This window comes from Hydra viridissima, unplaced genomic scaffold (assembly GCF_058129835.1).
Source record: "Hydra viridissima isolate aposymbiotic clone 2 unplaced genomic scaffold, HvirCarnegie_v1 scaffold_18, whole genome shotgun sequence".
NCBI classification, from domain to species: domain Eukaryota; kingdom Metazoa; phylum Cnidaria; class Hydrozoa; order Anthoathecata; family Hydridae; genus Hydra; species Hydra viridissima.
The window spans coordinates 2593423-2737601 of NW_028324317.1; the positions used below are offsets into that span (position 1 = coordinate 2593423).

Consider the following 144179-nt stretch of genomic DNA (forward strand, 5'->3'; position numbering starts at 1 on the left):
TTACGCAGAAAACAAGGTAAAAAAAGTGTTGCAACTTTTAGGTCGAATATTTGCGAACCATTAATGCGGATCGTGTTAGAAATTTTTACAAGATGTTGAGAATTCAATACTAATTACAATAATAAAAAAAATTAAAATTATCAGAGGTGAACGGCTAAGAAAGATATACTTGTTTTCTTGATACTAGGTTTTTAACTTAAGTTACATCACTTACGTTACCTTGCGATTATTTTCGTGGAGCTTTTATATCTACTATTTCTAGGTACGTGTGTAAAAATTTCAAATCATTTATTTATTCAAGTTTTATATATGGTTCGAAAGAGCTCTGAATTTGTAATAAAATGGTGAAAACTTTATGAAAAAAGAATCATTACAAAAAAAGTTATGCTTATTTAAGTAACATTATTTTTATGAAGCATTGCTTAAGAAAAATGCAACTTTCGTATAAAACTCGCGTTCGGCTAACGGCAGCTTTGTAATAGAATCATTGTTAATTTGCGCATGATTTTGCATAGTGAAATGTGCAAAACGATTAAAAAACGTAACTATATATATATATATATATATATATATATATATATATATATATATATATATATATATATATATATATATATATATATATATATATATATATATATATATATATTGTTTGCATTAATAAATTTTTTTAACTGCAAATTTGTTTATAATTTAAATATCATTAAAATCTCAACTCCAAATGCTATCTTATAAATGCATCTGTTATATTTTAGATGTTAAAAATTATATATTTAAAATGAATTGTTAAATATGGTTAAACAAATTTAATATTTGATAACATTATTACTTATTTCATATTTAACATTTCAGAACACAGATGAAAAAATTTTTAATAAGAAATATTTAATAAACTTAAACTTTAGGATACGTTAAATGTTACTGTTAAAAATATTTTACGTTTTTAAAACACAAACTTAAAATACTGAAAAACTGGCCATCTAATTTTTCGCCTATTTATGCAACATATCCGGCCGTGTAAAAAGTAGGCCATGAGTAAACTATATCTTTTTACTGATACTGATACTACCTTATTTTCTAAATAACTTAGAGTGTGTAGCTACGTTCTATATTAATTTTAACATTATTAGATTTATTATTGTCTCTCATTAACATAATACTTATTAAACGGAAGCGTATAAATTAGGCTTTGAAGAAGAGGTCTTAAAGATATAATATAATGACCTATTAAAGAGGTCTTTAAAAATACCTTTTACCGACAAAGTCTTACGGAAACGTTTTAAAGACAAAAATAATACCCTCTAATACACGTCTTCTAGCCGGCTTTGTGTCGGCTGAGTAGTCTCTGAGTTTTCACAATCAATCATGTTGCTAGTGTAATTTCGTATAACGATGCATATGATGCAAATTAAAATTCATTTTGACTGTTTCTTATAATGATTGTTATGAATTTAAATAATTTTGTAAATGCTCAAATTGATTGCTTTACATTGATTGAGTATTTGCGACAAATTGATCAGCTTTTATATTTTCCCATTTCTCATTTGACAAAACCAAAAGAACAGGTTCTCGATTAAAATCCAGCTCAACCACGTTATTGCGACTCGTGTAACCATAAACCAATCTTGTTTTGTTGCTATAGCCAATTATATTGTAAAACTGGATTGGAAGAACTAAAAGTGAAAATTTAGAATAGAGAATTTGTTTTTTGATTTAAAATCTTAAAACAAATAAAACAGTAGCTGGATATATATATATATATATATATATATATATATATATATATATATATATATATATATATATATATATATATATATATATATATATATATATATATATTAATAAAAAACATCAAATTATACGAATTCTCTAAATACAAATATTAATTTATTATGAGAAGTTTTCGCTGGATTATGGTTACCAGCATCATCAGCTCGTAAAATTATATATATATATATATAACCATTTCACATTTATAATGATAACACAAACATATATTTATGTATATCTAATAACAATAAAGATATTACCAATATTATTTGAAATTTTAAAAAAATTAAAGTTATTAAAGATATTAAAACTCAAGAAAACCAACAAATTTCAATATCATTTTTGAATAAATCATTTGAAAATTATTAGAAACAAGCGTATTTTTTTTTTTTTGAAACTTAAGAGTATTGAAAATTTGTAGGACAGCGGCGATTGTTGTTGAATTTCAAAAAAAGAAAAGATAATAAAATAGTTTGCTTACATTTTATACGTCCTGAACTTTTTTCGCGTTGGTAACAAGGGCTTTGTTGTCTGAAAAAAAAATATTTAAATTTTTTTCGTAAGTTGAGGTGGCTAATGATTTGAGATGTGAAAAACAAAAACTTGCGCCACGTATTTCGTAGAAGCAGTAAACAGGGGGTGTTGCTTTATACATCTATGTATGGGATATTTTTGCGTTCTTTTGCTTAATGGGCAAAATTGAGTACATTTTATAACTAATGGACATTGAGACACGTTGTGTATTGTTAATTGGACGTGTGGTCACACAAATATTCGCGTACGCTACGGAAACACAAACAACTGCACAAATGCAACTCAAGTTGAACACAGTTTTAATTTTTTTCGTTTACTGCAACCTTGAACGTTTTTTTTTTCTTATTGTGACACTTAAAACGATGTGTTACATGTTAGCTTTTTACAAGTAGGTAATTTTATTTTAACAATTACAGTTAACTCTCGATATATCATTGTGAATCGGAGGAAATGTTTGAGATTTTAAGAAATGGGTTGAAAATAAGAAAAATTTCTTTTGCTTTATTTTTTTTCTGACGAAAACCAATTACAACCACGCTACAATGTTCGGAAAAAACTTAAACATGGAGTTGCTTCAAACAAATCTTTTCCATCTTCATTATGTCTTTAAGTTTCAGTGTTAAGGGTTGTGTTTCATTTCCGTATGTTGGACTGTATAGTAAAGTATTTCGCTGCATTTCATAATCATTAAATGGGTGAGGCGAAGAATTAACCTGTTCCTTCGTTAACTTTATTCTTAATTTCTTTATCAGCACTTTCAATATTAGAGCCCAAAAATTAGAAAAAACTTTTTTCCCAATTACGAAACCAAAAGTCAAATTCTTTAAGCTCCAGCTCTCCCCATGCTTTTGTACAATTCTTTTTGCTTTTTTGCTTTGGTAAACTTTTGTACTTTTAAACTTTCCTTTTTTAGGGATCCAATCAATTGGGATATTTTTATTTCTTTTAGCAATGAATGTTTTTTTTTTCCCTGTTTTTTTTTTTTTCTTTTTAGTTCGGTTTTGATGAAGAATTGTGAAAAGTTATAATAAAAAAAGTATACATAATAAAGATATAACTTCTGACATTTATTTGAGCTTAATAATGTGGAAAAAAAAATCAAAAATGTCAATGGCAACTTTGATTCTATTTTATAAATTTAAATTCAATAAACTTTAAAACAACTCACGTTTCTAAATTTCCCATTTTCACAGATAATTGAGATATATTAAGATAATCGAACGTTAACAGAAAACGAACCAAATAAACGAAAAAAACAAAAAACGAAAATAGCTTTTCTGGTCTGGCATTTGAATAACCATTAATAAAAAATCTTTATTTCTATCAGACTTTCAATCTGCAAGTTCTCTCCACTAAAAAAAGGCTGCTTTTTTATAGCAAATGAGTGGCCGCCGTCATGTCAGTTCAACTGAATTTTTTGCACAAAGAAACTGAGTTGAGATTGCGCTAAAGTAGCGCTGGTATTGCGCTTGCGTATTATGGAAGATGCTTTTGCACGCGTTACGCAACTTTCCAAGTATTGAATTAGCATACTACTGTACGAATACTCAGTTTAAAGAGCATCACTCGTTGTTGTAAGATAATTAGAAATAGATTTATGCAGATAATTTCCTTAGGGGTGATTGTAATTTAGCTTATACGCCATCATACTAAGAAAATGAAATGAACTGGGCGTGTCTTCATTACATAAATTCATTGAATACTTTAAATTATTTAGCAATTCTTTTGCATTTTTCTAAAACTGTGTCGCTAAAACAGAAAAACGAAATTTCAAAGAAAATCTTTTACCTTTTTAAAACAGCTTTGCAGACGTACTGGTGAAGGACAGTGTCAAGCACAGTTCCATTTTCATTGCTGTAACTCCAGCCGGGATAAATTCTCGTAATGTCTAACATAAAGCAATTTTTATTTTTGGAATAAAACAAAAAGCGCATTTATTTCCACGGCCTCTTTTACCTACATAAAATAAATCTAAATATCTATTGAGCACCTTTACTCTCTAATTTCCTAAGTGACTTTTGGAAAACAATTTTTTTAAGTGCCAACTTGGGTTCATTGTTTATAAACTCGATATTGAGAATATCAGCCTTGGCTGTCAAAATTGCATTTCCAACACGTGCATTTGTTGCATTAGTATCAAATAACAGGGTGAACTTCAAAAATGCATCAATATAAAGTTTGGGTAACTGGAATTGAAAATGTAAAGAATTTGTCATTAAATAAATGTTATGTAAAAAATAAATATTAAAAAATAAAGAAAAAAAAAAGAAAAAAATTGCACAAGTTTTGTTAACTAAGTAAACAAATATTTGTGCAAGTTGTTAGAAATAAATTTATTTAAAATTAAATAATAGTTAAATAACAGAAGCATGTGATATTTGTTATGAATATTTTTAAATGTTGGCAATTATTAATATCCATAAATTTATGTTAAAACTTGGTAGTAATTGATTATATGTCTCCGTATTTGTTATTAATTGTTTACTTTTGTTAATATTTATTATATTTGTTAATATTTTCATATTTATATTCGTATTTTTCAATATTTATTCCTATTTATTTATACTGTTTTATACCAACACCAGGATTTTAAGATTTTATTGCTCCAAAAAGTTTTTTTCAGCACAAAATTTGAATGAAAGTGATGAGTGATAAAGTGTCATCAAAAGTTAACATAAATACAATTGAGATTTTTCTTACATAAATCATGACGTATGATTTCTTTTGAGTTACTGTTGGAACCATGCTCAAATCATCCCACAGGACGTTGTTGAAAACTAACTCGCGGTTGTAATATAAGTAAATAGCTACACTTTCAAGGTCAACAACGCACTTGCTATTGGTCTGCAGTTGAAAGTTAAGATAGAATATGTCACTAAAGTTATAAAGAACTAAATTAGATAAACCCTTTTCAAAATGACAAAAGGACAAAATAAATTAACATAATTTTTTTTTGTATTAAAGTATTTTAAAAAAGAAACTTTTTAATTTAAGAAAAATTATCTCGCCAAAGTTTAATAATAATTTTAATGCTACATTTATGATAAATGTAAATAATCTAGTATTAATAATCTAACTCATAAATATACTTATTATATTTACAACTATTCATCATAAATTTTGTATAAAGAAAGAATAAAGAAAGATATATTTATAATTGCTCTTAAATCTGAAAATGTATTTTCTAACTTTTTGACATTGTTTGAAGTTGAGGTAACCAGAGAACAGCTTTTTGCTGGTCGTAAAATTCTAAAAGAAGTTAGTCTAACCAAAATAGACTTGGAGGTGGTTAAAACCAAGGCAACCCATTGGGTGTGATTGTTTTCTACTGAATCATCGCCAACCTAGTGCAATTCCCAAAATACTATTGCAGAATATAAACGTTAATTATGTTCCTATGAGCTAAAAAATAAGTTCTTGAAGATTTTAGTTAACAGATCAATCCTTAAGAAAAAAAAAAAGCAAACACCATAGTATTTTTTTATATTTTGAAAAAAGGTTTTTTAAAGTCGGACTTTTTGAAGCCTAAATGTTGTTTTTCAAATAAAGTTTCGATTTTTTATTAATTTCAGTTGTCATCTTTTGAAATAGTTTGACTAAAACATTCGTCAATTAAAAATAATATTTTTAGAAGTTTTTATAGTTTTGAGTATATTTAGACACAATTTTATATGATTCCATAAAAAACTAGAAATTTTGTATGATTTAATAAAAAATTGTGAGACCTCATAAACCTTGCAAACTTAAGACTTTGTGCAAAATTAACATTTGATTAAAACCATTAAATTTATTTTTACTTGTGTTAAATAACAAATTCATACATAATAAAAATAAACTCTAAATCTTTATTATTCGTTCTCACTAAATCTTTGTTATTCGTTCTCTCTAAATCTTTATTATTCGTTCTCACTAAATCTTTATTATTCGTTCTCTCTAAATCTTTATTATTCGTTCTCACTAAATCTTTATTATTCGTTCTCACTAAATCTTTATTATTCGTTCTCACTAAATCTTTATTATTCGTTCTCACTAAATCTTTATTATTCGTTCTCACTAAATCTTTACTATTCGTTCTCACTAAATCTTTATTATTCGTTCTCTCTAAATCTTTATTATTCGTTCTCACTAAATCTTTATTATTCGTTCTCTCTAAATTTTTACTATTCGTTCTCACTAAATCTTTATTATTCGTTCTCTCTAAATCTTTATTATTCGTTCTCACTAAATCTTTATTATTCGTTCTCTCTAAATTTTTACTATTCGTTCTCACTAAATCTTTATTATTCGTTCTCTCTAAATCTTTATTATTCGTTCTCACTAAATCTTTATTATTCGTTCTCTCTAAATTTTTACTATTCGTTCTCACTAAATCTTTATTATTCGTTCTCTCTAAATCTTTATTATTCGTTCTCACTAAATCTTTATTATTCGTTCTCTCTAAATCTTTACTATTCGTTCTCACTAAATCTTTATTATTCGTTCTCTCTAAATCTTTATTATTCGTTCTCACTAAATCTTTATTATTCGTTCTCTCTAAATCTTTATTATTCGTTCTCTCTAAATCTTTACTATTCGTTCTCACTAAATCTTTATTATTCGTTCAAAACCAAAAAAACCAAACGTTGAACCTTTGTAGTATTTTGATATATTAGCTAATAAGCATGCTACTAATGTAACAATTTTATTATTGTTATTTTGTTTGAGAACCTTTCTATGAAATATCTAAAAACTATTCTCTGTAATATTTTCGACGCCATCTAGTTTCTCAAATTTTCACTTTTAAGAACTTTGTTGACCTCTCTATCTTACTTTTTCACATTCTATCATTTAAAACGTCTGTAATCTACCAATTTAATGTTTTTTGTTGACCTTTTTCAGTCTTTTTCGATGCTTATCAGGTATGATTGACAACTTGGAGTTTTTTTTTCTAATTTTTTAGCGGGTAAAAAAAATGTTTTGGAGAAAGAAGTTATGAAAAAGTTAAACTTTTTTCAAAAGTTAAAACACAAAAAATTATACAAAATTTACAAATATTCAAAAGTCACGAGCTTTTAAAAAAGTTGGACTTGATGAGTTTCAAAAAAGATTAGCATTTTTTTTAAACAACATTTAGAATTTTGGTTGGTTTATTGATTACATAATGTTATTACCTTAGTAATGATTGTGTAAGAATTCTCAAATTCCTTTTCAACTCCATTTCCAACGAATGTTTCAAGGAGTGAATTCACAGTTCGACTATCATTGTTTAATGAAGGAATTCTTCTTGCAGTTACACCGCTGGCGTAATCTTTGATTAAGATCCTCTTTGAGTAAGTTGTAGGGTTGTCAATATTGTCGATAAAAAATATTGAACTTGTGCTGTTTCCTTCCGAGAAAAATTTAATCATTATATTAAATGTGAGTAAGTTACCGATTGTGCAATTTAAAGTCCGTGGTGTGGCCATTCCATCTGAAAGTGAATAATGTGTAAAAATTATAAAAGTAAGTATAAATTTGAAAACTAAATTATTATTATTTATTAAACCATCTTGTTTTGTTATATGGCAGAAAATTAGCATTTAATAGGCACTTACACATAAAGTGAAGGTATTCAAAATCTATGTTTTTATTTGGTGTCACATCCATTGAAGAAATCAAACACCAGCATTTGCTGGAAGATATTTGTCGTAATGTTCCTACAAAATTCCCGCTGGCAACTAATTTTGACCAGCAAATTTGTATGCATTGTTTCCTTGTTTGGAAATTTTGGAAATCGCCAACATCAAAGATTCCCATGGTCCAAACTCCAGGGTAATATCCTTCTGTTTGGTCTAAAATGGTAGGAGTTCATTTTAAAAGAGGCGTTGCATAATTAATCAGAGCTAATAAAACTTAAACTCAAATATTGAAAACTCATACGAAAAATTGTTCGTTTACATATGATGCATTTGATTGCAGCAGCAAAAATTATTCACTGGTATTCTAAAAAGCTTTTTCAAATATGAAGCTTTCAAAACTAAATTTCCTTTTTTTTAAGTAATGTTTTATTGTAAACAGTTATTTAAATAGTTCCTTATAGCGAGGTTTAGATTATGTACTGGTAAAAAGGAAAAACTCTATTATTGGACTCAGTTATCTAAATTTTACTCAAATAACAAAGTAATTCACCAAACTTTGACTGCTTTATCAGGGTGTTAAAAATTTAAATTTGTAAAAATCATAAATTATAATTAAATATAAAACATTTTATCAACTATTCTTTTCTTTCTCGAAGTCTACTATTCCTCCTCCCCCATCCTCCCATACGGCACTGACTGTGCGTGAGACTGAGCCAAAGCCGAGATTTGTTAAAAAGCCACTTTATTTAATAAATTTACTTTTAATTTTTTCACTCACTTTTTTAATTGAGAATCTAAATAAACTTTGTTTAGCATAATTCTTAGCTTTTCACTTCCTTTGTGTTTGTGTGCGTATGTGCGCGTGCGTGTGTCTACGTGTGATTTAAATGAGTTATACGAAGGGAAATATGATAAACATGAAAACATGAAAACAGTTTATTTCGTGTTTTTTATCAAGTGCCAGGATCTTGTCAGAATTATCTTAATTTTTATTATTTTTTTAAATTCAATTATGCATTTCAGTCAGTTTTTCCTATTTAAATCTTTTATTCAAACACTTAAAGTAATAAAATAAAATGGGTAATTTAAATAAATTTATCAGCTAAATTTTCCTGTTCCCTTGTATACATAAATAATTGATTCAAAAATAAACAAAAAAAAAAATGAAACTTTACGGATTGCTATAAAAAAGCTAGTTACTCATAAAGTTTTGCTGTTTATGATGCTGCTGATAAAAATCCTAACTTCTCTTACTGCTGGTAAAAAAAAAACAGCACTTTAAGCGCAATTTGATTTTCTATCAAATATTTGTTAGTAGCTGTAAAGATCTGTTTAATGCTATCGACTGAGTCAATGCCGTTGTTTTAGTTCTTGATTACCTTAAATTTCGAAAAGCTGTTGTTTTCGATAAGTATTTTTTTCGCTTTTAAGATGAAATGGCAATTAGTAAATTCCTTTTTGTCTGCAAAATCTTGCTGATTAATTGCTTGGAGATGCCAAACTATTACTTTACGCGTCAGAAACAAATATCAGAAGTTAATGAATTGTACGGCGAAGCGGTGGAGAAGTTTAGACCCTGGCGCTGTATATACAAATATATACTTTAATAAAAAAAAGTTTGTTTACTTACCACAAAAAATAGCGAACACAATTACTAGACTGAGAAAATAATTTTTTATTTCAAACATTTTTGAAATTGAAAAAAATCTTTACTTCGATTTTTATTACAGAGTGTAAAATACAAATCTTTTTCCTTAATTGAATAATTAAGCCTTTTGAATTGAATAATTAAGCCTTTTGAATTTTAATGAAGTATTAACAACTCCCACATATATTTTTAGCACAATAAAAACGCCCTTATTGAGTATTTTCACGCGGGATGTATAACCTGAAAATTTAAGTTTTTTTCTCTTGTCAGCATCCAACAGCTGAGACATAAATAATGGAAATGACTCTATTTACGTTCTATTTAAAATATGCTATGGAATTTAAGCCAAGATTTAATTTTAATTTAATTTAAATTTAACTTCTATAAATAGATGAGTATTTTTAAGAAGATTTTAAAACATTTTCGAAATTTGCCAATTTTTAAATTGACCAAAATAATGGTCAATTTAAAAATTGACCAATATTTGATTATGCTGATTATTGGTTTATTTATAACTTGTTTATTTGTAACTGTAACTTGTTATATTTGAAAAGGATATTTCAAACTGCATATTTTTATAAGCCGACTTCAACTCTTTATACACTAATACGTGATTAAGTATGATTTGGAACAGATTCCATTATATGCTAGAATGAAACATTGTTCATCAATTGCCTTTATTGACTTTCCTGATACATAACATATTCTAATAATCCATTAAATTTTTCTACCAAACAGCAGGGACATCGATTTGCAGACGACAGGGACATCTGTTTATTGGACGGTTTGATGTTAAGGATATAGAACAGCTTCCTAGATCTATCTTATCTTAGAAAAGGTTGATTGACGGCATTTTTTTATATTTCATTCATCAGTGGAAGAATTGAATAAAGTCTTCAAGTTTTTGAACTAAATACGCCTCACCAAAAAATTTTCTTCTAATCTGTTTTTCAATCAATTTTACAGATATCAAAATATACAAGGAAAAAAACTGGCTAAGTTTATATCACCTTTCACAGGAAAATGACAGATACAATGAGCCTTTTATATTACGATTCAAACGACTCCAATCATCTTAAAGACAGCATAAACTACACCGAAACCTTAAGATATAACAAAATCATATCAGATAAAGAGGACTTGATCATAGAGTTTAAGATGCTGATTAGGACGTTGTGCCTAAAGGTTACCTATGTGCTCTAAGATTACCCGGCCTACTATTTATAGTTGGCCTGGTAACCTTAGAGCACATCGGTTTTTGCGTGGTTTTGTTCTTTAAACTAAATTCTTTCAACAATAGCTGCTATGAAAAAGCACAAACTTGAAAGGGGGAAACTAGGAAAGGGGGAAGTAGTAATTGATGCTGAAAAATTTGGGGAGAGGGTTTACCAAATGAATGCCCTTGATCATAGGGGGAAAGGAGGCTAAAAAGTAATGGAAAATTGATTACATAGTATGTGCACGATTTCTGAGCAAAGTCTAGAAAGTTTCATTTAAATAGTTTTTCTTATCAAACTTTGATGTATTTCACAAAAAAAGCACACATCTGTTCTCGAGTTTTCAAATCCAATATTAAACTCAGTATAATAATCCTTTTAAATTTAAAAAGTGATAAAATATCCATAAATTTTTGAATTTTAAAACGTTTCCTATATCTCCATAATTCTACAAAAAGTTCTCTTAAAAAATGCACGGGAAAAGCTGATTTAATTTTCTTTTGATTAGAATTTGAACCCTTGAATCCATCCTAAAAACTCTTTAGCTTCTCTGATAGTGCAACATTCTCAATTTAAAGTCACGATTTCCAAAAAACGAATTTAATGGTAGTTTAGATTAAAAAGATATGGTTTAGACTTGAATATGCAACAGCTGAATAAAGTTTCTGAAAAAACTTTAATTATGCAAATAAAAATCATAAATTTAAAAATCGATATTCATACAAAGTCTTGCAAACGCTAAAGATGCCTTATGTCGTCATAAAATAATATATAAAAATACTGATTAAACATTTAAATGATTATCTTAGTCCATCAATTCATATCAATATTAAATATTATGATCGTCTTTAACCGAATCCTGATGAGCTACGTGCATTACTTGCTCACTCGTCTAAAAGTCACACCCTGTAGTACCAATAGCGCTTATCTAATATAGTTTGTTCATCTGTAAAATATCATAAAAACGATTGCTATTCCTAATCTCTAAAAGCATTTTTATTTGCTCCTTTTGTTTTTGCAGAAACAGGTTTTAACGCAGCGTAATTTAACAAATCTTAAAACTAAAAATTTTTCTTGACTGATAGTAAATAAATGAGCAATATTGATAAAAATTGTTTACACCACAGTTGAAAATTGTTTAAAAGACAAATTTTCAAAAACCATGTTTTCTTATTACAGATAATTTAGTTGCAATCACTACATCTTTTTCGTTTAGAGAGCTCATTTGCTCGCGCCCATCAGGAAGTAGGTGAAAGACTTCGACCAATTTTTGATTACTTCGACCAACTTTGTGATTACTGTTTACAGGAGGGCATTTTCCCTGTTGATCATGTTTGTATCTGATTTAAGTACAAACTTTCTTATTTTAAATTCTCACAAACGTTTCAAATCTGTTTATTTAGTTTCACTTCGGCATCCTACTATTCTAATCACGTCTCAGATTCTCATTTTCTTCTCAATATCTGAGTCAGATATTTCTACTAAAAGGTTGGTTTCCTCTGTTTAAAAATCATTTGAATTAAACACGTGCTTCAAATATTCTAAAAATGTTAGGGAAAGAAAATTCCAATTAAATGGCATTAAGATTTTTAGATTTAAAATAGTACAATGGCAACTAAAAATAACGTTTCGTATTCTTTGATACGCTGTTTTTAGTACTTTCTACAAATATTTTTTCTTGTTTTATTTCGAAGGATTTATTTTAGGAGACTTATCATTTTTATTACTTTTTATTATTATTTTAAAAAAAAAATACTTTAAGGGGTTCTATGATTTAAGATGGCCAGATCAATCGTAAGTTACATTGCGTAATGTATGATAAATTATATATATACATATATATATATATATATATATATATATATATATATATATATATATATATGAATAGACTTTTTAATTATTTTGATTCTCGATTGTTAGACATCCTACATTGTAGTAATCAATACGCTCATTTTCATAGAGTTAAAAATAAATTTTTATAAGTTTATGAAACGTTAATTTGCTCAATTTGTTCATTTTGGAGAAAAAACCTTTAACTGAAGTTCTTAATAAAAAAAAAATTTAATTTCTACAATGTTTGAAAAAATCAATAACTTTCTCAGTATGTTAATAGTCTTCGCTATTTATTGTGGTTGGTAGTAAAGCTTTAACGTTTATATTTTTAAATTTTATTGTATTATATGTAGGTGTGTCCAGTGCTTTTATCAGAGCTCTCATCTTTCCCCCGATAAGAGAGCCTCACTGAATATAGGCTATTCAAAATTTTTTTATGCCACACCTTTTTTTTTAAATTAGCATACGTAATTTCCGATGTGCGTGCAAAAAGTCATGATTTGCACTTTCAAATTGAAATATGCTGATTATCATTCAGTCTATTTTTAATGTAAAAAAAAAAAAAATTATGATTGGCCAGAAATTCATTTATTCTTAATTCAAGTTTCTCAGAAATAAAATTGACTTTACAATTTAGTCAAGAGCACTTAATACTTGCAGATGTCAGAGCAAGAAGGCATAGTTGACAGCTGAATTTTGATACCCATTTCGAATCTGGTGGTTAAAATTAAATGTTTCAGTTACAGACATGAAACAGTTTTCATTTACTAACATATTTATAATTAATAAACAAAAGGGCTCGTTTGCAAAAGGCTAAAATTTGACAAAATATATATCATTACACTATAACCTAACTTTTTTTGTTAAGATTTGCTTAAAATTTTTTGCCATCGCCATTAATTAAACATTTTATTATTGTAGTAAATCTTGTTAATTTTAGTTACTACTCGCTTTGTGCCCTCTGAATTATCGAACAATTGACTAAACTTTGCGAGAAACTAATTACTCAAGATCATAAAATAGGTTTAAAAATTAGCGGGAAAAACTAACAATCTGTGGGAAAATTGAATTTGGGCACATTCTTATAGGAAGAATTTGAGTGCAGTGTCATGCCAAAAAGAATTAGAAAAAATTTCTTTTTTCCATTAATAAACATATGCACTCTAGTTTACTATCAAGCATTAGATAACAAACTAGATTTCATACTAATTGGATTTTCACTCAATGTTATAACCAGTCAGCTCTTTATTAAAAATTAGCCACATTGTTAATAGTTAATCTTTGTCTTAAATAACCAGTCTTTTTGTAAAACTTGCTTCGCTTATAAACAGGCGAACAGACAGGTTAGCTCAAATTACATGAACTTTTACTTGCCTGATAAAAAGATAATCAACCGGTAAATAACCTAATCAGCGTTTCTTAGTACAACGAAAAACTAGTTTAAAAAAAGCATAAACTTAATGCAAAGTTAGAAAAAATTCAGAAAAATTAATATCATCGATCAAAGAACTGGAGAAAAATAACGCAGAAAAAAAGAGTAAAAAAGGTTGTTTACAACAAACAAAAGGTAGTTTGAAAAAAAGCCCTTGCGATTAAAAGTTTATCAAATTTACGAACTTATAAAATAATGAAGTTTTAAATCTTTAACCTGAAGAGAGAGAGAGAAATTGTGTTTTAAGCCCGCCAGCCAATGCTATAATAAATAGTCCACAATTTGGACTACCCACTCCTCTCCAGGGAAGACCCAGTAGCGCGTCGACTCTGAGTTTGCCTCCCCTTTAAAGAGCGGGTGAGATTTTCTGAATTTCTTTGCTGTTTTTTTGAATACGAATTTACTCTAAATAGCTTATTGCAAGTAACTTTACTACAAACATTGCCTTGGTTTTTAGTTCATAAATTACATAAGTTTCAAACTTATGTAACTTATTTAACGAAATGCACCACGAGAAGGTAAACCATAGGACTTTGCATTTCATATCTTTTGATTAAAGAAAAAAACAAAAACACATACAAGGGTTGAAAAAATCTAATAAAAACGAGTCTCTGATTATGAAAAGAACGTCATTACTTTAAAAACTGTTTTTTATCTTTTATTAACAATAACAATTATGGTTCGATCACCTTTTTTTTTAATGACTCTATAATTCAACATACAAAAAAAAAACTCACAGAATGTCAAAATATATATCTATATAATTATAACTAAATACTGTCCGTAAAATCTAACCGATCTATAAATAAATACTATCCATAAAATCTATACAATCTAGATAATACTATCAACACTTGTATCTAATCCATATAATCTATATAAAACATGCTGCATAAAAAGTACGCTAAAATAGCTATTACCTTGCATAACAGGAACGACAATACCAATTTCCTGCTTTTAAAAGAGAATCTTCCTTCTGGCCTACACATTTTCTGTGTAACCACAAGAGGCATGAATCGCATGCAATTGCACTGCCAGTTTTATTTCCCTCATTTGTGCTTTTCTGGCATACAGAGCAAGGCCAAATGTGTTGATTTTTTTTAGCGTTGATTACTTTACGGACAGTTTTCCATGTATCTGAGGTAAAATAGAACTGAATTGATGAAAGAAATTCTAATGCACATTCATCAAGAATTGAGGATGAAACACAATCTGATCATTTTTCTATAGCACTGCTATCAATTAGAGTGCCAGAAAGAGCTTTCTGTACATCATCAGCTATTAAAACCCAACCAAGCATCACTATAAGAGAACAAACTGATCTTTATTACTAATTCCATAGAAGTAACTACTAAAAGAAAAATTGAAGTTAAATTTTAATAAATTATTAATGCAAATTTAAAAAATGATTTCACAAATAAGCTCTACCTTAATTAACTTTACCCATTTGGTTTTGTTTGCAATAAGATGCTATTAAATATAAAATTATACAAATAAGTATAAAGGTCTTTATAACATGTAATACAATCATTTTTAACATAATAGCATGTCTTTTAACAGGATCAAGTTTCACAAAAGGAACTGGGACATCAGAAGACTGTCGGCAACGCTTTTTAGGCAGACCTATAGTTGTAATTAAGTTGTATGCCTTTTGGGCACCCACATTGGACAACACATTAAAGCAAATGAATCTTCTTTAAACCAGAAACTAAAATAAATGTGTAAGATTCTATAATTCCTTCTTATTTTTACATGACTCATACTTTATGTATTTTATCTTCAATAGCAGATAACAATTTCTAAACTTATATTTAACTGTAACACCTCCTTTATTTTCCACAACTAAACATTCTTCTTGGTGTGGTTTTGTGCTATTTATGTGGTTTAATTGCTATTTTGTGCTATATTTTGTGGATAGCCACAACAGATTGTTTTGACAGCACTTTTCTGATCATTTTATCTTTTTTCTAAGGCTTTTCATTCAGGTCTGCTAAATTCTCCGGTTCACTGTGAAATGATTCTTCAACAGTTGATGATGTTGATGTTCCCTCTTGTACTCCTGCAATTGAAAAATCCGGAGTTAAGAATATATCATGTATCCTAGAGTCTTTCTCAATAAGTTCAATTACAACCAACCAATGCCTGAGGAAGGTTCATTAGCTGTTCAAAAGTATGTCCAGTAGACTCTGATACTAAAGTAGCTAGAAATGAAGTTGCTTGAAGAACAAGCTTGAACTTTTCATGCTGAGAAAGTTTTTTTTTTCTTGGAGCTCCATGAAGCTTTACACAAGACTCTTCATTTCTGGCAGGTGTACTAAAAACTCAATGATGCTGACAATAATACCCCCTGGTCTATCTTTCTGTACATAGCTCAGCATCAAACAGATTCATTCCTTGCAACTGGTGAAGAGCAAACATATGGCAACAAGGCAGACTCATGGACTTGCAAAACATACAAACACATTAAATAGAAGTAACTTTAAGCTGACCTTCACTGCTTTTGGCTATATATTTATTATTTTCACCATATAAAAATTTGACTTAACAACACAAGGTCATTTGTTTTAACACTAGCTGAGATGCATATGATGTAAGAACTTCCTTAAAACTTGCCTCAGCGGAATTACGTTCAAACATATCAACATATGTTTATTGCATTTGATAAATAATTTGGTGGTCTCTTTCATTCTGTATTGAGGTTAATAAAACATATAATTTATCAAGGAAGTTTTCCAAAGTACTATTAAAGTCAATAACTTCTTTTAGTTTTCCATTAAAATTCTCTAAAGGATATTAGTGGTGTTCATAAAATTTGTACAAGAATAATTTAAACCAAAAACCCACTCATTACGAATGTTGTGCCAATTATCATTAAAATATTTCAGAACTGTGGTAGGTGCTGAAGAAATAAATTCCCACAAATATCATTGCATTGGCCCTCTGATGTTGCATAAGCTAATTTCTGAATGAGCTCAAGACATGATGTTCGTTGTCCACTTGTGATCCCAAGCTTGAAAGTAGTAATTTCACAATTGAAAGTTCTTAAAATAACAATTAGATTATTATGTTATTTACAAAATACATAAATTTGTAACACTTGAGTTTTATATAAATCATTACATATAAAACGTTTGCATGAGTTGGACATTTCTCATATTGTCGTTTCTCCATTATACACTTCACTAACAGTTGATGTGGCAGCAACTCCCTTGCGGCCTCTTAACTTAATCAGCGGATATATGTACAGAGATATCTGCCATCCCTACAAAAATGAGTGACGACTGATCTAATTATATTAATTGCACAATTTTACAATACATTTATTAGCTCAAGTTACCTAAGTGTGAAATAAGTAAAGTAGAAGAGATGTATCTGGAAAAGCAGCATGTAAAATAAGTCTCTCTGTGAAGTCTTTGTCTGTCATGATGGCATTAGTCTTTGACCAAGAAACATTGCTTCTCTTAAATGTTTATACAAACCAACTAATAATTAAAAAAAAGAGTTTATTATTGTCAATAATTTAGTTTCAAGTATAAGTTATAAAAATATTTTTGTTTGCTATGACAGTAACTTAGCTAAATAAAAGAGATACTAATTAAATAATTTCTATGCCACTCATATAATGTAAAATAGTAAAATATAAGATGCATCTGTAACTGACATCTTTGAACATCACTGGAGGACCATAGGACTGTCCTGCAGAGCATATTCCCCCAGTTGCAATAAGACAGTAGAATTTCAGGTTCAAAGTAACAGAACTGAAGAATTTTTTTTTTCCAAATTTTAACATCTTTAGGTACTCTAAGTTAACACAGTTTAGTTTAAAAATGTGACACAAAATAAATTTGAAATGTTTTTTGGGGGCTACCTATTCCAGGAAATCAAATATACATACATCATGAGAAAAAAAATCAAGCCTCAATGATGCAGCATCCTCATTTGTAAGTAAACCTACAGCAGCTACTTCACTTTCACCTGTTTAATGATATTAACATTAATTAAAAATATTTCAAATCAAATATACAAATTTATTAAAACAAACAAATAATGAACAATTTTGCAAAATATATTGATAGTATGTACTAAAAGCAAACACAAAATGTATAAAGCAACATAATAACCAGCACTATCTTCACAAAGTATAATATAAACAGGCAGTCGAATTTGTAACAGTTTATAAGCTGCATCTATACATATGAACTCTGAATATGCATTGTATGCACTATGAATAAATGTGTCTTGGAAGAAATTCCCTTTTAAATTACTTTCAGAGTCTGTTAAAACTTCAACATTAGCATCTAACATGAAACAGTGAACGTAAGAGTACAAAACTATTTCAGAGATTACTTACTATATTTTTCTTTTGATGTTGTAACAAAGGTTCCGATATCTTTCCAGGTGTCAATTTTTTAAAATAAAGCAGCAATATTAGATATATCTCTAAGACTTATTATTTTGCCTGTGGAGTTTATCAACTCTTTTTGCAGCACCTTTTTGTTAGGTTTTTTTTAATGAATTAACTCTGTACTTCAGATAGTTCATAGTTATGTGTTGTATCCATATCTTGTAGAACTAAACATTGTACATCTTCTGACACTTGAATGCTGTGTGCAGTTATTTCAGGTTCATCTTTTCCTTCTATCAGCTTACCGCTATCTTTATGGATGCCTAAGATTTACCAGGTAGAAAGGACATTTTTTAAAAAAAAGTTCTATAATAATAGTTATAATTAGAATCCAAAATTCGGTCTATTTTAGATATATAATATTTTTCATTAAAATGAAATCATTCGCAAATAAAGCCACCTTAAATGTGAGATTTTTTAAGTGAAATTTTATTTGTGTTTTTAAATTTTTTTAGAACAAAATTATCTCTAATATTTCAAAAGTTATAAGAGTTTTAGTGACACCCTCTTGAGTGAATATTTTCAAAAAAAACAACAAAAAAAACAATAACGCTCATCTTGAAACAGCCATTCATAGCTTTGTTTGTTTAAAGTTGTATGTAACTAACATAGGGGTTTTATGTTACTAAATTTGAGGTATTAGGAACTAGTTCTGTGTAACTAAACTTGAGGTATTAGATATTTTTGCTAAAGCACTAAGTGATGATTGCTTGCCACATATAATACTGGATTTTATAAGTAATAGAAATCAGTGTATAGTAGTCGGTGAATTCTATTCAGACTGGGTAGACGTATTAAGTAGTGTTCCTCAGGGTCCTGTAATTGCTTCTGTAAATAATATTGCTTTGGTGTTCATAAATGATATCTCTGTATTGGTTTAAAAAAATTGTACTTGATTTTTTTGACATTATCCTGTTAAAAAATAAACAATAAATTACGAACTTTTACGTTTTCTCTCGCCACTATATTTAAATTTTTGACCACCATGAATGACCATCATGTATACAACAATACTTGATGAAATAGTATTTAATCTGAGGTGCTATAACAGCAGCTTTCTTTGGAACAGATTTTCTAGCAGCCTCAATAGTTCTAGCATCTCTAATCCATAACTTAACAAAATTATTATCTTTATATTTTTTAATAGCTTCTTTTAACAATATAAATGATGAAAAAGATTCAGAGAAAGTAAAAGCGATTGCCGTTTTTACTATACCATCTACAGTAGTGATGTAAATTTTCCGGTAAACTTTGATTCAAAATTTACCGGTAAAACTTACCGGTAAGTTTACCGGCAAATTTTAAATAGAATGGGTAAATTTTCCTTTAAATTTTTTTTTTCAAGTAACATTTGTTATTTGTAAAAACCAATAGCGGTGTAGTGGTAGACCGCTCGCTTCGTAAGGGATTAGTTCTGAGTACAATGACCGCCACAACTGCCCTTAACTTGTTTCCCCGCATAACAGCTCTATTCTTTAAGGCTTATGTTAAGGAGTTGAAAAGTTAAGAGAGGGTTGTATGAAAACTTTATTAGGGTTGTATTTTTAATATAAGACTATATCAAAAATTAATAAACAAACATTAGTATTCTCCTTGACTGTAATTGATAATACCTTTACATTAATCATCATATGAAGACATAACTCTACTCGCTATTCCAACAGAATTCTTTTTTACCAAAAATAATTTTTTTTCAAAAAATATATAAGTGAAACACAACGTTTTTGATGTGCAGTTCATTTAAGTTCTTCTTGTATTTTCCACATTGTACAATAAGTAAAATTTTAAAGAGGTTTCTATGCAAGATAAGAAAACAAAGCCCTATGACAGAATTTGACCTTCTACAAAAAAAAAATATTTTTTAATTTTGACCTAAAGTGTATTTTAGGTCAATTTAGACCAGACCAAAACCTTAATGATGCCGTTGCACCGCATCAACCTAGCTAGAGCCCTGCCTTGTTAAAACATACTTCACAATAGACACTATACCAAATGCCTTTATTTCATGTTGCTGGTTTTAAATGTTTATTCTGCCGGCTATACCAGGGCCTGTACTTCCAAAAGGCACGTAAGGCCCGGGCCTAGGTCCCCCTAATTTTCAGCTTTTAATAATTTTTTAGCCCATCAGAATTTTGTGACGAAACAGTAGAATTTAAAAATATTTATTTCAATTTTTAAATAGTTAAATCTTTTGATGGCCGCGATGATTCTTGGGTAGCTGGTCATATGTCAACTCAAACTTTCCTCCCTCAGGGTTCGATAAATGAGGACACAAGGGGGCCCCCAAATTGTTGTTCTAGATCGGGCACTGGATTATATACTACAATCTGGAGTTACTAACACTTTTTCGATTACATGTGTATAAAAAAGACTTCATCTGGAATTGTATAAACAAATAGGCAGCAGATTAAATAAATTTACATTTCACGAAGTATATACTTACATCTGTATGATAAAATATAATACATATGATAAAATAAAGATATTATTAAACTGCCAATTCAAAAATCAACTTCAGCTTGATCATTATTATCTTCGTCAGAATTACTTTCTTCGAAACCCTCTGTGACTAATTCACCATCTGATTCAGAATCAGAGCTATCCAATGAAGATACCACTGAGACCGGTTCAATTCGCTGGATCTTACGAGGTGGTTGTGAATCTAAAGAAACTTGTACTTATGTATAATTTAATTTTAATAAGTTATAATATTTTCATTAAAGGTGAAGGAAGAACATTTTACATTGTATATTGAAATGGTTACATAATGAATAATACTCTTTTACATCAGAACCAAAATATAGAAAAACAATTATTCAAAACAAAGACTTTGCATATGTATGATGATTATGTACTTTCACAGTTACCTTTTAATGTTATTATGGAAGAAAAGTTCATATCTATAGGACCATCGATGAACTGGAGCGCTGTATGAGTCTGCTTCTTTTTCCTTCTCACAGGTTGTTGTACTTTGATGTTATATGCAACTTTTGTTACTGTTGCACTTAGATCATTTGAAAGTCTGTTACGCTTCTTTGTTTTTTGCAGTGCGTACTCTTTATTGCTTCGCTCAACTGCAGCTGATGAGGCAGGTAATGATAGTAGCTTAAATGCAATATTATGTAAAGGTTGCCCTCTACAGAATGCAGACCACCAATGCAATGGGTCAATGGTAATATCAACAGCTTCCCAAATCAATTTGTTGCCATAAACCTCTCCAGATTGGGATTTAAAAGACATAAAATCTTTCATTATCTCCCCACTTAATAATTGAAATTCTAATCCTATTTTGACAATGGTTGAGAGACCCTGGCTTTTTTCTGATTCTATCAAATCATTTCCCATGAATCTAGGATCCAAAAGATTTGCTGCTTTTTGAATATCACGCACACTGAATTTTCTACGTCTTTCAACAGCTTCAGTTATTAACTTTATTTCATCTCGAGGAATTTCACAGTCACTATTTAATAACACTTCTTTAATGTTGTTGGCAACGTAGTTCCATAAACGAGGCATTACAGATGCACGAACAAGATCTCCTTCTGCAGATTTAACTGCATTTCGAAGTGATGCCAGTAATTGCTCGCAAAACACACTCATTGACCAAAATGAAACAGTATCATGTAAAGTATTCTTCACAGAATTTAGTTTTGCTTTATCAGGTGCACTTGTAGCATAAACTCGAGCATCTGAAATTGAAATACGCAAAACATCTTGAAGATCATTATTTCTTTTGATCATAGTAAATGCAGTTGACCATCTTGTCGGCATACTTTGTAGGCAAACAAGTTTAGACTTTTTCAATGTCATTTGATGTTCTAACATCACATGCTTTAAAACTTGCTTCTTTCGAAAGAAACCAGACACTTTCTTGTGTTGAAGGTGGTTAAACTGAATAGAGGGAATCTTAAGTATATCTGTAGCCAGGAGTTCGAGTGCATGTGCCCCACAGCCATAACAAAAAATTTCTGGGTGATCATGTTGTAACAGCTTCCATGCCTTTGTCATATTTGATGCATGGTCAGATATAAAGGCAATAGGTTTAACATGAACTTCCTTAATTACAGAGTTGGTAATATTGTATATATATTCTGCTGAATGACGGTTGCATTTGGGATGAAATGACTTGAGAAATATTGGTTTTGGAGTAGAAAGAAGAAATTGTATATGATTATCATTACAAACATCTGACCATCCATCAGACATCAAAACACACCCAAGAGACTTTTTTATCAGAATTGCATTTTCACTTTCAATCCGTAAATGCCACAATTTTAGCAAAGGCCCTGCAAGTTTATATCGAGATGGCGGATTCCAAGCAGGTCTTAGTTTTTTAAAAAACTCTATCCATAATGGATTATCAGCCATCGAAAATGCAGTTGCAGTTCCATAGATTGCTTTTGCAAAAGTTATTTCTAAATCCTCTTGGTGTTTCCGGTCACAAGTATCCATCCAGCGTTTTATACCAGGTAAATTATGACCTGATAATGAAGAAGATCTTGGAAAAAGTTCTGTAGCAGTTGCATCTACCGATAAAGAATTCAAAACAGATTGACTACTAGCAGAAGGCATTACTAGAGAAAAATCTACTCGATCACGAAAAACTGTATGACTATTATTGCTTACTATATTTTTATTCTCGTTATCAAGATCTTCGTCGTCTTCATCTTCAGTTGAACTAACAGCAATTTCTGCAACTAGTTCAGTTGAGAATAAACTTCCTTTTATATTAAATTTCTGTTTGACATCATTTGTTACATTTTTACAGTTCTTAACTAGGTGCCGCTTCATCCGAGTTGCATTATTTACAAACTGCTTCCCACAGAAGATACACTCACCCAGCATTTTTTTATCTGTGATTTTACATTTGAAATAATTCCACACAAGTGTTTTCTTATTATTCACCATTTTTTTAATTTCAAATAAATATATACAATAGATATATAAAGAGCTGTAGTATAATTGTATGTTGTTATGATTATGAGTATGTTGTTATGATCAGAACTCATTTAACTGACACTGCCATTTATGCGCAGAGTTTACTAGAAAATTTCAAAATTTACCAGGGGGTAAATTTTCAAAATTTTCCGGTAAATTTACCGGTAAATTTTCCGGTAAATTTACCGGTAAATTTTACCTTCGCAACACTAATCTACAGCACTTCGATCTGTTTTGACACGTGAAGTTATTTATTCTTCCGAAATTTATTTAAATTATTTATTTTACCGAAAGCGTGTTTTATTGGTTGATTTGACACGTGAAATTCTTAGCCAATGAAACGGACTTTCAGTAGTATATGAATTTACTTTTGACTGCCGGCTTTCGGTAGGCTGTCCACGGCGGTATATCTATATATATATATATATATATATATATATATATATATATATATATATATATATATATATATATATATATATATATATATATATATATATATATATATATATATATATATATATATATATATATATATATATATATATATATATATATATATACAGTACTGTGAATAAGTTTTAGCCCACTTATTAAAACTCATGTTTATTTAACAGATCACTACTGGAATGTAAAAAATTATCGAGCTTCATGAAGAAAGTTATTCTCAACGACAAATTGTCCAAAAAACAAAATATTCAAGGACAGCCATTAGAGAAATTATGAAAAAATTTAAAAACACGGGATCTCTTGAGGATAAAATTCGACGTGGAAGACCTCTAAAGCTTACAAAACATGACATAAAGTATTTATAAAATGTGTCTCTGTGAAATCGGGAAAAAACCTCGAGTGAACTAGCTCAAGACATTTAGGCTGCGACTGGGACAAATCGTCAGGTTAGAATTATTTTGTTCTACCTCCCATTTTCAACGTTGAAAGAAAGTTTTTGATTTTTTTCTATAAGTAAAAATTATTTAAAATTTTACTATTACTTTTTTAAGAAATAATAACTTATTCTTTAAATAATTTATATTTAAAGAATTCATTTAGAAAAAAATTTTTTTTAAATAAAATGTATTTTAAAAGTAATCATTACTTAGTAAAATTAACAATTCATTTTCTCCCAACGTTTAAAATTGGAGATAGAACAAAATAATTCTAACCTGACGAAATGTTTCCTCATCTTGCATTCGACGACATTTACTAAAAGCTGGGTTAAGAGGATGTGCTGCAGTTCGAAAGCCTTTACTACGTCGTGGCAAAGAAGAAAAAAGACTTAAATATGCAAAACAGCATGATAATTGGACGCTAGGAATGTTAAACCGTGTACTATACACAGATGAATCAAAGTTTGAGTTGTTCGGTTGCAGAAGACGACAGTATGTAAGAAGAAGGGTAGGAGAGGCTTATGGCCCTGATTGTCTACATCCAACAATCAAGCATGGGGAGGTTCTGTTTTAGTCTGGGGTTGTATTTCATCATCTGGAGTAGGTGATTTAATCAGAATTGATGGCAAACTGATCGGAGAACAGTATAAAGAAATTTTAAGATATCATGCAATACCATCTGGAATGAGACTAGGATTTGAAGATTATTGAAGATTATAAAAGTCCAAATTTGAAGATTATTGAACATGTTTGGGATTATTTGGATAAAAAAAAGGCTGAATGTAACCCCAAAAATGTCGAAGAATGTTTTCGAATATTAAAAAGAGAGTGGGACAATATTCCACAAAATTTCATTACAAATTTATATGAATTAATTCCCAGGAGATTCGCTTCTGTGATCAACGCAAAAGGCGGACATACGAAGTATTAATTGTTCTTTCTTTTTGTATCATATTTTATTAAATTATTTCTAGATATTTTTGTTTATAATATATGTGTCTATAAACCTGATTTTTTTTACTTCATAAGTCCTTCATATTTTTACAAAAAAATCAAAAATAATTGTAAACTTATGGTGGGCTAAAACTTATTCACAGTACATATATATATATATATATATATATATATATATATATATATATATATATATATATATATATATATATATATATATATATATATATATATATATATATATATATATATTAGTTTTGAAGAGTCAAAAACAATTAGAATTGCTGTAGTACAGAGGCTGCCCAAATTTTTGACCTAAGTTCTATCAAGATCTCTTGAAAACAACTTGATGATTAAGTGCATTTGCATGGTAGGTCCAGAAATTATGAAGAACTGCATCAGGAACTTCAAACTGCTCGGTCACAAATAAAACAATTTAAACTAACAAACTTGTGGAGTCTATGCGTAGCAGATGAAAAAAGGCAGTTAAAAACAATGGATATACCATCAACATGGCCGCTGAGAGGGGGGGGGGGTTGAACGGGGCCCCGTGTGTCTACAACTGATTTTTTAAAATAATTTTTAAAAAATTTAAATAATTTTGACTTTTAAAAGGTTTGATTAACTTTTATTTTTAATTTTCAATGACCAGAGTACGCTTCTTTTGGTCCTGGGTATATAATTGATCATAATGTGGGCCTCTTAAGAAAACTTCTCCAGGGCCCGAAATTTCTCTCGGCTGCTATGACCATCAATTACTGATCTCATTTTGATGATATACTTTTAAAGCTTCCTTAATTTTTTGAGTTGGAAGTAATAACATTTTGTGTCATTTTTGTTGTATTGTTGTGTCAATATATACCTATCTTGCATAGAATAGATGTTTATGCTATGTTTTATCTAAATCAATATTTTTTTTAGGTAGCCTAATGTATAATATTTTTACAAACTTAATGCCTCTATGGTTAGACCCAAAATCAAAATGAAAGTTTAATAGGATGATATGGCAGCGTATACCCAAAACAAAGTATGCTTTGTTAACACAGTTGGGTTAGGAATTTATGATGATGTTTCAAATTTTAATATTGGAAGAAAAGCCAGTGTTCTTTTATTTGAAAAGATGAATATGATTCCTGGAATATATATATATTCAAGGCTATTCCATCATGAACAAAAAGCATCTAATTTTTTGTAGAAATCAAAATTGGACAACATGAGATTTTGACTGAAAATATTTGTTGTAATTGTAAAATATCTTATTTAATTGCGTTTTGCTCAATATGTAATTTATTGACCTTCAAGCCATCCTATTTCAATAAAAGTGTTTATTGCATCGAGTTTTACAATTGGAACTAAAAGTTTTACACTATTGTAAAAAAAAATTATTTATGTATAATTTATTATTTATGCATAAATTGTTTATAAATAATTATATATATATATATATATATATATATATATATATATATATATATATATATATATATATATATATATATATATATATATATATATATAGCTTGATCTTTCATTTTTAAAATGCACCATTTTAAAAATTTCAATGTAAGTCAAATACTTATTCTTTTAAAATACTTTTTGTTCAGTTTGTAGATCAACATGTTGTTAATCATTCGCCAAAAATTCATATCCTAAATGCTTTCGGTTACTGAGATAGTATGGCAAGGGTGGCATCATATTTTTGAATGTTGACCATTTTAATTGGTAACCATGACAGCTAATAAAGTTGCTTTCATTTTTTTAAATGTTGTTACTTAGTTTTTTCTTTTCTTTTTGTTGAAAGTTTAAAAAAGTTTGTTGGGGTCTTACGCCTTAAATTTGTTGGGTGCGTGTGTATTGGACAAAGCTTTGCAGATAAAGCCGCAAGAAGCTGTTATAAAATAAAACCACAGAAGAAACAGGGTAAAAGTAGATTGGTATTAGAGCAAAAAAGTAAAACTTAATCTCTTTTTATTGAAGCAGTTAAAAAATAGTTAACAACACCTTAAAGTAAAATCTTAATGTCCTTTAAACATTTCGATGCAGGAATACAATCCCCAGCAGCTAAAGCAGCTTGTGCAGAATTTAAATCTTGAAGCCATAAAAATAATGGTTTAATTAAATTAGGTTGATAAATCAAGCAAAGTGCCACCAATATCATTAAAAGACCGAACATTAGTAAAACTTTAACAGTATATGTTGTTATTCCGAAACGTTTAGCCATAAAATCAATGGGAGAGAACAAAATCGAACCAAGGCTACTGAATGCTTTTTTTAAAAAGCAAAAGACATCATCTAAACACTTCATAAATATGCTTTTAACATAATCCTTTAATGAAGATAACAGCACTGCAAATTCTTTCGTTTTAGTCAAGGACTTTGCATCCACTAGAACTTTTTCCCACTTTTCGTCTGATAATTTGGTATTCTCGACGGCGCTTGAAGTAACCAAACCTTGATTTATTGTTTTGACTGCATCCATCTCAGTTCCATCATTAAAGTTTACCAAACAGTTACCCATTATGATTAGAAATTGTAACCGAATTTAAATTAAAAACCATTTATAAACGCTAAGTTTCGCGTTGAAAGATGAACACTTATCACACTTTCATTTAAATATATGCCACTGAACCGTGGTTTTACATGTTTGATATCTTTATCTGTCTTTTTTTAATGAAGACTAAATTAGATCGTTTGGCCATTAATATAGAACAAGCAATGATGTAAAGATATTTCCTAGATATGCAACTTCGCCGTTTTTAGTGAAGCCAATTTAATATTGGGTAATATGTTGGAGGCCATTATCATATCGGGCAAAAGCTTTCAGTGGATCAAAGTCGAATGAAAGGAAATTTGCAATTATAAAGTTTTGATTAAAGTTGGAATTAAAGATGATTAGTTAAGAGATGATAAATGTGATGGGTCTACAGCCAATATAAATTTGTATTGGTCAAAGAGGATTGTATTGGCTTACAAACTAAAACAAGCGGTTATTTTAATAGCCACAAATTAAAAAACATTTAAAAACATATTTGCATTCAGAACTTTAAACAAAAACATCGTAATGTATTTTAATCTTTTATATTTTAAAATTAAATATTTATAAACCCTTAAATAACAATAATTTATTCGTTTGTTGTCTTAATCCAATTGATGACTTCCTCAGCACTTTAGTGGTATAATCTTGGGCATATCTGAACATTCGAATTTTAAAGTAATATTCACTTATCTTTTTAACAAGCTGGCTAAAATGTAGATCTTCATTAACAGTCCAATATTTTATGTTATGGCTATCAAGTCCTTTAAATACTTTTTTTATCATAACTAATTTGTTTACACAATGAATCATTTTCTGCTTTATATTTCGGTCAGAGGTGATTTTAGGTTTTTTAAAATCTTTACCACTAATGAAATTAAATATTTTTTCACATGACTCAACAACAAAAATAGCATCCCTTGATGGCAAAAACAAACCACGATTTTTTACATTATTTAACGAAGAATAAGATTTCACATAGGCATGTTCGTATAAAATATCAGTTAATGATTGGGCACAAATATTGCAAGAAATCTTATTTATCAACTTTTTGACTATAAAACCAGAGATATATCCCAGTATTGCTTCTTTGTAGTTAGTCATTTGAAGTTCATCACAGTACAAAGAAACTTCTTCTAAGTCAATATCGTCCTGATCAATTTTATCAACAGAACACAACCTTTTGCTCCAATTAAGAGAAAAAATAGAACCATTAGAATAGGGTTCAAACATTAGGCAGTTTGCATGATTTGATCCAACTATGGAATTTTGCAGCAGAATTCATTTTAAAGATGACTTTAACTGTACAACATCAGGATTGTTATTGTAACCGTTTTTGCCTTGAATGCAAGCAAATAGTAGTTCAAGATGATCTTGGGAATGCTTGTAAGTAAGAACATACTTAAATGGTTTCTTTGGAAGTGTCAACAGATCGGTGGATAACTTTTCAGTGCTTTAAGCAGCTATAATTAAACCTAAAACAAATGTCTTTCTTCTATTTAAAAGTAAAGGAATGCAACTTTTATCAGTCAATTTGCTTAGATAAGTAATTGTATCATTTAAATAATCTTTCCAATAAAGTTGATCATGAAGATGTAAAGGTTTTTTAAAGTTTTTACTATTTGCATTTCTTGAATTTAGCATGTCAAATAATTTGTCAATAACTCGAATAAAACGGATTGTACCATTTGCTCCCAAGAATGATGGATGTTGAGATACCATTAAAAATTCAATTGCATCAGTAACAGAGCTGCTGAGAGTTCGGCCAGCTATTATCACATTCATTATGTGTCAATCAAAATCTATATGTTTTTTTGAAAGCTTGTTTGCAAATTTCAATCCTTCAAACTCTTGTAATTCAAACAAAGCTTTAATGTAACTCCATTTAATATACTGGCCATCACCATCAATAAAAACACCCAAATCATTAAGAGAATTTCTTACTAATTTAAGCATATGACATGGATCAAGGAAAATGTGTATCAGTTGGTTGTTATATGAAAAAGTACTGACTATATTGTCAATGCGACTATTTGCCAAACTGGCATCCAAAGGAGATAACAGAATTTAAATTGCTACTTGTACCATCAAATGTAATACTTTTGATAAAAAGTTCAGGTGTCAAAGCCAAATTCAAAATGTTTTCGATAAAGGATGTTAAATCACTTGCTTTAACTTTATTCGATAAAACATAACCAATGGGTGTTTTCCATTGTCCTCGCAAGCCAACTAACATGAAAACTAATGCCTCAGTAGCTGGAGTATCAGGTTCGCATACAATAACATCCTTGCCGAAATCACAAAAACCAATATAGTGACCTGAACTTTTGTCATAGGTTATACCGTTTTTGATTGCCATAGCATCAATAATGAGGGCACAACATTTAAAGTTTACATCTGTTTTCTGTTTATCACCAAGATAGGCAAAAACATCATGGAATAAACCTAGGGTTGCCAGACTTCTTTACTAAAAATACCGGACACTTTCATACATCCGAGCCCTCCCCCCCCCCCCCCCCTAATATTCTTCGTGAAAATCCATTTTGTTTCATTTAGAGAACTAAAAAGACAGATATTTATAATATATTTATACTAATACAACAATCCATTTTATGAGGATAAACAAGGAATAATGAGCCGTGGGACCCCCTATTTTTTTCTAAATTTTAATAATAAAATATAAAAAGATATATAAAAACTTTTGTGACTCCCGTCACTTTCGCTCAAATTTGATAAAAGTTATCAAAGTTAAAAGTACTTTTACTATTACTTTTACACTACAATATAATACTAATTTTTAATTAATTTTTTTTTTAGTTTTTAATTCATGCTACGCGCTTCTAATATATATAATTGTGAAAGTGACGCCTGATTAAAATAAATGCAATATCTTTATTTAGGAATTAAATTTCAAACAAAATTGTTTTATATTAATGAGGCGCCTTTTTCTTGCTCGTTGTAGATGCATAAAAACTGAAAATTAAACAGTTTTTTAATAAATTTTTGTTTACATTTATTTTATTATTTACACAAACTTGCAATACTTCAATAAAAATTCTAAAATTTGAACGTTTGAAAATTAAATTCCTTTGCGTTTAGTATAATTAAATGTAACTAAACATTTTCACTAATAATAAACAGAATTTTTTATTTTTAAAAAATAATTTATTATTTTTTAAAAATTTTTTATAAATAAGTTATTATTTTTAAAAAAAAAATTTATTATTTTTTAAAAACTTTTTATAAATAATTTATTACTTTTAAAAAATAATTTATCATTTTTAAAAAATAATAAATTCTGGCTGTTTTTAAAAGTAACGCGTAAATAATCAAATGAAGAAAAACAGATATTCCATAATTTTGAAAAAACCGGACATTTACAAGTCCGGTATTTATTTTTGCTTTTTACAGGACAGACTATTGAAATAATGGACTGTCCAGTTCAAAACCGGACACCTGGCAACCCTAAATAAACCAGGGTCACAATTTACAGATGATGTCCAATACGATATTGACCTGCCAGCTTGAAGACACAACATTGGTTGAAGAAAGTTATATATACAAAAAAAAGTTTAAAAAAAAAAGTCAAAGCTTTACAGCAAAAGTTAAGAAGAAATGAAAAAAAAATTAGTTCTTTAAAAGACATGATTTCTCATTTGCAATCTAAAAATTTTTTGACTACAGATGCTGCAACTGTTTTAAGCGAAAATTTTTCTAGATTCTACTATGAAATCATTAAAAATCAATTTCTCAATCAAAATGTTAACCAAAAGGTCACAGATACAATTATGAAGTAAAAAAATTTGCTTTAACTCTTCATTTTTATTCTCCACGTGCATATGCACATATAGATCTTACAGATAGTGTTGAAGATTGATTAGTTTGGTCAGTACTATAAGTTGTGTTTTCTGGCTGATAATTATGTGTTAAATTATTTTCTTTTTCAGTGTCATTTATAGCAGGATAGACATCGACTTTTTTCTTTTTGACAACGGATCAATTGTTGGTAGTGTTCGTATTTTTGGGAGTTTCCTTTTTGGCTTTTGTGTATTTGCAGAAAATACAAAAACTGATGGTACAGCATTCAATTTTAAAATTGGTTTATAATGATGATCAACACTTGAAATATTTTTATCTGGGATACAATAATTATAGTCTGCTTCTAAAAAATGGTCACTACATATACAAGTATATATAGTTGCGATAAAACTTTCATGTTTCAAAGCAACAATCCATCTTTTACACAATTCTGAATTTTTAATAGTAAATTTATGGAAAGATTTTGAGCCGCCTTTTACATATCTACTAGAACATCCATACGCAGCACAAGAATTAACGATTGTATGATGAAATTACTAAAAGAAACAACTAACTTAAATGAATGCTAAAGAAAATAAACAGAAATTATGTCGGGATATAACTGTTATTATTATATGATGTATTGACTGTTTTGCCCACTGATCTCAAAATGTAACTGGATGGCGTATACGGGAAATTTTTTGAAGCCAGTTTTGGCCTCCCAAGATTGCGGCGGAATTAAGGAATGGTGATATAAAAATTAAGAAACTGATGATAATCAATTTTTATATATTAGCTCAAATATTGATAAATATATAATTTTCTAATAAAAATCTAGTTTTTTTGTTTAACATAAGATTTTTTTCATAAAAATAACGGAATATTACATATTTACATAAATTTCAAAAATATAAATATTTTTTTATTTAAAAAAAACATATTCTTACAATAAGTTATTCTATATTAACTTTCTGTTTTTCGTTTTTTAGAATAAATATAATAAAATAAAAATTCTCAGTAAACCTAAGTACAAACTTTAATTTTAATTTGCTTAAATTTAGTTTGTTTAATAATAGTGAAGAAAAAGCATTTGTTTGCTTGTGCAGAAATCTCAAGTTTCAAATAGTTAGCATTTGTTATATAACTTATGTACCTATTAGTTCTTAACTACCCAATGCTGTGTGCTAACACAACATTGGGTATAACACAACAGCATGGTAGGCAGCTGATTTTATTTTTAAGATAAAATGTTTTTTAGGCATTAGATAGGCACTAAAAAATTATAAATGCTGCATGAACTATTAGCTGAGCGCTGTGATTATACACAACTCAGAGGTTCCTTCTAGAGTTATTATATATATATATATATATATATATATATATATATATATATATATATATATATATATATATATATATATATATACAGTATTGGACAAAACATTTGCAACCAACATCGAACAATGCTAAAAAGTGTTCCTAATTTTTAATGTCTTAAAAACGAAACGAACAATACGACCATAGCAAACAGTTCAGGAGTTTGGAGTAATAGCATGCCATGGCATGAGCAATCAGCTGACAGGTGACAGCACACATACAGAATTTCGTTGACAAGTGCCATTTTGCAGCGGACAAAACAAGTGCAACTTTTTTGGTTTGTTTCATTTTCTTAAGTCTGGTCCGTGTCAACGTCACGGAAGTTTTTTAATAATTAAAGGAAGTATCCAGAAGTTTCCAGAAGTTTCCAGAAGTTTCCAGAAGCATGCAGAAGCTTCCAGAAGTTTCCAGAAGAAGCATCTGGAAGCATCCTGTAGCATCCAGAAATATCCAGAAACATTCAGAAGCATCCAGAAGCATCCAGAAGCTTCCAGAAGCATCGAAAAGAAGCAGCTAGAATCTTCCAGAACAGGTTTACACAGGTTCATTTTACTATATAAGAGACATGTAAATCAACATGTAATTCAGTCAGTATATGGAAGTCAATCAGTCAGTATTATCAAGACAGTTTATCGAAGTGAGTTTTATCAAAGTGTTTTATCAAAGAACATCAATACAAGAAGTGAAATACAGTCCACATCCAACCAAGACGTTGTGTTCCACAGAGCATTATTGTATCATCATAAGGTAAATGTAACACGGTAAGCCTTGAGAAGCGTGATTATTTATTTTTATTATTTTTATGACTTTAAGTGCAAAAATGGCTCCCGACAGTCTTGGATTGGAACTAAGAAAAAAAATTATTGGCGATTACGTAAGTGGAATGTCACAAAAAAGTATTTGTGATAAATATCGCGTGAAAAAATGGACCGTATCAAGACTATGTTCCAAATATCGTTCTACGGAGAAGTTGGCGGCAGATAACAAAGGTGGAAGACCGCGTTCCACCACTTCTAGAGAGGATTCTATGATCGTCAGATCCGTCAAGAAGGATCTCTGGATATCATCAGTCGAGATACAAAAGCAATTAGAGCTGCCTGTATCGGACCGAACAATCAAACGACGTGCTGTTGAAGCCGGATCGTTTTCTCGACGCCCTGCAAAGAAACCGCTGATTTCACTAAAAAACCAGAAGAAAAGACTCCTGTTTGCTACATCTCATATTGACAGGAATTTGCAGAAATGGCGAACTGTCCTGTTCAGTGATGAATTGAAGTTCAACATCATTGGGAGCGATGGCATTTGTCGTGTACGTCGACCGGCCGGAAAACGCCTCGATTTATGCTACTGCCATAAGACCGTGAAGCATGGTGGAGGCAATTTAATGGTCTGGGGGTGTTTTTTACTGCTAACGGTCTAGGTCCAATACATCGAAACGATGGAATAATGGACCGTTTCATGTATAAAAATATCCTGAAAGATGTTATGTTACCTCATGGAATATGCCAATAAAATGGGTTTTTCAGCAAGACAACGATCCGAAACACACTGCAAAAGTAGTCAAGCAGTGATTTCAAGACAATCACCTATCGGTGATGGATTGGCCGCCTCAATCTCCGGATCTCAACCCTATCGAGAACCTGTGGGAGATCGTCAACCGCAGAATTAATCGTGATGGTGTTCGTAATAAGGATCAACTGTTTGAACAAACCCAAAAGGCCTGGGCAGCGATTCCACAAAGTTTCATTGATCACCTAATCGAATCTATGCCTCGAAGATGCAAGGCTGTGATTAACAACAAAGGATTCACCACGAAATATTGAGAGCGAAATACAGCTTGGTCAACATTTTGTCGAGTTGCACTTGTTTTGTCCAGAAGAAATCAACTTTTTTTAATACTTTTGATTAATTTATTAATTTTTGTGTACAAATAATGAACTTTTTGATGAATAAAACTTAAAGAACTTTGTCTCTAAACAGTTACATAGTTGTTTCTCTAAATTGAAAAAATGCAGCACTTTTATATAAAGAAACTAAATTAGCATTATTCGGTTGCAAATGTTTTGTCCAATACTGTATATATTTACATATCATATCATATCATATAAATATTTTTGATTGGTTTTTGAATAGGATAAGTTTTGTTAATTGCTTCCTAAGCTTTTTTCCAGTTATTTTGGCAGTTTGTTTTTTACCCAGGTGATAAAGATATATTTTTGCATAGTTTTCTGAAATAAGTGTAATCAGTGGAAATAAATGGTTTTCAGTTATAGCTGAGTCAAACATATGAGAAGTTTGTTCATTAAATATTTTTGAGTAATCAACTGATCATAAAACAGCACTAGAAATGGCATTTTGAATTCCTATTTCATTTGGAAGGTGGCCATTTATTGAGGCAAGCAACCTTTAGAAACATCTTTCAGCTTCTTCGCATTTGATAGCAACACTATTGGTGTGTTTAATTAAACCCTCTCTTTCTTTGAATTTTAAAAAACTGGTTTGTTCGAAATGATAAGAAAGTTCTAATGCATTCCAACATTTAATGCAGATGGTTTATTGTATATTTACGTATCATAAATTTTTCGATAAGATACATAATGTTGATAATGTTTGATAACATACAAAATATATATGTTATCAAAACATTCCCTTCATGATTTGTTTTGAATAACAAGTTAAAAACAATTGACTCAATTATTGAGAGCTGGAATATTACAAAGAATAATATATAAGTAAAAATTAAAAAATAATATTTAATACCTAATATTTTTATTAAATACTATATCCATTAATTACATATATGTATTAAATAATCCTAGAAGGAACCCCTGAGTTGCGTGTACTCACAGCACTCAGCTAATAGTTCATGCAGCATGTATATATCTGGTATATTGCTACAAAAATTGAAAATATAAAATTTGTTAATATTGTAAGTAGACACCACTGTCGCTTACCATTAGTCATGTTATCAACCTTCTAGCACACTGCATTGGGTAACTAAGAACTAAAAGGTACATAGATTATGCAAAAATATTATTTAATCGTAAATTTCACTTAAAAAGTATATCAAATATTTTGTACCTTAGTATCTAAATAATTACTTTAATTGTCTGATTTTTTTAGAAATCATTTCATTTCTTTAAAGTCAAAAAACGTTATTTCATAGTCTAGTTTTTCTTTCAAAACTCTACTTATTTTCTTTAAAATTTCTGTAAAAAGCCTTATAAAATGTACATCGATCGCCGCAAAGAGCTCCGATCGCCGCCATCTTGGGAGGCCAATTTTGGCTTCAATTTTTTTTGAAAAAGGCAATTGAATACGCTATCCAGTTATATTTTGAGATCAGTGGTTTTGCCCGATATAATAATCGCCGATTGAAACTGTAAACAAAAAAGTCGGCTTCACTTGCAACTTATAAAAAAATCCGGAGTTTCCTATCTAGTTATTTATTAAACGTCATTGAGAACAAATTCACAAGATTGTTTAAAAAACGAGCTCTATCAAATATATCAATCTTTACACTTTATTTAATCCTTTTTTTGCAGAAATTTTTAAACGAATTATCTTTTGTATGCTATAGCTTCACGTGAAGCTCGCTTTCAAAATAAAAAGCCCTGCAATCATGCATTCTCCACTAAAGGCCTATTCATCGCGCAACCGGGGGCTTATCTTTTTTTGGTAGTAGAGAATTGTTTCTCCTAATGTGCTCAGATAGCACATTAGGAGAAATAATTCTGGGGATTTGAACACGGTTAATCGAATAAAAACCTGAACAATTTACGATGTGTTACATAAAAAATATCATATAAAATGGTATAAAATTACTAACATTGTTTTTTCGATTTCCGATTATGTTTCTTACGATGATTCTCATTTTACATGAGAAAATGTAACTAACAAACAATTAAAATGAATCGTATATTGTTCAATTAGATAGATTGTTTAATATATTTTTAATCGTAAATCGTTCAATTTTGACTTATTAATAAGACATAAAAATTTTGCTCATTTAAAAGTTTTGTATCATTCAAATTTTAATGCCACATCCAGTGAACATTTTCTGCTACAATCTTCTACTTAAAATCTACAATCAACAAGGTCGACTTTTTTTATTTCAAATATTTCTTTTCGATGTAAGATGTATAATGTACGATTAAATACTTACATACTTACTTATACATAAATAAATATTTGTATCTATAGCTAGATGGATAGATATAAAGTTAGATTTAATGTATATAAATGTATAGATAGATTTATTGATTGATTGGTATATAGATAGATTGTTAGATGTATGATGAACGATATACGATATAGTTGAATTAAAATTTTTTTCCCTTTACAGATACCAAAAGTTTCCTTAATTTGGGATTACTTTATCAAGATCAATGACCATATAAAATTTTAGATTTGAATCTCGCTGTTTTATATTTCATTTTTTATTCTTTCGATGAATTGTTAAGCGGTGCAGTCTTTCAATGCATTATTTAACGATGAAGGTTTTTCTATGCATTGAACACGATGCATCGGCCATATTTAAAGATGTACGATACGATGTATTGCTCCCTAACTATGACAGCTTTGAGGAAGAGACTACCACATGGTTTGAATTATTTTCAGGTAAATATAAAAAAATATTCAAGCAAATGAAAAATAAATAATTAGCCTGAGCACAAAATTCCTTTAATTAAATTTAATTTCTTGCTGTGTTTTTGATATTGTAAAATGTTTTTATTCAAAATGAGTTACTGCTACTCTACCTGTAAATATTTTTGAAAAACGCTGAGTTAGCTAAAAAATAAGTTTGAATCTTCCGGAGCACGCACCTTTAATAAGGTATGGTTTAGGGTGGTCCATTTTTTTGACATGGAGAGAAAATATTCACCAATTCGTAATTTTGTTTCGTGGGGACTAAAAATATTTCTATCATGTTATATTTCCCATATTTTTGCTGTTTGTTTTTATTTTTCTGTCTTTTTTTTTTTTACTTGACGCTGTAAAAGAAGTAGAAGAAGAGAAACATTTTTTTTCATCCAAATTTCATTTTTAACTATTTATTTCATTTTTAACTATTTATTTCATTTTTAACTATTTATTTTATCACAATTTATCCAAAAACAAAATTTATATATGCCAAAAGGTTAGCATAATCAAATTTTAAATCACACGCTTGGTTTTTATTAGAAAAAAAGTTATTCAAGTAACGCTCATGAGAGCCAGATATTGAATTTGTATATATATATATAAAACCCGCCATTTACCCGTCAAAAATCAACTCAAAAGTATGTTAAGTAAATTAAGAAACACATTAGATATAGTTCAGAACATATACATTATCGTTAAACCATGTTTAAATTCTAGATATACTTGTATGTGCAAACAGAATTTCTGATAAAAACTAATTTAAAGTTCATCATTAAATAAAGAACAATAAATTAAAAAATAGCTGTTAAAAAAAAACGAAACAGCGAGTCAATGACATAAAAACAAAGATAAAAACAAAAAATATACTTAGTAGTCAGTTATTTAATTTAAAGTTCATCATTAAATAAAGAACAATAAATTAAAAAATAGCTGTTAAAAAAAAACGAAACAGCGAGTCAATGAGATAGAAACAAAGATAAAAACAAAGAATATACTTAGTATTCAGTTATTTTAGCAAACATTCCGAGATGAAAATTCATTAAATAAACACTTCACTATAAATATCTTAATACAATAAACGCCATTTAATTTAAACTAAAAGAAAAGAGAACATTTTAATGAGAACTTCAACATCAGCAAAACAAAAGAAATTTTTAAAAAACTAAACAAAAAAAACTGTGTAAAATTAAATAATGTTTGTTAACAACAATCCTTTGTTAACAAAAAGGAAATAGGCTAAACTTAAGATATTTAATAATAATTTGTAAGATGTCTATTTTTTTTATCTAATTCCTATATCAACATTATTTTTTAAATCTTTTTTTTTTTTTTTAATGCAATGTTTTTTTTAATGCTGGTTTCTCAACTTTTTTTTATTTATATATTCAGATCCAGGCTTTTAAAAATGAGCGTGTGCGTTTGCTCACCCATTTTCTAAATATTTAAATATTATCTAAATATTTCTTTTAACCTTTCAAAGATTGAGATTCAACATTTTTCGTAAGAGATGAAACATTTTTGTAATCAATGAGAAAACTTAGAATTTTTTCATTAAAATATCTCTCAGATCTTCACCTTTGTATATGATTATTTGGTTTGAGTTCTATACCGTATTTACTAAAAAAATTCCACTCTTATTCATTTTATCTGTGCAACCTCTGGTATCTTCATCTTTATATCTAGTTTCATCTATTAAATTTTTATTTAAAAACTTATTATCAGAATCAAATTCGCATGGCTTAATTAGGTCAAGCAATTAACTTAAATCAGTATTTTTATGATTAGAATAAATTTTTCGCAATTAAAATCGAATAACTCTAGCTACATAACAAATAGTCTTTTCTTCTTCTGCTGTTAATTTTAAATCAAGCTCTTTGTAATTTGATTTCAACAAGATATGATTTTTCCACTCAATTATATATGAAAGCATGTCTTTAATAAAAATAAATACAGAGGGTCACACCCAGCTTTACAATTAGAAAAATTACAAACTAGTTCGTTCCATGTAGAGTGCAATGTTTCATTTTTGAAAAGGCAGTATAAAAGTGCATACTGCTGCTCTCCTAGCGGACGTGTTTTCCCTCAAATTAAGAGTTAAAAAAATTGTCTTTGGTTTGCCTTTTTTATATTACTACAATTTACCCTATTTTTATTAACTTATTTGAGTTTAGTAGCTTCACCATTATCCATATAATCTAAGTAATTAACATATAGTATATTTAACTATTAAAACTGAAATAAAATAATTTGTCAATTTTAGTATCCAATAGTTAAATTTCATAAATAATTGCATAATCACATTTTAAAAAACATTCAATAGTGTTAATGAAACTTTGATATAAAGAAGTTTATTATCTTTTGTCTTGACATGATTTTTAATTTCTAGGAAAAAGGACCGTTTTTTTTTGTTAAGTCTTTCTAGCTTTTACTTTAGAAGCTTTTGGCCCTACTTATATATGATATATAAGGTAAGTATGGGTATTAAGGCCCACCTTTGTCGAATGCGCGGTAAAGAAATGCTGATTTTTTTTTTGCTGCCAGTGATAAAACCAGATAACTCTAATATTTTAATGTCGAAAAAAAGTTTCACAATTTATTTTTTCCCTAACTTTGGATTAGTGGGCCTTATTACCCGCCGGGCCTTAATACCCATACTTACCTTATATACTAAATACTTTATAATAGCACTTTTTTTTTTGTGCCGAAGAGATAGCCCAAAATGAAGAGATATTTATATTTAATGTTTAAATTTTTTGTAAAAATTTATATTTAGATCAATCAAAAGTACTCTGACTTAATACAACTGAAAATAATTTAACTTTAAATTTTTTCAATACAACTAAATTTTTAACCAGCCATTTTTTAACTGCGTATGTTATCTTACACCGGTAAATGAATACAACTTGCATTCTTCTATATGGAAGTTCAATAGTACATTACAACAATTTATAGTTTTGAATAGTTTCTGATATCAAAATTAAGAATTGTTGCAATATTTTCATAATCTGGGAGTAATCGCAAGTATAAAACAGCACCAGTTTAGGCTTGAAGTTCCACAAAGCAGCAGTTTAGGCTTGAAGTTCCACAACATGTGAGTGTAAATAAACCTTTTGTGACAATGTAACATTTTCTTTTCATGCTTTTTAAAACTTGATTCTCTAAGATATTTATTATGAGATTTTGGACAGGTAAATTTAGTAACTATTCTTCTGTTTGTTTTTTTTTTCAGCTTTTTTGTTTCTTCTGCAATCGATTTCTCTGTAGAAATTCTGATGGTCTAGCTCAGTAAAATCCTCTACAACTATTTCAATTTCAATATGAAGTAAAAAAGAATAATGTTCGTGATTAATATTAAAGTAATATGTCATATTCATTTTATGTATAGCTGGTCAGAAAGGTAATTTAAGATTTTTATTGGATAGTCGAGACCTTTTTTGACGTCAAATCCAATAAAAACATTCCCACGTTTTGCAACTGTCAAAGCTTTGCTATTACCATCCAAACAATTCCGTGACACAAATCTTTTTTTTGAAATATGGCCTTAAACGTCCATCATTTACGACTTCCTTGATTTATCAAAAAGATCATCAAAAGAATTTTTTAATAAGATTAAATGAGTAAAAACTTAAGATCTACAATTCATCTTTAATGATCATTAATCTGATAATTGACTATTTAATCATTTCAGGATAATTGAATGGATTGTTTTAAGATGATTGTGTTTTGAAAGAGAATGAGCTTGAAGAGAAAAAACTAACTAAAAAAGTAATCAATAAGTTCAGATGATGAAATTAAAAAAGACGAAATAACAAAAAATCAGCTATTTTTCTGGATGAAGAAATAAAAGTCTTTCAGGGTTTTATATGATTTCAGCAAGTTTCAGTGTTCTGATAAAGCAGCCATAAATAATGATGAAAGATTTTTCTGTTTATCACGCAACATTTTAATGATATCACGGAAGTACAATATATCCTTTGGGGTGTAAACTGGCCAAAGTTTCAATATATACGTGGCATAATCTAGGCTAGACCCATTTAATCTCAAATATAATCTGAATTTGTGATATACTGCGGCCTGTTTCACCTGGAACAACACAACTTCAAAGAAAAGTTCCCAAGTCCCTTCAGAGAAATGTTCATAGGCATGATCGCTCTTGATAGTAATATATCCAATATAAAAAAAGTCAAAATTTGTAACTCAAAATTGGTAAACAAATCGAAGAATAAAATGAAAAAAAAGGTCAGTTTTTATTTTATCATTTTGAACAAATCTAATTTTAAAGTTAAAAACTTTTCATTTATTTTACATTTCATTTTCTTCTTTCCTACTTAAAAAACAAAAATGAGTCAAAAATGTTACTTCTTTTCCTCGATCTAAAAATTTTCTCTGTTATTGATATCAAAGCTTCTTTTTCAGAATAAAAAATAAATAACTCCGAATAAAGGGGATAAGTTTTCACCTTATACTAGAGTTGGATGCTCTCAACATTGGACTAATGTGACAGGCCACTTAACAAATAGTGCTCGTAGATAATTTTGTACCCGTATCCAAATCTATTAAGGGCTTAACGTTTTTTGAGTTCGAGGGTTTTTGTATCGGAAAGTTTCACTTTTGTTGCAGATTTGACAATGATAAGTACGACTTGGATTTGCGCAGGTAGAACGGTAGGTATTGTGGCACTAATTCAGCAAAATCAAAAACATCCAGCAAGATAGTGTTACCTTTTTTTGCGATTGCTTATATTAAGTAAGTCTGGACAACAGTTTCCACCCATTCAACAAAAGACTTAAAGATGACTTTAAGACGTCTAGACGACTTAAAGATGAGTTAAACACGTCTTAAAGACGTCTTTTGTTGGGTGGGCACATATTTACACGGTAACTCTGCATCTTTGATGTAAAAATTTTGAATAAAGTAAGTTTTTTGATTCGTTTCAGGACGACGTCAGTATTTTTAATTTTGCTTTTTTTATACAAACACCAAACTTTCTAACAGTTGTGATCATGTGTTAATGCCATTTTGTTGTGCATGTTTTCCGCGCTGCCAAAATCAAAGTAAAATGTGCGTGGATAAATGATTAGTATACTTTTTAATTTTGAAGAGAAAAAAATAAAGCTTACATGAAACTTAAAATAGTTCTGTGTTTATTATGATTCAATCATGGAGCATATTTTTAAAAAATTCTTCTTTAAATTGTTTCAGTTGTAAGTATTAAATTATTTCAGTTGTAAGTATTAATGTTTTAATTCAACTAACTTTATTTCGTTCACTCAGCACAACCACATTGCAATTACATTCTGGAATAAATTATTATAAATTATATATATCCTAAATCCTCGCCAGATATGAGAGTTTTAACCAGCAAAAAGTTTTATGTTTTTTTCAACACAATTTGTTTTTATAAAAACACAGATACACAGATATATTTGTTGGCTTCATAGAAATATAAGTTAAGTTACAAATTGTAAAAAATAATTGTAATAAGTAAAACTTAATTTAATTAAATAATAAATTTTAAAACGTTAATTATATATAGTAAATTATTAAACGTGAAGAGTTAAAAATTTTCTGCATTTTAACTCGGTTTTTGAGTAAGTAACTTAATAAAGTTTTGATGAAAATTGAGTTAAACGTCACTAAGTGATTCTATTTTGAGGTTCTATAATATAAGAAACTCGCGACTATAATTAGATAACTATATACAACATAAATTCCCTTTTTCCGAGTTTCATGTAAGACCTTGTTTTCTCCGAAATGCAAAATTGGTATATATCTATAACAATTGTGACCAAAAATAGCTTTGGTCACAATAAACCGATACATATTTTTTCTTGCTATCCAGCTGGAAACTCAAAAAATCATATTGTTTTCCAAAACCTCCAGCCCATAAAAGAGACCTAGATTGGCACCATGAACTACACATAAACACAGTCCACCAAAACTAAGGGATTTTTAAAATAAAACATTTTAACTAAGAAACATTTATTACAAATAAAACTTCTAAAAGAATATATTCCATATGTATATATATATATATATATATATATATATATATATATATATATATATATATGAAGAATATATTCCTCATATATATATATATATATATATATATATATATATATATGAGGAATATATTCTTGTTTTGTTCTCAATTGTTCTGTTTTGTTTTCAAAAACTTCGTATTCCAATATGGTTCTGTAAAAGCATTATTGCAGGAATGATATCCCCAAAAGATAACGCATTTAATGCAACATTTAAATTTTGAATCCAGGGAGAAATGATTTGAAGTAAAAGAGGTAGAGCTTTTAAACAAATTGCCACCAATGTAATTAACAAACCGAACATCACTAAACCTACAAGAATGGTTTTTGATATTTCAAAGATCTCTTTATGCAATTGATCAATGAATGAAGAGACAGTCTCAAATAATTCATTAAAAGCTTTTTTTAAAAAGCTAATGAAACTTTCAAGATTGTTAATCTTCATATTTGTAACCTGATCTTTCAGTTCCGAGACGAAAATTTTACCCTCATTCGAGTTTAACATGCAAAATAAACCACTCTTAACTTTTGAAAAACCGCTTTTTTCATCTGACTCTGCCGATGATTTGGGTTCGACAGCGCTTGGAGCAGCTTGATTGATTGTTTCAATTGCATCAATAGTACTTCCATCATTAAATTTTATCAAAAAGTTACCCATAATCATCAGAAGTTGTTTTTAAATCTAAATTAAAAAACCATTTACCATAAACTCGTTTAGCTGAGTTTCATGTGAAAAGCAAATGTCACACTCGGATACATTTTTCTTTTCTGAACCATGGTTTTACAAGCTTGAATTTTTTATTTTTATTTTTTTGGAGAAAACTAGATATGATCGTCTGGCCATTTGTATAGAATTATTAATTGTGAATATTATTTGAAAACCATGCCAACTATATATCAACATTTATTCATTTTATTTGATCCTTTTAGCTGGATTAAATAAAATGAATCAACGTTGTTACATCTAATGTTATTACTACCATGTCAAGCATGTTTTCAAAACTCAAAAGTGCGACGCGCTTCATTTTGAATCAACATATACCTATTATTATACAATTTACTAAATTATTTAAACTAATTATAATATTTTACTTACATTACATATTTTTGTTTATATTTATTACACAAACTATAACATTAAATTACTTATCATATTATGCTAGATACATAAAATAATTTCATATTTATATATTTTTATATAATTATATCTAACATAATATAATCAATATAAAAATAACTATTAATTATATATATAATAAAATTTAATTATAAAAAATAAGGTTTATTAATATAATAATAATCATTATATGTAATTATTATATTCATGTATAATATTATCAGGTAAATACTTGTTTAACTCTTTCTTGTTTAATTTCTTGTTGTTAATAAATTTTCTATCAGTTTATCAAAAATTAAACATTAATAAAACTTTACTTTTTATTAATGTTTAATTTTAATTTTAATATTAATGTTAACTTTTTATTCTTGTTTAGATAACAAAATAATAGCATTATCTTAAAAATAACAGTTATAGTATAAAAAGTTATAAAAATGCACTCGAATTGCTACCTTCAAGAAGGTAAGGGGGGCGTGTTTATCTACCTATCTATCTATATACATGTGTTTTAGTTGCTTTCGGTTCATTTGATTATGATTGGGGAAGCAAGGGATGAGAGATGATATAGCGAAAAAGGGAAACATGAATTTATTGTATTTAAGAGCGCAAAACGAATTCACACATCGTGTTAGGCTATTTTTGTTACTTTGTATCCAATTTTTAAAAACAATTTGGTAACTTTGTATTATTTTGTTCATTTTACACAAAGTAAAAATTACATATCGTTAGAACCGTAATAAGTGTAAAATTTCGTTAACAAATAAAAGCTGCTAACACAAAACTGAGCGTCTGATAGTTTTTTAAATTGAACGTGTTTTTTCAACAAACTGATCAGCTTTCACTACTTCCCATATTTCATTTAGCACAACCACAAGAACTGGTTTTCGATTAAAGTTCAGCTCAACCACTTTTTCTCGATTCGTGTAACCATAAACCAATTGTGTTTTGTTGCTGTAGCCAATCACATCGTAGAATTGGATTGGAAGAACTAAAATTTTCAAATCGAAATATTATGAATAAAAGTGCGTATTTCAAGACTTGTGGAAATTAGGCGAATTTGTAAAAACAAACTAGAATGATGAAGACAGTTGTATAAATTTGCATAATTTAAATCAAAAAAAAGATCGTAACATTTTTTACTCTCCGCAGTTTTTTTAAAATGAATCATGAGGTTTTTCAATATCGTGAAGCTTTTTCCGAAAATATATTTCAGCTTTTATGCATTTTGGGTTCATGGAACTGAGGTTTTTATTTTTACTGTAAAAAGGTTATTATTAGTATAAGCATCAAAATCTTCTATCGTCCTTTTTAACTTATTTATTTTTTGTTATATAACTTAAAAAACAGAAAAAATAGGATAAAATTATTCTTACATGCAATTCGTCCAGTTTTCTTTTCGCGTTGATAGCAAGGACTTTGTTGCCTGAAAATTCAACTTAAATTCTTAGAACCTTAACGTACGTAAAATAAATTCAACTTATATTCATAGAACCTTAACGTATGAAAAATAAATTAAACTTAAATTCTTAGAACCTTAACGTATGTAAAATAAATTCTTACAGCGTGTTTCTATGTAATTAATTTTAATGGCATTTAATTTACTAGTTGAATTACTGTTTGGATGTAAATGCGACAATGTGGTAATAAAAACCTTTATTCTCTAATTTCGTTGTGTTGGTGTGTGTAATGAAAAAGCACATGGTGGTAGAAAATCCCATTTATTATTAAAAATTGGAAATTTTCAATAAAATCTCTAAGTGAGAACTCGAAAAAGGCATTGTAAATATTTGTAATCTACATTAAATTTTCTTGTAGCAACTGAAAATGGGGTGAAACAAACATCGCACTGTAGAGAAAAAATAATAATAGCTTTTCATATTTCGAAAGCCACCGCCAAGAAAAACTTCAACTAAGATTGTTCACCAAGTTGTTAGGGTGTCTAAAAAAGATCTTTTTTTAACTTCTCATGAAATAAAAACCAGAATTGAAGAACATTATCATGCAGTTGTGTGAGCCCCAACTATTCGTCGTTGTTTACAAGAAGCCGGCCTTCGAGACTGTTTAGCAAAGAAGAAAAACCTTATTTCAAAACGAAATCAACTAAAGCGATAAAGTTTTGCGAAAATGCTTCTATATAAAAGTGTTTTCTTTTTGAAAAACGTTTTACGGACTGATAAATCCATGTTTAATCGCTTCCAGTCTTATGGGAAAGTATATGAAAGGGGTTCTATGACGTAAGAAAACAACCTGTTGTATACTCTAAAGATGATAAAATATAGTGGGTGTAATATAAAGGTTTGGGGAGCAAAATCCTGGCATTTTATTGGTTCGCTGGTCTCAGTTGATGGAATACAAACAGAGAAATATATCAAAACGTAAATGAGCCGTATGCTGATGATAACCTACCTGCTTCTTGGATTTTTATGCATGAAAACAATCCGAAGGATACTACGAGATCTGTAAAATTTAGGCTTAAGGAAAATAGAAATAATGCTTTAGAATGACTACTCCAATGTTCAGATTTGAATCTGATTGAAAACTTATGGAACAATATTGGGGTGGCTTTGCGAGAAAAACATCTAACTTGTGTTGTATAATGATTTTTGCGGGGAAATTCAAAAAGTCTGCATTGCCACAAATGCCGAACAATGTCAAAGGCTTGTTAACAGTATACCTTTAAGATGTCCTGAAGTAATAAAGAATAATGGCTAACCAACAAAGTATTAATGTTAGTTGTATTGCTTGATGCAAACTTTTACACAGCACTACTTTTTTGTTTGATGTGCTGGTTCTATGATCACAACTATGCACACACATACACACACACATACACAGGCTCACACACACACACATACACACACACACACACACACACACACACACACACACACACACACACACACACACACACACACACGCACACACATACACACACACATACACACACGCACGCACACGCACACGCACACGCACACACATACACACACACATACACACACACACACACACACTAATTATGTATATGAATATTTACAAACTCCAATGAGAATATCTTACCTTTTCACAACAGGTTTACACACATACTGATGATAGAGTGTTTCAAAAACAGTTCCATTTTTGTTATTATACTTCCAGGTGGGATATATGTCGGTTTCAACTAAAACGAAGCCATTATAAAAAAATTTTATCATGCTCTAACCTAAATACACTTACAATTATATTTGATCATTTACATGTATATTGAATCATTTACATTTATATGCAATTGTTCTGTACCTGTGCTTGTATTTTATTCGTTTTTATTCAATGTTCAACTATATACATCTTAGCAATAAAACTTATGAAATATGAAATTCAATCCTATTGTCGATAGTAAAAAATATTTAGTCAAATCGTTGTCAAAACTAAAAACGTATGCAATATAAGAAACGAATCCTGAAATGAAAAAAAAGTTCGTTTTATCGAGATTTCTGAACCATCGAGTTTTTATATTAAAAATAAGACAAAGAGGAGTTGTTTTTTTTTTCTTTTATTGCTAAATATGTTAAATATGTTTGCGTGAAACGGGATTAAATAGTTTAACTTATGATTTTCGCTGATGGTGTTCGTTTGGTGGAGTTTGATAAAGTTTTATATTGGAAAAATGCTCCTGCTTCATTTCTAAAATTGATATCACATTAAGGACTAGAAATCGTCAACATTTTCGTACGCCCTGGTGCTTCGCAATATCTGTCTACAAATAGTTCTAAACTCTTTCAATAGCATTTTAATCACTTTTTTTTCTCTTTCCGTTAAGTGGAATACTTTAAAGACCTATGGTTACAAAATAAATGCTTTAAAATCTTTAAAAACCAGTGAAAAAGAAAAGAGATTCAGCACACAAAATTTTAAATAATTATTGTAGAACGAATATTTAAATTATATAATAGGAAGTTTCCTATTTTACGATCAGTCAGAAAAAAAATTTTCTTGTACAATGCTTTTTGGATGAAGTTGAGCGAAGCCTGAAGTTGAAGAAAAACCACTAAATCCAAATTAATAAGAAATATTGGATGCTAAAAAGCTCTCTTGCTTAAATTCACTTCTTACTTAAATTCACTCTCTTGCTTAAACTCGCCTCTTTCTTGTGACTTCCCGCTGTCTCCCATTCGTTTCCTAAAGCTGCATAACTTATCAAGCAATTTCAATTTGTAATTTTTACGGTTTTTGCATTTTTTCGTTTAAGATATAATTATTTTATATATTATCAGTGTGTAAGTAGTCCCTGTGCGTATGAGTTATATAAGAATCGTCCTAGCTGTCTGGGATGAGTGAGTTTCAAAGACTCAGCCAATCTCAGTAGTAAAAAGAGTTATTCAAACAATTATTTAAATCAAAATTGCATTTCTGTTAAAGCGCAACAAATGAGCACGAGTAAACTTACAACAATAAACTGCGAGCAACGGCATCAGAATGAGGCACGCTTTTATTATAAACATCGTAGTCGATATGCGTTAAAAACTGGTCATAGAAAAATATTCTTATCTTGTAGTAGAAGCGTGAAAGAACTAACATTTTGGTTTTTAAAGGAACATTTTCGGTCTTTTATCCATGAATGAAAACAGCGAGCACATTCACAAATGATGAATTTATAAAAAATTGAACTCTTATTGACGTCATAAAAATGATAATATTGCATGTTACGATGCAGGGGTCATGCGTGATACTTCAAGTTTTTTTTCATCTCCGTAGCAACTAATGAAGAAACACATTTAGTTAATTAAAACAGTTTTTGATCAAATTTTATTGATTATATAAATGAAATGTTAAAATTGATCCATAAATCTAAATAAATACGCAATATATTACCTTCTTTTCTTTTTTTTTCACTCTTTAATCTTGCTTAAATAGATTTGACAATTTATGTGCATATATTTTTAAAAAAAAAAAAACGTTTTTTAAGTTTGGAAAAGAACATGCTGGCGCCTAAAAATAACATTACAGATTTTTGAAGAGAGGCGCAATAGAAAAGGTCTCAAGGACATTCCAGTAAATGAAAAACTTCGTCTTACTTAGAATTATTACGTCTACTTAGCATATATCAGCAGATCACATATTAGCAGATATAATCAAGTTTACAATCATCATATTAAAAGTGTTTAAAGCAAAAATTTTTATCTTTGCGTATAAAAAAGTTGTTAGAAGTCAGGAATCGAAAACCACAAGTTTTAAAGAACTGTTTCCCAAACTGGAACTCACGCCCCATAGGAGGTAATTAGACTAATAATACGAAAGTGGACTTTTAAGTTTCTTTGTAAACATTTCAATTTTTTAATATTAAAAATTGCTTAAATGTTGGTTCAAGAGTTTTAAAAAGGATTAGGGGAGGTATGGCACATTAAAGGTAATGAAATATGGTTTTAGAGGCTTCTCTTCATCTTGACGTTTTTATCCAAAGGTTTTATTGAAAGTCCTAAGGTATTGATTTATGTATCGATAATAGACTATGATACTTCTCATGCGCAACAACTAGGATGATATTTTTTGATTATAAAGCTTTGGCATTATATTTTCTTTGAATATAGTTATTTCAAGTATAAGGCTGATTACATAAATTGCTCAAAAAGCGCATCTCCTCTTCACCAGCATTGTTGCTTTGGTATTTTTTTTATTGGAAAGTCCGTTTTTAAACAGCATAAAATGTGGACCCTCTGCTTTGCAGGGCCAGAGACAGTTGTATCCTTTACGCAAATATTATTCAGTCCAGAACAACTTCCACGTAACCGTAAATTTTAATGCATTATTTCATGACTACTAAAACCATTCTCTACATCTAAAGTATTTTGTCATTCATTTATTTTTCTGTCTTCTATTCTTTTGATAAAATTAAGATACAAGAGTTGCTTTATGAAATTTATCTGCAACATCCTGACTTTTCATGTTAAGATGTTAGAAATTATCTTTTAAAAATACAATAAATACCCTTAATGTATTTTAAGACCTCCTGATAATCCGAAATATTTTAATTCAGAATTACATTTTAAAAGAAGCAAAGCAAAAATCACTTTTTTCTGGCGAAGGATTTGCAGCTTCATAAGCTGTTTCAGGGTGATTTTTTATTAGACAATCGTCACAGTTGTAATTTTCATCGTTCATCTTAAATTCAAAATCCAATAATATAAATATTTTTATGCATCAATGTTACAAACTCATGCGATAAAATGCAAATAGCCTCAAATATTTTCTTTGGTTCATGCCTATTAATATCTGTTACGAGTTTTGTATGGATATGTTACGAGTTTTGTAGCTTATGGATTATGATGTATATGTTATGCTTTTTATAGATTTTGTATCTGAGCGGATTTCTCTTTTACTTTTATCATATGTGACTCAACTATGTGATTTCACTAAATAGTTTTCCCGACATCGTTTGCAGGCAACAGTCATCCTCTGCTTGCAACTTAATTAGTCTGCAGGCAACTGTCATCCTCTGCTTCTAAGTTAATCTCTTATTTATAAATTCCATGATTTTAAATTGCGACCTTTAACTTCGACGTTCAACGAAACCTTATTAACATTGTTTTGTTTTAAATTTTACTTATATATTTTTATTTATACATCTTTACTTATACATCTTTATCTATATATATTTTGAATCCTTAAAGTAATAAACTTAAAGTTTTCTAAAGTTTTGATTTTCAGCTTACAAAAGGATAAGTGGAGGATCCGTAGGCGTCTGGTATTGTTTCTCTTTTAAAGGAGCAGGTCAATGCAAACTTTACACAGGTCAAGTTAATTGGCTTACTTATATTTTCACCTTGAAAGATTGCCTTTTGTCATCGCCTGCAAAATTTTATGGACGTTACCAACACATCTTTCAACAAGATTGAGCTTCAGTGCACACTTCCGTAAAAGAATGGCTCAGAAAAAAAAAAAGATAAACGTGATGAGCTGGTGTGCCAGATCACCGGAACTCAATTTAATTGAAAAGATTTGGGCTTGGATAGAAGCTCAATTGATCAAAAGTAAAGTAACCTCTGTGGAACAATTAAAAGCGGCTTTAGTGGAAGTCTGGAACTCAGTACCGATAGAACTTAGCATAAACTTAGTTTAATCAACGCCAAATACAGTGAGATTTTTTTTTTATCTTAGAAAACACAGTGCGCTTAAATTTATTTGTCATTTGTAATTTCTTTTATTTGCGATATTGTTATTGTTATTGCGATATTATTATTGTAAGTATTATTGTAAACATTATTATTATTGTAAGTATTATTGTAAACATTATTGTTGTAATTTTGAAATTTTTTTTTGCCTTAATTTAAATATATTTTCTAAAAAAACAATTTAAAATCTAAAACTAAAAAATATTTTTTATGGCTTTACATTTATTTTTTGTGACTTTATCTCTAAAGTCTAGCGAGTGTTAAAAATGAGCGAGTGCGCTTAAACTTTTTGGCTCTGCTGCATTACGCAATTAAAACTTCGGTTATTTAAAAACAAAGAACGTTTAAATGAACCATAAATATTAAATATTACTTGTAAATTTTGCAGTTTGAGGTTTTTTCTCTGTATATGGTTATAGAATGTGTATAATTTAAAGAATAACTTTTATTAAAGATTAATGGCTTTTAAAAATTAATTTGAAAATGAAAACTCTATTCTACTTACAAAGTGTTAAAATATTCAGACTTGGTCAGTTGATAGCAACGAAATAAGTAAAGAAAAATCTCAGCTGATTTGTTATCAATCCACATTTTTTTCAGATTTTATTTCTGGTCTTGCTTTTTTTTTTGCTTTTTTTTTTTTAAGTTTTGTGAGACGAGAGTGGGGTTTGGTCATCCTGTCGATATTTAAAATTTAAACATAGAAAGAGATAAAAAAAAAAAAAGGTTTTTCTCCGGGTAATAGTAGTCCAGAAATGATCATCCTGCCCAGAGAAAGACCATATTTAAGAAAAAGTGCAGCTCGATTTGATAATTCTGTTCCGACTGTATATATAATTCATGATGATATATATATGATTTATGATGATATATATATATATATCTTTTATTCCGATTATGCAAAAATGTATTCCTCCTTTACGGCCATAGAAGCACTAATAAAACAAACAAAAATTAGGAACAAAAATTACACACTCATGATATGTTTTTCAAAATATCTTTCTCTTCTTTTAAATTAATAGTAAGTCGAATCTTAACACGTAGATTCAAATATGTCATGCACACTGAATGCAACTATTATTTAATTTGCACTTTGACAGTTTTACCAATCCAGGGTTTTTACGTAGAAAAGTACTATAATGATTTTAATTCAAACTAAAATTTTTTATGGCGTCCTCCTACATTACAGTAGCTAAATTATTGACACTGGATTGCTAAATTTGTGTTTTGGACTTTAAAAAGTCTTTAGAATAGCAAAAGTGGTATTGGTTGAATTGGATATTGGTGCGAGAGTTAGTTGTTTTAACATGAAAGCGAGACTTCCAAATGAAAATTGAAAAATTATAAAATTTTTAATCTTAAATCTTCCAACGAATAACTTTTTCAAAAAAAAATTTAAGTTGTTACAATCTGACGCTGACTTTGTTTTTAAGAAAAATCTGTTGCTTACCTTGTGTGTCGTTTAAGAATTTTTAAATTTAAGAATTTTTAATTTTAAGAATTTTTAAATTTTTACTATGAAAATTTATATATATTGTATAAGGCATTTAATATTTGTCAAAATTTTTTGAAAAAAAATCTTTTCTTTAAATAACTTTTATTTATGAAAAGGTTATTTGTTATTTAGTGTGTCTTTGTTCTATTTAAACAAATATCATAAATATAGCATAACTTTATTTTTATGTTATTTATTTTCGTTATAAGTTATTCTAAAAATGTCTACAAAATAAATTGTTAAATTTGACAAATAATTTGTATGATTATTTTTTAGGACAAAGTTTAGAAACCAAAATATAAGTGAAAACACTTTCTTTGAGTGGTCCCTTGCTTTAAATAGTCCCTAGCCTCCAAAAGGTTTAATTCGGCGCTAGTTTCTTTAGAAAGAAAACGTGCTTTAAACTTTGTTTTTCAAAATAAGAAATTTTTTATTGAAAATATGCATTTTCTGGAATAATTTCCCCAAGAGGAAATAACCCTTCAATAAAAATATAATCACAAAAGTCCATGAATAATGTGCAGTTATGAATAGTTGTATCAGCTTTTTACCAAAAATTTTACCAAAGTTTTGTCTTTGAATTTAAGGAAACCGAAAAGACAAAAATCAAATTTTTTTAAACTTAATGTTTTAACAACCGTTTTCACACATCCCACGGAATTATTACCCATTTTTTTGAAAACTATAGTTGCCCACGGAATTATTATCCACCTATTAGCTGTCCACGGAAACAATTGCTGCTATATTACTGCTTTATTTTTTATACTTTTTACTATTATTTAAACATCTAAATTTGGTTTTTACAAAGTTTCATTTCTTCGATTTTCAAACTGACTTAAGAAATACATTTTTCTTATTTTATTTTTTGAACTTTAAACTCTCAAGGGAAATAGGGTCTCCCAGAGTTTCAAATTTCTCGGGAGGCCCTAATTTTCACAATCAGTATATCTGTATGTAAACTTCTATTATTATCAGTAGTATTAATTATGCTATATATTAATTATATTATATTAATTATATTATAATTATTGTATATTTTTCTTTTAATTTCCACTTGAAGAAGGAAAACAAAGACCAAAGGAGAACAAAAAAGACCTAATTTTTTTTCATTTCAATTGAACGCGTGTGATTTATGATTATAGCAGACAAGCTACTGGAAACATAAATCAAAATATTGACACACCCTGATAGATCCTGCTGCAGCAGTAAAATACGATGATTTAAATCAGTTATGAAAACACAAAGAGACTTCCATTTACTAATTAGCCGTGGTTGTGTCAAACCCTTTCCCTCTCTTCCCATCAATTTTTATATATTTTTTTATAAGCATTTTTAAAAATATTAAATAACCATTCTATGTTCACACTTAGGGATGGCAAAATCCCGGACATTCTCAATCCCTGGATTTCGGGGTTGAAAAATTTATCCCCGGGAAATCCTGGGAAATCCCGGGATTTGATAAAAGACAGAAACAACAATCGGCGGTGAAGCATGTGAAGAGCAAAATACTCATCAAACGTTGAAAAATCATTAATGGATAATATTGAATTATTGATAATATAATTATATTATAAATAAGTTAATCATTTTTCATTTTTTAGTTAACTAAAATATTTCGTTTACTAATAAACCTAAGTAATTTAAATTGTAAAACAATTCATTAAAAAGATAACACAATATAAATAAAAATAATAACTAAAAATAACATGAATATAAATGAGTATACAAGAATTTTATTTATTTTTGAAAGCACCATTTTAAAAAACTGAAAGCGTCAATCATTTCGTCGTTTAATCGCGTTCGATTTTTTAAGCATAAAAACCCAGCCGCTGAGATTGCTTGTTCGGACTCTACACTTGTTGGCAGTATAGATAGTATATAATCATATGCTTTTTGAAGGTGATAACCTCTTGCGGCACCACTTTCAAATAAAGAAATTTCTTTTTGAATTTCAGAAATTAAACTTTTTACACTTACATATTGTAGTTTAAAAATATTTACTTAAGTTCTAACTTTTTTCTTTAAATTTCTAAAGGTCTTAAAATATTTCAATTTACGTTTCTTTATCAGATCTATAATTCAAATTGAATCTGTTACTGTGAAAATTTTTTATAATTAATACTATACGTTTTTTTTTTATTTATGTTTCATAATTAAACTGATAATACTATTTATATAACTTTTAAGCTTTTTATTTTTATTACTAATTCTTAATTAAAGCTTTTATTAACAAATTCTTATAATATAAAAAAAGCAGATATAACCCTCTAATTCTCGTGCGACGACTTGGAATTAAAATAAAGCCGAAAATTTGAAATTAAACTTGTTAAAATATTGCAAAGAGAACAAACAGCTATGTAGCAAGTATTTTAACAAAGACAATATTTACTAGACACTTTATGATGTATAAATAAGTTAATAGCTTAATCCCTATTTATCTTTACTTTTTATATCACATTCCCGAAATCCCGGGAATTTTTGTGAAAAATCCCGGGATTACGGGATCAACAATTTATACGGAATCCCGGGATTTCGGGATCCCGGGATCCCGGGATTACGGGATTACGGGATCAACAATTATACCGGGATCCTGTATAATTGTTGATCCCGTAATGCCATCTCGATTCATACTAAATTCATTAACATCTTGCAAATAAATATAACCATTAGCTAATCTAACTTTATCAGCATTTTTTGTAGGAAAAGCAAGTGCTTTTTAATCATAAAGTTATATAGAGGACAAAGACATATCGCGAGGTTAGAATTATTTTGTTCTATCTCCCATTTTAAAAGTTGGGAGAAAATGGTTTATTAATTTTAGTATATAATAAAAACTTTTAAAATACGCATTATTTTATAAATTTTTTTCTAAATAATTTGCTTAAACATAAATTATTTAAAGCATGAGTTATTATTTCTTTAAAAATTAAAGCTAAAAATTTAAACAATTTTTACTTTTAGAAAAAATCAAAAACTTTTTCCCAATGTTTAAACTTGGAGATAAAACAAAATAATTCTAACCTCGCGATATATCTAAGAATCATCGAATATACCTTAGATTTTAATCAATATATCTGTAGAACTTACAGAATGGAATTCTTGAACCAAATAAGACTGTGTGTTATGAACTTAAAATCACGAAGAATGCTGAAAATTCATAAAGGATGCTGAAAATTGCGCAAGAGAATCTTTTCTAAACTATTTTTTTTAAATATTTTTTATGCATGTTTATATGTTAAATATTTTTTACATATCATTTTCACCACACTTGTAAATATTATATACATCATGATTATAACTAAGATATATTATCATTATACTTTTTATATTAATTTTAACATTTAAATTGTTCTATAAACAGATTATTAAATTTTATATTGACTTTTTATAACCATTTTGGCACATTTTTTCATTTCGTTCAAAAATGTAATTTAGCGGTTTTTGATAGGTTCTCCTGTGACTTGATTTGAGTTTTTTTAAATAACGCTTCATTAAAATAAATTTAATAATAAAAACGTTTCTCTTCTGTTTTCAACATTCCAATGAATAAATTTGAATAATTAAAAAACTTGCTGCTATTGATTATTTAGTGTTGCACAAAATGAGTTCGAAAATTTAAATACGACTCTCTTGAAAAGCTTCATTTGTTAGTCAGAAACTTGTTAGATAAATTGGTGATAAAATACTGAAAAATTGTTGATATATTGTTGATAAATTGTTGATAAGTCGTTGATATATAATTGCTGATGGATCATGTAAGGTAACTTTTTTTAATTGTAAATTAGTTACTATACTTTAAAGTTATTTGGTCTTGATTAAATTTGTAAGTGATCAAATCATATCTATAAGTCATGATACCATTTATTATATATATTAATGATATTTCATGAAGGAAAATTTGAGATCAAGTTAGATAAGTTTATTTCTTTTACTTCAGATATTTTTGCTTTACTTTTTCTTTTACTTTTGATTGGTTTGTTTCATTTACAGAATGAAACAAACCAATGTTTGTTTCGTCTTCCTATTTTCTAAGTTAAAAAAGAGAAACGAAATCTTTTAGTTTTATTTTGAAAAGTTCTATTATGAAAAGTAAGGACAGTGGTGATAAACGATATAATGACTCAATCTACTTTCCCATATCATATAAATAATTTAAAAATATCCACTCATCTGAAATTCAAAAATATTGCATTAAGTTTACGTCCAAAGAGAAAGTTGGTTGACATTAAAACATTTCCATTTTTTGAATCTTTCCTAAATGAATCTTTCGACAATTTATTTAGAAATTTTCAATTAAAGTGAGGGAAACTGGCGGCTGGGAAAATGAGGGAAGCTTGGTTTAATTAATAAGCTAAAAGTTAAATTGAGGAAAAATAACAAGATATTGACTATTCTCGCAACATTTGTTATATAATGCCTTTCTTAGTAATTTTATCTCTTTAAAACACCCACTTTAAAACACCCTATCTCTTTAAAAGCGTTTTTTATTTTCTTTTTGATGTTTGTTACTCCACGCACATATTTATGAAAATGGTGAGGCTATGGTTAAAAAAAGTCATGATAATCTCAAAATACAGTTGTTATAAGTGTGCTGTTGGTAAATATGGTATCCCGAAATTTCTCACAACATTTCTATTTTGCAACCATATTAGAGCCGTTACCGACATCTTGTTTTCTTAATTAGGATTGATTTGCACTTAAACAACTTAAAGACCTTATACCCCATCTACACTAACAAAACCGAGTTTTATTAACACTCGCTTTTAAAACGGTGTTCAGTTTAAAATTCTTTAACTATTATCCCTGTCACACCAGTATTAATCAGGTTTATTTTTACGAAACCGAATAAAACTTAAATTTGCTAACTCCAATGATATATTAAGAATAACTAGATGTCTAACTGCCGTAAATCGGTATAAGAAAAAGTGAAGCAAAAATCGGCCATTATGGGGGGCAAAATCTTTACGCTATTTATCAAAACAAAACAAATACGAAGCTTTTGATTTGTTAAATTTGCCCCCCATAATGGCCGATTTTTGCTTCAAAAATACGCGAAAGTTAGACATCTAGTTATTTTTAATATATCATTGGCTAACTCAAGTAAAAATTCTTTGATATAATAATTCGGTCACGTCTACTTTAAATTATTTTTTTAAAACAAAAACAAAATGGAAAATTTAGGAAATGAAGAGATATCAATTTTCGAAGATATCGAAGAAAAAGTTGTTATTTAAACACAAATCATACTTAAAATACACATAAATATATGCCTAAATGTATCATATATGACTAAAGTTAAATAAAAAGAGAGAATATATAACATACGTATACAAAAAATGTCTTTCAATTATATATTATTATTATTATTATTATCATTATTACTATTATTATTATTATTATTATTATTATTATTATTATTATTATTATTATTATTATTATTATTATTATTATTATTATTATTATTATTATTATTATTATTATTATTATTATTATTATTATTATTATTATTATTATTATTATTATTATTATTATTATTATTATTATTATTATTATTATTATTATTATTATTATTATTATTATTATTATTATTATTATTATTATTATTATTATTATTATTATTATTATTATTATTATTATTATCATTATTATTATTATTATCAATTTTGATTACAACTTTTTTTTCATGGAGATGTATAAAACCTTTCGGCTTTCAAATAAAAGTTTTTAAATACTATAACCTTGCGATGTTGTCTTAATTAGGTCTCTATTAAGAATGTACACTTGTTTATCCCGATCAACATATTATTTACCTAGTCAGTGTTGAGTTTCTTTTTCCCTGACCTGTAAGACAGTGCATAAGTCTATGCTAATGAAACTATAAGTTTTAAATTTACCATGATCAACGGTCAAAAGGAAGCGTTTTTAAAAAATATATAAAGAGTAACTTTTTCAAACCTCCAGATCGCTTCGTATCTTTTTAAAACATGTCTACAGGGTTAATTGAGGCAATATAACCTTGTAGACATTTTTAACGTAAATAAAATTTTAAAATTGCTCTTCTGTCCGGAATTTCAGACCGAAATTAGAAGACCCAATCTAAACAGTCAAAATGGTCAGTTTGTGTTTGCACACTATTATAGCGCTGAATAAAATGGCCCTAAAATTCTTTATCGATATCAGCGCTTCATCTACTACTTATTACAAATGACTTTAATCGTGAAGTATAACTCATTCTATAAAAAAGAAAAAAAAAAAAAAAAAAAAGAACGACTGAAATGGATACAAAATTGAAATGGCCTTCAGATATCAATAATGTTTAAAGTAATAAATCGACTTGCAATCGGTTGTGAGACCAGATAAAAGTTTAGTTCAAATGTTTCAAGTTAAAAACTAAGGTAAACTATATAGTGTTTTTTTTTAGCCATATAAGTCATCGTAGTCTTCCATTTTTACAATATTGCTTTTCTCATCTTCAATACTTATGCTTTTTTTAAAGCAGTTGAAAGCTCCTTATATTAAAAGGTAATGTGTATTTTAAGATTAGGTCTTTTTTTTCCCCAATCCAAATTTTTATCCAATACTTTGAAATAATAATTGATAATTTTATTTTAGTAAAAATGTAAATGTAAGTTTCTTCCATAATTACAAAAAAAGAATGAGTTTAATTTAAGAACACTTAAAACTGCAAGAAATAAAGTCAAAGCTATCTTGTTTCTATTGAAGGTGGACATTATTGTTATACTATTTGATACTATTTTGAGAAAAAATAGATTTAGTGAAATGTTGATATAATTACAAGATCAATTATTTCTTTTAAAAGAATTATTTCTTGCTATAAATATTATCTCTTGCCATATAACATTATTTTGAAATCAGAGTTTTTATAAGTCATTAGACTCTCTTTGGTAAACTTTGAATCCTGTTGTTCCTTGAGATTACCAATCTTAAACTCATGCTTGTATCAGATATCTTCCCATCATCATATTGTCCCTTGTCCCTTCAAACATGATTTCCTCTTCATCTATGAAAAATTCACTTAGCTGTTTCAAGTTGGCCATTTTATTTTTAAATCTTTCAATAGCTGAGTTGAATCTATTTAGATATTACTGATGTGTTGATATCATTAGCCCGTGACAGTTGTTACTTAAATTGAATTTTAACAGCTGTTGTGCATTCAAATAATTTTTAACTTCCAATCTAAGTGTTATAATATTTTCAAATATTGTCTTTTAAATAACTTTAAAGCTGCTTGTATATTTGACATGCAGTAATTTAGTAAAAAAGATTTTATGGTGAAGTTTTTTTTGTCAGCTTATGTCAGTTTCTTAAATACTTAGCTATAAAACTAGAATCAAATCTTCTTTGTATATTTCATTTCTAACCTTGATCAATCTGTCTTTCTATTCAACTCCTTGTATATAAATAAAGTTGATAGGGAAAGTTTTTTACATTTTATAATACTAGCATAAGTATACCATTTGTTTTAGAATATTAATGTTCATTTTCCTGAATGTTTGGATTCATTCTGTTTCTTCATCCGAAGTAAAGAGGTATGTACATATAAATGTGGGCAACTATGCTTATTATATAGCAGTTTCAAAGTTTTGCTAGAAGAATAAAAAGACAATATAAGAAATAAGCCATATAAAATATATAAAATTATGTTTAGGACATAATAAATAGATTTTTTAATTCTACTTTCTTAATTAACTTTACACTTAAATTCTCATTTTTTGGTTTCAAATTATTTTTTAGTGTGGTGGATAAAGAAGTTTCTGAAACTTGGTCAAAAATTAGGCAAACGTATAATTCTTTTTTGCGCCCTAATTTTACAGGTATGTTATTGAAGTACTGCAGAGTAATAGTTAATTTAAGTACTGTTAACTTTATCTTTTACCAAAATCTAATTTAAAACAAAACTTGATCAAAAATTGAAAAAAAGTTAGTAAAACAATTAAACATTTTGGTTTATAAATTTATTATGTTTTTAGAAAAATTTAAAATGTTTGAACCATAAAAAGAATCAAAAAATAATTTTATTACATTTTCCTCAAAAAACTACATTTTTCCTCAGAACAAGACAAGGTGGACAAATCAAAATGATGCTTTTTTTTTATAAGAATTCATTATCTTTATTCATTTTACTGGATTTTTGTTTTCACTTTTATCATAAGGGTATTCTTAAATAATAAAATAAATTTTGCAACATCTGATTTATTATTTTTTCAATTAAATTAAAAATAGATTTAATTTGTGAGATATTGCGTGAAGAATTGCAATTAAAAATGGCTAATGACAAATTTGAAAGTGTTTTATGTAAAAAAAATTTTTTAAATTTTAAAAGTGGAAACTGTCAAGCTGCAATTTGTAGAAAATATAGCTTAATCAACTGTAAACAAAACTGTAAATTCATTTGGATCTCGTTGCCAAAGCACACAAATATAGGGCTGTAGACCATCAGAAAAACTTTTCAGTAATGAATCAAAATAATAACCTCTTTGGAAGCAATGGTAAGAAGCAATTCTGAAGACAAAAGAACATCAGATACAATACTAAATATACCAAGAAGAATGTTGAGCATGGAATGTCTCCTATGATTTAGGAATGATTCTCAGCAATAGGAACTAGTCCTATTCCCAAAATTAATGAAATTATGGACCACAATGTGTACAAAGATATCATGCAAAATGTTATGTTGCCACATGCTGAATGGGAGATGCCCCTAAATTTGATTTTTCAACAGAACAATGAATTAAAAAGTTAATATGTTCAATTGTTTTACTACTTTTTCTCAGTTTTTGATCAAGTTTTGTTTTAAATTTGAGTTTGTCCACCATACTTTGCCAATGCTGTGCTGCATATGTTGAGAATGTGTTGAGGGGTATATTTGGAAATGACTGCTTTTTTTTAAAGTTATTGCTGTGTTCAAATTTGTAGTTTTATACCTTTTTAGGCAATGTAACTGATGTAACTATCTCCCTAACCATTTTGCAATTTGACAGTGTTGATGATAAAGGCAAAGTAAGCCAAAATATAAATATTATTATGAAGCCAATATATATTATTATTAATATTATTATTACTATTATTATGATTATTATTATTATGATTATTATTATTATGATTATTATTATTATTAAAAACTTAAGCAATCTTCTCATTAAAAGTCTGTAAACATAGTCTTGTATTAATTTCTGTTGCTTTTATATCTCTCAAAGCTATTTTGAATTATAATCTATGAATTATATTTGACTCAAAAAAAAAAAAAAAAAAAGTAGATAAATTTATAATAGGAAACTATTAGTTGCTACAGAGAAATAAGCTTTTAAAATAGAGTTACTGGCTTTACTTTACACATTTAGATTGTGATGGTAAGTTTAACCAATAAGGCATTTGCTTTAGGTATCTGTAAATGTTACTATGATCAACATTCAATACATTTTTTTAAAGAACATTTTAAAGTGAGATTATGTGAAAAGAATCACTAAACAATGATTGTCGTACATTTGCAAGCTATTTTGTAAATTTAATGCTTCAGAAAGTCTATAAATACTTAAAAAACAAACTATTTTTTCCATTCAAGGTATGTTGTTAAAGAAACATAACAAACTTCAGGTTTGTTAGAAGAACATATAAAAAAGATGGACAGTTTAATAGGTCGTGAAATGGAGCACAGAAGTTTAAAATTAAAAACTTTTTTACTGTTCAAAGGAACTTAATTTAAACTAAGTTTTAAAAGTTCTTCTCCAATTATTTTCTCTCATCAAGTTTGTTTCTATCCCATCATTCCTATTGTTATTACTATTTTTATTATTCAAATAATTATTTAATTCCAAAGCAACATTTTTCAAACCTCCATGAAAGATGTTTCAAAGTAAATGTTTGTCTACTTAAAAAAGGCAGGAAAAAGTTTAAACATTTAAAATATTTTTATAAAAAGTTAAAAAAAATCAATAATAAACTACAATTAAATTATAAACCAGTTTTCAAAAACCATTGAAGGTTTTGTTTCAATAAATAAATGTTAATAATTCTTACTTTGGTTAGGTAAATTAATAGTTATAGCTGATAAATGGGTAATTTTTTTTTAATTAGAGCTTTAAAACAGATATGTTTTTTCGCCAAAAATGGGTGGATCATAGAGCACGCCACAACTTAACAACAGTCTTTACTCCTGCATTTGGACATAAACATCCCTCTGCATTCATCTGGGTGCCTGATACAGTTTTTCGTGGAATGGTAGGTGGACATATACACTCAACTACAACAGCTAACCATAAAGTTGATATATTTCCTAATGGAACTGTTTTCTGGGGATGCAGGTAAATTCTAAATGTATTTATGAGTGAGGGAGTATGAAATAGTGAGAAGTACGGCTGACTCAAAATTTGCTCTGGTGTATTTTTTATATAAAGCTACACACTAAAAGTTACATTAAATAAAACGCAGAAAAATACTTATAAGATGTACTTATAAATTAGTTGGTATAAAGTTGTCAATAATTAGCTACTATAGAGCTAATTGTAATAGTGCTGAATTTATATATACATACATTATATATATATATATATATATATATATATATATATATATATATATATATATATACATACATATATATACATATACATATATATATTTATATATAAAAGTTCATATTAATAAATTTTGCTCCAACTTTATCATGAAGCAAAGTTTATCTTGAAGATTCAATTTTTCTGCTTAGAGTAACTCTAAGGTCACATTGCTCATTTGATCTTCATAACTATCCAATGGATACACAGCGTTGTGAAATGGGCATTGAGAGTTGTATGTCTTTATTATTTTTCAATTGTTAGATTTTTATTTTCATTAATAATTTTTTTTTTTATACCAGGTAACTTAATGTTTTTTTTTTTTTTTTAATATTAATCAAAGCTTTAGAATACATTTTTTCTAAAGCTCTTATTTTACATTTTAAATTTCTAAACAATGTACTTGGTTTATAGATGCATATGACAAGCACCATATAAATTATATCTGGGAAGAAAATCATCCTATTTTATTGAATCTAAATCACCTTCCACAACACACAGTTCAAGTTGAGAATATTTCAAGGTTGTTAGACAGTTACAGTTTTTCGTCAAACAAAGAAGGTTTCTCCCCTTTCTACTACTTTTTTTTTTTGGTTGATTGTTAAAAATATTTTCCTTGTAATTTTAATGTTATTTAAAAGTAAGTGAAAAAATGTGCATGATAAATAGAGAAGCATTAATATGTATAGCAGAGATTGTAATGGCTTTTGAGATCAGATCGCTTAATGATTAATGAGCAATATTAGGTTTGTCTTCTTATGAGTTGCATGAAATAAAATAACCTTTAGGCACAGATACTGTTGTGTAATGCTGAACAAATCTATGTTCAATAATATTCAAGAGTTTATTCTCTTGAGTTTTATTGAACATAGATTCGTTTCTTCGCTAACTTATAGTGAATAAGTTTTCAAATTCAAAATTTTTATTGACGAATTTTTAGGGGAATACGCAGTTTTAAAGTTTGATGTTATCTTTGAAAGAAGAATTCAAGCTTATATTTTTCAAGCGTTCTTTCCATCTGCTTCACTTGTTATGGTATCTTGGGTATCCTTTTGGCTTCATGTAAATTGTGCATCGGCAAGATTAGGTATTTTAATTATTCCTATTTATTGTGGTCAAGTGTTACGACTAATACTTGAAGAAATAAATGGGATACATTAATGCTTAGGTCTTGGTATCGTCAGTCTACTTACTACTTACAGACTGTGGCAAGTTGTTATAAATGACATGCCGAAAATTAGTTACATTACAGCGCTTGACATATACATGCTGGGGTGTATATCGTTCATCTGTTTATCACTGTTAGAGTATGGCCTGGCTACTAACATTCGTTTTGCTCGCTGGAAACAACGACGCGCATCTTTAGTATTGCAAAATAAGAGTAAGCAGCTTGAAACTAGAAAAAGCATCGATTTTACTAATTTCTCGGTGAGTGTTTTACTTTCTTTGGGTTCTTTATTTCAATTTGTTAACATTACTAAGATTTTTTGTTTTGATTTTATTCAAAAAAAAACTTTATTATCACTCCAACTAGTGTTGTTTATCGCGCTTATTGCATGGTGTCTTAATGAAACATTGTGGTATTAATAATTTTACGTTTTTTTTTTTTTTTTTTTTTTTTAGAAAAATATGTTCTATTCTAAAAATAATTCTAGTGGCGCTCTACAAAAGAAACAGAGTAGTAATGAAGACGTCGTTTTGTTTGATAACCTCGGAAGAATTACCGTTCAAAAGATGTCTGAGCGGGAGCAAAAATGGAAGTTGAAGGAGGAATATTTAGACATGTGGAAAAGCGATGCGCAAGGAAAGCGCCCTTATTATTTTGAACCATTAAAAGTGACAGGGAAACCAGCGTCTTTAGATATAGTTAGCCGGTTTCTATTTCCTTTCGGGTTCCTTTGTTTCAATATTGTGTATTGGGCGTCTTTTTCATAACGCTGAAAAATATGACATCCCAGCTATATATTATTATATTATTCTAATTATTTAAATTGATAAATTGATGACGGGTGAAATAAAATCTCTGTTTTTTTTATACTATTGTTTTCGTTACGTCCGCAATTAATTTCGGTCAGAATTAAGGCTTCTCGGCTTTTAAAAAACACTTTATTTTAACGTAGATTTTAGTTTTTCGAAAAAAAAACCTTTCTCATTTTTTGTTTTGATATATTTTTTGAAAATAAATAGAGAACCGTGTGAATGTAACAAAAACTAAAATCAAACTTCATTTCAGGGGGTTCATCATCATGTTTTTAATTTCAAAAACAAGTTGTTCAGTATAGCTGAAGTAAGTTCATTCGAAAACTTATTTATGATTTCTTCGTATTTTTTCGGATTTGAACGTATTTTTACTGTGCCTTTACCATTAGTAACTTCGTAAATTCCAAAGTTTATAGGCTGACATTCACATGAGCGATTGTTTTGAAAATCCGAAGTTGAATTTTCTTCGGATACCGTTAAAACTTCACTGGAGTTGGTATCTTCTTTAATTTCTTTGACTGTGTCATCCTTGTTGAGTCCTTCATTTTCATCGTATTTGTTTTCCTCGCAATCTGCAACAGATCTATATTGAAAAGAATCTTCTGCATTTTCATTAACGTTTTTCTCGTTTTCGGTAAAGGTGGTATTAGTGTTTTCCTGTGTCTCATCTCGTTTTGTAGGCCCAGATGTTATCCCCCTCCTGTGCGCAATCTCTTTGACATGCTCAAATACGGACCTTGTGATATCATTGCTTAAGTCACTTGCATAGCTTTCAATTTTTTTAATATTCAGTGGCGCATTTTTAGCCCTAGATTCAGTAGATGATGCCTCCATAGTGTTAAACTGATCATCCGCTTTGCTTTGATTTGATAAATTTTCTCCATGAAAAACTTTCCATTTAACATTTTCCGCTTCAATGAATTTTTGATTCAATGGAGCTTGATCCAATATTTCACCATCATTGTTTGACAGTTTATCACATCCTGTGTTTTTCTGCTCAATGCTATTTTTAAAATTCCGCAATTTTGTAAGTTTAACGTTCCCTTCAGAGTCCTTCCTCAGCTTGTTACCCATTTTTTGGACTCTGTGAAAATCAAGCAAAAAAATTTTTTATTCTAAAAATAACAAACGTTAAATGCATAATATCATAATATTAAAAATATCATAGGCGAACAAAGCAAGTAAAAAGCGAATGTTAATTTATAGAAAAGTTAATAACTCTAATAAAATTCTAAATAAAAAAAAAATATTCTTGAAAGCTCTATCGATGCAGATTTTTCATGAATATCATGTTTAATTTGAGAATGATAAAAGTTATAAAAACTCATAAAATAATAACATTGTTTAAAAGGTTTCGGATATGCCAGTCGTTTGTTCTTATCAGTAAAAACAACGGCTAAAAGCTATTTTAAATTTTAAAACGTTTTCACTTTGAAGGATAATAACGTGGTAAAACAAGGAATTAAAAATTTATCAGTAATTGGAAGTATTCAGCATTTATTTACGTCTAAAATATTAATACAAAGATGGAATCGAAAAAAATCGCCGCTATTTATTAAAACCGAGCGATCAATTCGTTTGCATTTAACGTTAAAACTTTTACGAACTTCAAAACGTTTAAAAAAAGTCGCACCATGGTTTCAGCTATTACCAAATTGTTACCTGCTGTTACAAAAGTAAAACTTTCTGAAGAACAACCATTTTCCATTATTAAAAATATATATATATATATCAATTAATGGATGAACAAAAACAAATCAAAAAGTTAGGAAATTGAAAGGAGAATTTATAATTTTTTTAACTTAGTTCATCACCAAATGAAAAGATGGTTTGCATTAAAACCATGCGATTCCCATTGAATCTACTAAATACATACGCGTTATAAAAACCTCCGTTATTGCTATAAATCAGATTTAGGAATCAGCGTTTTCGTTTTGAAAAATATCCCGAACGCTAAGAGATACTTTCTACAGGTTTTTTTGTCGCCACTTTTTTATTTTATTTTATTATAAAATTTTTGATTTCTTTCATTGCAAGCAAGAACAAAGAAAGTTTTGAATTAAAAGAAAGAACAGCTGAATAAACAGCTCTTAAAGTGTTTTTGTTGATAATTTTTCCCAAGAGCTTTCATCCACGTATTTGCATTATGATAGAAGTTGCCAAACAAACTTATCCGTTTATTCAAAAAGTGAGAATTGTGGATTGAAATGCTTTTTTTTTTTTTTTTTTTTCTTTTCTCTTATAAAAAAGAATTATAAAATAATATTCAACTATCTTTAAATGATCTTTTAGTATACTTTGAGATTTTAATCTCGAATGGATTTTAGCACACGTCATAGTATTGCCTCATTATCAATAACGTCTCTTTGTCGTATAATATTTAATCAAAATAATGGTACCGAATTCATTAACGGAATCTTTTAGAAACAAAACGGCATCAAGACAGTAAAAAATTACAGGCGAATTTAAACTCAATAACACACTTTGCGGACTTCCGGGAAGAATTTCTCAAACACAATCTACAGCAAGATCGATAGCATTTGTTATCGGTTATCTTTATTATATGAAAATAATGGCGGTGGAAAGACTATATTCTTATTGTTGTTAATTGTTGCATTTAAACAAATTGATTATCTTATATTTTTTTAAAACAAATTCTATCGTTTATTTACGCGTTACTTAAGAATGATAACATAAAATACTTTCCGGTGCAGCTACAATCAAGTAGCAATTCAAGAGATTTCTAAAAAAAAACTGTATATTATTCATAAATCTTTTATAAATTATTCAGAAATTAAAGCGTGTAATATTTATACACTTCTATATTTTCAGTAGTTACATAAAGTCAGGTAAAAAATGAAATCTTCCCCATAATCCCTTGGATTGGATGAAAAAAATGTGGTTTTTTATGCTTAAAGTATTTTGTATTTTACTTTAAAATGTTTGGTTTACTAGAATTTACATTTTTATAATTTGTAATTTTGTTGAGTATAAATAGAGTTTTTAAAACTCTTACCTTGATTTTAAAAAGTTTTAGATTTTTAATAAATATATCTAAAAAATAAATCTCCAAACCATTAAATATATACAAAAGACTGATTAATTCAACACAAATTCTTCTGACTCTTCTTCAATGAAAAAAGTTCTCTTTTAAATTTTAAGATGTGAATTGAGTGAATTATATTAAAAAGTTTTTTAATGAAGTCATGAGATTTGAACGTCATTTTGAAATACTGTAATCCCAGTGGGCATGCATCGTCCGCACGACGTCCATAAGTCTATAAGACGTCCGTAAAACGTCGTGCGGACGATGCATGCCCACTGGGATGTAACAAGCTCTAAACTGAAATACGGTTTTTCTTGCCAAAGTTTTCTTACTTAAACTATGAGTCTGTTGCAAACATGTTTCTGATAATAAAATGCTCACGGAAAGATGAAAAGAAATCCTCATTCGAAATATCATTTTGAATCATTACATCTCAATAAGAAAAAATAGGTTTAGAAAATATCATTATGCAGAGCACCAAATCTGGATTAAGATAAACCTTTAAAAATGTGTAAAGATTTAATAAAAGAGAGATTTGTTACCAGAAAAACCTCTTACCACGTGTCAGGGCCTACATCTTGACTGGTCAAACTTACTTCCATAACTCGAGCCTTAAACTTCATGGTAACGTTCATAAGTTGTTCGGATAATAAGATTTCTCTTAAGAAATGGGACATTAACCTTTGAAATGTGAGATAGCATAATGGTTAACGTTACATGGAACTTTATTTTGTTCATATAAAGGCGGTGCAACGACTTAAAAAGACTATTTCGTGACCTAAGAACTAGAATGAAAAAATTTATTGTAGATTTCACTGTTGTGACATCAATAATTAACCAATTTGTTTTTAAAAAACAGAGCGTTCACATTTACTAAATATACTTAATTTTTAAAAGGCACTGTAACCTTTTTTTCAAATAAAGCATTATTTTTTTCTAATGAAGATTTTTAAGTTGCTTTGTACATACTAACCTACTAAAAACTAAATAACTGGCAACGATCAGCAACAGATTGGACCAATTGTTATCTAATCGTTAGCGGATCTTAGCAATCAGTGAATAAACGTCTATGCTAGCGTGCGTATATTTGTACTTATCAGATAATCGAAAAAGCTCATCAACAGACCGCACTCGCTGTTTACGAACAATCAGCGATCAATCGTAGATGTTATAAGCTCCTATTAGCATACATACCAAGATGAAAATCGAAATAAGCCAGAGACTTAACAAACTATGTTATAATAATTCCAAGCGAGCATGTATGATTAACTGCTAATTAATGGCTTATCGACTAACCGTTTAACGAATGGCTAAATGTTTAACGAATATCTGATGATCCAATACTTTAACTTCGAAGTGAAAAAAAAAAAAAGAAGTTTTTAATTGCAGTGAAAATTGTGTTGTTTTTCCCACATAAAAAAAATTTGCGGATTTATATATAAAACAAAAACAAAAGTTTATACCAAAGTTAGTTTCCCTTTCGCTCTTAACTGATGACTCGCTGTATTTACTAATAAGTAATGGTGGTTGAGAAATAGACGAGGCAACAAACTGAAGTAAATTTTACTTTTCATCGAGAACCAATAAAGTATTTAATGAGATTTTCAAAATTTGTTTAAAAGATTCAAGATACGTGGGAGTTTCAAGACAGCGCTAGTTCAAGAATTTCAAAAAGATATTTACTGTGAATTGCAGAAATTTTTGATGGAATAATTTTTAAATGGGACAACACCGTGTTTGTTTTTTTTTTATTTTTTTTTATTTATTTAAAAAGATTAATTAATTAAAAGGCCTTGCAAAATTTAAAAGGGTTCCATTTTTATTGTACAATGAAGATTTTTCTTAAAAAGAATAATTAAGAATTAATCGATGGGTAAGGTGAAAAACTCCTTTCTAGTTTCGCAAGTTGAAAACTTAAAGAGAACAAGAAGAAATTTCTCTTTAATGCTCGGAAAAAGTGTAATCTGAAATTCATTTTTAGGTTTCAATTTTGTTTGTATCTACAGGATACTTTTATGCTCTTTGAGAATATGTTCCTCGCAGGGATGCTGTTTGTAGAATTTGTTACATTATTTTGAACTATATTACTATATAAAAATTTAGTATGCGAATGCTATTAAATAAATAATATTGGAACCCCTATGTTCGGCCCCAATGTTACATACTTAATATAGCGTTAGTATAGTAAATGTTCAAAATGATATAAAGAATTCCACAATGAGCGTCGTCTTATACTGAAAAAATACGATATCAATTTTAATTTATTATGATAGCAATTTTTTCATTTGAATGATGAAAAGTTCTTATGATAATAGAAAACATTGAGAAATTCAAAACACAATATTTAACTATTTCGTTAATCGGCAGGAATCTGATTGGTCCAAAAAAATGTAAATTTAACGGCTAAGAATGATAAGAATAATGATAAGAAAGGAAAAACGGAACGGAAAATAACGGAAAATAATGATAAGAAAGACCTCATCATTATTTTCTCTTTCCCGGCCATTTTTGGATAGCTTTTTTTGCTGAAGATGGAAATACAAATTGAGAAACTTTTAAAGTAAAATATTTGTTGCGAGGGGAAAGAAGTGGAAGAAGGTTCTTCTTTCCCCAGCCATTGCCAGCCCTGTAAACTGGAATTGTTCTGTCAATTTTGTTTTATTCCGCTAAGTTTTCATTTAAGCTCTTTAATTTTAATGTTATTGTTGATTTAAAATGTTGGCACACATATTTCATAGTGGAAATATACACTATATTATATGTATATATATATATATATATATATATATATATATATATATATATATATATATATATATATATATATATATATATATATATATATATATATATAATATATATATATATAATTGCTTATAAACGCAATTCTTAATCGATCGAGAGCATCATCTCTATCGTCTTAAACTTTCAACGTTTCACGGTTGATTTTTCTAAATACTTTCTTCTTATTTCTTTTACACTTGTGAAATTGCAAATACAATACGACTGAACTTAACTCCGTAAAGATGTAAAAGTAGTCCATATTAGGGCAACTTTTCCTACTTTCCGTTTTACTTTGACTAGGTGCGATAGGAATATGTGGTAACAGATGAAGATATTTCCCATCATAACTAAAAGATAACTTTCAAAATATTAAAACATCTGGTGATAACTGGGGCTAATTAAAAAATATTGATTTATTTAATGCTTAAATAGAATTTAACCAACATGAATATTCCAATTAAGAAACAAGCTGCATGCAGAGGAGGTTCAGTGCAAGATTTTGAAACATGAAAAAAAAAAAAAAAAAAAAAAAAGGGAAGAAAAATAGTGAAAGTTTTATACCTGGAAAATATCAAAAACGCGAGAATCATTTCATTTGAAGCTAATTTAAAATTAATCTTTTATGATTTGTATTGTTTCAATTTTTCAATTTTTCTCCGCTAAAGAAAGCATTGAAAACAACAAACATTGTAACTATTGTAACTAATATTACTGATCTTAATATGACTGTTTGGAAAACGTCAAAAACATTTTTCCATAAACGCTACCCCTTCTCGCTCTCTCTCCTCTTCCCCATCTGCGGCTCGTTTTCCCTATCTGATTTTAAAGTACTACGCTCAATCATACGAGGGAGCTTGTATGTTTTTATATAGTATTTTGTCACTCATTATAAATGAGGGCTTTCAAAGAACACTTTTATTTTAAAGAAAAATTCTTCTGGTATTCATTTTGAACTATTTTATTTATTGTAATAATAATATTATTATTGCATATATTGATTTTTTTAGGAATTATAAATCTTCTGTTAAGGAAGAAAATCTGGGTTAAAAAGAAATGAACGCGAAAAAACACAGAATAGATCACTGAAAGCAAGTTGAAGAAGTATTTCCGTTAGATTGTTTGTACAACTCAGAAAACTTGTAACTGCAGAAATATTTTTTTATCTTGATCATGGGCTCTATGAAAATCAGTAAAACGCCATTTTCTCTCAAAACTTGTGAGAGTGCAAAACTAAGAGAGCGAATTGTTTATTTACTTACCCACAGGGAATTATTTAGTGAGGTAGAAAAATCATAAACAGCGTGATGGAAAAGTCGTCACGCAAAGACTAACAGAGACTTATTTGTAATTAATTCTGTAATGTAAATAAATGAGAAGTAGACACAGGAGCGAGAAAAAAATAATGCTTCAGAAAGTTAGAAAGCTATAAAAAGCTCAAAAAATAGATACAGAGGAGGATGGACAGAAGAGAAAGGAGAGGGACAGAAAAGAGTTCGACAGAATTTGGTGATGAAAATTGTTAAGGAAAAGCAAGAGGAAGCTGATAAAAGAAAGAGTGATGGTGTTTCTGATGAAAGAATGAGTGATTCGATTAAAGACGAGTTAGTAGAGCGGAAGAGGAGAAATAATAAAAGTAGTATCTAGGAGTAAGGAAATATTATATGTAATTTATCAAAATAATGAAGAAACAGTGCTAATCGCCATTACATAAATAGAACATTATTTTGAAGACCATTACGATTTGAACCCTCTGAGGAAGAACATCTAAATTTAACCATTAACACTTGCCCTCCCCTAACCAAATACCCCCAAGACCTTTAAGCTCAACCCTACCTTCGTTTTCCTTCCAAATAAGCGTCGAACCCATACCTCCTCAACCCTCTTTTAGCCTTTTTCTAGCTTGGTATAATCTTACATCCTCATAATCATAGCATTCTCATTCTTCTAAGATCCTCACAATAGATTGATTGTTAAAAAAAATGTATGATAAAAATATTTTGGAATAGTTTTAAAAGATAAGCCCCCACCTCTTCCCCTGTTTGGGGTGCATTTAGTTTTTGGGGGATTCAAATTCCGGCTCGGAATTTGAATCCCCAAAAACTATCTATTCCTCCTAATAAAAAAAAAAAATCATAGTCAAAACTATGATTTTCTTTTTATTGGGGGGTATAAATTAGATATGAGGTTTTTATTTGTAATTTTGAAACTTTATTCAAAGATTTTGAAGAATTTTCTTTATGTAAAGTATTGTCCATTTTTTAAGTAGCATACAAATTCCGTGTTGTAAAAACTTCTCATATCTTATGGCAATCCAAAAATTGATTCAATTTTTTGGCTGCTTTATGAAAGGTGAAGTGCTGCTCGGCTAGGTCAAGAGTCATCGACCGAAAAAATGTTGTCGGAAAGACCAATATCTGTTGAATACAGCGAGTGGGGTATAACATCCAATTAAAACGCCTTCAAAGTGTCCTTGACAAGTTTTGCAACATGTGGCTGAACATTGTTGCGCTGAAAGATCATGTCTTTTATCGTATTTGAGCTCTAATGCTTGGCTGGAATGTTGGTAACATTCCCCAATAAATGGTTTTATTAAGTTGGAGTAGCTCATAGTAGATCACTCCAAGCTGATTCCACTAAATGTACAACAGTAGGTTCATACTATGAATTTTTTGTATTTGTTGAAGTTTATGTATGTTCAGGCTCACCCTACAGTTTACTGCACTTTGAATTGTCTTAGTCAATCCAATTTTTGTCCGCCATTTTGATTTGATGCAAAAAATACTTCAGATTTGTCGTTTGAAACTGTTTTTTTGCAAGTGCAAAAAATAGTGTTCAACTTTTTGAACTATTTCCTTGCTTTTGGACCATACCCTTAAGACAGTTTGAAATCGCTTGCTTAGCCACTCTCAAAGTTTCAGCAAACTTCACTTAAGTGAAGTCTTGAATCTTGGTTTAATCTAAGTCATGAATCTTGGTTTAATGACGCCTCCAACTTAGCCTCGTCGGCCTTCTTTAACTCAGCCTTGTCAAGCTTTATTAGCCTTCCTTAACGTTCTTTGTCGTTGGTGTCAAATCGCCAATTTTAAAACCCCGAAACTAGTACTCATATTCTTTAATAATGGAACATATTCTCCATATGCTTCACACAAAGGTTGACATGGTTAGAGTACAAAGAAGGTTTTTTATATTTCCGCGAGCTAGTGAATACTGATTTTCAGCGAGAAATGATGACGCTTCAACATGATTAAATAAACTACGCCATCTTTTACAAATCTCTCAAAACTTATTTGCATCCCTTATAATTTAGCATAATACAATTAAAAAAATAGTTTTTAATTTTTATTTCGTCATATTTAAAGCATTGGTTATTATTTTAATAAAGTAAACACTTTTCTCGCCAAATAAAATTAAAACGAAATTACCTTAAGTGAATACCTTAAAATGAAATTACCTTAAATGAATACCTTAAAATGAAAAAATACCTTAAAATGAAATTGCCCCAAGTTTGTTTATTTCTTAAACCGATGTATTTATTCAGTTTTTAATTTTTATGAACGCCGACAGTTTTAAATTAAACTTCTTTGAGTTTTTACCGGGTGTTAAATATCAGACATTAAATTTATTTATTTTGGCGTAAAGAGTGATTAATAGATGCTGAAATATTTTTTCAAACTAATTTCCAAATATAAACCCCACTTCTTTGACAGTAGTTGAGATGAAAATTTAGATTTTTACTTCAACACACAAAAAAAAACAAACAAAAAAACCATTTTGTTTTTGAAAACTAACAACGTAAAGCCTTTTTAATAAAAGCAAATCATAAACTCGATTAATCTTATACTTCATTAATCACAAACTCGATTAATTATTATTGTTGACTATAGTGCTGCTTTTGTAACGGTATGGCGTAACCTATTTATGAAATTCCTACATCCGTTACTCGATTTTTCTTTTTTTTCGAAATAATAAGTATTTTTTAGATTCTGTTAAAGCCAAATCTCTTAATTTTTTTAAATCACAATATCTTTACATTTTTTTCATATTAGATCATATTTATTGTTCTAAGTCGGATGTTTTTCGGATTATTTATAAATCATTTTGACCGTAGCTTCTGCTCTTATTTGTAATAAAGCGGTTGAAATATCCCTCAGTAGAAGTATTAGCGTAGTCACCTTATAAACCAAACAAAATCTAAAAATCTGCTAAAATTCATTTAAGAATTCAAATATTTGATTAGATTGTTTTTTTTTTTTATATCGAAGACTTTTTAAATAAATCCCCATCCTCCTTAATGCCGTCCTTCGTCTTCTCTCTTGTCCACTACTGTTAGTTCTACAGAAAAATTAAATAGTAGCTAAGCATTGAATCGACCCATTTTTAATGTTTAGTTTTGTAAGGTATCATTCCTGTTATTTTCAAAATAAATAAATAAATAAATAAATAAATAAATAAATAAATAAATAAATAAATAAAAGGTCATAATTTAATTAAGTTTTCTGCATCTCTTAATTTTGATATTCCTTATCACCAAACGACATGACTGATTAAACTGATCTAAAAATTATGTGCAATTTAGATTTCAGCGGGGTATTTACGAATACCAAATAAAACATTTCTTTTGAATAATATAAAGACTTACCAACATCCCAAGCTTTAAGAATTTTTATTCTCAGAACTATTTAATTTTTTTTTTTCCTGAATTTCATGAAATTTGATACTTTGCGTTTTAATCACTCACTTTTTAACTAAATAAGTTTTATCAAGTTTAAAAAAGTTTAAAAGCTCTTAATCATAGAATTAAAATTAAAGTAATCGTTACATATTTAATTTGATTAACATAAATTAGGAGTATAACAATTCACAACAAAAAAACGTTCGCCAAAAAAAAAACAACGCATAATTTTAAAAACGAGTTTCATGATAAGTATTAAGCGCACTGTGATAATCTTTATTGAGTCTACAGATAAAGGAAATAATAATTCCTCAATGAGGAAATTTTAAAATGTTTACAAAAAAACTTTTATGATTGTCATTTACTAATCGCGATGCATGAATATAAGCTTTGAAAACATAAACTTGCTCTGCTCGTAACCAAAATCGTGTGAAATGAAGTTCATTTGTTATTTAAAGTGTCCTTTTTTGTACTTCATATTATTTGCGTGCTCTACTGCTGGAGAAAATGATCCAAACGGTAACACGGTTGAAGATTTTAGTTACACTAAGAATGGTTATTTATTGGAAAACATCTGTTATTGCCAAGAAAACCAAACGTCTTCAAAACTGAATTATCTGTGCAAATGCGAACTTTTTAAAACGTATCGAAAATCTAATTTGACTTTCTTACCAAACGCTTTAAAACTCGATAAGGTCATGCCAAATGTTGTTATGTTTCGAAAAGAACAAGAGGACGACGCTGCTCTTAGACAGTTAGTTTTGAGCGAGGAAAACAAACTAACAACGGAAGGTTTATGCTCTCTCTTATTCAAATCAAAGATACAAGTAAAATGTGAAAAACCAAAATCTAGCAGAGAGGCAGTTGTTTTTGAAACGCAAGAAAACGTTTATCATATTCAACTGATGTTGGACGAAAGCGAAGCAAATTTTGTGAGGGGTTTAAAAGGTAGCGTATTGAAAATCAATTTAAGTCAAAACTATATATGTTCTGGAATGGTAAATCTTTCGACCAATTGCACGGTGTTTGAATTGAAATTCGACCAATTGTACAATACTTCACTCGTAAATGAAATAATTACTGGAAAAGAAAACAATGAAGATGAAGATGAAGATGAGAACGCTGCAAGCACAGCGAGTGTAGTGTTTTTTGTGACTGCTTCATTTATAGCTCTAATCGGGGTATTTATGATGGCATGTGCATGTGCACTGTATAGGAAAGCTAATAAACAAAAATATGAATTTCTAATTCCTCCTCCATATCTAGGAGAAAGGGATGAAGAGGAGCATATATATGAGTACTGTGGACCTCCCACTCCAACATCGCATACTTACACGAACGTGCATAATAACGACTTAATTTATAAATCCGATTGCGTTAAAAAGTTGCAGAATCAAGAGATTCAACTTCTGAAAGGAGTTAGTAAACCTTGTCTTAAGTTGAATTATGTAGCCGCACGATATGTTAATCAAAATTATGTGATAGAAAACATAGCAAGGTGCTCAAAGGAAATCGAATCGCAAAAGAACTCTGATTGTGAGTGCCCTATGTATATTAATGCACCTAACTATAACCTGCAGGAGGTACACTGCAATGATAATATTATAATTAATCATGAAGATTACAACTTCAACGGTGATTTAGAAAACAACCGACAGGGAGAATACAGCATTGATGAAGTTAAAGAATTTAATGAGAAGAATGTTTAAAATTAAATGACTTCACCTAAGCAATAACTTTAACCACATTTTGCAATAAGTCTTAATAAAAAAATTGTTATTGTAAAAAGGTATGAAGCAACCAACCAAAGCAACGAAACGTGTTAACAATTTTCTTAGAGCAAAATTTGTAAGTGGGACGTTAAACAACGATCAAATCTTGAAGATTCAAAACGTTTTTGAACTTTGAACGACAAATTTGATCGGAGCTAAAAAGAAAAAATTTCGATCTAAAAAAAACACCAGCTAAATTGAGCTTGTTGGTTAACGATGACGTCACGAGATCTTCGGAAGAAATTTAAAGATTTTAGGAAGAAAATCTTTTTCTTGCTGTTTAAGCAAAGTTTAAAAGATTGTCGATGTTATATAAAATGAAAAAGTTTTGGTTTATTATCAACGCAACAAACAAAGCTTGAGAAACATAAATGTATTCTGGAGAATTCTTATCTTCTATTCATACATACATGTTTCACATATTCATACATATATATGTTTAGGTATTTATATTAAATACATGAATTTTAATGTTTATAATTTTATGCTTTTAAGTCATGAAATGACTTATATTTTAGTTAATACGAAAAAAACCTCAATGTTTATCAACCTGGTGATATTTCCTCTTTTTATAAGATTTTTTTGTCCCTACTAACCAAAGAGTGTGCTGCATTACAACCCCTCCTACATAGATGATTCTGTAATATAATTTGATATCTTTAGTTCAATATGCATTCATTTGTAAGCGATTCATTTTGGTAGATTTTAAATATCTTAGTAGGTTGGCAAGTATAAACACATTTGACATTTTAACTGATAACGGACTAAAACCATAAATGTACTAAAAAATAGTGCTATTTAATTTTATCCTATTAAAAACTATGATTAAAACTAATAATGGGCAGAATCATTTGCATGAAAGTGACTATAACCAATAAAAAAGAAGCAATAATTTGTAAGATCAGAAGTATGATTACTTAGTATGATTTATAAAAGAAAAAAAGTTTGATTTTTCATTAAAATGAAAATAATTTTCAAATTTCAAGTCTTTTTATATTGAAAATTTGTATCATTTTTGATTTTGGCCCATTTTTCACTGGATATAATTACAACAGGTTTCTTTCTCTTAAAATCAAGTTCGACGATTTTATCTCGAAAGGTTTTTCCATAAACGAGATTTGTTATAGGACTGTACCCAACAACGTCCAAAAGCTGCATCGGTAGAACTATGGGTAAAATAAATCTATTTACAACCCTTCTTTTTAAAGTTGATTGTTAAAAAAAAACGAAGTGTCTTCGTAGAGCGCAATGCGCTCTACATAGCCATAAGCTGCTCAGAGCGCAATATTGTACACGCATGCGCAATTATTTTGTTATAACAGTGCGATTTATATTTCACAATAAAGCTGGTTAGATAGGCGGTTAGGAATAGGGATAGGGATAGGGATAGGGATAGGGATAGGGATAGGCATAGGCATAGGCATAGGCATAGGCATAGGCATAGGCATAGGCATAGGCATAGGCATAGGCATAGGCATAGACATAGGCATAGACATAGGCATAGGCATAGGCATAGGCATAGGCATAGGCATAGGCATAGGCATAGGCATAGGCATAGGCATAGGGTTAACATCAACAAGATTTTAAAAAAAAAAAAAAATTTAGCGCATGCGTACAAAGTATTGCGCTCCGAGTAGCATATGGCTGCATAGAGCGCATTGTGCTTCAAGTAGCAACGGCCAAAAAAAAAAAAAATGCCACTTACAGGTAATGCGCCCAGTGCTTTTTTCCTTTTGAAAGCACGGAGTTTGTTGTCTAAAAAAAAGCCTTAAATTAAAAGAAAAAGATTTAAAACTGAATTAAAAAATTAGCTGGACCTCTGCTTCATAGAAAATTTTCTTTTTTAAATGCAGTTGTTTTAGATTTGCATTCATTGCGTCTGCTAATGGCAAATCTGGAAGTTTATATTGCGTGTGCAAGTATTTAAGTATATTTATAGGGTGCAGTTTATATTTTGTTTAGATTTATATTGAGTTAAATTGGGGACATTCCAGCAAATATTGAGCCAAGGCCGAGATGAGGTCTACAAGATCAAAGATTTGATGATATCATCTTTTTATCTCGACTCACTCTTACCCGGACCATTTCCATTGTAGCTTTAAAGCATAAAAAACTGTTTTAATATATTTAAAAAAACACGTACCTTTTTTGAATTGATTGGCAAACGAACCGATGATTTGTTGTCTCAAAAGAAGTGGTGATGTTGTTGGGTTTTGGATTCAACTTTGTTATTTCTACAATAACAGCAGACAAAAGACTTTTAGACAACAAAACTTTAATTCTGCTGTCTATCAATCATAGTGATTAAATTAGATAGACATAAATAGATGGGCATAAATTGATAGGTTTAGGGATGGGTGTAGGCTAGAGAAGAAAGAAGCGAGTTTGTTAATGAAGAACATTTTCTATTGCTACTGGTCTCAAAGATTCATTAGTTAAAATTTTGAGTTAAATATTGATTTAAACTTTAAAGAAGAATTAAAGTAAGAATGCACAGAGATTATACCTTGTTTAAGCTGCTGCAGCGGTCGTTTAAACATAAACGTTGTGGATTTTTTCAGCGTCTTGTTATTGATATAATCATAGAATGATGCAGTCGCAAGAACAGTGAGGTTTGTGCTGCCTGTGACAACCGTGGTAATATTTTTATCAAACGTGGCAAAAAACTTTATGATGGAGTCAATTCTTAAATCGCTGACCTAAAGAAAAATAACTAAAATAATGCGCGCAACAAAAAACAAAAATACGCGTAAATAAAATGGTTCTTATTTGCGCGTATTTACTTTTTTATTTTCTATTTTATACATATTAATATGAAGGTTAAAAAAAGGATCTTTAAAGTATCGAGAAGACATCAGATCAAAGTGTTTTAAGAAATTAATACAAAGACACGTAAAGTTCCTAACCACCTAAGACACGTAAAATTCCTAACCACCTAAGACAAGTAAAGTTCTTAACTGAAACAAAGTTAAAACTAAAACAACGACAAGAAAATTTTCACGTTTAACCATTAAAGTTAATTAAATGTTTACCATAATTATCATATGAATATAATAAGTAAATTATAGCTATAAAAATATACTAATAATCATAAATATCATATGAAGAACGATAAGAACATAATGGATTAATGACAGAAAATTTGGTAAAAGCATCTCAATATCCCACCTTTACCATCTGTTCAAAAAGTGACTTACGTAGATAGAACTGAACTTGTCTGTAATGATCACTGATGTTGGGGTAATGCTTAAACTGTCCCAAATCAATCCCGTAGGTGTTAACTTTTGTTCAGGATGCAGAATGATGCTTATATTTTTCAGATCAGAAGTGCAGTTGAGGCTTGTTGTAATGCTTAAAGTCACATACAACGTCTCTCTGAAATTATATTATATTATATATATATATATATATATATATATATATATATATATATATATATATATATATATATATATATATATATATATATATATATATATATATATATATATGAAAAAATAAATATGGAATAAATAATCAATTACGATAATTAAACCATTTCTATCACACAAAAAATATACTTTGTCACATTTGACAAAGTTGCAATCTGTAAGCTGCAGTTCATTGGTGGACGTACGATCGTGAAAGGTGTAAGGGTAAACTGAAGTCTTTTATCACTTGAAACCACCAGCAATGCCCATTCAGTTTGATTATTTGCTACTGACATATCTCCGATCTAATATCAAAAGAGCTTAATTTCAGTAAAGTTTAGTCATGTTCATTTCAGAACAATAACACGTTGTTACCTTGGCAACAAGAGTGTATAGGTTTTCAACTTCTGTATCAATTCCCCCTCCTACGTAACTCTCTTCTAAAGAATTGTACTGCTTAGTTTCGTTATATCTTTTCAGTGTTCTCGTATCATAGGTGCTCCTTCCCAGGTTTATAAAATCAGTATTATAGATCCTCCCCGACCTTTTTAAGGGTTCATTCAAGTTATCGATAAAATAAATCATGCTTTTGTCATTTCCTTCGGTAAAAAATCGAACCCGAACTCTAAACGTAACTCTCTCACTAATTTTGCAAATTGATTTATCAGCTTCTATGAGAGAATCTACAAAAAAGAATTTTTTGAAAAGAAAGCTTACACTTAAAAGAAAACCAATGTTCAAAACAGGAGCAGAAGAAAAAAAATGCAATCAACAAAAAAAGGTATTCCCAAATTCTTTAACTTCACAAACAGAAAATGATTTTTTAACGTTTAAAAGACGATAGAAATTTAAAAACGAAATATATACATGAATACTGCACTTGTTTGTACGTGTTAATTTGATTATTAGTGTAACCCAGGGTTTTAATCAAGCAATAACAGTTTGCTGTTGGCCCAAGAACAGCTCCTACGTAAAGTTCACCGTCTATGATTTTTTGAAAGCAAAACTGGCCACACAGTTGGGTGGTTGTGGCGTATTTTGCTATAGCGTAGTTTGCATAATATCCATCGCTCCATGTTCCCCACGACATGGCTGAAGAAACAGCTACAAAAAAACCGGCTGTCAGTAACAAGTGTGCATGGAAATATGTATAAACGCACGCACATAATTAAAAATAAAAGGGACACCAACCTGAAAAAATGGTTAAGAGTAAAATCGACGAGAACCAAATATCGAGAGTTTGATGCATGGTAGTATTTCATTCATCGAAAAAGTTTCGTAGAAAGAACTCTCATTTGTTCACTTTCGTTTTTTAATTCTAAATGGTTTTCAAAAGAAATTGGTTGTAAATAATAAAATAATAGCATAAATAGTTTTAAATAGTTATCAACGTAATTTTAAAGGTGAAAAAAAAAATCTTCAATTATTTACCACTTTAAAAAATTTATAATTGCCAAAAATGTTAACAAATTGAGGCAATCTGTAATATTTTCTACTTTTTGAAAATTTTTTTATGTTTTCACGTAAGAAACAAAAAATTAATAAAAAACAAAAAAACAATATTGTTTTGCTTAACATAAAACTTTGGATGATACAGTCAAAGAACTGGATAATATAAATGATATAAATTAACTAGATGCCTAACTTAACAAAAATTCTGTAAGAAAAAATGAAGCAAGTTTTTAAAGTTTTTAATTCCGGTAACCGTTTAATTTAAACTAACAATAATTCATTTTTGTTTTGCTTTGATTTATCATTGCATCATGCAAAAAAACTGAATCGTAAAGACAAAAAAGTTTTTCGATTCAGATTTTAATAATAAAACAAGAGCCTCACTTAGAAAATTTTTTTTCGTAATTTGTTTAAATTATGTTTTTTTGGATCCTCTTGAAAAAGTTCAAATCATATTCACTTCAAAGTTCATACTTTTATTATGAATTGATTTAAAAATTTTTTTTAGTTTAAAGGTATAGAAAGGCAATATTATGTTAGGGTAAATTGAACATTCGGGCTGGAGGGTTTTAATTTTGTTCTGCGTGTGGCCTTGGAGTTTCCTTTGCTCTGTAATCGTATTGCATCAATTTGCCACTAATTCATAATGGTCCGAGAAACCAATTTTAAAAATAAGTCATATATAGCATTATTCAAACATATCTGGTTCTTTCAATAAGACTCGAGATGGAAGTTTTTCAGCATTATTTATGCTTCCTTTCCTAAAATGACAACCAACCGATTGTAATGACGTAAATGTCCGTTCATTTTATTCATATTGGCTTCTTTTCTTCCGCACTATCTGTTAAATAAGTCATTTCATTTTTTTAAATTTTTGTTAGATGCTTCTTGGACCTCCTCACTCATCGTACTAAAAAGACAAAGACATTACGAATATGACATCATCTTCGTAAACCAAAATCTCAGTGTCTGAATCAAAATCTTATTAAGTATTCTGTGCCAACCATAAAGAGTTTCTATTTCAAAAAATGTTCATAAAGCCTCCCAAAGTCCCAAAAATTGCTTAAAAGTCGTAAATTGCTATGCACTTAAATAATAATTAAAAAAAAACTACGACGGAATTTAGACGTGACCTTTTAAAAGTAATCGTTTCATTTTCTTCTATTATTTCGTCACAATAAAACATAAGTTACACATAAATAAGTTTAAAATAAAATTCAAAATAATCATAGATACAATACATTTACTTTTAACAAATACAAGTATGCGTAAACTATTATCAGCATTCAAAAAGAAGAATTTAGCACAATTTATGGAAGTTTTGCTTCTTCTAGCCACTTATGCTAAATGTAACGCCCCTCTCACTTCTATGAACTTAAAAAAAAAAAAAAAAAAAAAAAAAAAATTCAATTACGCGGGAAAGTCTCTACATTTATTGATCATTATGAAAATAACTTGATATGGATTTTACTTTGTCTATCCATATAAACTTCATTTGTGTACATAAATTATTTTTGATGCATGCACATTTTTTTTCAATATCTAGACTTTCATGAAATTTGTGTTAAGTTTTTATAGTGAATAGACATACTAAAATATTTTGATATTTATATAAAATATTTTGACTGTTTGAATGATAAGTTTAATATTCCATCTTTTTCATAGTATGTAATTACTTTACTATTGCTATGGTGTTGTTTAACTCTGGGAAGTGGAAGAAAAAGGAGGAAGAAATGTACGATTTATTAATAAATTTAATATCTGGTTTAGTATTTAAGTTCGTTATGTTATCTTATTAATTCTGTACATGATGATAAATATTTAGTGCAGATGATGGTTCTGGAATTGAAGCTCGACTTCTATCAACAATTAAAAAAGATAGTATAGATGCAAAATATGGTTTTAATAAATATAAAGACGCTGTTGAAAAATGTGGCTGGTTGATAAACATGCACCCAGTATGTTGTATACAAAATATTTGCATATTCATCATCATTAATCATGATATCCCATTTCAAATGATCAAAGTGTTAGATTTTAAACATTGTCTTGTTTAGACTGAAGTTCAGGATGAAAATAAAAAACTTCTAAGTGCAGTTGATTATTATTTTATTCAAGATGATGGTGATCGTTTTAAGGTAAAACCTTTATTATATCATTTTTGATCATTTTAAGATTTGAATTTTAGATGTGATTTATATTTTATAGTTTTAAAACTTCTTAAGTTAAATATTTGATTTTATCAAGTAACAAAAGTCATGCAAAAAAAAAAAAAAAAATATAAACAAAAAAAAACTTGTATTCTAATTTATTTTAATTTAGATTAAAGTGTAGTTTTAACTAAAATTTTCAATTTAAATTTCAGCTTCATTAACATCTTTTTTTACAAATATTTTACTTTTTTTTTTCAGGTTTCATTGCCATTCAACCCCTATTTTTATATTGCTGCAAAAGAGGTATTTTTAAGGTTTAATGTTAAACAAATATACCTACATTAGTCACCTTAAAAAAATGAGAAAGCAATCAAGCTTATCATGTTTATAACTCAACATTAATTGAAATGCTTTTTGAAATAAAAACACTTTCTTTTCTTTTTTTTTTTTTGATTAAAAAGTGATGAGTCAAAGAAACTAAAAAGAAACTTAAAAATGTTTACAACTTTTATTATTTCAACATTTTAAACAGTTTTCAAATTTTCAACAGTTTAAAAAAATATAAAATATTAAATAATTCAATATTTGCAGTTTTAAACTGGCTAATTATATTTTACACTTATATTGACTAAATAACTCTTAATGGTACTATTAAGATTTTGATCTTCACTTTATGGCATGAATATAAATGCAAATTTAAATTATATATATATTATATATATATATATATATATATATATATATATATATATATATATATATATGTGTGTGTTTAAAACAATTTTTAAAGTGTTTGTTTTCTTTTAAAAAGTTTTTAAAAATATATCTAGTTGCTTGGCTATATTTTCTTGACTTGTGCTTTTTGATTAGTAAAAAAAATTGAAATAAATACATTTTTAAAGTTTGTTTCACAAAACAGTTTCTTATTTTCAACTAAATGTTTTATCCCTGCTTTAGATATAAAATCTAGAGAATCAACAAAAAAATCAATAAAAAAAAAATGTATAACAAATAAAGTAAAAAAAAACTTCAAAGCTTCAAAGAAAATTGATAACAAACTGTTACAGTGATAATTAATTTTCATTTTTGTTAAATATATTTGTGTCTGTTTTTATATATAATTAATTTTTATTATTATTTTTTTTCATCAGTTATATGGGCAAATAAGTATAACCATCAAGTTTGATTATTTCAATTAGTTTTTTGTTGCTTAAACGTGTTTAAAATAAAATATTTTTTAACCCTTATTTTCAGGGTACTGAACGAGAACTTGCAACCTTCCTTAATAAAAAGTATGCTGGGTTGATATCGTCAATTGAAACTGTTGAAAAAGAAGATTTGGACTTGGTATTTCAAAGACTTAAAATTTTGTTGACTGTTATTTCTAAATTATTTTTTTTGTAAATTAATAAAATGAAAACTTATTTTATTATTTAACTACGAAATATTTATTCAAATCTTTGATAAAAATATAGCGTTAGAAATGTTAGTTGAGCATTTCTAGCGAAAATAACAATTTTTGGTTTTAAAAGATAATTTAACTTTTTATTCTAATGGACATATGTGGATGATTGGACATAAATAAGATGAAAAAAATTAGTTAAAATTATTTAAGTTTTACTCTCTCTTTTCAGCTAAACCACCTGACAGGTTTAAAGAAGAGTTACATTAAACTTTCATTTTACAATGAAAAAGAACTTGTGAAATTGAGGAGGTACATGTTAATCTTTAAGAATTTTTTTTTTTTTATTTTGTTATGTGTGTAACTCATAATTTTTGCATGTGTGTTTCAGAGCAAGTTTATTGCCTAACTGACTTTTTTTTGTAGGGAAATCCAACCTCTTATTAAAAAGAATAAGGAACGTGAGAAAGCTTATGCTACATATACTCTAGTTACTGGTCAAACTGACTCAAATAATGAGGGTACATCATCAAAGACAAACCTAATGGATAACATTCTTGACATGCGTGAGTTTGATGTGCCATATCATGTGCGAGTTTCAATTGATCTGAAAATCTTTGTGGTAATACTTGAATAAATATTTTTTAACTTCTTTTATGAGTTCACCCTTTTTGTTCTATCATATGATTTCATTTAGTTTAAATTCTTCATTTATTATGAAGGGCTATTTGTTATTTGAGAATTTATTACAAAGGGGCATTGGTATAAAGTTAAAGTTTATGGAAGTTTAAATGTCAGCATAAAGCATTGTCCAGAACTGCTTCATAGACCAGACCCTGTTGTAATGGCATTTGATATCGAGACTACAAAGTTACCACTGAAGTTTCCTGATTCAGCCATTGACTCAGTTATGATGATATCATATATGGTTGATGGACAGGTAATTCCATTTAGCTTTTTCCAATAATCAATTTCAATAAGTTTTTAATGTTTCAATAGGTGAGAGCATTTTTTTTATTTTTCTTATGGTTAAAAAAATTTTTTTCCAATAAAGTTGAACAAAGAATTTTCTCAGGAAAACTGCCATTTGGTTTAAAAGCATTTAAGATTTTTTTTTATTAAATCAAAAGATTTTTGATTTGAATTAACTTGCTTTTCTTTTGTTTCTGATTTTTAAGGGCTACTTAATAACTAATCGTGAGATTGTTTCTGAAGATATAGAAGACTTTGAGTATACTCCACGCCCTGAATATGAAGGTCCTATTTGTGTTTTTAATGAACCAGATGAGGTAAATAAGTTATGTCTTATATATATGTATGTATTTATATACACACACATTTAACTGTGTTAAAAAAATAGCGATGACTGAAAAATGCAGACTTTTTAGTTTTATACTAGAATTTATGAAATCAGAAAAATATTCACAGAGTAGTAGTTGTAATAATAGCTGCCTTCTTTCTAAAAGCTTCAAACTGCCAAAAACTGCAACTTTATTTAATTTAACATTTTTATTGAGTCTTCAAAAAATAGTTTATTTCTACTATTTGTTTAAACAATCAATATTTATGAGTTTTTGAAAAAATATGATTGTTTATCTGAGTACTAATCCATATAAAATCCATAAAAAAATCAATAAAATGAAAGAATTGTGAAGTTAAAAGCTTTGCTTTATTTAATGACAATTAATATATCCAGCAACTTAAAAAAAAACCAAATAAAATATTTTAAAAAACTTTGGAAGGAATGGTCCTCTGTTTACAAATTTTTGACTGGCCTTGCCAAAAAAATTTTTTTAAGCTAATATTATTTTGAAGACAGCTATTAAATTTTTATTTAAAACAGCTATTTAATCCAAATGTTTGTTGAAATAAAAGGGAAGTATTTTCGTTTTCTTAATTAGGCTTGACCATTAATTTTTTGACCATTAATTTTAAAATCAAGTATTACTCTTTAAAATTTATTCAAGATCTATAAAAAATATTTTTCTTATCATAAATAATCAAATATTTTTTCATGATATATACTTATTATTGAGATATGATGTTTATATTTTATGTTTCTGTGCAAAATCAAATAAGAGTTGGGTTGCATTTACTATAAATATTAACTGTAAAATACAGTTTACTGCATGAGGGTATGTTAATTTTATTTTAGTTATTAAAAAAAGGCTTCAGCTAAAACATGAGTTTGCAATTCAAAATATTGTTTTGTCTGTTATTTAAATTAAAATGAAGTTTACATAAATAAAGTTGAGCTGAATGAAAAAATGAAAGAGCTGAAAAATTGAGTTTAATGAAATGCGTTAGATATTTTTGAGAGTTTAGTCATCTGGATAAAAGTTTGCCAAACTCTGCATGGGTCATCTGATCTTTGATATTAATTTGTTAAACAACTGTTTCACCCATTGTGAAATTTTGTGATGGAAGATAAAAAACCAAAATGTAAAATTTAGCGACAGACCTATAATAAGGAATAGTTTTACTCTTAGTTTGTTTTTAAAAATTAAAGTTGTTTTTGTGTATGAAGTATACCTAGTTGATGTAAAAAATGTAAAAAAAATGTTAAAAACTAAAATAAATATAAAAGTTGTAACAAATATTAGTTTTGAATCTTTTTTATACTCAAACTAAATTCAGAAAGGGTCTGAAATAAATCAAAAATTTGAACAAATACTAATTCCAGTGTTTTCTAATTTTTAGCCCTTTTCCTTTAACTTTTAAAATTACAAACTAAAATTGGGAAACTGAATGGTTTTTTAATATTTTAGGCTAACTTACTTCGACGTTGGTTTGATCACATATCAGAAATTAAGCCAACTATATTTGTTACATATAACGGGGATTTCTTCGATTGGTGAGTCTCTTAAATGCTCTACATCAAATATTATTACATATCAAATTATATTATTATGTATTGAATTATATAATCATATGTAAAATTTTACAATGGTATATCAAATTGTATGTTATATATAAATGTTACAATATTTAGGCCTTTTCTTGATGCGCGTGCTAAAGTACATGGGATTTCTATGAGTGAAGAGATGGGTAATTTTCTTCATAAAATTTTTAAAGGAAAATTTTGATAATTTATTTTTGAAAAGTCAGAAAAATCACTTTAGATATTTAACAAAATTTATTTTTTTGATTAAATTTTTTTTTTTAAATTTAGGTTTCAATCCTGATTCTCAAAAAGAATACAAATCAACTTACGGGATACACATGGATGCTTTCAGGTAAAAAAATTAGCTTTAATTTTTGGTTTATATTTTAAGTATCAAACAAGTTTATTGATCATGATTTAAGTATCAAGCAAGAAAGCTCAAAGTTTGTTACTATGATTTTAAAAAAGAAATTGCATTTGCTATTATTTAATATGTTCCATATATGACTATATTACATTATAAACTTGTAAAAAAAAATTATAAATATTAAATTAATATTTTTACTAAAATGAAGTTTTCAAAAGAAAGTTTCTTATTTTTCTTATGAATGATTTGTTATGTTTCAACTAATTTGACTCGTTTATCAAGAAAAAAAAAGGGCGGGCGGAGGGGGGGGGTGAAATTTCTCCAATTTATTTGAATAGTGCTGGATCCTTTTAGGAGATTAGTAGATTAAAATAAAAAGTCATGATAATTCTTTGCTGATTTTTTAGTAAATTATCTTTAGTAAATTACAATATAAAAAGTTAATTTTTATCTTTTGAAAATTTAGATGGGTGCAGCGAGACAGTTATTTACCAGTGGGGAGCCAAAACTTAAAAGCTGTCACAAAGGTTTTATTTAAGTGTCTTTTTATTTTTTTTTGACGTAAATACTGTTCAGGGTGAAATTATTCAATCGTTGTTACCTTAATTTCACATTTGTATAATACTTTATACACTGGTTTATAGGTTCACCTAATGTAATGTCTAACCACCTAGTTTTGACTGAAAAGAGTAGTTTAGTGTTTTATAACTAATATATAATACACAAAAATTCTGATAATATTTCTATATCGATGTTGCAATTATATTTTAACATTATTTATAAGAATTTTGTCAAATGAGAATTGAAAAATCCCATACAACCAGACTTTTTCTGCAACTAGGTCCTTAAAGATGTCAATTCCTAATCTTTCTATTTATAGCTTCATCTATCCAATTTATCTGCATTATCATATTCTCTATCATATTCATCTATCTAATATATCTATATTATCATATACTCAATATCATATTATATGTAGATATATTATATCTAATATATATATATATATATATATATATATATATATATATATATATATATATATATATATATATATATATATATATATATACATATACATATATATATATATAAATACATACAATATGATACTGGAAGCAATCAATTTCACAATTGCCTGAAAACCTTGTCATTCTACGAAATTGTATAACAAGTAATTGGTTGCTAACATGTGCCCAATAGCTTGTGGTATTTAACTACTCTGCTGACTCTTTCTTATGATAACTTATCAGGTGAGTAAATAAGCCAGTTGTAGATGAAGTAGGACAAGATATTTTTTGACTGCATTTTCAAATTTTATAAAAACCAAAAATAGTACTGCTCATTTTATATCTATCAAAATAATTCCAAATAGTTCTCCTTACTCTCTTGTCCTGTGTTTTAAAGGTTTTTTTTTTTTTTTTTTTTTACTAACACCTTACAGCGGTTTTCTAAATATCGAACCAAGGTACAAAGCTCAAAAAATGTTTGATTAACTAAATACATTTGATTCGAGTTCAATTAATGAATAAACTCAAAACTTTGAGTTTTGACACCCCTTGTAGTAGGCTGGTGTGTTGTATAGATAACAAAACAAAAAACAGTTTTTTGAAGTTGTTTTTGGAGTTGGCACATCAAACTACACAAGGCTTATGCCATAATATTTCTTTTGGTTTTAGTTTTTGCCTTTTAATTTTTGGACTTTTTTTTTAATATCCAGCCAATTTTCCTAAGTTCTTTAACACAGCACTTTTATTTTTTCTTATAAGCAACAGCCACTCGCATGGTTTTCCATGATCAGTTTGCTTTTATCTTGGATAGGTTCTGTCTTCCATCTTTAAGAAATTTTTAAACAACATAAAAGTCTCTTCTAGCTGTCGAGTTATTGTATTTCTTCCTAAAATTACTTTGATTTTCAAAGTATTAGTATCATTTTTTAATTTATTTTTTAAACCCTTGGTGAAGTTGTAATGAATGGTGAAAAATTTCTCAATTTATATAAATGTTGTTGCATTCCAATTTGTCTGCTATTCTATTTGATTTTTATATGTGAGTTTTTGATGATCTGTTTCTGAAGTGTCCTGCTTTGACAAACATGTTACTTCCAGAAGTGATAATTGTGGTTTTTCTCTTGAAAAAATTTTGAATATGAATTTTTATCTTTTTTTGCACACATTGGAGAATTTTTTACATCCTTTGGATGTTTTTAACAAAAAGACAGTTAAGGATAAAATTTCAAAAACTTTTTAAATTAATTTTTTTTATAATGCAAATATAAAAATGGGACCGTCATTTATTCATAAAAATGTCTTCTGTTACTTTCTGTTAAAGAAATTTTTTTTACATGAAAAAAAAAAACAAAACAAAAAACAAAAACAAAAACCAAAAAAAAAAAAAGAAGAATATTGTTACTCAATCATATAATTTTACAAAAGTTCACTTGTCAAATTTTGTTATTTTTGTATATTTTCATCATTTGATTTATTTGTTATATTTTCATCATTTGATTAGCACATTTTTTAGTACCAGGACTTTCCTAGAATTAAATTTTTTACTTCTAATGAAATTTAAATGCAACTGTGTTTTGAATCATTCAGATGAATATAACTATTTTATTTTTTTTATATTTGATCTCTTAACATTTAGCTAGAGTATTATTTGATTTGAGTTCCTAATTTGGATTAATGAAAAACCTATTAATCCTATAATGCTTTAAAACCTAAGTGGTGTGTTGAAGAACTTAGGAAAATTGGCTTAAATTGGATAGTAACAAAAAAAGTCCATTCAATATAATATAAATTTCATTTAATATAAATTAACATTAAATCTTGGAGGAGAAGAAAGTTTCCCTGTTGATGTTGCAAAGCTATTACAATCAATAAAGGTCACTGTTTAAATCAATATCAGACAAATTAAAATTTGAGTTAATTTTTTAACATAATTTATGTTTTTTTTAACTTATAAAATGCAAAAGCTTAGTTTAAAAAATATTTTGTGTTGCAAATATTTTGTTTCTCAAAAAAAATTTTTTCTTATTCTTTTTATGCACCTGGTTAAACAACCAACAATAATTTTGGTAAAGCAACATTTATTTGATGCATGAGGATTTGTTTTCTTGACAATTTTTCAATGACTTTGTATGTAAACACATCTGAAACTAATTTCTGAAATTAACTAATATTGAAGTAAACAAACCACATTTGTTAAAAAAGCTTTGCTTAACAATTTTTTAGGGGCTCCTGGCCAAGGCTCCTTAATTCTAATAAAATGTAGTCAGCATATTTTTGTATATGATGTATAACAAAATACTTTCATTAGTAAACTTTTTATATAGCAATAAATCCTACATCTGGTCTTGTGAGAGTCTAGGAAGATTCTAGCAATCTATCTACAGTCTCACCAAACCATCTTAAAATTGAGCAACAAGTCTTAGTTACTCAAATTTATCAAGTTTTAGTTGTTTTCATTAATAAACTTTTATATTTTAATTTCAATGCACTATAAAAAAGGATCATGTTGAGGGAAAAACTATTGTTATACAAATGTCTTCTTTTGGTAATAACTGTTTCCTTCTTGGTACAAACTTTTCTTTTAAATAAATAATTAAAAAAGCTTAATTAAATAGTTGATATAATTAAAATGACCACCAGATTTTTAAACAACATGAGAAGATTAAACATTTAAGTCTTTTATTTTTGATTTCAAAAATTATAATAAAAAATGAAACTTTTGCTATAAAAGTCTTTTGGATTTATTCCTGGATGTATTAATTAACTCCACATATATAAGTTGACTTGGTGCATAAGTTGAGGTCACTTTTGTGACCCATTTTTTATGTCTTAAAGTCTCACCATAAAAACTTGTATAGTATGACTAATCTTTTTTCTTAGCTAATGATATACAAATGTAAGAATATTTGTCAAACTGTGTCAATGCATAAAAATGCTTCTTTAATACAATTCAAATAGTTTCATCTTTATCTGATAGTTGTATAGATATTGTTATATTTTGTTATTCTTTGAAATAACTATTTTATGTAGGCAAAACTTCGTTACAATCCTGTAGAAGTTGATCCTGAGGATATGGTTCGAATGACAAGTGAGCAGCCTAGGGTAATTTAATTTTTGAATGGAAACTTGATTTGTATTACAAAGCACTGCAAGCTTAAATGTTCAATTATTAAATTTGATTTTAAAATATAAGTGTTCTTTTAACCTTTACCATTTTTATGAAAATTTTTATTTATAGGACTTTAATTTATTTAGCTAGGTTGCTTGTTTTAAAATATCACCACTCCATTACCAGAAAAAACATTCATTTACTCTCATTTAGATCTCTCTATCTGTAAAATTTTTTTTTTCATTAAAAATTGTAGATAAATTTTAAAAGGAAATTAGGAAAGGTCAAACTGTTTTATATAAACCAGGTTTTAAATTTACAAGTATCAACTATCAGTTTAATATGGCTATATATTACATTAACCAACCCTTTACTAACTTTGACCAATCCTCATATTTTCTCAGTTGCAAAAATATATTGAGTGTTATCTTTATTAATTTACTATTTAGGAAATGGCAAATTATTCTGTATCTGATGCAGTGGCTACTTACTATCTTTACATGCAATATGTTCACCCATTTATATTTGCTCTGTGTACAATTATTCCAATGGAACCAGATGAGGTAAGCATGATCTTATCAGTGCAAGAGTAGTTCGCATTCTAAAAATGCCCTGATTGTAATGCCCTGCTTTAAAAGTTTCATATTAGTGAAATAGTTGAAATATATACAATGTAAATAAATGATGTTAACAAATGGCAATGAAATGTTCAGGTTCTCCGTAAAGGATCTGGTACTTTATGTGAAGCTTTATTGATGGTGCAAGCTTTTCATGCAAATATTGTTTTCCCAAACAAGCAGGAGCAGGTCAGTGTTTAATTTTATTTTTCTTTTATACTTTTTTAGACTTTTTTTTATGAGTTCCATTTTTATTTTAAAAATGTTTTTTCAAATTTTTACAACAGGTTCACACAAAGTTTTATGAAGGGCATCTTCTTGATGCTGAAACATACGTTGGTGGCCATGTAGAGGCATTAGAGAGTGGTGTATTCAGGAGTGACATTCCTTGCAAATTTCGAATGGTATTTTTTATGACATTCAGTTTTTAAATTTATACTTGTCTATATTACTAGACCTATAAGATTTTAAGCTGCACCAAATGTTACACAATACAAATTAAACTAACTTATACTCATTTGTACCAGTTTACATTTGTAATAGGTACCAGAAGCATTTCAAAGTCTAATTGATAATTGCTATGAGACACTTAAGACCACCATTGAAAATGAGCATGGTGTATCCATTGAATATGTAACAAACATGGATGAGGTATAAAGAAACTTGCTTTGTATTTGATTTGCTAGCATAATTATTAAATAGGACTGGCTTTTGCACTTTAAGTTTAGCTGTGTTTAGAAATCAAGAATCAACTTGCCACATTGCGAGATACTCCTAACCGGCTTGAGAAACCATTAATTTATCATCTTGATGTAGCTGCCATGTATCCTAACATAATTTTGACAAATAGACTACAGGTGACTTTTTTAAGCAACTTGTTATTGTTATTAGATCTTATTATTATTATTATTGTTTCATGCCTAGGAATTTCAACAGCCTAAAATGTCTTTTTGTAAAACATGTGATTGCCATGTGATTGACATGTGATGATTATAAAAGTTATTTTAAAAAATCTTTAAAGTAGTTCACTTAATATTTTATTTATTTTTTATTTTAGCCTTCTGCTCTTGTTGATGAAGTTATATGTGCATCATGTGATTTTAATAGACCTGGAGCAAGATGTCAACGTAAAATGGCATGGATGTGGAGAGGAGATTTTAGTAAAAATTGAAGTTTTTTTACAAGAATTTGAATTAAAAAGTTTCATACAATATAGTTAAAAACAGTTTGCAATTAAACAATTAGAAATGAAGTTAGATTGACTTAAACTCACAATGTTTTCAGTTGGTGATGTCACTAATATTATTAGTACATTTCAAGTTAACATCATTTTTTAAAAAGCTTTGAAGTATAAATTTTATATGTAATTCTGGTAATATAACTTGTCAAAAATAAATTTTATCTAGGTCCTGCAAACTTTGGTGAATACCAGAATATTAGGCAACAACTTGAGGTTGAAAAACATCCAGGAAGATTCCCAAATGAGCCAACTCGTTCTTTTCACAAATTATCACTGTTTGAGCAAGCTGCGCTTGAAAAAAAAAGATTATCAGGTAGATTTTAATTAAGATTGCTCCATCAATTATCACCTTAACACAAGCATCAGTCTATTTTCTATTTTTATGTTTCTTCAGCCTATTCAAACAAAGCATACAAAAAAACAAAAGTAACCAAAAATGAGCAAAGAGAGTCAATTGTTTGCCAAAGAGAGAATGCTTTTTATATTGATACAGTTAGGGCTTTTCGAGATAGAAGATACGAGTTTAAAGATTTACTGAAGGTGACTATTTTTAAAGATGGTTTTTAATTACAATCATCTTTTTTCTAGTCTTTTTTTAGAGAAAAGGATTCTAGAGCATGGTAAGTATATTTTAATCATTAAGTAGTATTATTTCTGGTTGGTTATTCAAATCTTAAAAGGAATTAAAGCTTGTAATAAAATGCTAAGAAACTCTGAAGCAGCTTTAAATATTTTATTCAATCTTGTCAAGTTTTTATGTGTTGGTCTAAATTTCTTTTTATTGAATACAAATCACAATTTTAATCATCTCTTTTTGATTTAGGTGTGGAAAGGCAAAGCTTCTGCTGCTGCAGAGAAAGGTGATCCAGCTGAAGTGAAGTAGTAGGTGTTAGGTTTCTTATATTTGAAAATTTCATGTTTGATTTTAAAAATCAAGCATGAGCTTTTTTTGTTGACTTTATTTCTATTGGTTGGTAAATCTTTTATTTACATTTTTTTGTTGACTTTATTTCTATTGGTTGGTAAATCTTTTATTTACATTTTTTTAAATGACTTTTAGTGCTTCAGGAATGGAAGTTTTGTATGACTCGCTTCAGCTTGCGCACAAGTGCATTTTGAATTCTTTTTATGGATATGTTATGAGAAAGGGGTCTGTTTCTGTGTTTTGATTTTAATTTTATCTATTACTTTGATAATAACAGCAGATTTTATGTATTAAATTGTTAATAATAGTTTGTTAGTTATTTTAAAATAATTATCAATAATTTAGTGAAATTTAATATTTTAATGATAATATTTAATAATTGACAATGCAATTGGATTTAACTTTTCATAAATTTCAGGTCACGCTGGTTCTCAATGGAAATGGCAGGTATTGTTTGCTACACTGGTGCACATATAATTACTGCTGCTAGAGAACTTGTTGAACAGATTGGGTAAGAAACTGAAATGGACAATTTTTCTAAAAAATCTTTTATATGTATTATACACATCCTTAATGTATAATCTTGTAATACATGTATTGCATTATCTTATATTCATATATTGTCTGAAACTTTTAAAAGTGTAAATATATTTTAATACAGTCGACCTTTGGAGTTAGATACAGATGGCATATGGTGTATCTTACCTGCAAGTTTTCCAGAAAACTTCCAAGTAAGATTGTTCTTCATTGGTTTAAAGTGTTTTGCACAGTGAGCTTCACTTGCAACTAAGCTTAGCTAGCCTTAAATTAGAGCTGACACACAATTGTTCCAATTAAATAAAAGTTCATTCAAATCACATTCAAATTTATTCAAATATTTGTTATATAAATAAATGCTTCACATAAATGAAGACATTTACTGGTCAACTTTAAAGGGAAATGCAGCTTTTTTTAAAAACCAGTTCTAAACCAGTTTTAAAACCAGTTTTAAAGCTAGTTCCTAAAAACTCCAAAAAAGCAGTTCAAAGCTTTTACAAATTTAAAGAATGCAAAATAAAAGTTGCTTAAAAGCTAGATTTAAAGATTAAGTAATAAATTTGTAAAATTGAAAAACAAAATGGCGTTTTTTATGAGAAAAATGAAGAAAAGAAAAGACCTTAAACAGCAATCGTTGGCTGTAACTTAAAGTACCTTCATATTTCATTTTGTAGGTGAAAACCACTCATCCTAAAAAATCAAAAATAACAATATCATACCCTGGTGCAATGCTGAATTATATTGTCCAGGTAATAACATTTCTTTTTTTGTTTTCACTGCTGTTGGTGTATTGAAAATTTATTTTTGATTTTTAGATACAATAAAGAATTTTTTTATTTAAAGTTATTTTATCTCCCTTATACTTTCTTTTGTAAAATATAGATAATAGAGAGAGAGTTTGCATTTTTGCTACATATTTTTATATTTTGCTATCATTATTTACATTAAACCAACATTGACGTTTGAAGATTCTGATGTGTTCTATAAAATTGCTTGAAGCTTCCTAAAAGATCTAATGGGTCCTGAAAAATTTTGAGTAGTGAATGTTAACTTTCGGCTTTGGTATTGGTTTTAAAAATTCTGCTTCAACAACAATCTACTTGTTTGGTTTTGTCTGAAATTTCTGTTCAAATTATCACCATAATGAGCCAAAATTTTGATTAGGAGATTTTTTTAAGTTTAGATAACTTGCTTTTAACTATAATTGGGATCTTAATTTTCTAATTAAATTGGTGTTGTAATTATTTGGGGGCATAATCGATTTTTAATTATAACAGTTGTTGTAATTTTGATTAAAAACACTTTACATAATTGAATCAACTTATTATTCTCAACTCATTCTTTTAAAGAACTTCAAATGTTAAATCGTCTTCACATGTTCTTCTTTTTATTCAATTGTTCTACATACTGATATTTATTTAATCAAACAACTCTGAAGCATAAATAAATGTTGTAGGAATGGAGTTTATGAATATCATTCAATACAACTACAATCCCTTTCCAGTATTGCGGGTGATCAATAAAGAGAGAAATTCAATATTGTCAGTAGTTATTTGCTGGACAGTGTCTGATATTCAAGCATTTAGATTTTCAAATGCTATAGGTGGTATACACCAACTGTTTTAGATTGCCCCAGTACCAGAAATCACAAAGCAATAGATCTGCTAAATGCATTTTTCAGAACTGCTGGAAAATATTGCTAATAGCACAATCATTTGTGAGGTCTCTGTTAGAAGTTGTTGCAGATTTCTCTTTATGTGCAGCAGAGTGCCATCTATTATTGATGCACATCTTCAATGGGCTTTTAAGTATGAAACAACATGGTGCTGTAAGATAGATAGATAGCTATCATCATAAATAGTCCTACTTTTGAGGAAAAATGGTGGAACAATAATATTGCTTGAAAAACCTATCCACATGCACAACTTTGGTGAATTTGAGTGACTGAAAATGAAGGCATTGTTGGTGTAAATAGTTTTGTTGAGATAGAAATATGCCTCATCTGTCCACAGAACTTTTTCTAGATTATCCAAGTGGTTTCTAAAAGCTATATAGTGATTTCCTTCCATTTTGCATAGTTGTCTGGTTTCAACTGATAGTGCACTGATATGCAAAATTGTGTAGTTTATGTAAAGACACTAACCAATAATGATGAAGATAAAATGATTTATTCACCAGAAATATATATCTTTGCACATCACGTAAGTTTTTGTAGTGATTTATGGGACACAAAATTTAACTGACTCCTTTTACAATAGATAATAAATGACAATAATTATAATAGATAAATATATTTCATGCAAATGCTGAAAGAACTCATTTTTCTGCTATTCACTTACTGCTTGATGGGTTTATAATTGTCTATTTATTTCTAAAGAACAGTTATTGCATTCAATTTTGATTTTAAAATCTTGTTATTCTTACCTTTGAGTTATTATTACTTTATCTGAATTTTGTGAAAACTTTATAAAATAGTATTCAAATTTTTAATTTTTAATTTTTGATTTTCAGTCTGGTTTTACAAATGATCAATACCACGATTTAACAAACCCAGAAAAGCTTGAGTATACAGTACGGAGTGAAAATTCTATTTTTTTTGAAGTAAGTTGTTTATAATGAATGCTTACTTAAAATATTTTTACTGTGAATTGTTATTTGATTCTTTTTACCTAAGTTTCTACGAACTGACAGCAGAGATTTCTTTATCATGTAGTTTCCTACTAATTGACATCAGACATTTTTTTATCACTATTACTTTAGGTTGATGGTCCTTACAAGGCTATGATTTTACCAGCATCAAAAGAAGAAGGAAAAAAGTTAAAAAAACGGTATGCAGAAGTCTAATACATTTCTTCCACATAAAAGAACTAATGATAATGTTTTCAATCAATTTTGAAAGTGTTTTTTTCTAAATCTAATAAAGTATCTCATTTAAATGCCATTTAGATATGCAGTTTTTAAGGAAGATGGTACTTTGGCAGAGTTGAAAGGTTTTGAAGTCAAGAGGCGAGGTGAGTTGCAACTCATAAAGATTTTTCAATCATCAGTGTTTGAATCATTCTTGGAAGGCAAAACATTGGAATCTGTTTATTCTTCTGTTGCTAAGTGTGCTGATTACTGGCTGGATGTACTTTATAGCAAGGTCTGTTTTATGCAGCATAATATTTTAAAATATTTATTTCTTTATGTTCTTCATACTTTTTATTTAGCGTTTGATTTGGTTTTTTTTTTTTTTTTTTCTCTTTTTTAATAAGCTTTTTAATTAAGTTTTAAGACTCTTAATTTCTTACAAGTAATAGTTCTATGTATCTATGTATCTATGTACGTATCCAGGGTGAAACATTGCCAGACAGTGAACTTTTTGAACTAATTGCAGAAAATCGGAGCATGTCTCGCTCCCTTGATGATTATGGATCACAAAAATCAACATCAATTAGTACTGCAAAGCGTTTAGCTGAGTTTCTTGGCGATCAAATGGTTAAAGATAAAGGTCTTAGCTGTCGCTTTATCATATCGTGCAAGCCTGAAGGAACACCAGTAACCGAAAGAGCTGTTCCTCTTGCAATATTTCAAACTGAGGACAGTATTAAAAAACACTATTTAAAAAGATGGCTGAAGGTACCAGACAATTTTGACTTTGATATAAGAAATATTCTTGATTGGAACTATTACATTGAACGATTAAACAGCTGTATCCAAAAGATAATTACCATACCAGCTGCAATGCAAGGAGTAAGCTTTGACACAGTTTTATTTGTTTTAAAATTTTAAGCATAACAAAAACTAGGTTTATTAGCAATATTAGTTGAATAAATTTTTTTTTATGGAATAATTCACAACTCTCATTGTAATAGCATTTATAAACATCTTATTGATTGGATTGTTAAAACAAACAAAAGGTACTTTATTGTTTTAACTCTCCTAAATAAACCTTTTTTACTTTATCATTTTTTCCTCACATTTTCAGTTTGTTTTTTTAAATAATTTTCTACTTGTCTTATACTTTTTGTTAGTGCTTTGAATTATTCTATTCACAAAAGTCAATATCTGTTATGCACTAAATCTTTTGTTAAATGTCAGATTACAAATCCTGTTCCAAGATGCAAACATCCAGATTGGCTACACAAGCGGTTGCTTGAAAAAAATGATGTTTTCCAACAGAAACGAATAACAGACATGTTTTCTAAAGCACCAGAAGTGAGTTTTTGTTATCCTTATTCTAAAAGTGTTTTGTTTTATGCATTGAACTTGAGAAGTAGTTCTTTTAAATCTTTTACTTCAAAGCCCATTTTTCTTCCTCTATAATTATTTCTGATTTTTAACTCTACTTTATTGCAATATCAACATGCATTTCTTTGTTCTCTTGTAATTTAACAAACATGGTTAAACAGATTACTTTTAATAAAAATTAAGTTGGTTGAAAAAGTTGTGGATAATACTACGGTTGGAGATTTAGAGGATTTTGGTGGAAAGCGTTCTTTAACTTCACCAAATATACCTATAGTTCATAAGAGAAGAAAAGTTGATAAGAAAGTTGAAAATTCAGAGTTTTTGGAAAGTGATTTATTGAAATCATGGAAGGAAGTGCTAGGAAATCCACCGTCTATGGGTGTAACTAAAGTGAGACTTTTATTAGGTTTTTTTCTTTTAAGATTGTTTCATATTTTGGAGTTGTTTATTATTTGCTTTATTCATGTTATCTTGATATCAAATTTTTTTTTAAACAAACAGATGAAGTATTGTTTGCTTCTTTTTTTTTATAGGAAGATCAAAATGCTTGGGTTATTTTCCAAAAAAAAAAATGGCTGTTTCAGAAGTTGCAGCGAAATGCTGCACGTGAATCTCGTAAAAAGTTAAAAAATGACAATATGGCAGACATTCTAGGAGACAGAAGAAGAGCTGCTCCGCAAACAGGACTTGGTAACTTTTTTAAAAAACAGACCAGATCACTTCTTGAAAGTCATTGGGAAATAATACAGGTTAAAAAAGTTGTCTGAAAATTATAAATATTATAAATATTTAAATATTGTAATTTTTAATTTTATATTTAATTTCAAAATTATTTTTTTTTTATGATACTAATGTCATCATATTATGCATCCAATTTTTTTTAGATATTGTATTTAAAAAAAATCTTTGGTTGTGCACAACCATTTTATAAATAAAGTTTATTTTTTAGATAGCTGAAACAGATACTGCTGGTGTTTTTAACTTATTTGTGATGGTAAATAATGATCTGCATTCTATCAATGTAACTGTTCCACGTGTTTTCTATGTCAACTCACGAAAATTAAAAACTGGCGAGGGTGCAAGTAATGTTTTAAGAAAAACTTTTGCTACTGATTATCTCTTCATAAGCATATAATATTTTCAGATCCTGTTTGTAAAAATAACTGTGCAGTATGAAGTGTTATTGTGTTAGAAATCAGTTATTTTTTTATGTTGATTGGTGTTCAGTGGATTTGGTAACTGAACGTAATTCTTATTAAAATTCTTGTTGAAATTTTAGCATGGCGTAAAGTTAACAAAATTCTTCCACGATCTCAACCCCCTTTTTATCTGTATGAGTACTCAATACCAGAAGTCATCTATAAAGATCACAGCAGGTCCTAATTTTTGACAACGTTTTAATTCTTTTTAACTGCAAATACTGTTTTAAATAAATAATTCATTAAAAGATCCAAATTCTCTTTTGTTGCAAGAATTATTATTTTGGATTTCATGATATCTTGTTTTTTGAAGTAATTGTTACATAATGTTTGTTTTGAATACTTTTGAGCTTAATTTACAAAAAACCCTAAAGTCTTTGGAAACTGACCTGCAGTAATTTTTTTAATAGAATTTTTATTACTTTTTGTTGTAGTGAGTTAGTTGCAGATTTGTCTTCACCAGATATTGAAGGGATTTATGAAACACAGGTTTTTTTGAATTGTTGAGTGAATGTTTTATTGTTAAATATACTTTTGTGTTTTAAAAGGATTTATCTTTTAGGTGCCACTAGATGTGCGTGCTGTGATTAAACTTGGATGTTTATGCAAAGTTCACAAAAATGTTGCAAGAGCATTAAATGGCAGAGTGGGTTGATTTTTTTCTCAAATTCTGGTGTAAATGCATTTGTTATCAATTATAAACTTATTTATACAGTTAATTTTTTCTACTTGCTTTACACTTCTTTCTATTTAATATAATTCAGGATGTGGACTCCTTTGATATTAGTCAACTTGATTTTAAAACATTGGCAGAAGCCACTTATCTGGAATCACAATCCTTAAAACACCTGTATTTTTATCATGCGCAATTGTGAGTATTGTTTTTGTTTTGTGTATGTGCAAGTTTATAATGGTTTTCTTTTTGATTATTTAATATATAGTTAATTTATTTAAATATGATTATGGTCTTCTAGAGAAAATCGTGCAGTTTTTGTCATTTTCATGCCGCCGCTACAAAAAGTGAGTAGATTTGCTTTAGTATAAGTTATAAACCAGAAATATATTTCTTTGTTACCTTAGATTTTATTTTATCTCAGTAACTTTGTGTCTAATTTTAAATTAAGGAAAGTTTAAGTAATTTGATAAAAACCTAAAATAGTTTTAACAATTTTTAGAGTAAAATAAAGTTGTATAAATGTTTATGAATATTTAGTAAATTATATACAATTCTATGCTAAATTATATATGTAAAATAGTTTTTAACAATTCTATGCTAAACAATATTATGCTAGAAGGAAAATAAAAATTACTAAGAGAAATTTCATATTTCAATTGAATTTAAACCCTTTAAAATTATCTAGGTGAGTGTCAGGGTTACATATATTTCTTTGTTTCAGTTAAAATAATTTAAGAGCTATGTTGTGCTATCTTTCAGAAAAATATTTTTTGTTGTTGCTATCAAAAGTATTTTCAAGAAAAGAAATTTAAATACCCAATTTTCTAAGCAAAAATTTATATTTGTCAAATATTTTCCACACATTTAATGGGGCATTGATCATAGGGGGAAAATGCTGGAAAGCTGATTGAAGTTAACTTACATATTTTGTTTACTTATATCTCATTCACTATTTTGTTTTCTAATATATTTGGTTGATTAAAAAAAATTAATCATTTCAGGCTTATGTATTTGTTTTAAATACTGTGCGAAGCAATCAAATGCCAAATCTATCAAATATGTACTCAATGGAAAGAACTAACAGGTTTGCTTTAGCAATAGTTGTAAATATTTTCATCCATGATAATGTGTTTTTTTGTGTGTATATTTATATATAATTTATTCCTTATGGAATTTTTTTAAAATTTAGAATTCTCGAACGTAAAGAACAAGAAGAAGCGTACAACCCCCCAGAAACTGCATCATTCACATTTGACGTTCAAGTTGAAACAGATGCAAAACAAGTATAAGTTTTAAAGTGATTCTGGTTTATTGTAATTAATTTTATTTAAATGTATTTAATTTTATTTAAGTAGATTTAATTTTATTTAAATAAATTTAAATTTTATTTAAATAAATTTAAATTTTGTTTAAATAAATTCAATTTTATTTAAATATATTTAATTTTATTTGAATATACTTAATTTTATTTGAATATATTTAATTTTATTTAAATAGATTTAATTTTATTTAAATAGATTTAATTTTATTTTGATATTTCTAGTTTATTTTCTTTTGTTCAATTCTTTTGTTAAAATAACAATATTAAAAGACTTTCACTTGGACTGGTTTTCACTAGATTTATTTATTTTAAGTTATATCGCAATATACATCGTGTATTGATGCAATACCAAGATGAAAAAAAAGGTCCAACAATGATACTAATGCAAACTCAAACAGGTCAATAAATATTTAAATCAGTAATTTGTTATATAATTTACTAGCCTGTGGTTTTTTGTTTTTTTTTATATAAAAATTAGTTTAGCATATATTTTTAGAAATAGTTACTATATGTTTATTGTAAAATCGATAACTTATTTATGTATTAATTATCTATTTCTTCATTTTCTAGTATTTTCTCTAGTAGTTGTGTTCTATTTGGGTTTTTACCTTTTAGTTTAATTTTTTTTAGATCAAAAACATCTCAAGTCACAAGTGAATGCTTTGAAGGAGTTCCCCATTATAGAAATGCCCAATGTTGAAATGTAAAATATTGGTAATTGTAACTGTTTTGAATTTTATTTCATATAAAATATCTCTATTAAAGTGGTTGTTTTTAAAATTGTTAGAGACACAAGTCAATTCACTGCACTTGATTGGCAGAGACAATTAGCAAAAAGGTTTATTCAATCCTACTTGGACACAAATGTTTGGTTAGAGGTCAGCTTGTCAGTTAAAAATAAACACAAATTAAATTTTTAAAATGATAATACTGTAATTGAAGCTATAACATTTTCATTGTTTTAGATGCAACTTTTAAATGCTCGTTACTTCCATATTCCCATTGGAAATATTCCTGCTGGTGATGCTGCGTTATATGCTGCAGACATTTTTTATGCACGCCATCTCCAAAAGCATAATCATTTGTTATGGATGTCTGCTACTGATCGTCCTGATCTTGGTGGTAAAGAAGAAGATGATAATAGGTCTATATTTAACTTTTGTTTGTAGAGCTTAATTATTTAGTTATTATTTATTAGTTTTGAATAGTTATAGTATAGAATTGTTTATTGATTTTAAGTTGTCAAATCATCATGTATTTTATATTAAAGAGGTATATTAATGAAGATTAACACTATATATAACTCATAAATATTTTATAATTCATTATGTATTTTTATAATAATTACAGAATTGTTACAGAATTGGATGAAGGAGGAAGTCCTGAAATTAATCAACCAGGTTGCTATTCAACTGTATGTATAGAATTATCACTTGATGCATTGGCTGTAAACACTGTTCTTCAAGTAAGGATTTTTTTTTTATTTTTATAAAAACCTGCTAATCCATCCTGTCAATCATTCAATGTTAAAATTCTTTTAAATTCAAGAATTTGTTTATAAATGTACTTTAAACTAATTAACATTTTTTTATTATTAAAATTCCTTTGTGTAAGACAAACGAAAACAGTTCAAAATTTAAACAGAAAAAAAAAATGAAGTTGTTACTTTTGTCTCATTCACCAAGTCTCACTCAATAATTTTGCACAGAAACCTGGTTATGCCTTTGAATATTGCCATACTAAATAAGGGGTTTAGCTTATTTTAGGTGTTACTTTCAAATCTTGTTCATTTATTTTAACCTAACCTATCCAACAATTATTGATGCAGATGCAGAATCCTGTATTTTCATAAACCATCTATACCATAATGCTCCAGTAGTTGTAGAAAGGATGATATTGATTTTGATTCAATTGTGAAAACTCTCAATTCCTAGTATGTTGTTTGAACTAGTCTGGCAGTGTCACTTATGTTTCTTCAGAAAAAACTACTTTCATATTACTGTAGTTGCACAGCAGTAATAGAAGCAGTTTTTTTTTATATAAATTAAGATTAGTTTAGCATATATTTTCAGAAATAGTTACTATATGTTTATTGTACTTTTATAATTGATAACTTATGTATCAAATATCTATTTCTTCATTTTCTAGTATTTCTTTCTAGTACAGAAGTAGTCTTTTTTTTTTTTTTTTTTTTTTTTTTGCATAAAAAACACCTTTGTTTTATTTAAAAAGTCAAACCTGAAAATAAGTACAGGTTCTACGTTATTCTAACACTTGTTACAAGCTCCACAGGATTTAAGAAACTTGCACAAGTATTCAAGTGATTGAGATCTATATTGATTTTGTTAAAAATAGATTTGGATGAAAATAATTTTTATCTGTTTTTTTACTTCTAATCGATGGTGGCTTTATTTGATGTATTTAACGTACTTTTTACATACTATGAACCAAAATTTTATAAAAAATTTGACACTTACCATTTATTTTTTAAGTCGCAACATATCAATGATGCTGAAGGTGTTGCTCAGAGCTTTGATAATGTCCAGCAGGTAGTCTTTCATACTGCTTAGGTTTTATATTTTGTATTTTTTTAGTTTTTTTAAAACTTTAGTTTTGTTTTGTTTTACTTTTTAATTTTTTTGTTGTTGTTGTTTTGTAGGCAACTCTAGAAGAAATGCTAAACTCAGGTCCTGGTGTGGTGTCAAATTTAACTACTTATGATGAAGGAGCTGCATGTTCAGTGACTTTTAGGTGCTAAGCTTATTTTGTAATAGTTTTAATTTTAGTAAACTTAAGTAAAAAAATTTTTTAAAGAAGTTAACTTCAGATTTAAAAGAGAGTTGATCATAATTAGCAGACCAAATACTATTACAATGTACAAACACAATTGTACAAATACAATGTATAATTACAATAATTACCAAATACTGTAGTAATAGGAGAGAGTACTTTTTAGTACAGTTAAATGTGTGTAGCTATAGATTAATAAGGGAAAAATAGTTCATAGCATAGCTGTAACATTAGTATAGGATTATGGCAATATACAATATTAGCACAAAATTATGTGACATTTATTTTCATAGGATATTAAAGAGTTTGGTGTTCAACTGGTTTTCAGAAGTTGTGACCTACAAAAATCCATTTGCTGATAACCAGCTTATTCATTTTTATAGGCATTTAAACCTTTTTTTTTTTAAATTGATATTTCTTAAAAAAGTCATATTTTTATTTTTAATTTCTCTTCAACTTTATTAATAATTATAATTTATTATAAATGTTGATTGGTTTACTTTAAATATTATTTAATTATCCTTATAATTTATTATAATAAAATTGGAAGGGTAATTTGATTCTTTATAACTTTACTCATTCTCCTTTTTTTTTTTTTAGATATTTGCGTTCACCAGAAGCAATGTTGTATGACCCAGCATTGTGTCGGTTTATCCATGGGCTTATGAAAAAATACTTCATGCAGGTTTTTTTTTTTTTTTTCATTCTTGATAAAAGTTATAAGATTTTCTTTTATAATAAAATGCTGTAAATTTGTGTAATTTGATAGAAATAAGATAGGTAGAAGTCTTGTGTCACATTTGAAAATTATTTTCCTATAATGATTTTTGGCATCCTCATACCTCTTCTAAATTAATATTGAATTACTGGGATGTATAATCTACAACTATTGGGAGCTTTTATTTAGCTATTATGTTTAAGACAGAATTGATGCATGCATGTATCAGGCGTGCATCAATTCTGTCTTAAGATGAAGTGTTTTCATTATATTTTTCTTTTGTTGGTGTTGTTTTTTTTTTTAAGCTTTTATAAGTTTGATAGATTCAGAATATGGGAGTGTTCTTTTTTATCTAACATTGTTATATTTTTTTCTTTTCAAAAAACCATTAGCTCCCATAGTCCAAATTCAGTGCACAATTTTCACTTAACAAAATTTCATTTAAGAAGTTTTAAAATTACTCTTTAATGTTTTGACCCTTCCTAAAAATATAAATTTACAATTTATATATATTACAGTTCATATATTATAGTAAATTTTTTAGTTTGTATACCTGCTCTATTTAGCTGATATCAGAGTTCAAGAAACTTGGTTCAACAATTGTTTATGCTAGTTTCAACAAAATTATTCTCAACACCAAAAAACGAAAGTTTGTAAACTTATTTTTGTCATTGTTATTTTGGCTTTTTCAACTAAACTCACTTTTGCTAATGCTTTTTCAATTCTTTAGTCTTTAAAATTGTGGAAATCCTTTTATAGATTGAAAGATGGATTGGCATATGTGCAGTATATACTTAACAGCATTTTATCAAAGACTTTATTTAAAAGTTTACGGATAGAACCAAAAGCATGTTGGGAATATCTACTTTGGATGGACAAAGTAAAAACTATAGTGATGTCTGTGATAATATATTTTTTTTAGTTAAGGTTGAATATCTTTTGACTTTGCATTTTTACAGTCTAACCAAGGAGGAATCTATCTATCTGAAATTCCGGATCGCTATCTTGATCACGGAGAGCTGTCTATTACTACTGTTGAAGAGGAAGAGGAAGATACTGATGCTACAAAACTAATATCAGAAGCAAAGCAGGTGAGTATAAGCTAGTTTGTTTTATTGAATTTTGCTTCTCATTTTTGTAAGTTTTAGTCAGCACAGTTTTGTAAATGTAAACTACAGGTTAAGCTTGTTGTTTAAATTTTTTTTTTTTTAATTAAATGGTTCACTGATATAGATGATAACTTTGAGAAATTTAAATAAAATCAGTACTTCATTTTCTTGAAATTTCTCTTTTAATGCAGATAGTTATTACTCTAATGTAAGAATGTAAATAGTATCAATTTGCAGACAATAATTGAATTATCTGGTTACTTTTTTTATTTTTGTAACCAACTAGTTCAGTAGGAATAGTCATTTTTTAATTTGTATCATATTAGGCTTAATTAAGAAGTTTGTCAAAGTTCTTATTGTTAAGGGTGACTGTCAAATGCCAGAAATAAGAATGTTAATAAATGGTTCTTCTTTCACAAATCAAAATGTTAATAAAAAATTTCATACGTTCAATGACAGAAAAGAGCATGAAATTTTTGGGGGGATGCAAGTGCATATAAATACAAATATCTTGTAGAATTGTTGCTTAAAAGTTATCATTTATTGGGCTGTAGCATAAATATTGAGGTTCATTTTCTCAACTATTAAGTTAGGTTCAACAGATGGCCAAATAACTCTCTGTGACTGAACACACAATTAGAAGTGGTGGTTAGTATGACCTGATGGCCAAGTCTAGAGCTAAATCCAAAAGGCACCTTTACTTCATTACTAAAGAAGTAAAGGCCAAACGAATTGAGAAAGTTTAATACTTTTGTTCTTCCTTAGGAAAGGTCAACCAATAATATTTCTGTTCTCAGATGAAAAACTTTTTAAAGTGGATTCTGTGTTAAGTAGTAGGACTGATTGCTACATTAACATCACAATTCCAGAAATTGTTCCAGAATCCATGCAGATCAATGCAGATGTGTACTTTTAAAATCAATTCAGATGTTTACTTTAAAATCTTGGAAGACCATGTCCGTGCATGAATTACTTTAGCCTTCAACCCTGATGCTGAAATTGTGTATCAGCAGGATAGGACTTCCCCTCCATATAGCCAGAAAGACCCAGCAGTGGCTAAGAAAAACAAGCTGGATTTTTGAGAGAAAGTTTTGTGGCCACCAAACTCCCCAGATTTAAACCCTCTGGGCTACAGTATATGGGCATATATTGAGTCAAAGGCCTGTGCATCTCTCCACAACAATATTGCAGCTCTGAAAACTTCTGTCATCAAGTAGTTAAATGCCATGCCTAAGGTGTATGTTCTGAAGACATGTAAGAATTTCAGGTCCAGAATTGAAGCTGTGATCAAGGCCAATAGTTCACAGATTGATTAACATATTTGAATTTCATGAAAAAATGACATAAAACAAATTGATTTGACAACTATTTTCTTGTTTACTTGTTTTTATGACCTATCATTTTTAAAAAATAGTGCAGATTTTAAGGGAACATACTGTACATTGTAAAGTTTATTTCATGAATATCTGAATATTAACGTTTTCATTTTTATTGCTGTATCATGTTACACTCTCTAATTTCTGCCTTAATTGTCATTAAACTTTGTGGTTTTGAGCGATTTGATAAAATTTTACAATTTATTTACACATAAAATAGATGTATGATATAAAATAAATATTTTTCATGAGGGTTAAAAGTACCTTTGAAATAAGCAACATAAAATTGGATTAACACAACTCTCAAACTTTAGACAGCAAAATTTGTGTGGAATTGTATTATGTATATTATTTTTAGAAAAAAGTGGAAATGAACTGGAACATTTGTAAATTTCTTCCAACTGCTGGTTCATGTCAAAACTTCTTTCAGGTAATATAATTAGATACAAATAAATAATGATTCATGTTAATTGTTTAAAAATTTATACAACTTTTGTATAACATAATAGGATATTTTTTAAAGACAAATTTAGTTTCTTTTAAAAGTATGAACTTGTTTTTCTAGATGTAAAAGATCTACTTGTAACATGATTGTTTAAGAATAAAGAGTATTTGAAAATTTAACATGTCATAGTAAATGATATATTTGTGAGTTTGTCATGATATGTAGATTGCAATAGCCGGACATATCCATGCAGTTTATGTTCATATAATTGAAGAAACTGTCCAACTACCAGCTGATACTGATACCCCTGTAAAAAGAAGAGGGGTTAGTACTCAACAAGAAGTATGTCACTAAATTCTTTTTTTTTTAATGTTTGTTGGTATATTGACTGTTTCTAAATCAATTAGTTTTTTGTTTTGTTTTTTATGTAGCATATGGCAAAAATCATTTAGTTTTTTTGTTTTTTAATTTGGTATGGCAGAAATCATTTAGTTTTTTTTTTTTTTTATGTAGCGTATGGCAGAAACAGCATGTACACCTTCTACTGTTGAGTTTTCTCAGGATAGAATTCAAAATCTTTTGACTGAGCAGCTTTTTGGGTAATTCATGTTTTTGCAAAATATGTTTGATATTTTAACAAAATAGGTTTGATATTTAAGCACACATTTTAATCAGCCCAAGCAGGTCATCATGAAAAAATGGTCTTAAAAGTTTTGGATTTAATTGGACAACATTTTCGCATCAAGTTATTTTGCAATCATCAATACTGATTTCTTTTTGTTTTCCTGAACTTTTAAGTAAGTCGCAACTTTCAGTTAGTAAGTTCCATCTTTTTTGTTTGCATAATTTTTTCTGTAGCAAATTCTTCTCTAAAATTTCTATTTTTCAACTTTTATCTTAAACATAGTTTTTGATTATCATATATAGTACGGATCTTATATTTAGTGACATCTTTCAAAAATCTTCATTAATTCCGTGCTGACAAAACTGACTCTGCTGCTTAGTTGACATGAATCTCATTTGCAATCATTCTTTTTAAATTACAAAAAGTTATTTGTTAAGATGTAGCTTGTTATCATGCTTTAAAAATATAACTTATTGCAGCAGATTCAAAGATATTTATGATTCAAAGATATTCACTTGTAAGATCGCATATCGTAGGATTTTTTAATTTGCGATTCGACTGATAAAGTTTATTTTTAATTCTTTGATGATAAAGTTGAGTTTTGTATTCTTTCTATGAAATTGTGAAATGTTAAGAGTAGTTTGTCAAAATGTAGATTTTTAATTATGCTTCAAAATTTTTTCTAAATTTCTCTTTTCCTTTTTTTTTAATTTTTTTTTTTACACAATGTTTTAGAATAACTCAAAAGATTCATCGGTCAGTGTCAGCATCAGTTAATAAAGATGGGGATCCAGTATTTCCTGTGTTAGCAGGATCTTATTTAGCTTTGAAAAATCCAGCACTTGAATTTGTAAAAGCCGTTTGCCAAGTGAGTAAATAAAATCTTACGTTTGTGCATTGTAAACACAACTTCTGCCTTCATACTTTCTGTAGTCCAAAGACTTTCTAATCTTGTGTTTGTGTTTGTTATTGAAATAAATTGTTGTCGTTGTGTTTCAACCTAATTTCGATATTTTTACACTGAAAATGAATTGAATTTCTCTAAATTCTACGTGCTAAATTTATAGTTGAATTGATTTAGAGTTAATCTATTCAGGTTTTACAGCTTGATATCAATATTCAAAGTCAAGTCAACAAATTAAGAAGGGATTTGCTAAAGTTAATCGGTGTAGGAAACTTTGCAGATGACGCCGTTTTTCAAGATCCTTGTATGTCTTTTGTTGTACCTGAAGTGAGTATTTATATTTTTAGATTGTAAATTTACTCATCGAATATATTTGTTAGAACATTTTGACTACAGTTGAGCGAGGACCTTTTAATGGAAAATAAGTTAAATTTCAGGTGATCTGTGAATACTGCAACAGCTGTAGAGATTTGGATTTATGTCGCGATACATGTATAACCCCTGCAAGAGGAAATCAACCGTATGTTGCTAATTAAATTTTTCTGGTTTTTTAGAGTTATTTTGCTGGATATATTTTATGTATTTTTAATTTAACAAAAAACTGATATTACAAAATTAGTAAAAACCTTCTCTATTTTTTAAGGGCGAGCATTCGTTGTTCAAACCCTGAATGTGGTGTTGATTACTCATTAGAAGTCATTGAGCAGCACCTTATTTCCATGTTAATGCGTCGCTCTATGACATATACTCTGCAAGACCTGAAGTGCAATAAATGCAAAATGGTATTTAGTGTCAAATATTAATTTGTTTATGTTTTGAAAAATAAAATGATTTTAGTTTGACTAAGTTTTGACGATTCATATTAAAGCGATATATTCGAAATTATTGGTTGTGAAAGATATTTTTATGATATGTCAATCTGAAGTACACTTCAATGTTACTCGTGGTGTTATAAAAGAATTCAAAATAAGTCGATTATCTTCCAAATTTCGTTCAGTTAAAACTCTATAAATCTTCTATAAACCATAATTTACTTGGGATCATTTTCAAGTTTCCTTTTCAATATTTTTTACGTTCGATTAAAAAAAAAAACCTTTTTTTCTTGCAGGTTAAAGATAAAAACATGTCCAAGTTCTGTGATTGTGCTGGTACCTATAGAAACCACATACCGCGTGATCAATTTATGCAGAAATTGAAGATTTATGAAAGTATTTCGAAGTACGTAAGAAATGTCTGTTGTTTATAGATTTTCATGGACGTTCTCCCCTTCGCTTCTAATAAAGCCCCCCCCCCCCTTCTCTCCTGTTAAGGCCCTCCTCTTTTCTACAATTATGGCTATTTTTCTCCTTTAGGCATTATCACCTGGTTAACCTAGCTGAAATAATCGAGTTCATCAATGGATATACGTAGAAAAATGTGGTTTCTATTAATCAACATTACACATGTTTAAAAGATAGGAACATTAATTCCTCTTAAAGAGTTTTTATGGGTACAAAACGAATAAAACAATATTTAAAGTATTCTCAATCGTGTTGTTGCGCGTTTTATTTTTTATTTTTTTGGAATGAATTGAAATATGAAAGTAAATAACTGATAATATTTCATTAATCAAGTTACGGACATAAATATCGATTTAAAATTGAATTACTTTAAAACTAAAAGACCTTCAGTGTTTTAAAGAAAAATTTTCCTCTCGTTTTCTTTAATAATTTTTTGAATCTCGGTACTCTGACACGGCAAGCAAAAATGTTAAAATGGCTATCTGTTGCCTATATGGCGTTTGTGACCAAGACTACATTTAGGGGGTGGGGGAAGGCGATTCCGGATTTTACCGAGGTCTTCGGATTTTTAGGGCCTTGTAACTTTAAGATTGAAGTAAAATATTTTAAAAATATTTTTTGGGTTTGCGAACTTAGTACATTTTATGTTCTATAACAATGGGTATATTCGTTTTTTACAAAGAACTTGGACATTTTTACTTTGATCTAATTCTGCTGTTTCTCCATCCTTGTTGGCGCAGAAAGAAATTAATGCATTAAACTTATCAGATAGTAGTTATGACTGGGAGAAAGTTTGAATCTGGTTATAACAGAAAACTAGACGAAGAAAAGTTTCTCGCCACTCAGAAGAATTCAATTTTGCGTCACCTTAGGCCTCTGAGTGATGAAAATACTCAAGAGATTGCTTCTAATGTTGCAAATCGTCTTGATAATAAGCCTCATCTTGAAGGTTAACAACCACAAGATGATCCAGATCCACAATGAATTGATTTAGAGAGATTCTGGTTTAACATGGTGTTGCGGTAATCAATTCGTCATAAAACAATTAATGTGGAATATGTATAAGTGTCGCGGTAATCTAATTGTTATAAAACAAATAATGCCCCCCCCCCCCCCTGGTTAATATGTATAAATAGCGTGATCTTCGAAATCTCGCTCTCTTGAAGTAACAACAACGTACTCGGGCAACTCTTTTACCACTAGCTGTGATATACAAGCTCTTCTTTGTATTTATCGCATATTTGTATAACATTACTCTTATAATATATTAATAAATTGAACTCGTTTTACAATACCACTCTTACGTAAAACAACACATGGTCCTAAAAAACTGAAAGAGGAAGATTTTCTAAAGGACAACCGTAGAAGAAAATTCTCAGTGATGGAGCACTTTTCATATGAGGTAGCTTACGGGGAAAATGGTCAGTTTAATCTACCTATTCAAACAACATGCTTTGTTTCCTGTGCAAAATTTGTTCAATCGGAAAAAAGAATACAAAATTAACTAAAAATGGATATTCTGGTTGGAAACATATAATATCAGATCTCAAGGACCATGAAAGTTCGTAAACTACAAAGAATGTTTTATAAAATGGATGGATTTGGCTACAAGAATGAAGAAAATTGAGATTTCATTTCAATTCATTGAAGTAGAATATTGGAAAAACATTTTGAAGAGAATAATTTAGTTAGAAACTTTCTTGTCTCAGAGTTTAGCATTTCCAGGACAAACTAATAAATTATTTTTTAAAGGCCATGGAAATTTTTTGGGGCTGAAACTTTCAGAATTTGATTTAGTACTTCATGAACATCTAAGAAAAACTAAATTAAACAAAGTAATCACAATCAAAAACATTCAAAACCAAATTATTCAACTTGATACATCTACCAAGTTTCAGGCGTACACATCAAGGTATAGAATTTCAGTTGGATTGATTAAGGATTTATGGCAGTTTTAGCTTAAATTTTGTTAGTATCTTTGCTACCTATACCTCAAAACATTTCTGATTGCTGTAATATTCGGTCAGTATTTTCAAAATAATGGTTACATGAGTGTACTACTGTGTAATACCAACAATTTTTATTATAATTGCATAATTGCTACATGTACCGTTTTCATTTTACAGACCAAAATATTGGTTTGCTATTTAAAGCGTGGTTTGACATTTTGGCAGTAGTTTATACCTTAGGGAATGCTGAGACTTTTACGCATAGCGTAAAAATCTTAGCATTTATAAGGTACAAACTACTGCCAAAATGCAAATAAACCCAAAAATACAAACAAACAAAAAATATCAATTAACAAATTTTTATTGACTCTTGAAACCTTAAATTACATTTACATTCAAAATTAAGTGAAACGATAACTATTTAAACCCTTTTTTTTTACATTATATTACCATAAAATAGCATCTGGTTACACAAAAAATTTATTAATAAATAGCTCAATATACTCTTTTTGTATAAATACTCTACATCTTTAGATGTAATATCAAAATTCATGATTTTTAAATGAACAGCATTTAAGGATTAAGTTGGTTAAAATGTTCATTAAAAACCGTAAGCTATGATTTTCTGCTCCTTATCTCCAATAACTCAAATTATGCTAGCAGTTCTTTAAAGATGCTTACTGTTCAGATCAGTTATACTCTGGATGATCAGTTATACTCTGGATGATTATTATTTTGCTCATACCAATGTTGATAAAACTCTTGATGAGCAGTTTAACTGAGAAAATCCTTAATGTGGTAGAAGGCGGTGTGAATTTAAGGTGTTATGCTTGCACCAGTTATCATTAACTAACACCTTTTGAACTTTTCAATTCTTTCAGCGAAGTTCTGCTGTAGAATGAATCCAAAGCAACCTTTGATAACTAAATTGAAACTTTTGAATGCTTCAATTATGTGGAAGACGTTGAAAACCAAGTTTGTATCAGCAAGTTGCTGCTGCACATCTAAATTTTAAGAAGTTTTTTACATTTCCGTCAAACTGGCGAGTTAAATGTGGAGAGCAACTGGCCACTTAACAGCTTCTGTCCAAGCAGTTATAAGGATCTTGAAAAGATGATTGACAATTCCTAAGAGGAGATGCAATTCCATCGGTGAGCATTATCAGGCCCGCTGATGATTAGCTTTTGAATAAGATTGTTAAAGAGCTTTGCATTCGCAAAAACCCCGCCATATTGCTGAAAATACTTGAGGCTAGATTTGATTTACCCCAGTTTTAGCAAGTTTCCAGATTCGGCAAGACACTTAGATTTGACGTCATACCATGTGCAAGGGCTCATTCTTAAATAACTTAAAGACCACAAATTACGTTTGCAACTTTCATATCACAAGCCAAAGTTAGTTTAAGTCCAGTTGCATTAATCAGCGACCAGATTTGTGTAACATTGGAGTGAGTTTCTGGAAAATCTTCTGATACCGCAACAAGAATTTGTCTCTTGACTGCAGTGTCTTTACCAGTCCTTTGAGTGAGAGACTGCTTTTGTGACGACGAGTTGGTTTCATCCCTTAACGCAATATCTACAAAGCTTAGACAAAACTTGAGAAAACCTCTGCCACCATCAATTCCGAGCTATAGCCACCAGAAATTTTGCAAGATTGAATAACATGATTCACAAGACTTGATAAATCATTGCAGTGAGCAACAACCCAAACTGTACGAGAATCTCCTTTTCCGTTGGTGATTTTTAAATCACTGCAGGTGAAGAAATCACTCAAGTGTTAACCTGCTCTTAGAAAATTCATGTAAAAACTTGGCTCTGCTATCTTACTCCTTAATGTTTGGTTGACAGTTCTTTTAATCTGTTGTTTGACAAGCCCGCATTTAATTGTACATTTACAAGAGCTAGAGTGGTCAATGATGGGGCGTGTGATGGTGGCTGGGTGCTTCTATGACCTGAAACCAAAACATGCTTATTTTATATTTATAATTAACGTTGTTCAGAAAGTCTGGGTAAAACTACAAAAAAACATTCGTTTTTAAAGAGATTAGAAACTTGTCAAAAATACGCTTTCTGATATCAAGTCTCATTTCTTAATAGTTAAGACTTTCTTTCAATATGTGTGTGTAAAAATTATTTAAGTATTGTGGGGGCGGCGTTTTTATAAATTATTCAATGTTTGTTAGTATTATGTTGTAAGATTTAGGATTTAGGGAAGGTTTGGTTTCTAAGTTTATGTGGAAAGGTAATGGGATTCAGATTTCAAAAAAAAATCTTTTTAAATTTGTCAATCACTTATTATACTAATATTTTTTAAAAAAAAACATATTATATAACATATAAAAAAACCTATACTACATTATAACATATTACATACATCACAATATTTTATAAAAGCATAGATTACATTATAACATATTACATATATTACATTATTTTATAAAAAAAAAAAATTTTTGTAATATGCATGATGCATGAAATTGATCGAATCTATGCCATTTAGGCATAGATTCGATCAATTTCATGCATCAGGGTGACAAATGCGAAAACATCTGCATTTGTACATACCATGACATGATTATATTTATTAAGTAAATAAATGATAAGTTGGTATAGAAATGTGAAAGAAACAATGACTATCAAAGTCAAACTATAAAAAGCACTTAGGAAATGTGATGGAAGGAGAGAGCTTTGGTTTGAACTTGATTTTAAAAAAAGGTAGTATAAGCACTGCCAGTATTATCTAGAATAGAAGAAATCATATCATACTTAAGTTGGAGATTGTTAATCCAGTTGTTTACTGAATCTGAGAGTAAGAAGAGTTTAGAATAATTAGAAAAAATTTAGGAACAACTGCAAAACTCTTACTGCTAACCTCTTCCCTTTCCTAACCAAACAGCCTATAGACACTTTATCTCAATCCTTTAATATTTGAGGCCTCTTGTATATCACGTATTTACAACCGTCTACGTATTGTGAAAGAGAGAAGATAAAAGCAATCGTTTCAATGATTGAACATCAAGATTAATTACAGAAATACTTTTCTTACAATTGCCGCAGAAAAAACTCAGACAATTTAAAATCCTAAAATGCTTTTCTGGAATTTGTTGCAGCAAATGCGGTTATGGTTGATGAAAAGTTTGGTCTGCGCGCAAGATTGGAGTTTATATTACCATTGCCAGCCCATTCAAATGCTCTTGTAATGTAGTTAAACGATAAAAACTCTTTACCCTCTTCGGCACACTGAAAGAGCATTTAGCTGTAGCCACATATACAGGTAAAGTAAGAAATATGTATCTTGCAAAGTTTACGTTTGGAAAGATTTCGAGGAATACAAGTTCCAGCATCTCGTGAAACAAATAGTGAGACTTGCAGGCGAATTTGAAGTTTCAGGAATATATCTGTTTCAGAAAGATTAGTTGCTCAACAATTTATTTGAAATGTGTTTGGACTATTTATTATATAACTGATTGGCAGCAGAGAAAAGGTCTTCATTAATCAGAGTATTAAATTGCCATAAGAATCCGAATTGGGTGCAGATATGTTTCAGTGAGTTAAGCCGACACTAGAGGTTAGACAAAAAGGTCCTCATTTCTGAGTCTCGGTATATAAATAATTGTTGCTGCTACCTCGCCAAAAGAAGGAACTCTTCGTTCTAAAGTTGCCAAAAGTTTTCGTGCAATTGAAATTCCAGAGTCTCTATTTGCAATGTCACTGATGAAACCTAACAATTTCTTGTGTAATCCAAGCAGAGCTAATGCTTTTATGGATAACTTTGGGTAGCTTTTACCACAAAGCTCTCTGTCAGTCTATTCAAAAGGAGCCAAAGTTGATACATATCCCTCGGCCACTTTCTATTCATTCGTAGTGAGATTCACCACCTTGCCAGTTAATGTGATTTCAACTGATAAGGACGCTTTCTCTTTCATAAGGCGCTGAATCGTGTAACTGTCGGAATTCAAATTTATTGATACACTCATTTTAAGAGCAGGTTCATTTCTTTTTAATTCCCTTTGTTGTACTAACAATAATTGAGATGGTTGAATGATTTTTTTGCATTTCGTTATCAAATTACTCATCTCTTCAATTTCGAATACTGCATCATTATTTGATAATACTGCATCATTATTTGATAATTGTTTACAAAGCAAGGTAAGTTCATAAAGTTTTGGAATATGCTCATAGCTGCTCTCATGTTACTATCATTGTCTCGAAGAACCTATTTTAGTTGTGTTTTTGGTAACGACCATTCTTCAATTGACTTCTAAAGAGGTTCTGATATTTCTTTTCCCGTATGTGATACAGTCGCAAACGGTTTAACCAAATGTTTATGGAAAAATAATAGAATGACAATAAACTCAGTAGTAATGTGATCAGCCGTTTCTATCGTTTCTATATATTTTTATATCGTTTCTATCAAAATTGATTCTACTCGTTTCAATTTTTACACATAGTTGCCACACTGCGAGAAAAAGTGGACTGAGGAACAATCAATTTCATTAGTGCCCTAAAAACCTTGTCCTTTTACGAAATCGTACGGTAGGTAATCGGAAGCTAACATGCGTCAAATAGCTTGTGTTATTTCTTTAGCTTTATCATGTAAAGATGTTTAAAATTTGGTTTCATAGTTTTATCTACCATTTGATATATTAAAGCCTGATTAATTTTTACATACTCGTGTTCCAAAAATTCAGGATCTAGTTCAAATATTTCACACATTATGCAACATACGGATTAGTCAATACTTTGATTTTTTCTCAATATTGAAATAAACTCTAGATCTCTTGATTCTGTTTTTCCCCTTTTTTTTTCTAAATGATTTTATTATTTAAATTCTTAATTTCATATTCAAAAAATCGATTTTTGAGAGAACTCATATAGTAATTGGATTGGTTTATTAAAAAATGGATTTTCACATGAGATATTTAAGTAAAACGACTTTTTTTTGGAGGAAATATTGGAAATGTAACATGGTAACTTATTGGAGCATTCTTCAATCGCCTCCTACACCTTGTTATTCCTTCGCTATCAAAGAAAAATCTTTTTTAGTTGTTTATGTAGTTCTTGGAACTACATATATTTTGTTTGATAAATTTAATCCAAATATTTCGCCATTTTTTAACTAACGGGTAATTTTAGTAATCACCCGTTAAAAGGAAGAAAGAAAAAAAGATTGTCTTTTCGTACTTGCGTCTTCATTAATCAAGATACGAATTTTAGAATATAAGCTGTTATTTGTGTTAAACAAGAAGGTTTAGCCAGGAGCAATTAGGTTTAGCATGTAACAAACAACTAGATATTTTATTTTTTCGTTTTCTGAATTATTTAAGAGTGCCGTCCCTTTTCCAACAAAAAGAGGCATTCTTAGTCTTACAGAAAGTTTTTTCGATCCTATGGGACTATAAAACCCAGTAATTGTGCGTTTTAAAATTTTATGTCAAGAAATTTGTTTATCAAAAATAGGATGGGACTGTGATGAATAAAGGTTTATTAAATGTATGGCAAGATCTCTAAAAGGATTTAGGTTCTGTATAGACGATTTCTGTACCTAGATGTAACTTTGTTTTGAAATCGAGTGCTAGTTGCACGCGGTTTGAACTTTATAGTTTTAGTGATACTAGTTTAGAAGCCTTCGGCTGTTGTATATAGTTTAGATGTCTTTTTTAATGAGAACGAACAGTATTCTTCTCTTGCTACTTCAAAATCTAAAATGGCTTTTGCTAAGTAAATGTATAATACCTCGTTAAGAATTCAATGGTTGCTTACTACTTCCAAATCTTATGCCAAGTGTAGTAAAGGAACTTTCATCTAGTATTCGTATTTTTACAGTAAAATTATTTTCAGATTCTTATATTTGCTTACATTGGATAAAAATATTCTAATAAAATTTACGAAGCATCATTCAAAACCGTCTAGAAAAAATGAGACATTTATTTATTTTTCATATTGGGATTACGTCGAAACCGATCGTAACCCTGCTGATATTATATCTCGCGGAAATGGAAGTTTGATTAATAGCCAGTTATGGTTTAATAAACCTAAATTTTTGTATATTACAGAGAGTTGGCCCTCCTTTGACCAAAATAATTTAATCGACCCTCCAGAGGAAACAAAAATATTAAACATAACAAATGACCTATTCAAAGATTTAAAGTTTATTAACATAACTTATTTTAATTCTTATTAACGCCTCTTGTTCAACGAGTAGGTGACACAAAAAACATGCGATTTAGAAATTGCAATTGAAAGAAAAAAAAAATTTTTTATCAAATTTGTATAACCGGTTTAAAACATTAATTATTTGCAGGAATTTTTAATCGCATATTTTTCATTTTTTACGTTTCAATTGAAGTTTTCCTTTATGCAATTTTTTTTTCATCCAAATATTTTTCAAATCATAACTTCAGAGTTTACTGGGTTAAGATTATAACGAAAAAATAAAGTGAACGGTTTGACGAATTTTTTTTTTTTTTTTTTGCATTTACATTACGCAGAAGTTTTTTTTAAGATTTCCTCAATTATTGACCAATCCGCACCTGTTAAATTTTTTTTTTTTAAATGTTCTAAATAAACTCCTAAATGTTCATTATCTCCATGATAATCTGCTTAATTTTAGTACTTTAAATGTTAGCAATTGTTAGACGCAGTTTCTATAAATTTGCCATTCAACGGAGAACAAATTTCTTTTACAAAACATAATATTTCAATATAAGTTCCGTCATTACTTTCAGCATACACTTTAACTCTATCTAAAATTGTACTTGCATAATTGTTTCCAAATGTTTTTATTTTAACTTCTTTAGAATTTATCGTTTTTAAACTTAATTTTTTACATAGTGAAGGCGTAAATTAGCACAATTGGTAAAAGTTATCAAAGTGAAGACGATAATAATTGAAACGGGAATTATTATTTTTGACTTTTACCCAGGCTGTCTGGAGTAAAACTTGTCGATTAATTTTAGAAGAAGCATCAACAACTGTTAACTGTTCTGTTTTTGAATTGTTAAAAAATTTACTATAATATAGCAAATAGATATATAGTGAGGCTTGTCACTCTTAAAACATAGAAAGCTTGATCTAAAATTTTTACTGAAGTGACTTTCGCGTAGGCAAACGAGAGCATTATCTTTTTTCTATTAAAATATGTTCCCTTTTTAAAACATTGGTTACGAAATTACAATAATTAGATTTATGATTTTTTAAAAAATAAACACATGTAATCGCACTGCATAGAAACATGCTCTATGACCTTGCAACACCTCACTAGAAATTCATTTTTTGATTACTATCAGAAAACATTTCCTCATAAAAAAAATGTAAAAGACAACTTTTTTTAGAGAGGGATGGGGGGGGGGGGGGGGTAAATCACATATTTTATGGGAATGCCCAGGAATTTTGGTGTTCAAGATAGGTAACTAAAAGGCATGGGGGATTCTCAAATTTTTAACATGTTGATAATGGTCTCGAATTGGAGCTAAGCCGACCCCGCCCCGACCCATAACTATCCCCTTCCTAGAATTAAGTTTCCTTTAATCATAAAATTTTTTTTTCTATTATAAACTAGATCAAAATTCATCGACAGATTTCAAATTTCATCAAGGAAATTTTTTCGTTTAAAAATTAAAACTGTTTAAAGTTATTTCAGAGGGAAGTTGAGAGTAATTTTCGGATTATAAATCTTAAACGAAACGAGATTTTTTTTGATGAAATTCCGACGATAATTGCAACACATAACTAGAAAAAAAATTTTCTAGTTATGTGTTGCAAGGTCTTAGAGCATGTTCCTATGCACTGTGTTCATTCTTTAATATTTCCAAAGCGTTATTTAGAGAGATCGATCGGACAAATATTCCGATTCCGTTACCAGATATATTTAAGATTTCGGTTCCGACCGCATTTTCAGTTCAAAATGCTACTAGAGTAAATATCATAAGCTTTATTTAGCATTACAGCGTTATTATCATTTTGATAGAAATAATTTAAATAAATTTTTTTTTAATTAAATGTTAAGCCGAGAATTAATCGAAATAAAATTTATTTATAAAATTAATGGAAAAAAAAACAAAAAGCTTTTTGCCCACAAAATGGCTAATAAATCCCCAAAAACGCAAAATATTGAGAAACACAAAATGCGACTGGTTAGAATGAACAATACAACACCTAAATCTATTTAAGTTTACTTGTAGCTAATGCTATTGCTTTTAAAATTGAAAAAATAATTTAGTTACAAAAATTACAAAATTAGTAAAAAAACACAAAAATCGCTATAACTTCAATGCGCATGCGCATATAGCCCTGATGCTACACTGAAAGATGATTTAGTTGAGTAGGAAGGTTCCATGTGAATTTTGGAAATTTCTGATGGAAAATTCCAAAGTTAAACGCAGTGTGTCAACTTACCCTTGTTGCCAACTAGCCCCGGTCTCCCCTATCATTTGAAAGACAATATTGTTGCTATGTGTATAATTTTTATATAAATAGATATATATTAAGATGTATATCACAATTAGTTATATAATCTATAAAGTGTTAAAATATTCTTTGGTTCTCTTGAATCAACTCTTTTCAAGTTTAGCGTTACGGCTTTTAATTGTATTTACAAGAGAGTTTCTTCGTGCGAAGCTAATGTCCTAAGAAATTGTAGTGTTGAAATCGTTAACATTCATAAAGTTGTTGAGGTTATCAACATCTCACCTCGGACAGCATGCAGTGTCTACCATTCTTGCTGGATAAAGAAGCCATCTTGGTCTAATGGGAGATACAATATTTGAAGAATAACTCGACTCTTGTAGAGGTGGCTACATAAAACACCGAAAACATGGTCAAAAGAGAAACGGTACTTTTAAAAGGAGAAGAAGTGGAGACGAGAAGTGAAACTGATGAAGAGAGTACTTTCTTCGAAAGCAGCCCTGTTATTGCCACTACCGTTGACGATCTGGTTGTGGTAGGAGGGCCTATTGAAGAGAGTTTAGAGGAGTAGAAAAATACAAGAAACTTGTTAATGAGACTCTTGCGGAAGTAATTAGGAGTAAATTTTATGACAGACTTAAACAAAATATATTTGATAAGGAAAAGAAATTTAGTGTTCGAGATTGTCAACGATGAGCTTGAGTTTCATAGATAATCGGGGAAGTATTAAAAATGATGAGAAAAAAAGGGCTTAAATTTCTCAGTTTATGTTAAGTAACTGAACTGATGATCAAGGCTTTGGGCATTAAGTGGGAGGTTCCCAAAACAAAAATATCGTAACATGATTTAAACAAAATTATGGAAGTTAGGAAGTCCATTTCAGGAGATCTATCACCAAAAATTGTGGTGATCAAGTCAATAGGGACGCCGTTAATCGTAATTGGTAGGGAGGCAACTTCCAATCCAGAATCACTACACTCCTCGTTGACTACTTCTCCTCCAGCCACAATTCTTTAAAAAAAGCCAAGTTTACTCCCCCTTGCGGGTGGCGGAGAATTTTTACTCTTTGCGAGTTCCATAGCTCCCTATCGGACAAGAGAAACGTTGTTTTCTCTCGCAGCGACTCATTCAAATCAAGAGTGTTTCCTCTAACGATGCACTTGCAGTCTTGAGAAAGAGTCTGAGCTGGTGATTTCGGCGAGGTGACACTAAGATCCTTCCCGGTGTTATAAGTCGCTTGACATAAGTGACATAACCCTTGGAGTCCCACTATACATTAGCCTTAGTTGCCTAAGTTACTTGTTCCACCACGAAAAGGCTGTATAATATGGATTTACTACAGTAAATTCGAGAGATAAAAAAGTTCTTCTCACAAAACCATAGCTACCAAAATTAGTGTCACTGACCACGGAAAGGATAAAAGTAGCAATTCTGTCATTTTTCCTAAGTTTCAGCTTTGCAACCAACCTCTATACAGGTTTCACATGTATTACACAGTCAGGAGGATCCTCTGGGAGTTTGGTGTTCCCCAACCTAACTTCAAAGACTTCGATCCCTGGAATAACGATGTTGATATGGGAGGTTTAGGCGAATGCGGAAAAGAATTCGACACTCCTGTGGGGGAGGAAAAACATTCATGGTTGAGTTCAAGTTGGAAAGAATTAGTCCTCCCCGTGGGGTTGGAACTATAATCACCATCATGGTGATATAATAAGCGCACACTAGAGCAGGATGCTCAGACGGAGTTTTTAAAAGCTCTAGAAGCCTATATATTACGCCCAGAGACGTAGACTTTGGTGCCGACAATGATGCCCAAAAGACTTTGGTGCCGACATCACGCGCTACCATATCATATTATTGAACGCCAACAGTACTCTTAACAACAGACATCAATAGTATGAAGAAAAATTCTATTAATCCAGTAACACCTGACACAGGGGATAAAACTCCAACCAAGACTGACACAGGGGATAAAAACAGATACCAGCTATAAAAAGATTGATCTAGATGTTAAAAAACTTGGCAAGGAGCTGCCTATAGGCAAATCATTAGACGAACACCAGACAGAACTCAACGCCTTAATCAAAGACAGCTGGGTGGCTGCCTTCGATTAAGGCGTTGGTCAGCTAGAGCAGAGGCAGCAAAGGCTTTGTAGTTGGTTAACCATGAAATAAAAAAATGCTTTGGAGAATATTAGAGACGATGTCTGTGAAAAAGCAGACACAAGACGCGAAGCAGATGGTTTAGTTAATAAGCTGAATCAGCTTGATTTTAAATTTTTGACTGAACTCTGGTCAACCACTTTGTTCGCTTCAAGGATACGTCTACAAGCCACAGACTTGGACCTTAACACAGCTGTCAGTTTGATGCAATCACTAACTGACTACATGAGCAGTTTAAGAAAAGAGTTTGAGTTGTTTGAGCTTAAAGCTCAGGAGACTACTGGCAATAATGTATACAACGAGCTAAGTGCTCATAAGCGTGTTAGAAGTACTCAAACCACTTTTCATGAAGGCAGCAAAGAGGAAGTTAGCTTGTTACCAAGGGAAGATTTTAGAATAAGCGTTTTCCTACAAATCATAGACTGCTATACAGATCTTGGCTGCTATACATCTTGGCTGCTATACAGAAGCGTCTTATTGCGTATTCAGGTGCTCGAGATAAGTTCTCCTTCCAACTAGTGCAGCAGATTAGCATTAAAAATGACTAAAATTGTGTACAAGTGGATAAAAGTATAAAATTTTCACCAAGAACTCAGAAAATTATGCTGATCATTTTAAGATATGGTGGCAAAGCAGAGCATGACCAGAACTATCTTGAATCCATGATGGCAGTTACCGCCATCTTGGATTTATAAAAACCTTAATAAATTTTAATCCATTTAACTAATCTTAGCCAAAACTTAAGTGATGGTAGATTATTCAAAGTATACATTGATCGCATATGCGCCAATGAAGAGGAAAGGGGCTTGGGCAAGGTCCTCTTGCCTAAGAAATACCCCCTCCCCCCTGCTTTTTTTTTTTAAAAAAAAATTTTAATTTTTTTATTAAATAATTTTAAAAACTTGTTACTCAATAAAAAGTTTATAGCAGCTAAGAAGCCAAAACAACTTTTAAAAAGCATATAAGTTAATATTAATCTATACATTGTTACATTTCAATCTCTGGTACACTCTCCTTGACAACTGCAAAGAGCAGTACATTTTAAGCTGTTACGAACACATTTACAGCGGCGTGTTGTGCAACCTGTCTTACATCCGCACTGAATTAACTCAGGACAGCATTTATCAGCTTCAGGAAGCGTCTAGCTTCCAACCCCATTCACTTGGGCTATGTAAAGTTGATGATATTATCACATGCTGCATTAGTGTGTCACGCGTTGGTGGAATGTTGGCAATCTGCCAGTTCTTTTGAGTAAAGAAATACTGCCTTACAGAATTTACACTTATTTGCTCAGCAGTTCGGTCATACAATAAAATGGCAAATCTTTCAAGTTACAACAAAGTTTCATCCGTCATTGGATCATGAGCTGCAGAAAGTGCCAAAAATGCATCAGTTACATCATTGAAAGAAGACCAAGTAGACCTTGCTGTTTTTTTACCTTTGCCACAAAAAGCTGAGGTTGTATCGCTACCAGTAAAAGCATGGAAAGCCGGTAAAGCTTTCAATTTTAATGATCCAAGACTGTTAGCTATTTCATGTACTGCGATGTAACGGAAATGCTTTCCAATGCCAAATGCAATCCACAGCTGATTGCATAAAATTTTGTGCCAAAAGGATATTGCTATGATAGGAACATCTGTATCTACTGTGCGTATTGCAATGTTCTTGTAACTTTTAACTCGGGTAATTGAAATCTGTTTTCTTGTGATAATCGCAACAAAACTCTGTTTTGTACAGCTTTTTTATCTGTATGCTTGATACTGTAGTATATGAATTGGAGAAATAGAAATTTCATGTACATACCGACAACGTTTTACATGGGATACATGGGACACCGCTTCAGCGGTGCCTGATGTTACAATTCCAGCTGCAGTAACAGCCTCGACCCAGTCGCTTCCCTTTAATAAGCTACTAAGCGCTTTAAGACAAGTCGTTTCTATGTGCAGGCCATCCATCATAACTACAAGTTTATCTTCTCCCTACAAATCAGGCCAGTTTCATTGAATAGTTTTAGCAATAGCATACAGCGGTTGATCAAACGTAATAATAGGGATCTGTTCAGAATGAAGATGTTGGATAGAATTTTTTATTACATCCATTGAGTGTTGGATCATGGCAACACTATTGGAAGAATCTTAAAATAGTGGCAACAATAAAACTATTGATAAATTTATATCTGGGTTGATAATGTTATTGGCATGGTGTGCCGCCCATGAAAGCCATTCCACTGATTCCAAATTGTCATTTGATCCATCGGCATTATGAATCTGTCTAACATCTTCAAGCCACAAATGTTCTTTATTGAGTTCTTGTTCCCACACAGTACCACTACCTGTAAATGGACCACTGCAGATGGGTATAGCTGGTTGATTATTTTTAAGCCTAACTGGGGTAACATCTGAGTATGATTCCGGTAGAGCCTTTATTTTCTTACTACCACGCGAGTTAAGAAGCAACATAACATTGCGTGGAACTCCAGTACTGTAATTATATAGTCTAGCTTGATCAGCTAGTTTTAAGATGGATGTGATACCATTCTCTGATCTTGTTTCTTCAATGTAAGCGACCAACTGAGTAAAAACAATATCATGTACACAGTCAACTTCATCTTCTACTTGCTGCGTTTCAGCACGCATGCGTCTATCAAAAGCACTTTTTTTGTTGTACAGGTCATTAAGACACTTAGTGTGATACTTAGCCTCTTGAGCAATTAAATCTGTGTCGCTCAACTTGGTCAATAATGTAGAATCACCCAAGGTAATAGCACACTCGCGGACTTAAATATCCAGATCCGTGGTACAGACGCTTAGCAGTGAGTCTTTTGACTCACTATCACAAATAAAACAAACCGGTTGTGTGTAAACCAAATTTGATTTTCTCATATCACTTGACATTGATCGCCTGAATGAACTGTGCTCAACATTAAGTGCCTGGGCTTCATTTAATAAGGATTCACCCTCTGCAGCTAGGGATGCGCAACGAAGACGTTTAGCTGCTCGATTAAGTTCAGTGGAATAGTAAAACATTCTGCAGGGTTTATGCCACTTAGCTTTGTTCGCAATTAAAGTAATTTCAAAGCCACTGCCATCATCTAATCGCTGAATACAAAATCCAGGCGGTAGCAAATCTGCCTGCACAAATTGTGGTAAGATTTCAGCAATTCATTTGTAACTTCTCAAACAATCCGAACGCTTAGAATTAGCGGGGCATATCAACTTGTTTGCAGAGGTACTTTAACAGAAAATACACTTTGGCCAGTCAATCGAATTAGGGCCGTTGAAAACCTCATTCTCCCTAGAAATAGGATGTGCAACAATATATCTCTTGGCCATAATATATATGTATAGAGGCCTAGGAATAATATATATACATACATAATACATACATACATACATACATATTTAAACTTAAACATAAACTTTCTTTTAATCGATAAATATTGTTTGTCTATTTTTCAAAACTTTTGTATTTTATTTGTAATGTGATTTGTCACACCTGTCCGGAGAGCCTCAAAACATAAATGTCATGCTCAAAAAATAAAACCAACTGGGTTAGGTAGCCCATACATCCATGTTTCAAAAAATAAAAAAATTGAAATCATCTGCCTACGTCCAAGGAAAAAAAATGACTTTGATTTTTTGGATTTTTTGTTCCTTGCTTTATCGCCCGGAGAGCCTCAAACCACAAAAGACACACTCAAAAATAAGAAATAAATAATAAAACTGATATTACTATTATTGATATACATAGTCTATACATAGAGGCTTTAAAAATAAAAAATTAAGCCATCAGTCAATGTCTAGGAAATCATTGTTACTTTGAACTTATTTGAAGAGGTGACAATTTCATTTGAAGGTGGGCTGCTTGAATCATCTTCATCATTAACTCTTTGAAGACTTACTGTAAGCTTTAGGAAGCCTCAACTCCTTCAATCCCAAGTTTCATGAGATGACCTGCTTGAAGTTGTCTCTTAAGTGAAATTTCTGCTAGAAAGTCAGAGACGTTTTTGCAGTGAACAACTGTGTACTCTGTGTGGCTTTTTTTCGCCTGATGATGCAAGTGTAGTTTTTGTAAAAAAATCTGCAAGTTGCAACCCTGCTTCATGAAAATTTGCTCAATAGTTTGGCTCAAAAAGAGGCGATTTGTAAACCAAACTTAGTGTTGTTGCAAGTTTTTTGACTCCAATATTAGACATGCATGTAACTTGCTAAATTTGCACCAGGTCTTGGGCACTTAACTTATACTTTTCCGCAGTTGTTGATTTTGAACATGATGCTCCTAAAGACAAATTTTGAAAAGCCTTGTTATGAAATGTAATCTTAGAACAGACAAATGGGACTATTAAAAACTGGAAAGATACAAAATTTAAGTTACTGAGGGAAACAAGTTTTCTGTTGAAATTTCTCAAAGGTTTAAATTCAAAGAAGTAGAGTTGCATTTATGAGGTAAGCCTTTCCCTTGTGGTGACAAACAATCTGAAAATCTTTTCAGGTGATTTGTGGGATATGAAGTTGTAGAATTACAGTTGGAACCTCTTGTAACAGTCTTGACATTGATAGTTTGATAATTGTAAAGAGTAGGCAAATACTCCTCTTTCAACCCTTGACAGATACTCCTCTTTCAACCCTTCTAAGTTGATTTCTACAAGTTCCACACATTCCAGTTGGAACTCTAGAGTCCAAAAAGTCAATGTCTGTTGCAAAAATATTTTTGAATCTCTCAAAGGCTAGACCAGAAATTGGTGAATTGCACTTTTTCATACATAAAACACACACTGTTTTTCTACACTTTGTGAGATTTGGCACTATTGGGCATTTTGAAAGAGTCCAAATATAGTTAAAATTGGAAAAAGTACTTGTTTTTGCTTTCATTTGATATTTTATTGTCAGCAACTAATAAAAAAATTTGTGTTTTTACAGCTTCTTTATTTCACTATTAAATGACATAAATATGTAACACTGTAACATTAAATACTAAGCAATAAAGTGGACCTAGCTATTCAAAAAATATAGTCTTAAAAAAACGTTTAAAACACTTGAATTTTAAGAGAAAGCGAATTAGCAGGTAAAGATACCTCTAGGGTTGTGCAAATTAAAATGGATTTACAATAAAAGTAATCTAGTTTCATTTTGTTTATTTTATATGGTTATTTTTTATCAAATTTTATTTTTTCTAGTGATTATCTATCAAATTTTATAGTTATTCATAAATAAGTATCATCTTTTCTTCTTTATGCCAATAGGAAAGAAGCCAATAACATGAGAAAATTCAAAGCCATTTTTTTTCCTTGGACGTAGGCAGATGATTTGAATTTTTTTATTTTTTGAAACATGGATGTATGGGCTACCAAACCCAGTTGGTTTTATTTTTTGAGCATGACTTTTATGTTTTGAGGCTCTCCGGACAGGTGTGTTGTTTTTTAATCGCTTTTTTTAATCGTTTTTTTTAATCGTTTTTTTAAAAGTGCAATATGATTGGATAAATTTAGACAATGCGGTAATTATACGATAACTTATTAAATAATTTTGTTACTAAAAAAAATATTCCGCGAAAAGTAACGTAATTATTCTTTATCTTTCTCCAGCTCATTTACCATACCTTTTTGGTAAAACTGGACGTGCCACCATATCTCAAATGCATTGGATATTTATTTTCTACATCTAAAAAAAGTTTCATGCTTTTATCCACTTTTTCACAATTATTATGCTAATCTGCTGCACTATACATTATTTAGTTGATCTCCCTAATTCCTGTCTGCGTGAAGCCTCATCAACATATTAGTATTTTTTCAGTCAAATTGGCAACTTTTTCACAAGGGGCCCATAATATGTCATTAGCCTAGGACTCCAGATTTCTCAGTCCGCCACTGAATCTAGGTATCAACCCAGTGTAGCAACTCGTACTGTCTATAATTGTTGAAGAGCCCAATCACAAAATTGAACTGGTTTTTACACCATTGAGCATGATATTGAGAACACTAAAGCAGTTGATACAATACATCCAGCTTTAGTTAAAAAAAAACGAGGACTAAACTAAAAGTGTTAAAACATTCTCAGGATAACGCAATTGAAACTTAATCAAAGAATTGATTCAAAACCCCAGCACTCAACTCTCAGGCCTGCACAGCAGTTTAAGAATGTACTGGCTGTTTCAGCTGGAATGGCGTCCGCTGCTACTAGAAAAGCTCAATAAGAGGTCTTCTTTCTTGAAATGAACCAACAAAATAAATTAACCTTGGTCTAGTGTCAGTAAAATCCCGTCTAACACCAATAAAACATCATGAGCTTTCAACTGTTGAAACACAGTACAAAAGAAAGTTTGTTGAAACGAAGCCCACATAGCAAAAACAATCATTTAGGAACCAAAAGTTTTGTTTCTCGGTGCCCTGTAGGCATTTGGACGTCCTTAGACGTCCGGTGGACGTCTAAGGACGTCTAAAACGTCCATAGACGTCCACTGGACGTCTACTGGGTGGTTTCTGGTCATTACTATACCTGGTTTTTTTTTTTTAAACTTGAGCTCAATCACCACCATCCCGTCAATTACGCTCAACACCAACGTTCTGTGCACGTAGAGACATTTTAAGTGCAATCAGTATTAGCTTTTAAAAGCACAAGACGCAGTATACAATTTGAAATGATTGGATCATCTAAGTTCGTCTCTTATCATCGCCATCGACCAATTCATTTTGCATCGCTGAGTCGAAAAGACGTAAGAGGTCATGGTACATGTATTCTATTGAGTTAAGTGTCCGCTCTGAACGTTTGCCAATTCAATTGAATTAAAAGATCAGTATTAAGTTCACTTGTTTATTCACATTCATTTACAGTTAAACGGAAAGAAGTTAGTAACATTTTAAATTTTTGTTTAGTCATTGAGTTTTATATAAAATGTAATATTTAATTAAGATTAAGAGAGATTGTCTGCAAATATTAGAAACAAAAACTTAATAGAGGAACTTTTTTGCTTTGAAATGCCGAAAGCCTGTATATAAAGCTTAATTATACTAGATTATTTTATTGAATTTTGCAAAGAAATACGTGGATAAAAAGTCTGAGTTAAGAGTTAAAGATTCGTCTGCCTAACCAAAGAGGTAACCTCACTAATTTTTATCCGTAAAAAATATTTTATGAACATCCTAACAAAATATGTTATCATTTTTACATTGTGTAAAGTTTAGTCTCTTTGTCATTCGTCACAGCTTAAAAGATTGCATGAGAAGCATTTCTTAACAATGCTATATCCTATGAAGTGCAGTAAAAAAAATTTTAAAGAGCAAGACTGTAGTTAAGGTTATTCAAAATTTATAATAGCTGGTAGGCACAATCACAAATTAACTTGTAATATTGCATTTTACACTCTGTCTAATACTTTTTTAAAAAACAGTGGCCTTGGAGCTTAAGAACTTGTAAAAGTAATTTAACTGGAAGTTCTTTTTTTTTCCTTTCCTTATGTAACCACTTCAATATATTGGGAAGAACCCAATAATTGAAGTGGTTAAATAAATTGCTGGTTAAACTTAAATAACTTGTTTTTCATTCAGGTTAAAATCACTTAGTCAATGACATACAATTGACTTTTTACTTAATATATTTTGAGAAAAACTTTTAAAAAATTGGATTTGCGTTAACATTTTAGATAAACAGCCATCAACAAAAATCTACTCCAAAATACTACAATTATAATTTATGATATTTGCTAGAAATTTTGCTTACAAAACTTTAAAGCATTTTTTTAAAAGTGTTATTGATTAGTGCTTTTAACTTTCTTTGACGAGAAAATAAAACAAAGTGACATTAAGTTGTTACTTTAAATCTCATTCTGTTTGTCACAGTTTGGTATTCAATAGTAGTTTAGTTTTAGCTCCTTTTTCATCAGAAGCCTCTTTATTTGCATGCACCATGTGAATGTAGCTCATACCAGCATCGAAAAAGTCAAAAAGAATCTGCATAGATTTTGAAACCCAGGTTTCCAACGAACTCAGGATACCCGACTAAAACGGGTAAAAATTAATTATAAAGTAATTAGCTTAAAAACTATTATTAGTTTTTAACAATTCTTTTGCATTTTCAATTAACAATCCTTCCATATTTCTTTGTAATCTCACAAAGAAATATGAAAGAATGTTATTGTTTATATAGGCTTCTTCAGATTAGAACGTTGTCCGCACCATAAAACTAGTTAATCCGCTACTATATTTTGGTGCAAAATTTAGAAATGATTGATTCTTCTTGCCAATACTTTTGCATCTTTATTTATCACTATATTTATCCTCTACCATAGGCGCCGAGTCCACGGGAGGGTAAAAGGGGCAGTGGCCCCTCTCCCCCCCTTCCCCGAAGTTTATACTAAAAATATATTATCACGGATTATCATGAGGACAAGAGTAGGGGAAAACTTAATGAATGAGACAGTTTTTGCAAAATGCTTTTTAAACGTAGATAAAATTGTTTAATATATATATTTAAATATGTTTGATAACCACCGACTCTTGTTCAATAATGTATTAAAATAAAAAAATTGGATTTGCATTTGGCTATTGGTAAAAAGAGAGTTTTATTGAAGCATAACATTTGTCCCATTCATTAAGTATGTCTCATTGAATAGGACAAACATAAAAGAATTTAAAATAAACGTATTTAATTCAATCATTTTTCAAATTAGTTTAGTAATTGTAAATGTAGTTAAATTTATAGATACATGCATAAAGACCACACAAAAAATATTTTTAACTTTAAACATTTTAACTCTAATTAAATTTCAATCAAAGTAGAACTTTCTCATTTTAGAATATTATATTTAGTTATTTTTATTTAAGTAAAATATTGCAGTACAAAAGTGTGTAAATAATACCCATTACCCATGGAGATAAAAGTAAGGGACTGCAGCATCCCTCTGCTAAGCTGTAAATAATACTTTATTAAATATTTTCAATAGGTAGTACTTTGTCCCATGCAATATGCTCATCACTTTATCCAAAAATGATTAGTCACACCAAAAACACCATTAATTAAGCTTGAATGTTTTACTCACTGTAGTACTAGAGACAGCTATCTATTTAAGCATGGAATTTTATTTTCCATAACATCAAAAATTGCTGCAAAATCAGAAAAACAAAAACATTTTTAAAAATTACTTTTTACATTCAAAAACACAGTAACATCAATTGTCATTACGGTCATAGAGCAATAGGATGGATGAGTCGGTCAGTTGAGTTCTTGTCTCTATCACTCTTTGTTATAGGAATTTGAATACCCTTACATCGATGCTTGTATAAGAATCTGAGTTTGTCCCATTCAATAATCGTCCCATTCATTAAGGTTCTCTCCTATCTAATCGCCCCCGTAATAATCCGTGATAATATATTATTTGTATAAACTTCCGGGGGGGGGGGGCACTGCCCCCGTAGACTCGGCGCATATGTCCTCCATTATAAATAAATATTTTGAAGTGTTTGACGCTGAAAGAACATTTTTTATGCGTAATTTCGTGAATAAGTTTTTAGCTTTCTTTAGCAGATATTCGATTCCAATCCCGACGAAACTGCTTCAACTTCAATCAACTTGGCGAGTTTTTTATTCACCAAAAATGGTGAAACTATTAACATAAACAAAAGCTATCAAAGTTTTAAGTGTCGGTTTTAAGTGTCGGGAAATCTATGTTAAGGAAAATCATACTTTTGATAGTTCCTGATGTGCTTTTGCTGGAGGCAGAATCTTTTAGATAAAATTTTTTCTTTTAAAAAAGTATATAAAGCGAATTCGTTACTAATATGAAGAGCAAAGTACTTTTCCATCTGCAAACGAAAACATGCCATCGTTTTAGCAGGTTCAACCATTTTTACTTTCAACATATAATTAGAAAAAAAGTAAAAAAATTGCCTTTTTGCTTTATTTTATTCTTTATTCTTAATCTTTTTCTTTGTAATTTTGTGATGAAAGTAAATTTCTTTGAGCCAAATCAAAACACAACGTATGAGCATTGCTGTGTCCAATACTTACGCAAAACTTAGAGAGAGCTTGATGATCTATAGTTAATTTAGATAAGAAGAAATATTAAGCTGGGAAATTTGGTTGATTGGTCACGGATACATCCGTGAAAGATGAGCCAAAAAGCTACTATTCTTCAAAAAGGATTTCCTCGGAATGTAAATACTGCTATGAGCCAATATACACATGTTAGCCAACTTAGCTGAAATTACTAGACCCACTGAAAACACATCCCAAGTGCAAAGGCTTAATATTAACGTTAGAGTAACAAAACTTTGCAATAACCGTGTTAAGGAGGCAGTGAAATGGTGGATAAGATTAATCATAACTAGAGTGAGACTTAATAAATTAGTTCCATAGCGTAAACGAAGCACATTTTATGCCAGGCATCTAGGTAATGGACCAATGACTTGAATAATATTCTAATGATACAGTAGCAAAATGGGGATAAAAGATTGAGAAAGAACGATAATTTTTTATCTGAAATCAAAATTCTTATGCTAGTTTTTCAGTTGTACCAACAGTTTTCAAACAAAAATATATATTAAAGCGGAATCTACATTAAAATACTTCTTCCCATAGAAAACTGATTGATTGATTGATGATTGATTTTTTCAATAACTTTTAAAAAAAAGTACTCATTTTAACATTTGATTTTAACAGTTGATCAATTTAAATAAACTGGAACAAAAACTGCTGCAAAAAGATGAAGTTTTTTAAGATGTTTCAATAACTCTAAAGAAAATTTAAATATTGAAAATAAAAGAACTAGTACCAAAAAAAAGCAACTCAACTTTCAGCAAAACTTCGTTACTAATACTTTCATCTATTTGCTAACTTGATTACTTATTAGAATTCCGAAAAAACTTTTTCTATTTTCTAAACATTCTTAAAAGTTCAAAATACAGCAAACAACGAAACAAAGGCCCTTCCTAACCAAGTAATTCCCACGCCATCAACCTTGATCCCAACCTCCACACTTATCTTTCCACATAAACCTAGAGCCAAAACCTCCCTACATTCCTAATCCCTTACCTCATCATACAGACAAAGATTAGCTATATTTAACATAACATTAAATAACTTGTTTATAAAAAAAAACCCGCTTTCACTATATTCATACAAACAATACAAAATATTGAAATAATACATATAAAACAATAAATAAAAACTTATTAAAAACTGATAAATCCAGTGAATTGACAACAATAGATTTAAATCGGAAACAATAGACTTAAAGTGGAATATTCGTTCTTGGAGTTTTTTATGTTTAGCTTCAAATCATCATACTAAACGTAGTTCTTTCTGCTTCAAATCATCATACTAAACGTAGTTCTTTCTGCTTCAAATCATCATACTAAACGTAGTTCTTTCTGCTTCAAATCATCATACTAAACGTAGTTCTTTCTGCTTCAAATCATCATACTAAACGTAGTTCTTTCTGCTTCAAATCATCATACTAAACGTAGTTCTTTCTGCTTCAAATCATCATACTAAACGTAGTTCTTTCTGCTTCAAATCATCATACTAAACGTAGTTCTTTCTGCTTCAAATCATCATACTAAACGTAGTTCTTTCTGCTTCAAATCATCATACTAAACGTAGTTCTTTCTGCTTCAAATCATCATACTAAACGTAGTTCTTTCTGCTTCAAATCATCATACTAAACGTAGTTCTTTCTGCTTCAAATCATCATACTAAACGTAGTTCTTTCTGCTTCAAACTTCGAGTTTCGTACAGGACTTTTAAAAAAGATTTCTTTAAAAGTTTATAAAGCTCAAGAATCCTACATTGTTTGCATTCACTGACCAAGTCTCCTCGCTCGCAAAAAGATAATCCGTCTGTGATATCTTCCCATCTTTTTAGCGGATTATCCTTACGTCTTTGGTTAAGTGCTTGAAAAGTTTGTTCTTTCTGGTTGTTTTAGATTTTTCATTTACTTTTTCGAGCGCTGAGAGGTCATTTAAAAGTTTTCGAGTAACTTTTTCCCAACAGTAGTCAACATATCTGAAAGTGTTATAAATATGTATCGTAGGACCTTTTCAACTAAAAGACAACGTCTTATTAAGTAAAAATTAAGCCGCATTACTAGCTGAAAACCTGCAAAAGTTGAAATTACCTTTAATTTCATCAAACTCATTCCTAATCGCATTGTGATCATTGAAGGCCGTCCAATGAACAACAAAGTCATTAAACCTATTGATGCTGAAGATGATGTTGCTGAAATGTTAATAAAAACGAGCGCAACTAAAGGATCAAAACAGACAATTTTTCGAAACTTCATACTCAAAATTTGCAATTAGGTTAATCTGAAAAACAAAGTTTCTATTTCTAATAAGATAAATAAACAAACTAATAAAACTCAAGAGTTGTCGTAATTAAAGTGAGTTTTGGAAACCTTTGGAAACTTTTTCCTTTAAAAATGTTTTTTTCTTCTATATGTATTTTACTAAAGCAACTTTTCCAGAAATTGAAAGCTCATGCAATAAGCGCTACAAATTACGCACTGATAAATATTTGACTTAAAAATCTCTATATTTCTAAATGGAGGTTTAATAACAAGATGTTAACTCATGGGTATGAACGGATTGTGAACGGCAATATTTTAACTAAAACCAAAATTTATCTAGTTTCTCTAGAATGATCATTAAAAAAAAATGATGGAAGATTTTGATTGTTCACTTACCAAAGTTATCGATTAATTAAAATCAGCTTAAATAAACAGTTAGATTGAATTGTTTTGCGCGTGTCACGAGTAGGTGGTGGTATCACCAGCAGAATGCGGTTTTTAAGGAGAGTCGCGGCAATATCATATTCTTGCTTTTTATTTAATCAGCTTTACTTAAACGAGTATTGAGGGAGCTTTAACATTTTTCTTAATTAATTTCTCAAAGTGTCTTTGTTGATATGAGCTTTTCTCATTTTAAAATCATCTCTTTCATTTTGAAAAATAAACCTTTACTTCTTTATCTCTTCTTTCAAAACTCTCTTTTCTCTTTTTCCCCTAAAATTCTTTTCGAAATTCTGCCTTATATCCTCCTCAAAACTACTTTCAAATAATTCTCTTTTCGAGTTTCTCGTTAAGTCTTCTCAAAAATGTTCTGAAAAATCTTCTAGATTTTTTAACAATACTTGAAAAAAAAAAATCCAAAAGAAAATCTCCCAGATTTAACAGTTCCTTTTCTAGGTGTCTTAAGATGTTTTGTATATTAGCTACTGATTTAGCATAGACAACTGATTTTATCTTTAAGTTTATTTCTCAAAAATATCTCTTTACTAGCGTTTGTCTGTGGTCTTGGTTAATTTTTGAAAATCATAAAGTAGCTACAGACTTTATGCGTGTACCTTACTGATTAAACCACTGTCATTTTATCCGTGTAGCTACAATTGAATTTCTGGTCGCTTTTGCCAAAACACATTAACAACTAAATGGTGTGGCTGATTTACTTTTCATGCAATTGTAAATGTGTCCAACTGATGTTTCGGTTGTCATGAACTCTTCTTCGATCGAATATGTTTTATGTTTAAATTGGGTAAAACATAAAGATTATGTTCAAAATCTCTTTCGTTTTTCCTCATCACAGAACTTAATGTTTTTAAGAGCTTTCAAAAATATTTTAAAACATGTGAAGGACTGAAACCAAGAGTTACATTTATGAAAAAGCAAGTGACCAATCGATGTTAGCGACGGATAATTTCATTACAAACTCATTTGCTTTTCTCATTCCTGCGAAGAAAATGTTGATGACACTGTTTATGGATATATAGCTTCGAAATTTTTTTTGTATTATAAACTTAAGATTTGACGCATTCGAAGATTGATATTCCTGAGTATTTTATTTGACCCTGAATTGATGTTGTTAGATCTTTCACTCTATTGCTAGGTCGATACACTCTGGAAATTCTTTAGAAACGAAATTGTGTTGAAAGCCAATAATAACTTTTAAAAAGGCTTAGCAAAAAAGATAGCTCTTTTAAGTTTATTTAATTGGGTTACAATTAGGCTGTGACAATTCCCGTTCTCCGGGAAACGAAAGCGGGAATTTCCGGGAACGGGATTCATTTCCCGGACTTGGAAAAAAACGGGAACGGGAATTCCCGTTCCCGTATTTTAAAAAGCGGGAACGGGAAAATCCCGTTCCTGTTCCCGTTTTTCACCTGGAACGTCTAATATTTCCTGTATTATTTTTCCTGGTTTTTTTTCGTGCTTTTTCTTTTGCTGCTTTTTTTTTTTCTTTTTTTTTTTCTTTTTTTTTCCTGGTTATATAATTTGTTTTTTTTTGTGGTTTATATTGGTTTAGGTGTTTGTTTTTTTTTGGATTCTTTTTTTTTTTTTTTTTTTATTTTTTAAATTTATTAACTTAACAACATAGAAGATTTTTACAACATAGAAGACACACAGGGGAGCTTTAATAAAAGCTATGTACCTAAAAAAAAAAAAAGGAAAAAAGGTTAATTCTAACTAATAACTTATATTCAAAGGAAAATAAGGTAATTAACAAGAAAGATACCAAAGATATGAAGAAAGTTAGTAAAGAAAAGACGCAAGTTAGCAAAGAAAAGAAGAAATTAGTAAAGAAAAGACGAAAGTTAGTAAAGAAAATAAGAAAGTTAGTAAGGAAAAGAAGAAAGTTAGCAAAGAAAAGAAGAAAGTTAGTAAGGAAAAGAAGAAAGTTAGCAAAGAAAAGAAGAAAGTTAGCAAAGAAAAGAAGAAAGTTAGTAAAGAAAAGAAGAAATTAGTAAAGAAACGAGGAAATTAGTAAAGAAAAGAAGAAAGTTAGTAAAGAAACGAAGAAAGTTAGTAAAGAAAAGAAGAAAGTTAGTAAAGAAACGAAGAAAGTTAGTAAAGAAAAGAAGAAAGTTAGTAAGGAAAAGAAGAAAGTTAGCAAAGAAAAGAAGAAAGTTAGTAAAGAAAAGAAGAAATTAGTAAAGAAACGAAGAAATTAATAAAGAAAAGAAGAAAGTTAGTAAAGAAAAGACGAAAGTTAGTAAAGAAAATAAGAAAGTTAGTAAGGAAAAGAAGAAAGTTAGCAAAGAAAAGAAGAAAGTTAGCAAAGAAAAGAAGAAATTAGTAAAGAAAAGAAGAAATTAGTAAAGAAACGAGGAAATTAGTAAAGAAAAGAAGAAAGTTAGTAAAGAAACGAAGAAAGTTAGTAAAGAAAAGAAGAAAGTTAGTAAAGAAACGAAGAAAGTTAGTAAAGAAAAGAAGAAAGTTAGTAAGGAAAAGAAGAAAGTTAGCAAAGAAACGAAGACAGTAAACTACTTAAAAAAATTATAATTAGGTCTTAAACCTAATTATAATTTTAAATTATTATAATATTTATATATATTTACCTTATAGTTATAGTAGTTTGTTCCTAGTATTAGTACCAAATTTATAACATAAATCTTAAAATCTTAAAATAAACGGGAATATATGCGCGCAAATCATAAAATAGCGGGAATCCCGTAAAAAAGCGGGAAACTTGGTAAAATGCGGGAAACTTGTAAAAATACGGCTTTTCCCGTATTTCTTATATTATATTATAATATATAAATATATATATTATAATATATAAATATATAAATATATATATATATAATATATAAATATATATTATATATATATAATATATATATATAACATATCATAATATATAAATATATATATATTATATATTATAATATAATAATTACGGGAAAACCCCGTAACATCGAATGACGTACGGGAACAGGAACGGGAATTTCCTGTTCCCGTATTTTATTTATTACGGGAACAGGATCCCGTTCCCGTATTTTAAATACCAAAAGCAGGAACAGGATCCCGCTCCCGTAGTTCCCGTAAATACGGGAACTTGGCGCACTCTAGTTACAATGAAGCTAAAACATTGAGAAAAAAAAGGGTAGTTTTTATAATAAAGATTTTTCTTTTATAATTTACTTTCGCTTTTTTTAAAAAAGTTTACTTTCATTATTTCTGATACTTTTTTTTAAATTACTTTAAAATAATTTTATTTACTTTTTTACAATTTCACTTCGAATGCTTTTTAACAACTTTATTTTTATTATTTCAAATCCCAATTAAAAACATACCATTTTTTTTACCTTTTTCTCAAAGAATTGCATTTTTAATACAGCTATCAGAAATTACTTCTTAATCGCTAAATGAGAAGTTAATATACTTATTGGTTTAAAGTTTGTAAAGAAAAATCTTAAAAAAGCCTGCAATTTGAATGCTTAGTGTAGCAGTTAGGATTGAAGCTGATACAACATTTTATTAAAACTGTAATACAAAAAAATCAGCTTCCCGCGAATAAGTCTCTAGGAAAATCACCGTAAACTTTTCTCCTTCGACGAAAAAGGAAAAAAGCTAGCCATTAGACAGCTTTATATTTTTACTTTTTTGTTGGACTGGACTTTTAGCACATCTTGCTTGTGATAAGCTTTCAACTTTTGTGAATAAAATGAGCGCAATATCCTTAAATTTAGTACGCATCCCAAAACTATCAACGCATGCGCATCACTGGCAAATTTTTTTATCAGGTTTCCTTACTCACCCTTATTCTGATCGGAAGATAAATTTAGTTCCAAAATTTGAAATTGCTAAAAAATTTTCATATAAAAATTTATAGGAAAGCTTTTTAGCAAACTCAAATTTATTTGTTCCCCAGAAAGCGCCACATTCATTTTTCAAAATTTTTGTCAAAATTAACCAATTTTCGGTTGGTAAACTTTACGTTGGACTCCAAGTGTCCTCTATAAGCTGCCAAAAAAGTTATTCTGGTTTATGCACCCATGTAGAAATGACAGGCAAGCTATGGAAGGCCAAATCCTAATACTTTTTACTATTTCACAAATACTTCAAAAAACTGTACAACTTGGACGACCAAATATGCCGCCATTTTTATAAAGGTCTTATAGATGATTTTTGAACCGTAGATTTAAAATTCTTTCCAACGACTAAAAATGTTTTTAGGAAAAATAGTTCTAATTTTTATCTTATATATATTCTCATGCAATCTTTTTCTTTTGAAAACTTCTGTAATTATCAAAATCTTGAATTAGCATCATTTAGCTGGACACTTCTCACTTTTTATATGTAAACATTTAATACCAGTGCATTCGTTTGGAAAACTTTTTTTTTTAAATTCTATCTTTTTTTTTTACTTCAACAGGTCATATACCAATTGTGTAAGTGACAACTGCTAATGAGATGTAAATAATCAAATTCATGTCGGGTACATATTTCAAGTCTGAGTTCAAAGTAGATCTTTTTGAAGCAGAAAGTATTTTTACAGCATTTTTTTATAAGACTTAGCAAGACAAGACTAGTCTGAGCGACACAAGACCATCTCGGTCTTGTTTTTGTTAAAATGCTAACTCAAAAAGTAATCTTTTGTAAATCTTTATATACAAGTTTTGACCAAAAGTTCCGACGATGACGCTTTTTATGTTTTTAACGATATGATGAAGAAACTTTATACTTTTATTTTAAAATAAACTTTGTTGTTTTTTGTTTTAAAGTGTTCCTAATCAAATGAAAGTTTCAAGTTTTAGTTTAAAAGACATGACTTTTCTGATTTTTGTCTGCGTAATTTCAACTTTTATATAACTTGTACTTACCAACTACATTTATTTTCAGTTTAAAACAAGCAACTCAAGTTTAGCGTAAATAAAAACTGAATTCTGAAAGTTAATGACTAACTTAAGATCC

The 144179-nt window shown here is 29.1% G+C and overlaps 7 protein-coding genes and 3 pseudogenes across 16 annotated transcripts; 2 read left to right on the top strand and 8 right to left on the bottom strand.

Annotated features, from left to right (window-relative positions):
• Positions 1-1195: 1195 nt before the first annotated feature.
• LOC149876851 (uncharacterized) lies at positions 1196-9664 on the bottom strand. Of its 3 annotated transcripts, XM_090075113.1 has the most exons (9): positions 9535-9664; positions 7881-8117; positions 7458-7756; positions 5497-5651; positions 5008-5182; positions 4298-4493; positions 4096-4195; positions 2255-2304; positions 1196-1673 (listed from the first exon to the last, which is right to left on the bottom strand). In XM_090075113.1, the coding sequence occupies exons 1-9, from the start codon at positions 9590-9592 to the stop codon at positions 1486-1488; spliced, it is 1458 nt and encodes a 485-aa protein (XP_089931239.1). In that variant the 5' UTR covers positions 9593-9664; the 3' UTR covers positions 1196-1485. The 3 variants fall into 3 exon arrangements, with proteins under 3 accessions (XP_089931239.1, XP_089931241.1, XP_089931242.1); XM_090075115.1 differs by lacking the exons at positions 5497-5651; positions 9535-9664 and having other exon boundaries at positions 7881-8119; XM_090075116.1 differs by lacking the exons at positions 7458-7756; positions 7881-8117; positions 9535-9664 and having other exon boundaries at positions 5577-5632.
• Positions 9665-15991: 6327 nt separating this feature from the next.
• On the bottom strand, positions 15992-17208 carry LOC149876852 (uncharacterized; annotated as a pseudogene).
• Positions 17209-18553: 1345 nt separating this feature from the next.
• LOC149876853 (uncharacterized) lies at positions 18554-20910 on the bottom strand (annotated as a pseudogene).
• On the bottom strand, positions 20821-23592 carry LOC149876854 (uncharacterized). 2 transcript variants are annotated; one of them, XM_090075015.1, is made up of 3 exons: positions 23069-23567; positions 21310-22968; positions 20821-21104 (listed from the first exon to the last, which is right to left on the bottom strand). In XM_090075015.1, exons 2-3 carry the CDS (start codon positions 22892-22894, stop codon positions 20944-20946), a joined length of 1746 nt encoding a protein of 581 aa, XP_089931141.1. In that variant the 5' UTR covers positions 22895-22968; positions 23069-23567; the 3' UTR covers positions 20821-20943. The 2 variants fall into 2 exon arrangements, with proteins under 2 accessions (XP_089931141.1, XP_089931140.1); XM_090075014.1 differs by having other exon boundaries at positions 21310-23592.
• Positions 23593-31540: 7948 nt separating this feature from the next.
• Positions 31541-32088, bottom strand: LOC149876855 (THAP domain-containing protein 1-like; annotated as a pseudogene).
• Positions 32089-45409: 13321 nt separating this feature from the next.
• On the bottom strand, positions 45410-49322 carry LOC149876856 (uncharacterized). The gene is made up of 4 exons (XM_090075148.1): positions 49158-49322; positions 47792-47891; positions 46108-46157; positions 45410-45722 (listed from the first exon to the last, which is right to left on the bottom strand). Exons 1-4 carry the CDS (start codon positions 49210-49212, stop codon positions 45535-45537), a joined length of 393 nt encoding a protein of 130 aa, XP_089931274.1. The 5' UTR covers positions 49213-49322; the 3' UTR covers positions 45410-45534.
• Positions 49323-56961: 7639 nt separating this feature from the next.
• LOC145181056 (gamma-aminobutyric acid receptor subunit pi-like) lies at positions 56962-65983 on the top strand. 3 transcript variants are annotated; one of them, XM_090075008.1, is made up of 10 exons: positions 56962-57134; positions 60862-60924; positions 61130-61209; positions 62328-62395; positions 63470-63696; positions 64101-64183; positions 64363-64509; positions 64889-65035; positions 65117-65376; positions 65572-65983. In XM_090075008.1, exons 1-10 carry the CDS (start codon positions 57121-57123, stop codon positions 65881-65883), a joined length of 1401 nt encoding a protein of 466 aa, XP_089931134.1. In that variant the 5' UTR covers positions 56962-57120; the 3' UTR covers positions 65884-65983. The 3 variants fall into 3 exon arrangements, with proteins under 3 accessions (XP_089931134.1, XP_089931136.1, XP_089931135.1); XM_090075010.1 differs by having other exon boundaries at positions 56962-57129; XM_090075009.1 differs by lacking the exon at positions 56962-57134 and adding an exon at positions 59465-59769.
• A 110-nt stretch (positions 65984-66093) lies between these two features.
• On the bottom strand, positions 66094-76526 carry LOC149876857 (uncharacterized). Of its 3 annotated transcripts, none has more exons than XM_090075011.1 (2): positions 76398-76526; positions 66094-67012 (listed from the first exon to the last, which is right to left on the bottom strand). In XM_090075011.1, the coding sequence occupies exon 2, from the start codon at positions 67000-67002 to the stop codon at positions 66193-66195; it is 810 nt and encodes a 269-aa protein (XP_089931137.1). In that variant the 5' UTR covers positions 67003-67012; positions 76398-76526; the 3' UTR covers positions 66094-66192. The 3 variants fall into 3 exon arrangements, with proteins under 3 accessions (XP_089931137.1, XP_089931139.1, XP_089931138.1); XM_090075013.1 differs by lacking the exon at positions 76398-76526 and adding an exon at positions 70438-70669; XM_090075012.1 differs by lacking the exon at positions 76398-76526 and adding an exon at positions 69533-69711.
• Positions 76527-78560: 2034 nt separating this feature from the next.
• Positions 78561-82932, bottom strand: LOC149876858 (uncharacterized). The gene is made up of 9 exons (XM_090075106.1): positions 82804-82932; positions 82480-82716; positions 81988-82295; positions 81763-81917; positions 81400-81577; positions 80709-80901; positions 80346-80436; positions 79908-79957; positions 78561-79368 (listed from the first exon to the last, which is right to left on the bottom strand). Exons 1-9 carry the CDS (start codon positions 82859-82861, stop codon positions 79184-79186), a joined length of 1455 nt encoding a protein of 484 aa, XP_089931232.1. The 5' UTR covers positions 82862-82932; the 3' UTR covers positions 78561-79183.
• Positions 82933-84732: 1800 nt separating this feature from the next.
• LOC145181000 (DNA polymerase epsilon catalytic subunit A-like) lies at positions 84733-114221 on the top strand. 3 transcript variants are annotated; one of them, XM_090075004.1, is made up of 63 exons: positions 84733-84799; positions 84890-85022; positions 85122-85202; positions 85476-85520; positions 86472-86564; positions 86852-86931; positions 87046-87241; positions 87374-87559; positions 87798-87908; positions 89388-89473; positions 89612-89667; positions 89792-89855; positions 90337-90397; positions 93911-93982; positions 94439-94552; positions 94703-94795; positions 94894-95010; positions 95150-95257; positions 95335-95463; positions 95664-95766; positions 96013-96159; positions 96241-96386; positions 96670-96728; positions 96907-96996; positions 97190-97282; positions 97433-97502; positions 97983-98057; positions 99820-99909; positions 100069-100136; positions 100255-100450; positions 100642-101040; positions 101389-101505; positions 101722-101928; positions 102072-102287; positions 102488-102620; positions 102818-102914; positions 103172-103226; positions 103300-103383; positions 103502-103608; positions 103712-103757; positions 104415-104497; positions 104603-104696; positions 105048-105132; positions 105365-105437; positions 105522-105612; positions 105700-105878; positions 106085-106199; positions 107227-107283; positions 107394-107485; positions 107818-107907; positions 108125-108209; positions 108809-108891; positions 109002-109122; positions 109202-109333; positions 111086-111157; positions 111398-111514; positions 111686-111771; positions 112533-112665; positions 112894-113028; positions 113139-113221; positions 113345-113483; positions 113810-113919; positions 114054-114221. In XM_090075004.1, the coding sequence occupies exons 1-63, from the start codon at positions 84753-84755 to the stop codon at positions 114109-114111; spliced, it is 6783 nt and encodes a 2260-aa protein (XP_089931130.1). In that variant the 5' UTR covers positions 84733-84752; the 3' UTR covers positions 114112-114221. The 3 variants fall into 3 exon arrangements, with proteins under 3 accessions (XP_089931130.1, XP_089931131.1, XP_089931132.1); XM_090075005.1 differs by lacking the exons at positions 84733-84799; positions 84890-85022; positions 85122-85202; ... (7 more) ...; positions 89612-89667; positions 89792-89855 and having other exon boundaries at positions 90375-90397; positions 93911-93968; XM_090075006.1 differs by lacking the exons at positions 84733-84799; positions 84890-85022; positions 85122-85202; ... (12 more) ...; positions 94703-94795; positions 94894-95010 and having other exon boundaries at positions 95152-95257; positions 95345-95463.
• Positions 114222-144179: the final 29958 nt, after the last annotated feature.

Coding starts and splice junctions, on each gene's coding strand:
- LOC149876851 (XM_090075113.1), bottom strand. CDS start 9,592: ATGTTTGAAATAAAAAATTATTTTCTCAGTCTAGTAATTGTGTTCGCT. Junction 5,652..7,457: donor CTTACACAATCATTACTAAG/GTAATAACATTA, acceptor GAATTGCACTAG/GTTGGCGATGATTCAGTAGA. Junction 5,183..5,496: donor ACTTCAAACAATGTCAAAAA/GTTAGAAAATAC, acceptor TTATAACTTTAG/TGACATATTCTATCTTAACT.
- LOC149876854 (XM_090075014.1), bottom strand. CDS start 23,350: ATGGTGAATAATAAGAAAACACTTGTGTGGAATTATTTCAAATGTAAA. Junction 21,105..21,309: donor TTCCATAATAACATTAAAAG/GTAACTGTGAAA, acceptor AAGTTTCTTTAG/ATTCACAACCACCTCGTAAG.
- LOC149876856 (XM_090075148.1), bottom strand. CDS start 49,212: ATGTTTATAATAAAAGCGTGCCTCATTCTGATGCCGTTGCTCGCAGTT. Junction 47,892..49,157: donor GTTGCTCGCAGTTTATTGTT/GTAAGTTTACTC, acceptor GCTTCGTTTTAG/TTGAAACCGACATATATCCC. Junction 46,158..47,791: donor TGTAAACCTGTTGTGAAAAG/GTAAGATATTCT, acceptor TTGAATTTTCAG/GCAACAAAGTCCTTGCTATC.
- LOC145181056 (XM_090075008.1), top strand. Junction 64,510..64,888: donor TTTTTCGTCAAACAAAGAAG/GTTTCTCCCCTT, acceptor ACGAATTTTTAG/GGGAATACGCAGTTTTAAAG. Junction 65,377..65,571: donor TCGATTTTACTAATTTCTCG/GTGAGTGTTTTA, acceptor TTTTTTTTTTAG/AAAAATATGTTCTATTCTAA.
- LOC149876857 (XM_090075011.1), bottom strand. CDS start 67,002: ATGGGTAACAAGCTGAGGAAGGACTCTGAAGGGAACGTTAAACTTACA.
- LOC149876858 (XM_090075106.1), bottom strand. CDS start 82,861: ATGCATCAAACTCTCGATATTTGGTTCTCGTCGATTTTACTCTTAACC. Junction 81,918..81,987: donor TATACACTCTTGTTGCCAAG/GTAACAACGTGT, acceptor TTTTGATATTAG/ATCGGAGATATGTCAGTAGC. Junction 79,369..79,907: donor AAGCACTGGGCGCATTACCT/GTAAGTGGCATT, acceptor TTTTACCCATAG/TTCTACCGATGCAGCTTTTG.
- LOC145181000 (XM_090075004.1), top strand. CDS start 84,753: ATGGTGTTGTTTAACTCTGGGAAGTGGAAGAAAAAGGAGGAAGAAAT. Junction 87,560..87,797: donor CATATATGGTTGATGGACAG/GTAATTCCATTT, acceptor CTGATTTTTAAG/GGCTACTTAATAACTAATCG. Junction 105,133..105,364: donor ACTAATGCAAACTCAAACAG/GTCAATAAATAT, acceptor AATTTTTTTTAG/ATCAAAAACATCTCAAGTCA.